The sequence below is a fragment of the Caloenas nicobarica genome, chromosome 3 (genome assembly GCF_036013445.1).
Source record: "Caloenas nicobarica isolate bCalNic1 chromosome 3, bCalNic1.hap1, whole genome shotgun sequence".
In the NCBI taxonomy this organism is placed as follows: domain Eukaryota; kingdom Metazoa; phylum Chordata; class Aves; order Columbiformes; family Columbidae; genus Caloenas; species Caloenas nicobarica.
In genome coordinates, this window is record NC_088247.1 from 63245714 (window position 1) to 63389892 (window position 144179).

At 38.1% G+C, this 144179-nt stretch overlaps 3 protein-coding genes across 5 annotated transcripts; 2 read left to right on the forward strand and 1 right to left on the reverse strand.

Annotated features, from left to right (window-relative positions):
• Window positions 1–50750: 50750 nt before the first annotated feature.
• NMBR (neuromedin B receptor) lies at window positions 50751–65021 on the reverse strand. Its single transcript, XM_065632267.1, has 3 exons — window positions 64606–65021; window positions 53492–53840; window positions 50751–51152 (listed from the first exon to the last, which is right to left on the reverse strand). Exons 1-3 carry the CDS (start codon window positions 65019–65021, stop codon window positions 50751–50753), a joined length of 1167 nt encoding a protein of 388 aa, XP_065488339.1.
• A 7772-nt stretch (window positions 65022–72793) lies between these two features.
• On the forward strand, window positions 72794–74408 carry GJE1 (gap junction protein epsilon 1). Its single transcript, XM_065632903.1, has 3 exons — window positions 72794–72832; window positions 73435–73617; window positions 74013–74408. Exons 1-3 carry the CDS (start codon window positions 72794–72796, stop codon window positions 74406–74408), a joined length of 618 nt encoding a protein of 205 aa, XP_065488975.1.
• Window positions 74409–78826: 4418 nt separating this feature from the next.
• VTA1 (vesicle trafficking 1) lies at window positions 78827–115614 on the forward strand. Of its 3 annotated transcripts, none has more exons than XM_065631605.1 (8): window positions 78827–79012; window positions 91505–91599; window positions 95224–95351; window positions 96015–96090; window positions 98843–98954; window positions 105164–105340; window positions 107208–107288; window positions 114471–115614. In XM_065631605.1, exons 1-8 carry the CDS (start codon window positions 78904–78906, stop codon window positions 114614–114616), a joined length of 924 nt encoding a protein of 307 aa, XP_065487677.1. In that variant the 5' UTR covers window positions 78827–78903; the 3' UTR covers window positions 114617–115614. The 3 variants fall into 3 exon arrangements, with proteins under 3 accessions (XP_065487677.1, XP_065487678.1, XP_065487679.1); XM_065631606.1 differs by having other exon boundaries at window positions 105167–105340; XM_065631607.1 differs by lacking the exon at window positions 78827–79012 and adding an exon at window positions 84825–84841.
• Window positions 115615–144179: the final 28565 nt, after the last annotated feature.

Consider the following 144179-nt stretch of genomic DNA (forward strand, 5'->3'; position numbering starts at 1 on the left):
TGTTAAGTTCCTTTTCCCATTTTTTCTTCTTTACACTCAATCATTGCATTTTATTTCAGATTAGATTTTAATGTTTTTGGCAATGTAGCTTACAAAGCCCAGGAAAGGGAAAGTGCTAGAAATAAAGGAGCTACAGCTGTGGAACAAGTTTCCTGAAGGGAGTAGAACACAGAGGGATGTGCTGGAAGATCCTGTTTTCTATGGAAAAGCCTCACTGTTTCATTACTTTGAAAACTTTTGGTCATCTTCTCCAACAGTAATACATCTAAAATGAAGAAATAAAATGTAACATCCTTCTGGAGTACTGGTAGCCTCAGTGCTGCAAAAACTATCGATATTAAATCCTCTGTGGTCAAACTCTTTTGATCCAACTGACCCAACCTCAGAAGTGCTCAGCTCCATGCTCTCCTACCTGTCAAAGACACCCTCCTCATTTGTTAAGGACATTTGTATGCAAAAGAATGCAAAAAGAGATAAAATCATGTCCTTTACTCTGAGTGAAGATAAACACATAGAGCAGAAAAGGCATCTTTCTAGCTACTGAGATACAGCTGCACAAATAAACACTGTTCTCACACAGTGTGCTCTGGGTCCATTCTGGATCCAACAGCAGACATGGGATGACACGCCAGAGTACTTGCCATGAGAAGATTTGCACGAAAGAGACATCGGTCTGGCACTGGTCTCTATGCATGTTTTCAGATTCAGCTTGTTAATAAGATCCAAAAAGTATCCATGAATGCATCTTTTACCCTCCCACCTGAAAGAGGAAGGTGTAAAACTTCTGGGGAATGCAGTATACCATGTCAGGATATTTGCTGTGAAGGAAAGATATAGAGCAGGCATAACATACGTAATTCTTCTTTTTCTTGCAATGCAAGCCAAATGTTGTGTTTTGAGAAAGGAACGCTAAAAATTAATATTCCTAATGTTTCAGGATGAAAGTGAAGAATTGAAATGAAGAAATCCAGGAAGAATTAAAATGATAGTTATTATCAGTTATATTTTATTGCAGATTTGGAAAATCAAGTAGCAATTAAAATGAGGCAAATATAACAGACAAATCCTTCAAAGTAGAAGATTCCTTTAGTGTAAAGCACAGAAGATAGAAGAAAAAAAAAAAGATAACCTGTTTCATACTAATACCATGAATACACAGTCAAGCACTTAATTTTTAAACATCCTCACAGCACTGCAGAATTATTGCTTGAAAGGAGAAAAAAAGCCAGAGTACTTGAAGAGGGAAAGAATAGCCAACCATCATTATATGTAAAGGTGTGAAGTGTTTAATAAATATTTCTGAATTTTACTTGGAAAGAAACAAGGAGAGATTTTATTGCATATGAATGTTAAAGTACTTTTCACTATAGTAACAATTAAGGTTTTAATCACCTATGTGGATGGTGGAGAAATAATGTAAGCTAAGCAAGACCAGATAATTTACCCACAGTAGCAAAAGCATTGGCTGAGGAGACAGCTAGTTTGCTGCTGCTTAATTTTAGTAAAGTCTGGAATATCGGGCAAGCTCCCAGCCAGAACTAGCAGCCTACATAGCAGTTCTGATCCAGCCTGACCTGTGAGTTTCTTCCACTTGGGCCAGCGTTTTTTTCTCAGGAAAGGAAAGAGATCACAGGCTCCCAAAAGAGATCCATCAGGATGCCAAGCACCTGTCAGGCTCCTGTGCATCCAAACTGACTCCCAAGCAACCAGTGCTCCCCAAGCAGCTACATGACAAACTATGACAGTGCCATGATATGCTGCTGCCGTCCAAAGGTGGCTTGGTCTGGACGGTGACAACTGCTATTGTGGGACTCTCTACTGAGAAAAGCCAGATCCAGCTCTTGCACCAGCTGAAGCTGGAACAGTCATTATTTGTCAGGCAGTCAGTCTGAAGGCCTGTTGGTCTGGCCATTAAGTCTGTAAAAGTATAAAGAATTAAAATTATCTCCTAAAGAATTAGTGGGAAAACATATAGGGAATATCAGACAGCATAGTCTTATGGAAACAAGATCTTGCCAAACAAATGTGATATCTTTGGAGGATATTACACTTACAGTAGATAAAGACATAGTAGAGGCACACTAGAGGCTGAAACAAGACATTCTTCTGCATGCTGCACAACAGTCTGATTAAAAAATGAGTAGACACAGCAACTCTGAAGCATAAATTTAGTGGATTAAAATGTATACAATTAACTGATGAAAAATGCCATTCTTGAGGGAGAATCCTCACAAAACAGATGCATTTCTAGCATTCACAGAGCTTGATAATAGACTGAAAGCCCTCAGTACCTCAGTGATGAGAAGCAAATAAAGGCAATCCAATAATATTTGCAGACGACACAGAGCTGACAAAGTGGTAAATACTGATGAGAGAGCAATCAGAGAGACTGCTCTGAATTGCTTGGCAATTGAAACCTGCTTAAGCACGTTTCAGTATAGCAAATGCAAAGTAATAGATCTATGACAGTAACAGTATTCTGCGTCCTAGCAAGCAGCATACTGATAGCATGTAGCATTATTTCTGCAAAAATCAGAACTTTAATAAGATGACGGTAGAGTAACACATCTTCTTCCGGCTTCCAACATTTTAGAAAGGTGGTAGAAAATAGACAATGCCGAGAACAGCACAGAAAAATTAATGAAGGATTGGAGAAAGTGCTTACATCTTTAAAATTAAAAAGGATGATGATCGTTTTTACAAGGTATATGTTTCTTTACAGGAAGAACATACCAATCACTAAACAGCTCTTTAATTCAGTGAAGAAAAGCATAATAAAACCAATGACTGAAAAAACAAATTCAAACTAAAAAATTAAGCATAATTTCCTGTGACAGTGATTAAAACATGGAAATCAATTACCAAGGGTAATGCTGCCAATTCTGCCTCTTGTTATCCGTAGATGAGACTGCCTGTCCTTTTGAGAAGAAAAGTTCTAGCTAAATATAGTGTCATGAACTCAGCATGGGCACAACATTTCGAATTATCAGCCTCATTCAGAAAAAAACAGCAATTGAGATGGTCTGTTGTCCCTTCTGCAGTAAATTATGAGCAACTTAAGATCTTAATTAAGGTCATTCTGCACAACATTGTTTCTTTCTGCCTATCAGAGTGGAATTTTTCTGTTTCTTTGTGGTAGATCTTGTCTTAGCTCCTGTTCAGTGTACAAGGCATATAGTGCAGCCTTTCTTTCAATATTGTTTAGTTTAGTTTTTAATGCCTGGTCTGGTGCTGAAGCCTCCACCCACTATTACTATTACGACTGAAAGGAGAACTGGTCTTTGAAAATGCCTGCACTGAAACACTTGTCCCTCCTAGGAAAATCTGGTTATGTTTTGTTACTGTATATTAAAAACTGATGAGCATCTTGATACAACCTACAAATGCTTTTTTCATTTTCTTACCAGTTGTCTTCTTTAGCCTAACCATTATTATGTTAGCAACCCACAGTTATGAGCTCCAGCACTGGCTGCTCATTTTAATCAGCTCTAGTGTTTTTAATACTACCCATTATCCTGCCACTGTTTATTCTGCATGCTGCTTGTGGGTCTGGGAGAGCTCTCCTTCAAAAGTGTGCAAGCAGGTCATGGTATGGAACTGCTTCCTCCTAAAGTCAGAACGTGATGGAGGTGCTAGGGACCATTCACATACTAAATTTTGCCACCACCCTGCAGTGTTGGTTTTTTACCTTAAAGAGGCTTCTTGCCATCTTACACATAGGTACAGTGAAATAATTTCTCATGATCACCAAAAGATCTGCAAAGAGCAAACAGCCTTTCAGGTCTTTCAGATAGCACCCAAAATATGGAGTTTATTTTACCTTATCTTTCTAAATGTTCCCAGATGAGATGTCTGGGGATACAGACTTCCCTCCATTCCGTTTTAAAGCATTTCCACCTGGTTGTAGCAGCTGTGAAACATCCACTCCACAATGATGGAAATGTTGTGCACGCTGCCAGTGTGCTGACATGACACAGCTGACCCAGTACAGTTAGGAGAGGAGCACAGGAGACATGAAGGAATAAGCATCAGTCTAGAAAACGAAAGAGCTGTGTCACTGTCGTATTGTGCCTTACAAACTTGCAGTGCTGAGGATGAGGAATTCCCTAGTTTCAGGACAGTGTCATGGCTGAATGACTTAAAGTTTTGGGGTTGATGGGGTGGTGAAGCTGGTGTCCGGGGATTTCTGCATCTCACTGTATTGAGCAGTAGAGTAATATTGCATTCAACAATCCTGGCAATTCATCGATAAGTGTGCACTATTAATATTTCAATGTACCCATTTTCTAAAACTGCATGTGTAGATTGCATATTTCTACTGGAATTTTGTGAACCATATTTGTTTTCACCACCACAATGCAGAACTGCCATTAAGTGGTTATAGTATAAAAATACATCAGAGAATTCTAGTTGTTTTATTGTATGTGTATTGAAAAAGGCATAATTTTTTCCTAATTGCTGAGTATCTTCATTTATGTTTACGTTTCTTGCCTATCTTGCAAATCAAGATGAAGGGGAGAATGTGAAACAGAAAATATGGTGATACAGGGGAGCTTTTTGGACACTCAAACGACAGAAAATTAGTATAGCACAAAATGGCCTTTTTAAATTTTAATAACCTGCTTAAATGCAATGGATATTTATTTACATCATACAAATCCTCATTTTTTTCTTTCTAAAATGATATACCTAAATGCCTTTATCTCAGAGGTTTTTTGCCCTTCATATATATAAGAACCGTTCAATTTGAATTCGTCTGATTCTTTTATGAAGCTGTAATAGGTATTTTTATTTCAGTATGTTTTCAATTTCTTCTTTTCAGTATTGAAATAATTTCATTGAATTACATTTAAAATGAGCAAAGATAGGCACAAAGAATGTACTAGCTGATCCAATTTGGAAACTGAATTTACAGCTGAATTTACATTTTGGCATTCTGATGTGTCAGAGCTACTATGGAAATCTGGACAATGTCGGTATCCTTTCCATGAATTTCCATATGGAAAGTTACACAGCTTGTGGTTCTTTTTTCAAGGGTATAAAATTACATCTTTATCATCTTTCTGCTTTTTAAAACAATAATGAGAGATGTTTACATTTGATTTTTATTGTTACCTTTCTCCTTTTATTCAGCTCATTTAGATTTAACTGTAGTTCAAACAGGAAACTCTAGTAGAGCAGTGACTGTTTCTGTGTCTCCACTTCTGTCTTTCTTAGGAAAAACAGGACCTTGGTGCACTGCAAAAGTGCACCAATACACCATAAGACCTGAATTGTTTGGCTACGGCAATACATACAATGAGGATATACTGGCTCCCTGGAATGTTTAATTATATACTTTGGTTGAGTTCAGTAGCTTAACGACTAAAAGATATCTGGCACTGATCCATACTGGTATTGTTTTCTGCAAATGGCTTTATTACTTTATGACTCTCAGATTATTACGATATATGTAGTTAAACTGATGGAGTAAGAAATATAATGTTATCATTACTTTTTAAAATTAACAACCTGTAAAGTTGAATTAGTGTAAAATAAGGATAAAGCATAAGCAAATTTAGATCTATTATAGCCAGATAATTAATTAGTTCTTCAATACATCAGCAATGATTTATGCAAGAAAAAAATAAGGAAATCATTAGAAACTGTACATAGAAATAAAGAGTCAGCTGAAAGCTAACAGGAAGTGTCCTTACCAATGCCTAGTGGCATATTCTTTATAATAACAAGCTGTCTCCTAGGTTTATCAGAGCAATACTTTATGCAACGGTTGCAATCTGCAAAAACTTCTTTGAAGAATGACTTAGTGCAACGAGAGGTCATCTTCACTTCTATTTTCTGCCCATGGTCTAGATAAAAGTGCATAGATCACTATGAAGCTCAGAGAATTGGAAGCTAAAGGAAAACTGCTGCAAGATTGGCATTGCTGTGCCTTGTAAAGCTTTAAAGTCCCCTCCTTGACGTTAACAAATATTCTGACTGTGCCTGTGTTAGCCAAAATCTAAGCAGATGTTACTTTCTGTACAAGGGCCAAGGATTATACTCCCAGCATATGAGGCAGACACTCGTCAGAGGTAGTTAACAATTTTGAAGCAGAACTGGAACTTCTTAATCAGACGTTGGCCAAACAGAAAATCTGTTGGGAATGAAATGTTGGACCATGTATTTATTTGAAGTTGCTATTTGAAGTAAATTGCTATACGAAAGTAAAATTTTATTAAAAACTATTTAAAAAAAACACAACCAGATAGCTGCAGAACAACCCCATTAGTTTAAAACTACAAAAGTTAGTTGTTTGATTAAATTGTCTGGTCACTCACGAAATCATGTGCATCACTTGCAATACGATGAAAATAAATGCACTATCAGTAATTGTATCTATGTTAATTAAAAGATTGGAGAAAGATTGTGTAATCATGATGATGTATGTGCAATGAAATCATTCTAACTGCCCAAAATTTAGCCAAGTCTGTTTTGTAGAAGACAATCAAAATGAAAATGAATAGGTCTGTAGCATTCATGGATTATTAAATACAGTGTTTCTTTCAGAAATTTAAATAACTAATTAAGAAAAGTGGCAAAAAGCTTGGCTCTGCTTAGAAGCACACAGACATAGACAAATGATTTGACTCTTTCTGTACACCAAATAAATCAGGATGCTGGTGTGCAGATATCCATTTTGGTAACACCTAAACTATCTGTGGTCTGGATACAATATAAATAACATTTGTGTAGCACCTGCTATCCTGTTATCGTATATCTGCAAGTACATAGCCTCTAGTCTGAAACATATAAGCCCCTGTAGTGCTATACTACACTACACGAGAAGGGAAGAGCGACAAATTTGTAATACTACCTTAGATGATTTCTACCCAGTACATCTTCAACATGATGCATTTCATGCCACAAGCATGTTTGTAATTACTGTTCTTCTCTCTTCCAGAAAGACCTCTGTGCTTTTCCAGACACTTGAGGTGGTCTGTGTAGCCCTGCGCATTATGCACGTCATTGCTTGATCCGTCATGAGGTGTGGGACTGCTTTATGACCTAGGGGTGTACCATGTACTTCTGTCCTAAAAATACACTGTGCAGGAAGCAAGAGAGAGGCAGGAGATACACAGGTACTCAAACTGAAGCTAGTCTCTACAGTGAACTGGGAACCAAGAGTCCTGATTCTTAGACAGATGCATGGGTCCGTATTTTCTAATCAAATCATATGTATTTAGAGATTGAATGGCTGGATTTCTAGAGATGTTGAACAACTTTAGCACTCTCTGAAGTCACATTCAAAGGACAGTTTTCAAATTATCTTTTACTAGAATTAGCACAAAAATTTAATCTTACCTAACAACATCTTACAAAACTTTAAGACGATCTATGTAATCTTAATTTATCCCTCACGTGTATTAGGGCACAGTAATTATATCACCTCACTTCATTTTTTCTCCTCGAGACTCTTGCTTCACTCAATACTCCAACTAAAGACTTTTGTAACATTATAACATCAGAAAATACATTGGGTATGATCTTTGTCACCTACAATAATTATTCTGAAAATTGTATTCATTCAGTCAGAACAGAGACCTGTATTATACAGTACATTACTGTCATTCGTGATTAGGAATGACAACACACAATTTAGCTTATTTCCAGAGGCAGGGCCAGACAAATCATAAATGTCTCACTAAGCTCACACACAAGTAATGTGGATCTTAGCAAAGTTGGCATCAGATCTGCTCTTCATTGTACAAGAATTCATTTTTTCTAAAAAGTAGTTCTACCTGTAAAGTCACATTGTATATTGTTGCAACTTATGGAACTAGCTCAGGCACACTGAATTGCCAAAAAAACCTTTAAATGATGATCAGAAAAGTGATACTTCCTGTTACTAGAAAAGTGACAGGATACGAATAGTTTTCCTTCCGTAACTAGTCATCTTCTAAAAGAGATCTCCTCAGTTGATTTGATTATGGAAAAAGGTACAGTGATAATTTAATCTATATACTGAAAGGCAGAGAATAACAAGTTTTGCAGTGATCTCTCATCAGCTTTTAAGAGAAGGAGGAGTGGTATATTCCTGTATCTGGGCAGCAGGTACAGCATGTGCTATAAGAGGCCTCTGGAACTTAAAAGCTTCACTCAGGGAAAGAACTCAGAAGGAGGATTCAGCAATGTAATGCTAAATAAACGGGGCGGGGGGGGGGGGGAAGAAACACAGAAGCCTTTCTTTACTGTTTCATAAAACCAGATTGTCTCTCCTGTCTTTCTCTCTCACTAACAGTGCAAGTGTGCCTTTAACTCTGGAAAGGTGTAAGGAGAAGTCTGCCTCACCTTGGCACAGCACTGGGATGTTCTGGCGCTACCCCAGGCTCTTCTCTAAGAGTGGTACAGTGTTGCCTTTCACCCAGAGAATAACTTGGTTTTGCTATGAAACAACTGTGTGTTACAACAGTGTGATTCAGAAACAGTGGAAATGTGTCATGTCATTGATGTTTTAAAACCAGTTTGGCACAGTTAGAAAAAACACACTGAAAACAGGAGCCCTTTAATCCTGAAAAAGAGTGCAGAAACAATTGATTTTAATTCTCATGCTTCAGAATACTGCTGCATACTTCTTACGCAACATAGCATTACAACGAAGGGCAGACTCGAAGGGATCTCAGGACTCATCGCCAAGCTAGAAAGCACTGCTGAGAAGTGAATTAATGTCAAGGGAGAGATCACATAAGCCTTGCAAACCCACCACACTAAGTGCATAGGCAGTAAATGGCACACTTTTTTACAGATGAGGGAAGTATGTAGCAGCCACCTTACTGTGCTGGTCTGAATCTGTGTGGCAAGAGAAAGACAGAGTAGTGCTTCTGCAGTCTCAGTGTGGCTTTCCCACTGGTAGATCTCTGCAATGACTGGGTCAAATCCCATTTCTGTGCCATTTATAACTGAACTGCAGGTCAGTCCCTCCACTCTCTCCATTGCCTCTATCTATTTCACATCCAGTATCAAAACAGACCTGTTTAATGGCATCCACATCCTACTGACAAAACACCTCCCCTTTAGTTACTTTTACTGGTTAGTAGTCCTTTCACGAAAAATGGACATGGTTGTTTTGGTAGAGGATAAAACCTGTTTATTATAGAGAGAAATTGCCACTCAGATTAAATATCTATTTTTTGACAAAGCAGTTCTGCTAAAAAGTTTTGCAACTGTAGCCCAGAAGAAGCAATTCAGTCTTTACAGTTTGTCATAACAGTTATGGGACAATTAAAAACAAGTTAGTGGGAGTGGTCAGGTAGAAGTTCCATGTGGCCATGTGTGCCAGGAAAGCCAGGAGGCTTGGAATAGCTCAAATTTTCTCTAGGAGCTATTTGAACTAACATGTGTTCTTTAAATCCATTTTGCTAATCTGAGTAGGTTTACAAATTAAGTAACTATGGTTGTTTAAACTGTTTTCAGAGGGGTTTGTTTTGATTTTTTTTTTAAATAAATCCTAACTAGCTGGCTTCTTGGATAAAAAGTGGGCTAAAGGAAACTTTTCTACAAATACCACTATACTGAAAGCTGCTAATGACTGGAATCCAAGAATTGCTTGGATCTATGAGGATTAGAGACTTAATGAACACATCAGGATTGTGCTTTTGGCTCAGGAGATGGAGCAGTTAGGGCTCCTTAAAACAGTAAGCCCAATGAATGGGAAAATTATTGTAGTAATCTGCATGGTATGTCAGAGATAAGCCATGTGGGTTTCTGGATTTTCCAAGCTGGAAAGACAGATAGAGTGCACAGAGGTGCAAGTGTATGAGATGGAGACAGAGAGTCTGGAACAACAGCTGAATGTCAGAAATAACTCTAGATGGAAAGAGGCCAACTAGAGATGTCAGGTCAGAGGCAGACATTTTTCCTAAAGTGTCCTGTGTTTCATGCTGATGACATGTATGTAGGTCAGGATTAAAATGTTCACACTGTGCTTATGAAGAGGCGAGTGCCAAATAGCTGGTTTGTGACAAGCCAAGATCACTTATATCCACAGAAAAAAATCTCTTCTGAAGTTTGTGCCAGACCATTGCTTATGTGTAAACGTGTGAGTGACTGGAGAATCTAGACTTGAGACCAAGATCAAATATGTGCTAAGTGTGGATTTTCCTGGGCACATAACTGAAAAGTCTGGTGCAAGCAACTATGGCAATAACCTTTTTGTTGTATGGACCAACTTCCATCTTAAAACATTTGAAGATTTTGCTCCTCTGTACCAAAATTAAGGTGAACTTCTTTGGCAATTAGAAACCTGATGTTTTACAACATAAACTCATTGGCTAACATATACAAATCATCTGTTGTTTTCAGTGACATCTAGATTGGTGGTTTTGCAAGTCTCAAAGTATCCGGTTGCAGTATTTTGCAGCAATATTTCCAGTTACTCTTATTTAGGGTCTTGTTGATAAAATAAGTTTAGAAGCATTGCAGATGTATTTTATTGATCATTATACCTTTTTATTCCCCATGAAAAGAGTCATGTAAATAACTCTATTATCCAGTTTTCTATTACTTTCATAAAGATTTGCACTTTTCCTGCCTTGTTTTCCTGCTGTTTCTTACTCTTTCATGCATTACTGTCTCTTCTACACTTGATTTCCCTCTTCTCAAGAATCAACATAAATTCCCAACTTCTTGCTTTAGTAGAACTCCCCTATAATCATGTCAGATCTAAATGGCTTTTGTTCCAGCATTCACAATGTTCATCTGCCTAGGATAGTTTCTATTGTTGTGAACACACTCCATTTATAAACACCAAAACCCCCTTCATATTCCTGATACCTAATCATTCTTCAGCACTTACTTTGTCTTTAGGAACAAGAGAATACGACTGAAGCTCACCTCAGTCTCTGTCTGGGAATAGCCAACATGCATCTGATTAAATAGGAACCTTGAAACAACATTTCTCATAAGAATGACAGGAAAAAAAATGTGGTAATAAGGTAAAAAAGAAAACGCTAGTTAGCCTCCTGACATCTTCCCCGCTGCCCCCGCAAAAGTCAGTGAAGCAGGCAGAGACCAGAATCCAAGGATACCATATGGAAAGCATGAAATAAAAATTAAAATAAAAAATTAAAAACGCGTACAGGAGGAAAAACAGAAAGTGCAGGACTAAAGGTTAATACAAATGTCAGGAACAGGAAGATTTATGTGAAGAACTATAGGTCTCTTACCAGAGGAAGTCCAGGAAGGAAGTATTTCAGACAAGGGCAAGAACACCTGTTTCAAAAAAGGAATTAAAAATTCACTCTTTGTAATAAATTTCAAGACAAATGCTCTTCCAAGGCTCCTATTTAATTTGAACAAGGCTGACAATTCCCAGACAGAGATTCAGATGATCTTCAGTGATACTCTTTAATTAACCTTAAAGGAAGTCCTGAGAGAAATTAGAATCAGGATTTTCATGCCTGACTAACAACACTAACTGGAAGCCACTTCCCATTGCCAAAGTACTTTATGCAGTTGACATCCATACCATCATTCCCTATGCGAGTGATAAGAGACTATGAGAGATTATAGCTACAGAAATCCAAATCATAGATTTTTCATGCTCTCTTGATATACCTTCTGTATTATCTTTACACTTAATAATGCTGATGAAAATGAATCAGGTTTCTACCGGTTTTGAATTTTCACTGTGAAGAATAAAAGCTCATTTTGTCCCCTATGCATCACTCTCTCAAACATAATGTAACATCCCCTTCTTCTGCAGATAGCAATCTCTCCAGAAATCAAATTACATGTACTTTTTACTAATTATATTTTTAAGCTTGGCACCCTAATATGACCATTACGCATGCTATTCTATTAGCTCTTAGCTCTGCCAAACGCAACAAGTATCAGTTCCCATAATGTGCGACATGAACTGCTAATTAGGCTCAGATGTTCAGTGTTAGTTTTCCATTTTGAAGCTATTAGGAACATGTTAATTGTAACACAGCAGGTAAATAATAATCCGAAACTCTATTTCATAGCGATTACAAGGAAGCCAAGATAAATGTGTGAGTTACCAATGGATTTAGAAAGCATAGTGGGTTTAATGACTGGTTATACATATTACAAATCTTGACTGTAGTCAAACACTTATGAATCTTACTACAAGTTGTACAATGAAAGAGTGCATTTTGATGAGAAGACAGGAAGATCTGTAATGTTCCTGCATCTTCCAGCTCCACCTATACAGGTCAGGGTAAGAAGTTCTCATCCTTGATACAAGGAGATAGAAGTATCTCACTCCTCATACTCTGAGGAGTTCTCTGAGTTCTCTGGTGCCATGCAAGCACAGGTGTGACAAGAACTGACGGGGACCCACTGGAAGAAAATAGGCATATGCAAAGGTTTGTCCAGTCTGATGACAGTTCTGGAAATGTGTTAGGAAACATCAAGATGACTCAATATTTGAACCTGTTGCAAATACTGACTGCTGTCACAGCAAAGTGCTGCAGTAAGAGTGTGACATTGATGTGCGATACCACTGCTTGCTACTGGCTCTGGCAAACACAGTAAACAGCACATTCAGAAATAGTTCTATACTCTTTAAGAATGAGCATTAAAGTTGCTTTAATTAATTGTAAACTGAAATTTTCTGTTTGTTTTTTTTTTCCACTTTGCCATCTAACTTCTGCCCAAGCCTCCAGTTTTCTCGCAAGAGATTGTTTTAAGAGAAAGAGATACAGCTGTAATGGTTCGAGTAACTGCAGTAATTTAAACTATCTTTTATTACAAACCAACCTTGACCCTGAACCTATATCCTTATAATATAAGCTGTTATCACTACAGATGAGGACATTTGTATCTCACTATACCTGAAAAATGTGTCCTGCCCAAAAAAAAAAAAAAAAAGGCAAATCTGTAGCATGCAGACATTCCCTCGGGTCCATTACAGAGAATGGCAAAGGAAATATTAAAAACAAACAGACAAGCAAACATACCCACACCCAAACTAATAAATGTTTCATAAGATGCATACATGAAGTAAATACCAGATTTTCCTGAAAGATTAATTTTTGGCTATCTTGGACCCTTTGTGCTATATTCTGATAGCGTATGATACATTACTGACTATTTCCTGTAGCCACCAATTTTTCATCATTCCCACTGAATTTTATTATGTTTTTGGTGAATATAAATGTCTTTGGCCAGACAGGCCAGGCATGGTAAGAAACAATCTCAGTACTGGACCATCTTTAAATATATAGTGAGTTGACTGAGGGCTGGCAGGGCCAGGGGGGAAATATTCAGAAAGATGTGACCAAGGAGTATAGAGCTCTTTGTAGGGGTGGACCTCAATATACCCAGATTAAGAGCCACACCTCTGACGTTACCCATCTCCCAGAGTGAAATATCACTCACCATGTTAAGAAAACTTACAGGAATTATTTTTCACTTGTGATTTCTGACATTTGAAAATAGAGTTGGAACAGGCTTTGAGGGGTTTTTTATTTCCTGAAAATTTTAAAGTGCAAAATTTGCAAATGTTATTTATTCCTTGTTTGCTCCTCTATATGAGGTCAGTGTTAACTTTCTTTAATTATCTATATTTAAATGTCTTTTTGAATTTCTCTGAAACTACAACAGATTCTCAGTTTTCCTTATGATGTGGATCTTTCAGAGATGGCTCCTTTGAGTCAGTATCCCTAACATGTCTCTTGTGTTGTGATACCCAGCAAAGCAAAACTTGCTGTTTGTACTCAGCATACTTTTTCTGCTAACAGATACAAAGTGAAACATTTGCATTATCAGCCAAATTCGGTAAAGGTAATTTCATTCTGCTTCTTGAAAAAGTTTCTTGATAAATAAATACTTTTAGTTCACACAATTGCATTATAGAGCAATACACAAATTACTAACAGTTACGTAGGATTGTCAGCATTATCAAACACTGTTAACATGGTTGAACTGAAAACAGATGCTTTGATCTCATCCTTGATGGCTTGACACATTTGCCCATGTGTAGGTATTTGAAATGCAACTGGAGGTCTGTTACAAGACCTTCCATGACCACTTGGTGTCACCAAGCCCTGCACACTGATAGCTTCAGTCATGATTCATGACTTAATTTATCCCCTATTTCCATCACTTTTCTGTAGTGGGCACCTTTATGGCAGTAACTGGGAATGGGTAAGTGGAAATATGTTAAACTATCCCTCCTCTTCTCATTCTTTTACAATAACATTGGTAGCGAGATGCAAGTACAGGTCAAAGTTATGGCTTTCCCCAGAGAATGTTGCCCTCAGTCTAATCCTTAAATTAGAAAATATGTCTGAAGATTAGATCCTGTTTGTTAAATTTGTTACTTCACTAGTAAAATTATTACAATGCAATAAATCTGTTTTAAGAAAAAAATAGTGAAAGACTCTCTTAAAATTCTGAGAGAATATAGCATGAAACTGATGAGACAGGAGTTGCACAAATGTAACAAGGCAGAGATAGTGGAAGAGAAGTATATAATAAAATGAGACAGCCTTTTTCCTCTCTCCCCTGCAAATCATACAGTAACTAAAAGGAAGCAACAGAGCCTGAAAATCACAGACCAAGCATATAAAAAATGGAAACAGACAGAGAGGAAATTATTAATTTCCTGTATAACAAGAACAATGTTTTCAAGATACACAACAGGTTTACAAATGAAAACAACAAAGTGAGAAAAAGTTTCTAGAGACCATTCTTCCTGAACTACCAAAAAGCACAAACCTCTGTATGTTCTGAAAAAGAAAAAAAATAAAATCAAGAAAAAGCTGTGTGATTGGGCTAAATTTAGCAAATAAATTTCCTGGTTCATTTTTTATACAATTAAGTGGATCTGAAATGTATAACATCTAGCCCAGAAGATATATCATACTACCAGCTTTTCATGTGGTTACTAAGAATAGACAGCTACAATGCTCTTTGCATAAAATTATGTATGCTTCCTTATGATTGTTATGTTATTTGCATTAAATAGCAAGTTAAGGGTACATTATATTAAATTATCTAGGACATTATTAACACATGAATAAAACATGCTTTTTGTAATGTAGAGTATTACAACAATTTTGGTGAGTTAGAGCCCCTAAAATTTAATGTAGAGAAAAATACATTCTGAGGAGCAGAACACAGCATGGAGCAGCATACAGTGCTACAGCCCTACTCACACCAGTGACATTGATTTACATCAAGTGAGGGCTTGGAATGAAACCCTGCCTTTTCTCATTAGCAGTTACCAAGTAAAGCAGATTTAGATGTGATTTAGAGCAACTGGGTGATATGGTACAAGACAGCTGACCTACGGCCCTTTTATCTCCTGCAATTTACCAGCAGCTTCAAAGCAGCTCTCACTCCAGGACAAAGTCACACAATTAGGAATGAGACTTTGTTGTCTAAAGATTGCCAAGCAGCACAAATCCTTAGCTTTGGGAGCAGCTGAGCCAAGCACAGGCTAATGAGTCTGGTATCAGTGACCGCCTTAATGCCCAAAGGGACCTCCAGGCAGGCTCTGCAGAACCCATGAAGAACACATGTTCTACAGTTCTTTGCTTTGATTTTAGGGTCACAGTAAATAGCCAGCACAGCATAATGGACAGAGACTCAGGTCAGTGGGACAGAGACTCAAGGCAGACAATTTGTTCAGGTTTCAGAATTTTATTCTCTCACACCACTGGAAAATTGTCAAAACGTACTACAAGCTTGATATTAAAGAACTGAGCCCTCAGTATCAGCTGAAATCAGCATTTCTTCCTCTTGCTAGGACTGTATCAAAGATAAGACTGCAACTACTGTATAAGAGGATAGGAAGTGTAGGGTTGCTTTTTCTATTTATTGTACCTCAGTACTTTGGAAAGATAACTTATTTTGATGAACACTAAAAATTTTAAAAGCAGTTGCAAATTAATTTCCTGGCTGAAGCAAAATGACAGATAATTCATATAGAGTATAGAACCTCCTACTAGTCATGCTAGACAAGCAAGACAGGATGAGTTTCTCCTGTTTAATTTCCCCTACTATTTGCTATGAAAATGAGGGAAGGATGTGATGTGATTGCAATATGTATGCAAGAAAAGAAGGGGAAGGGGCTGAAATTCCTCTACTTAATTACAAACCATAGTCTGACATAATACTGAATTTTTGTCTATTGTAGATTTTCTTTTTAAAAAGAAATTGAAAACAATTTCTGTTTAAAAGGAGTTAAGAACATAGAAATAAAGAACATATAGATGACAATTTTCTGATTGCTTAGGATATACTGCTGATTACACTGTAATTACACTGAGCCCTCATCTTCAAAGGATATATTGGCCCTAAACTCACACTGTCTGGAGTACTTCAGTCTTAAGGTGCATGTACTACTACAAGAAGTTCATAATAGGACCAAGCCATCTGTCCCAAAGAATATTGTGGATTTTAAGCTAGATCACCACTCAGTCCCAGTAGCTGCCTGAGTTTACTTCATAAAGATAACAAGATAAGGAGTTCAAGCATTAGTGGTTTTCTGTAGAATACTTTAGCCACTAAAGGTTTTTACTGATGCAACTGAAAAAGTTTCTAGATTTCGTATTATTTATTTAACTACCAACTTTGAGGGTGTGAACATCATCAGTGGTCAAAGCCATTGGAAGTCGAGATGCTTCAGGGGCTCATTAAGCTAATAATTCTATTTAACATAATCATGTAATGGAAAGATGACACAAACAGAACAATGTGTAGGCATTACAATTATTTGGCTTACTAAGCAAACCTTCCATTTGGCCTCTTTGCTACAAGTTCATTTTTATAAACTCATCATGCATGTCATTCCATGAGTCATGGATTAGTTAAACTGGTAGACTATATATAAATTTAATCTCCTAATGGAGAACCTTATTGAGATTTTCCTGTGCATTATGGGGTTTGGTTTTGTTAGCTGAAAATGCTCTGAAACAGTGGTAGCTAATCAAATTCAAACCCAGTAGAACTCCAGGAGTTTGATTCAAAGGTCATTAAAATCAGTAGAAAGTTTTCCTGGGTGTCATGTCTTAAGACCAAGTGACAGCATAAGGTTAAATGGATTTGGATACCAAACCACCAAATATATGTAAGTGTTTGAATTTCTCAACTTCCCTGTTCAGAGGGAGAGTCAGTTCCACCCATGAGGAAAGTCAAAGGGGGAGTTAGTCTACTGGACCCCACCATGCCACGAGGTGCTGAAAGAGACTAGAGGTAGCCTTCGTCCCAAATGCGTTCAGGTTTAGGGACATAAAACATTTCAATAGAAATATGAGTACTATAAATCTTCTGATTTCTCTCGTGGGTTCAATCAAATATTTTCCTAGGATTCAGAACTTGAGTCACAATGTTCAACCCCATTCCTGCCTTTAGTTTTAAATGCCTAACTTTTCAATCTTCCATTCTTAAATTTGAAAAAGCATGTTTTGGAAACAATCAAACTAGTTTTCAGTTCTGTGCAGATATGGTCTCTATTGCACAAATGATTTTTTTTAGAAACCTTCATTTTGTCCCTCTTGCTATGCTAAGTATGTTTGTAAAGACTGCAAAAACCAAAATCTTGATGAGTTGATTAAGGTTCAGGTCTTTTTAAAAGACAGAGGCTCACTAAAGATGAAATGCTACCTACTCGTGGTAGAAAGAAAGAGAATATTCATTGGTCTACATGGTGGTTTAAATCATATCTCCCCCTTTCCTCCAGCATTACAGTCAGAAAATAAAAGTGAGACATATCAGAACAGTATTAAATACAAAAAAAAAGGTTTGATAAATTGATGGAATAATTTTAGTTGGAAAACACAGTTTAATGAAACTGTATTTGCTGTTCTGAATGATAATCCTTAATATTCCTTGAATATGAAAAATCGGAAAACTGCCTTTCTTTTTTCTCTTTACATAACTTTAATGAGATGAAGATTCTTCAAGAAAAAGTGGAGTTCACACTGTTTCTCCTACAGAAAGTAAAAATACACCACTATGGTAGAAACCTGATTATAACACATGATACCACAAGGGAGGCTCATGGTTAAGGTCTATGTTATGCAGTTCCTATTAACAACTGCCAAGGGTGAATGACTCTTTGCACACACCAAATGCAAAATTCTTTTCATTTTGTTTTTATTTTCAGTCACAGTATCTCTATACTTTTTTGGTTAGGCACCACTAGAATGAGTGCTATGAATCCACAAAAAAACCCCACAATTCCCTGGAGTAAGGAAGTTGGAGGACACTTCATCTCACATGAATAAATACATGAGTCATTACAAGGGAACATATAAAAAGAAAATTAGCATAGTGAAAGTTGTCTTTTAATTTACCAAACAAGGTATGAAAGCAGAAATAAGAGAACACTAAGGTAAACAAAACACAAATATTTTTTCCAAGCCAATATTTGCACACCACAATCAACATCTTTTTTGAAAAGCACGAGGACCTGAAGAGGTCATGGTGGCAGTAATGAGAACGGAATAGATTTTCATTAGGTTTCACAGAAAAAGTAGCTTCATAGATAATCCTGAATAAAGTTAGGAAACAACAGAAGTAAGAAGGAAGCAGTCAGTAAACTTAGGAAATCTTAAAAATATTCAGAGCCTAGTGCTTTGTTCATAATATTATATGTGGGTATATTTATATTTGTATATATTATACATATTGTTATACATAAAGTGTGCATGTGTAACATACACAAACGTGCAGATATTTATACACACATACACATATAATTTGATTATATTACATTATATATAACAAACCACAAATAAATAATATGGTATAATATAATATAAGGACATTTGACATCTTGGCCTTCATTTTGGTTTGAGCGCCTATGATAATTTGATCAAAGACTTTTACTTGGAAAAGACTTCCCTCTTTATAGAATCCCTGTTTCTGGGGATTTTATGATATTGGCAGAGACCTTTATATTTCCATAGCATGTATGGACATTTTCTGTGCTAAATGAGGAAAGTTTTTGGCATAGTTTTAAAAAATAATATGAATTAATGTAACTGGTGATAGTCTTTAGCTACTTGGCACACAGCAAGGACTAAACTGGTGTACACTTTGAAACTGCCAAGACCAGGGTGAGACACACCAGGCAGACTACTGGCATCAAAAGGTTCCCAAATTAAGAGCACTTACAGTAATTTTAACTGTTTCTAAGAGGCTAAAATTATAGTAGCTGGATGCAGAATAAAGAACTTCCACTGAGACCTAATGCTTTGGCTTCAGAGGCCTTTGATTTGCTAAAACGCACATAAAGTAATGGGAAAAAAAAATGAACTTTTTAAAATATTGCAGTAATTCAAAAGTTTTCTTTGTGTTCAGATTGATGCATATATGCTTCATTCCCAATTCTCTGTGCCAAATTTCTACCAGTACCAGCTTGTTGTCATAGAGAGAACACAACACATGAGAAGATGAACCAGGTGACAGAGTGAACTATGCATGTCTGTTCATCTCTGGAGACTGGATTGCCGGTATCAACTGGGGACAAATGAAGCTGAATATTGTTATCCAATGTTAGTGTCTGCCAAAACCCAACACAATTTGGCTAATTCTTTCCTCCTGATATAATTATCTGCTTAGCTTAAGAGTTACCATATTCATTATAAATCTGGACATCTCCTCCATCTATATTAATTATATGGATAATATTATTTAAAACACAGAGCTCATGGAGTCACATCATCAGGGAAGCACATTAGCCTCAGGCTAATTGTTCAAGCAAATTGTTGTTCTTCTGTACGTATCATTTAGATCCTAATTCTGTTCACAACATAAATAATCACTAACTTGACCTAAGCTTTCCTTTCAGCAGAAGTTCCTATGCATACTTTAAAGAGGGAGATTTATCCCATATGGATAACCAAAAAGGTTCTATTTATATTCAGGTATCTGTAATTGCAATGGTCATACCCTCAGCAGTGTCTGTGCCCTTTTGCCATGAGATGGGGGCATGATAAGAATGAAAGAAGAAACCAGTATGTACACAGATTTAATGGTCTCTTCCTTCATAAACCATTTGTAAATCTAAGCAGAAAATGCATTCTACTGCATAAAACAGGATAAATGGCAAGTGATAAGGCAGTTGTGATGCAAAAGTGTAAAGCTAATTTTATTAGTCATAATTGATAGCACAGCAAGCACAGAAAAATGTGGATACATTTAGTTGGTTCTGTTGACAATCAACAAAACCACTAAATTCATGAATTTTAGCCTTGCAGGGAGGATTAATCTAGATGTGTTTTGCAGAGCAGACTGATAGAGTGTTTTCCCTTGCACAAGAAAAAAAAAAAAAAACAACAAACAAACAGCTGGTATATCTGGATACTCTAGCAAAACATAAAGCAAATAGACATAAGCAGCCATTAGTCTTGGTACAGTATTCCTTCCATTCCAGATGCAGCAATCAGAACCTCTGCTTAGTAAAAATTTCACATTGTTAAAGATATTATGACTAAGTCAAGTTGGCTTACAAAATGTGTCAGAGGTAAAGAGAAATTTATTATGTCTGCTTTAGAACTCAATCAGTCTGTATGGGGGGAAGTGTGGGACTCTGGAATAGGGAAATTAACACTAGCAGATTTGATGAAAGCAGATCAAATCAGATTTAATTCAGGAAACATTTTCAGTGCAAAGATGTTTTGAGAAGAAGATGTATAGCCATTTCAATCAGCAGATTTTTAATTTTACAATCTGTTCTTGCCTTGTCACCAGTCACAAATGAAAATGGTTTCTGTCTTCTTAGACTGCTCAATACCATCCTAAACACACTGCCCCAAACATGAAAGGTAATGTGCACAAGTTCTGCTTGGAAGAACTGTCCTTTTCTCTGGGGTATGACAGAGCCTGATGCTACCTCTGCCTGCACTTCATATCCCCTTGGTTAAATGATCCTTTAGCATAGGAAAAGGCTCATTCTGAAATGTTCTTAAAAACAGATCCAGGTTCCTTTTAAGTCTGTAGCAGTCTTACTGCTGACTTCAAACAGCTTGAGATTGTCTCTGTCATGGATAAACAGGGAGGAAAAATAAGGCAAGCAAGGAAAATTAGCTTACAAAAATAATTTTGGTACTGATCTAAGAAGAACAAACATATATATATTACACTGCATGTGATAAAGAAAAGGTGTTCTCATATAAAAGCTGCATCATAAACAATCCATTTTATGTGCATGGGCATTTAAGAGGGAAATTTTGGTGTAATTATCAAGGTTGTAGACGGTATATTACTGCAGCTAATGGTTCAATACAGTACATTGCTGAGGTAAAATTTTCCAGAAGACTTTCATGCCAACAGACTGCTCAGGTTATTGCTACCATTACACAACCCACCAAATCTAATCCTGGAAGCAGTGTTCACCTAAGACCGTCTCTAAGCTAACATGTCCTGGCTAGAGACAGCATCTCCTGACCATGCCTGGATCTCACCTGCTATACCTGCAAGCCATTTGGCCACAGGGTGAACTGGTATTCAACATTAAATTAGAGACTCTCTGCCTTGGTCTCCATTTGCACTGTGAGCACGCTCTCAGATATCCTGAGCATTAATATTCCATGGTATCTACTGCTTCTGAAAATGTTAAATTAATCAGGAGGATTCATCACAACCCCACAAACATGCCAGGTATCTCTGGCTACTCCCAGTCTCCTGAGACTTGCCCGTTGCAAAATGACTGCCTTTCTTGTATAAAACCTTCCGTAACTAAAGGAATAAGGTAATCTTTGCATTATGTAATACTTGCTTTACTAAGATTTTCTTCGAATCCTAGGCTGTTGTTTTGAAAATCAGCAGCTTAGGATGCTGCAATTTTACTTAAAAAAAAAACAAAACACACACACACACAAAAAAAAAACCCCACACAAAAAACCCCACCACATACCTCTGCATCATAAATATTTTTATTAACAAGCCACAGTCACAGGATTCCGATGCTATAAGCAAGGTTCTGATGTCAGCTAGGGTGTTGTTCTGACTGTCCATCTGCTCAGGTTTTGGTTCTAAGAATTACATTTTACTGCATTTTGGAGCAGGAATTAGGAACAGAGGGGTTTATTACTGCTCTCCAGATTGTGTTAGCTATGGCAGCTGTTTTTGAATGGATATGTGAAACAGCCTCACCCCATCTCCTCCAATATGCTTTATGCATTTATCAGTTGAACTGGCAAGTGTGATTGGTAGTTCAGACATAAAAGCATTTTGCTATCTCCATAGAGCTTTCTTATCCTTGTAAAATAAATCCTCCTGTATGCAAGCTTACAGTTAGGAAATGACACTGAGAGTTTTGGAGAAAGAGAGGAAAGAAGACAGAAAAGTACTGCAGGAGATGGACAGTAGTTTTCCCATTCCACAACTACTCCTTTCCACATGCACATCCTATATGTCTGTTCCATGCATTGCTACTACATACACAGTATATCTGCTTAAAAGATAGACATGAAAATGCTGATGCAAAAACTGAGGGCTGGGGAGAATTAGCTATTTCTTTGAATTCTAGTGTATCTTGAATTTCTCTCAGTTCCATATTAACTTCAATAATTTGAATTTGACCAACACGTCTTCCCAGAAATTATCGAAACTTTATTTGAAGACTTTAAGCAATAATAACTGTGATAATAAAAATACCATTCTTGTTAGTATTTACTGCTTATCTTGGCAGTTTATTTAATTGAGTAATTATGATTTTTGTAAAAATGTACTGAATTTCTCATCAAAAGTATTCAGCTTTAATTCCAGATCATTGACTTTCATCAAATTTTATTTTTCAGTGAGCTGAAAAACTTTTAATAAACCTAGTCTTTTCTCCTTCTGAAGATACTTTTACAACTGAATCACATCACTTCTCACGCTTCCTTTTGATATATTAAACAAAGCGAACCCTTTTATTCTTTAAAAGAAAGACGTGTTACAGACTGTGGGAATGGCAGGACATGCAGTTCCAGCTAAAGGCCCTTGGACAGGTTATACAGAAGTATGGTTTTTATGAGTGTAAGGAGTGATAGCCCAGGCCAGTGAGAATGATATCTCGGGTCGGAAAACTGCCCCCATATGTATGATGTGTGAATGTTGGGCCTGGGTGTGTGAATGAGTGGGTTGGAACACCGCCCACAAGATATGCATGGGAACGTGACTGAGAACAGTCACAACATGAGTGTGGTGTGTTTGGAATAATATTTTTTGAAAAAACATCCTGTCTAACCTCTTGGTCCAGGCCTTTATCTGTAAACCTATAAATTGAGAACTGTTAATAAAAGTCAGCTCAGCCTGGCTCAGCTCAGCTCAGCTCAGCTCTGCCTAGCTCTGCTCTCGCTGCTAACAAGAACTCTGTGTCTGTGCTTCTCTGTCTGCATCTGTATGCATCGTTCCTCATCACCGCAACAGACCTGTCATCACTTCTAGTCTTTGCACCTCTCTGTGTACAGTTTTTCATCATCCTTCTGAAAATGTGGATAGCCATGGGATTCAGTAAGTTCCTTCAGTACGAAAAAAGATATTTACAGAGCTAAAGCCATGTTTTTCCTTGCTAGTAATAATTCCCTCCCTCTGTAAACAAGGGCAACACTAGACTTTTTGCTACAACGTAACATTGTGATTTTATTCTAAGTTACCTCTTTAGAAAATGCGTTTTGCCATTACAGTTGTGTAGCATCAACTTCTGTATTTGGGTCTCATAATGTTTATACAACTTTTTCTTTGGAAATTATTTAACAAAACTTCAAAGTATGACTGTCTAGCCTTCACTATTTGCAGTCAGTGTCATCTTTGTATGATGTGTACTTTGGTATTAATTTTTTTTTTAGTCTGGTTCTTAATTACTGATTAATATATTGAGTCATGCTACACTGAAAACTGTTCCTTGAAAATCCTGAATGGAAACTCCAGCACTAGAAACTCCATTCACCTGTTATTTCTTATTAATGACAAGGTTTGAAAGCTCCAGATCAGGTCTCATCTAATTATGTTGTGCATAAACACCAGTTTTCAATCTGAAGATCATAAATTACAGATCAAACTGCTTATCAAAGTCCTTGTGTTTTACAGAGCTTTTATCACCCAAAGTCATCTCAATTCAAAATGATGTTATATATTGTAAAACAGATATATTCTGGGGAATTTTTCATCTTCTGGGCTTTTTTTACTGCTGCTGTTTCCACCATGCCCCCTCCTCCCAGGAGCTATAGTGACTGCCATTAAGAATATTTTCTTCCATCACTTCTTCATGGATTGAATCCAGTCTGATTTTTTTCTGTTATTATTCCCAAGTAGACTGCGACTCTCCAAGAAAAACAATGTCTGGTCTGCAGGAGGAGTAAAACAGCATTTGATGCTGGTGTCTTTACAGGCTGTCTACAGAAAAAGATGAAGATTGTCAATCAATTTAATATAAGCAATAATAACCAGCTTGGCAGATTATCTTTCTAAGGCATTGAACCTCCAGGACCTGGGAAAGCTACCATCAAACATCCTGCACACCGCACAAAGCCTCGCATTTCATGAGACACCCTTCTAGTTACCAAAATTTGTTATATCAGTAGAAATGCAACCCAGAGATTTCAAACTTACTTATCTGTGACATTTATCCCTGAATTTGTATGAACTCTGAATCCAAATGCAAAACGCGAAGTATCATTGCATCTTTGCTTGCAAACTTTGAACACTAGTGATTTTTCTCTTCAATTTTGTCTCAGCCCTGTCAGTCAATTACGGCTTTTGAATGTATATGCTTACTTATGTTACAATCATTCCTTTTGTTATGCTGAGCAAAACCCCATGAAAAGAATTTGTATTTTGCTGAGAGAAATCTGTCTTTTGCTTCTTCTCACCAGGAGATTATTCTCTGTGATATTTCAGTCTCTTGCCGAGAGCATTATCTTAAAATCGCAGACAATTATGGCTTTATATGAGGTGATGATAACAAAAAATATGTGAGGCTATTCTTAAAACAAATAAAATTTTTTATCAAAATGCTGTGTTGAAATGTAACAAAGATTATTTCATCAAATTAGCAAAAAAACCAGAAGAATCAAACAGAACTCAGGACACTACTTAACAACAGCTTATTATAAAGGCGCATTATAAAGAACACATCAAACTTAGTTTTCTCCTTTTTTTTTTTTCCTTTACAGATAGAAACAGGAAGAGAACTAAGGTATTGGAATAGGTGCAATGAAATACAGGAACTTTTAAATTGTTCTTATTTTCATATTTCACTATTAAAAAAAAAATCAGTCAGACATCAAAGAAAACCTTCAAATATTTTAGGTTTTCATCCCAAAATTGAGCCAAAAGCAAAAATTGTTTCTATACAAATTTTGGAAGCCAACATTTTGTGTTACTGTATGATGTGCTTAATACTAATATAATCTGATATAAATACAGTGCTTAATTCATGGATTATAGAACAATACTTGGAAAAGGTCTATGCCTCTTGAACTGATCGCATTTATAGGGAAAGAAAAAAAAGATATTGTAATTGCAAAAAGAGGTGGTGCTTTGTGGTGCTATTGAAAATACAGAGAGATAATTTTTCCACAGAGCACTGTGTCAGCCTAGAATGAAAATGCTGCACCCCAGGAGTCTAAATGATGCTCACTGCCAGGATCCAGGTGAGGCTGCAAAGGCATCTGTATGTGTTGAGGATATATCACTTGTTCCTCCTCTCAGCAGGCAGAGTGATGACCAAATTTGGAACTGGAGTCCATAGGACACTCGGTTTCTGCTCATACAGCCACACATGTTGAAGTGCTGTTGCTAGCATAACTTGAGGCAACATACAGACACAAAGCTATAGCAAATGTCATCTTGACATGCTGATAATTCCAGTAGTGGTAGAGACGCAAATGGGATTAAATCTTTGAGCTGGACCAGAGATGAACTTCACGTTGTTATGGCTTCATTCCTATTGATCAATTGATGTACTATTATTTATTTGCAGTAACGATTGTGTGGTACTTTTTACACTTCAAGGCTTTTATTATTCTTTTACAGCATATGGGAACTTAGTCACAAATAAGAAATAACTGTACCTTTGTCTACATGTTGAATAAAAGGACAGATCCTTCTTTTTACACTATCTAAAACAGGATGCAGCTATAGATGTAGAGATATTCAGAAATGGAAGTAAAATAATTGACTGAGACACTCTGAGGAGTTGCATTCACTTTTTGATGTTTCAAGTGTGCGAATTAATATGCCTGCACTCTAGGAAATACTGGGTTAAGGTTGTAGTAAGTTACTTTCAGAGAAGGAATTATACTTGACCAAAAAAAACACTGTAGAGAAGATTTCGTTAGCGTGTTTCATACATATACAGATCCATTCCTGTATTAGCTCAAAATAGTGGTCCCATTAATAAGGCACATTTTCACAACTACAGATTTCAAGCCACGTATGTTTCCATTCACACTTTAAACCCTCAAATACACTAGCACATATTGCAGTTGCACATAAAAGTGGTGGGAGTAAGAGTAGACGAAAGAAAACATGAGATAACCATTTCCTTTTGCTTTTCAAAGTAGAAAGGAAGAGTTTAAATTCCCTGCCTTAGTGAAGCATACACTTTGGAGTGGTAGGGGCCCATTTCCACTGCATGCCCCTACTCTCCTCCTTCCTCCCCAGGAGCAAGTGAAGCAAGGTCCAGGTAGTCACAAAGTAAAATGTTAGCACTGTTCCTGGTGTTAAAAGGTCCTAGTGCTAGCATGTGGAGCTGTAACTTTTGTCAGAAGGCGAGAGAAAACTTATTTCTTACAGGCCATCATGCAGAAGAAAGTAGACAGGATGCCACAGGGATCTCCAGAAAAGGAAGGGCTGTATTACTAAATGATACTTTTTAACAATAGGGAGAAATGAACCAAAGCTAATTTGGGAGATAATAATGCATTCCAAAATGTTAAAAATGTTTAAAATAATTCTTTATAGTATCTGCTGAGTAGCTTGCAAAGCTGCTTATTATTCCGGGCCTAGCCATCAGAAGACAGTGCTATCTTTGGACTCAAAGTGAGAAAAGCTGATAACTAAATCAGCCCTGTGAGGTATTGAAATTAATTTTCAGTACTAGACTTAGACTCATAACACCTGCAAACCGTACAGTATTAGAAAGCATTGCTAGAGTGTTTGTGCCTAAGACTAATTCTCTTCTCAGAAGAGCAAACATCCACTTCATCTTCACATAAAAGGACATTCTTCTTCAAAAGCTCAGTCAGATGCCTGATCACAACCTGCAATTATTCAAGCAGATAAGTCAAGATTTTGTCTTTAGTGGAAACAGTAATAGAACTGCATTGATTAATGTAATTAATTGTATTTCAGCATTCATGCATTCAGCATAATGTAATTCAGCATTCAGGCTTCCAGTCTGAGCTGGCATTAGGTGTTATTCGCAGTTCTGTTTTGTAAGAAACTCCACTTGCTCAGTTCCTCAAACTCCACGTAAACATATTCTGATACAAAATATTAGAGGGTATTTTGCTGCTGGAGGTACTGACTCCTAGTCAGTACCCTAGTAGGAGTCAGACTCCTAGTAAGACAAAAAGCATAGTTGTTTTCATTATAGAGACAAACACAAATGCTGAATCTGTTGGAGTAAGAAAAGTTAAGGGTAATTCTATTTTCTTTGGTGCCCCTGCCATATTCTAACATCAGTGTCTCAGAAAGCCACAGGCTTTAAGATAAGCACAGAAAGAGTACTCAAATGATCTGTTCTGTCTTCATATTTAACATGGTCATATGAGCAAAGCTTACTTTTTAAAAGATAACAAAACTTGAGAACAGGAGAAAACAAGCCATATCCATTAAAAAACATGGCAAATCATTGTCCCTCTTTGCTATAGTAAGCAGGCAGGAATATTTATATTTTGTTTTAATATAATTTAAGTATGAATACAGAGACCTTCATTTCTCATCTCATTTAGGGGGCGTTAGACGTGTGCCGTTATGGAACCAACTGGAAACTGGCTGGCCTGGGTCGTGAACACCATGGGATGTAGTGTTTCCCTGTATAGTTACTGTCTGGACCCTCACAGATGTTGTTTAGGTTAATACGAGATGACAAATGTATGTTAAGTCCATGATGACCTCCCTTTTACTGCCCAAGAGACAGAAAATAATGATTCATTCACATAACTTCCTGTGCCTTAATATTCTTTTCTCCTGAACATGTAGCTCCTTAGAATCCCATTTCATGACCCCATATTCATTGTGCAAATAGCCAGCAGCAGATTTGTACAAGGGGATATAAAGTTTTGCAGGATGTATTTGCAACTACAGTGAAAGAAACCCTGGGGAATGTAAAGACATTTAACAGGACACTCCTCTGTCAGCACAGTAAGGTGTTTCCAGTTTAAAGCTTTTTTCCTTTGCAAAAGTGTATCTCCTGGGAGACCTGCCTGAGGCTGTGGAATGGTGTGACGCTCTCTGCATGGCATGTAGAAATGTTTAATGGCTTAGACTGTGTTCCTAGCAACACTCCAGCTACTCATAAGGGTGACTTCTAGGAAATCAAAATGAAAACCTCTTTGGAACCTTCCAGTATGAAAATCAAAGATCATATTTTTTTATTTCCTCTGGAGTGCCTTCCTTTTTTCAGTTAAATTCAATAAGATAGGAGTCTAAGACAATATTTTAATGAATATAATTTAGAAGGGTAACAATCATTTCCTAAGGATCAGAGGTGTTTTTAGTGACACTTCTCTAACACTTTATTAGAGAAAAAGTGAATGGGAGAAAATTCTGACAAAGGTCATTTAAATTAGCACTTTAGGACACGAAGCAGCTATTCTAGTTACTTCAGAGGAGAAAATAAGTTACTGTCCTCTTAATATACAGAAGAAATAGTCAGGTTAAATGTCAGGAGGAAAGCTCAATAAAGCCATTGTATCAAACAACAGGTCAATGGTATTCATTGGAGAGGCAGATTACGGATTATCCCTTGATTTCAAGATAGACCTCGCATCTTTTATTCAGAGACAAAATATCAGGGCTTAAACTTGCTGTTATAAACAACCAACAGTGCAGGCCTTTAAAGTTCTTTTCAATTCATGTCAGGCTTTTCCTCTACACCTCTCCTTTTACCCTGAGAGATGAACTATTATTTTAGCGTGGGAAAAATCTGCATTTGAGATTCCCTGACAAAACAAATTATTCTGGAAGTTAGCAACGTTCATTGCGTGTATTTAAGTGAATCATTCTTCCTTGTGGTTTAACCTTACCCCTGAATTCCCATAAAATCACACAAGTCCATTACCTATGAAGGAGCTATGACAAGTAGATGAAACGGACTTTTAAAACTGATTTTATTTTCCTTTCAGTATGATGATTCTCTTTTTTATTCTCTATCCTTATCCTGCAACTCTTCTGTTTTCTTTCTTCTTTTTCTGTTCACTCTTGGCTACAATACTTGTAGTAACAGTAACTCACACTTTCGAAAACTACATGGTGTCCATGTGGTGAATAAATTGACTAAGTAATTGCAGCAACCATTTTTGAGCATTTGTAGAATTAAATTACATAACTTTTGGAAGACTATGCTGTGTTAGCAATGCATATAAATGGCTGGACAAGCAGAAATGTTGTTTTGCTAATACATGGGAGATAAAACAGAGAAAGAGATTTGACCAGTATTTACAGTGCCCGTGATTAGGATTGGCTTTCTTCCCAGTAAAAGAAATTAAATGCCTTTAATACTATTAAGAACTAATATTATGCTGAAAAGGCAATACATTTTGTTAACTCATCAAAGCAGATCTCCATATTCAGATCTAAATAAAAGATACTTCATTTATAATCATCCCCTCTTTTCTCTAATTGCATATCCATTAATTTAGAGCTTTCTTACCATATTACTGAAAATGAGTTTGCCCATCTTTCTATCATCATTTGCACGCAATTCGGTGAGGAAAGAATGCCCAAATTCTCTTGTTTGGGTTCCTGGTTGTTTGGGCCTTGAAAAAGGCACTTTCACAGTGTGGCAGGTGAAATACAGTAATTAATCTTACTGAAGGAAAAGTGGTCTTGCAGTTGTCATATGAGTTAGCAGACTGCAGTGAAGAATGGTAAGAAATTAAGTACATACCCTGAGCTGATATCCTGGTAAGAACTACTCAGGTTACACCTATGTAATCCCATGCTTTTCAGTGGCCATCATTAACAACTGGAGGTTTTGTCTTAGGTCACAACTAAGTGTCCATCATGGTAAATAAATAAATAAATACATAAGTATATAAAATAGCTAGAATGAAACAGAGGAAGAAAATGTATTTTCTCTGTTACCAGAAGATGAAGTCCATTTCCCATGAAGACAGAAAGACTTCCTTGCAAAATCTTTAGTACATCTCTGGGATAAGTAAATAAGTGACCTTAGTTCTGTCAACCAGATACCTGTCTTCGAATTGGTTCTCTAAGGTTTGATACCGTGATTTTTTTTTCATTTGAACCTTTGTCTGAAGTGTTAAAATTTCAAAACTGAAATAATGAAGTCTGAGATATCAGCATCAATGCATTGACAATTAAAGTAACTTTTTAGATCATTTTGTACCCACATATTATTTTTTATGAGATCGTCATGGTCACAGATGACACTACCAGCTTTGGAGTGAATGATTTCAATACAGTGGATACATGGAAAATAATCTTCTATAGACACTTAGAAACTCGGTAGCTAGAAAATTTAATTAGCATAGTATTTATGTCATCGTTTGTATAACCTGCTATTTAATTAGTCAACTGAATTTTGCTGACTCTTAAAAATAGTTCTCTGTATCACATTCTTATTTTAAGCAACAGGAAACAACTGTCGCTGGATCGTTGACAGTATATGCTACGTATTTGAATAATAATCTTATGTTTAGCAGAGATTTTTCCTCTTGCACACAAAAATGTTTATTTGTGGAAGGATGACTAGAAACTATAAGATGTCTTTTATGGCTTCCTGCTGCTGAGGGCTGATCTTAGTCAGTCTTAAGGATATACCGAGTAAGAACTGGGAAGACACAAACATACAGCCTGTCTGTGCCAGACCCCTCCCTCACTGCAACTGGCAATGATAGAGGTGTTACCTAGAGCAACTTTAAACTAGCTTTTCATTTGAAGCAGCTTTCTGCTAATTTGTACCGCTTCAAAAAATGATGTGAAATGGAAAAGAGATCCTGCCACACTCTGTCCAAAGATTTTTAGCTAGCAATTAGCTAGCTACCTGGCAGGTGTGTTTCAGGTAGACACATGTACAAGGCAAACCATTTTGTTCTATCTAAATGTTATAACTAGTGATTTTGTAACTTACAGTGATAGCTGGCAGCTGCCAGTGAGCCAGGATCTGGACCTTTCAGGAGAGACACACAAGGCTTCTGTCCATTTCTTTATTTGAACCTGCCTCTCCAAGAGGCATTCTCAGGTGTACTTTCCTCTGCCTGCACCATGGAAGCTGTCACAGAAAATACTTGGATGTTCCATGGAGCATGGATCCTGAAGGATTTGGCCTGGGTAGTATTCATCAGACACGTACTGATAGAAGCCAGTACCCTCCATCCCAGAATCAACATTCTTAATTACCTTAAAGTAATTAAGGTATCATGTAATTTGGGCTCAATCTGTAGGTTCCCTTCCCATTCTTTCCTTATAGGACAAGATCTTTCCTCCAGGAACTTCCATCATTTCCCTCCAGTCCCTTGAATTTCTTTCTCTTTGACACTTACGTGCCTGCTGTCTACCATAAGAGCTCCCCTCACTCTTTCCGGGAGTTACTGTCTAACTGCTAACTGCTTGCCTGACCCATCCAGGTGTGCAGAAGATCTACTTCCTGGTGTTACCCAGTAGCTTTCAGGAGAGTAAGACTCCAGAGAGTGCCACAGGAGCCAGGCAGCATCACCTACAAATAAGCAACCTTCCTCCTTGCTTCCCAGCTAGACCTTTTTCACAGAAAACTACATATAGTAAATTGAAAACAAAACAAGCTGTTACAGCAGCTGCCAGAAGAAGTTCCACAGATGTTGCATAGTTTTATCACTGACCGATAATATCTTGGTGCAGTTGTCTTCCTTGAAGCTATGAGAGCTTCTGCATGGCCAAAAGGCATATGTGACAGCAGCCTAGTGACACACATACTGAGTAGCTTCAGCTTCCCCTAACCCAGCTCCCTGCCACCCAGTTCTCTGCTGCCCATTCCCCCTGCAGTGCCTTATCTCCAAGCTGACTGATCCTAAGTGATTGTTTGGTCTCATCTGGCTTCCCAAACCTTTCCTGTCTGTCCTCTCACATCCCCATTGTATGACAGCCTCTTGGCATCTCCCTACTCTCAACAGCTAGTCTATCTTCTAACACCTATTCCACTCTACGTAATGCTGGCAAGTAAATTAATCACTTTCTCCCTCTCCTTCCCCTCCTATTCACTCTTACCATTTACTTCAAGGCCAAGATGGCCATGAGAAGATTGTCACCTTTGTTCCAGCAGATAAGCCTTGTTTCAGAGTTGGGATCCACAGTTCAGTACAATCCATGGAAACTGCTGGTGGTCTACACTCTGTTAGGACTACAGTCTTCCCTGGCAGCCTTAGTGGAACACATGCCATAGTAGAGGTAAACAGAACAGGACTCGGATAGAAGGTAGGATGGGAGCATATCCCATGCATGTTAATCAGAAATCTAGCTGGAAAATTAGCAGACTTAAATTCATTGTGAATCCCTAGAGAGAGTGGTAGGTTGGTAGGGTATACTAGTGAATAAAATATAGATGTCGAAACTCACCTCATAGATTTCAATTTCTTGTCTACTTACGTCATTAGTACCTGTTCTGATGCTTTTGTGACTTTTAAAACCCCAAATATGGCACTCAGGGAATACTTCCTCTCAAGTAAGACCGTCCTTTTGTGTGTGGCTTGCAGAGTTGCAGCCACTTCACTTCATGACTTGTGGACTGAGCCATCGCTAGTTACAATCAATCACATTGCTGTAGGCACACTAGAAGAGCACCCCTTTGCCCAAGGAAGAGAAATATTCTCTTTTTTCAAGGTTAATTCTTCAGCTCCATTTTTTCCTCTCAAGAAGCCTAAGTCTTCTCTATGTTTATATTGATGAAACATCATCAGCGTAACAAAAAGTTGGATTTAAGCAAACAGCTAGAGGATTAGTTACTTGAGAGACATGTATATATTTGGATACCTATTTGGTCGATTCTGAGTACACTAATCCTTTGGAAATCCTGCATCAAAACACATTATATTTTCTGCAAAGCCAGAATACCTGCCAAGAACTAGTACAAAGTAACAACACTGCTTGAAAGAATATGTTGAAAACTGCTGAAAAAAATGAGGTTTGGTGTTGCATGTTATGAAATAGTGTTCTGGGGGAAGTGAACTGGCAAAAGTTTGAGGGGCCAGTTGTTAGGTGATTAAGTAACCTCAAATTCCATTCAGCTGTGTCAACAAAGAGTCTAATCCATTATGGCATGCTACCAAAATGTGAATTTCATACCCTTGGAGAGAAAAGCCTTAATTAGAAAAGCTACCATAGTTTGTACTAATCAGCTCTCTTCTTGGCAGTCATTACAGATATGCCGACAGCTGAATGAACATGAAGTCTGGGAACCAAGCAGCTGCTGACAGTTTTTGGAAACAGGAGGTCCACCTGAGACAAATTATTTATTATATGTTGTAGGTACTGAATATTGTCATTAGGGGAGAGGCATAGTATTGGACTAAGACTAGTCATTAGGTTTCTGATTTTTCCCTTTCTTTTTCACATAATAACCACCTTTGTGCATATTGTTCTTACATTTTTTAACAGCTGGGTGAAACAGTTTTAGAGAGAGGGACCAAAGAATTAAGCAAATAACTTTTTGTCCATTTTATCAGAAATACTTCAAATAAGAGCTAAGATGCACTGTTCAGACCAGTATTGTTACTTATAAGTGAGATTGTATTTATCCTACCTAGATAGGAAAAAGAAGAAAAAGAAAAATATTTCACACGAGAAAAGTAAATGAATGTCTATATAATTTAATGATACGTCTACTTGTCTGCTTCATGCAGGAAACAGTAAGTCTGGGTTTATAAATGGTCCTTTAGAAATAAACCATAAGACCAATAAAATTCAGGCTCACAGTGTTATTGTCCCAAATGGTAAGCACTGAAGGTCACAGAGTATACAAATATAAAGCACTTTATACATCAGCGTTTACAGAGAAGAATAGCAGTTATTAAGTAGATATTTTGAGTAGGATGTCTTGAAAATATTTATCTAACATTACACCCGGACTTCAGAAATAGATGATGGGACATTATTTTTATTAGCATTGATTTCATTATGCTAATGCTTAAAACAACAATAAAGAGTGAGCATCTTCAAGGGAACTGCATGTACACATATTTACAGAATAAATAGATGAGCCAGTGAAAGAAGAGGAAATTAAATGCAGGACCATTATCTTAAAACACATCATGGCCAGGAAAAGACTGCACCACTGATTGTAATGTCTGTGTTCATCATTCTGGACAAGTGGAATATCTTAGCAGTGACCTGCACTGTAGGGCACCTAAAGCTGCATGAGCCTGGATAAATGACAAGGAAAGTGCAGTTATACAAGCACTTAGAGCCAAAGCATAAATTTTAAAATTAACATCTCATATTAGATTTACTGCTGATCATAATTTTCACTAGGAGAATCTATTTAGTATTAATACTTATCAGTACATGTGTGTGTTAAGGCCATGTTTGGACTCTCGTGATGGACTATGATTCTATTTTCCTGCACTGTACTCAGAGATAAGAAAGGAAGCCTGTGACTGTCAGATGTATGTATATAAGGGAGTTAAGGGAGGCGTAGCATATGCATCAGCCGTTTCCAATCTGTGCACAAGCCAATATACAGGAAATATTTGTAGGGCCCAGAAAACCAGCATGTTGCTGCCTGCAAATGGTGAGTGCCCGAGTGCCCCGAGCATCAGAGCGCTCAGCTGATGGCCATGATGGGTCAGGCTAGCTTGGTCAGCACAAAAGGCACATTTGTGCACCAGGAGCCTGACACTTCTCAGTCTTTTGTAGGGCCTCAGTAACAGGTAGTTTTTGAATGTAAAGACTGGGAAAAAAAAAAAAAAAAGATAGCTTTTGCTCTCCACAATAGTTTGAGAATTATTCTAGATGTGATCTGCCCTTGAAATTTCCTTTATCTGCCTGGGGTGAGGTAGCCATGTCCTATTTCAGTAAGGCTTTTAAAAAAAATATAAGACCTCTCTGCCAATATAGGGTGCTGGTATTTACTTTTAAAAGTAAATAATAGTATTTTATGGTCCTTTTACCTATCTTCTCAGCTACTTTCCTCTCTCTCTGCTATACTTCTAATAAAGTGTTCATTCAAATCACTGCAAGGGTCCTACCACAAAGACCTACCATTTTTTTTTAAGATAATCACAAAAAAGAGAAGTTTCTTGTTTACTAAAACTCTATATACATGGTGTTTGTTTTAGAGACCAGCCTCAATGAAGCTGTATTCTTGCTTCCCGAAAGGCATACCAGTGCTACAAAAATATGTCTGTATCACTAGACACTTTTTCAACTTTCAGATCTGGATGAATGCCCTACCTGTATCCCAGCTTCACATAATCACAAGACTCTGGCACATGCTACATTCCCCAGCACATCACAGACAGTGGTCCATAGACAGCTTAAGTTATTTGCATTCCTAAGCACCTTAAACTTTCTGTAGGTAAAGTTAGCACTGCATAGTCTGTGAAGTCTCATATACTACCTCCTGAGATTTAAAGGCTGGTCTCAGATGTCTCTTTTCCCCACTCCATAAAACTATAAACTTATAAGCACCATTGACCTTCCAAGTTAATGTTCCATCTTCAACTCCCACCATGGAGAAAGTGGTTTTACCTTGTTATTTGCACCATGGAGTTTTTCCAGAAGGAACAACACTAACACTGCCACAGGAATGGAGAAGGAGAAGAAAAGCAAAATATTATTTATCTCCATAGCCTGGGGGTGTAAAAACAGACTGAGCATATCATATTTCTCCTTTTTTCTTTTAAGGCATTTCTATCATGATATTACTATATGAAAGATTAATTTCTAGCTTTGGGGTATTTTCTTTCTCTTGTGGAACTGAAAAACTCACTGAATTTAAATAAGAAGAGAAAAAATATCTCTCTTAACTGCTATAGTAAAAACTGCAGCATATGAAGTTGTCCAGATGGTGTGAGCTATCAGAATACCTGATAGAATGGAAAACTTGTGTGTGCATGACATTGTATAATAATACACAGTTAGAAGTTCCCACTGAAAGGGAGCAAGAGACGATCCATCTCTGTCCCAAATCCCTGGTGATGTATTGCTTGATTCCTCATCTTTGTTCATGCCACACTGTACCCATGCATCTTCCTATAGAAAGGGCTCCCCTACCAGGAAGATGTACAAATACCTACATGGCATTGACCTGTTCTAGTCCTCCATCCTGAGAAATGCAATGAGGTCTTTGAAGTACATGTCCACTTTCCCCTCGCACTGTAAGTCCCAGGACAAAACCAAGTCAGGTTTCCATAGTAATGCCTCCTGTTTGGGGAAACCTTAGGAGCCGCTTCTCTGGTACTTTTCTGTTGTGTTCTTCCCTGTTATTTTCCCATCACATGTCAGAGGAACTCCTCCTTCTGGGTGAACATGCCCCTGTAGTCAGCAGTTAAGAGTGTGTGTAATGCTCAACTGAGTAGCCATTGAACAATGCAGGGGAGTCTGCAGGACTGACCAAGCTGTATTTTCCAGCCAAGAAGGGGGCTATTGTGTAGGGCAGTCAGTGAAGCAGACACTATGGTCGTGTTCTTTGAGATACCCAACCACTTCTGCTTTCAGCACTGTTCTTACACAGGTTATGCCTTTCTCTCCTAGCAGAGCGCCATTATTTGCATATTATGGGGTTCTTCTATTATTGAGTCTTGAAAAGTAGGAAAGACTTGCACCTCTTTTTTTTTTGCAACAGTTTTGATGATTATGATGAGAAAGGAGGACTGTGTACGAAAATCAGACTGTGCTCATCTGTTGCTGCCCAGCAAACACCTTCTTTTCAGTTGCAGGACTGTATAAACATCCAGGCTGTGCATGACTCTGGATGAGGGCATAGACATCTCAAGTGCAACACGCTCTGCAGAAGGTGAGTTACACACTGGTGATAGAAGGACTGGGTTGCAATTAAAATGAGCACTAACTCTGGAATATGTGTCTAGCTTATATTTGGATTAATACTTAAAGTCAGATGAAGTGCACTGTTTATATTTACATTAACTTTATTAACATTGGATTAATATTTAATATCTTCATTGATTTATCTAAAGACTGATACTGGTCTGGTTTTGCAGGGTTTTGTTAACTCCGTTTTCCTGATGAGTCCTCTGCTGTTAGCTGTCTCCACTTCTGAGCAATGCCATAAGGCAACACACTCTCTGAAGGGTACAGAAGGCCTCAGCAGCCCTGTGTGACTGTCTACTCAGCAGTACCAGCTATGTGAATTATTCTGGTTCTCTGCTATGTATTTGTGGCTTGTGAGGTCTTTGTATCTTTCTAAACCTCTTAGCAGAGAAAGCGCAAAACAGATGCACTGCAAAATCAGCATTCTCCCATTGTTTATACCACCCATGATGTTTCACTTGTCACATTTTATTTGTCATATTTTTGAAAACACGGGAGAATTAAAAAGTCACAGACTTGACATTTTCTCTTGTCCTTTATGAGCATTGTGCACAGTTATTGATCCAACAGGATTTCATGAAAGACAATTTACAAAAAAGATTTTAATCTATTTGACACGACTCAGGGGTGTACCTCAGGACTATATCTGCTGTGTACATTTTTGCTTCAGTAAGAAAAGAAACTGCTTTTGCATCAAAACTTTTGCTTGGTTCTGCGGTTGCACAGTCTCTGGGAACACGCCTAAAGGTTCTGGTGTGCCATAGCTTAACTTGTGCAGTGTCTGATATAGCACTTTGTCAGAAAATATCTTTATTTTCACCTGACAGACTGACGGATTAATCATTTTTACTTTCTGCCTTTCAGTCAAATTATCATGTTGTGCTTGTTCATATAAATATCTTTCACATGAAATAAAAGTCACATTAATTTAATTAAATATAAAGGGGATTCTCTAGTAAAAATTTTCCATACACAGGACAGATCCTTTATAACTTGACCTTTCCAGATATCATTGCTGCATGAGTACTGTCAAGCAGTTCCTCGATTTAAAAGTAATGCCAGAGAGTTTGAATTGGGCAGTTCAGGTTCTTCTGCTCTTCAAAACCAGAAAATTTCTGGCATTAAGTATAAAATCTGAGGTTTTTTTCTCTACTTTTTGCTTAGATTCATACAGGACTGTCATTTTTCTTAATAGATTTAGAATTACTTCTTTCACATAAAATGTGATTTTTTAAAAAAATGTTGAGATTTATTGTATAATTTATTTTCTTGGAAAGTATTTCCATTTTTCAGGCAATCCTAGTGAAAACAGTTACTCAGGACACCTGAGTTTTCTTTTCAGTTGTTCTTTGTTGGTTTTGTGCTTCCACGGGAATTATAGAGGCTAAATGAGATGAATAAATGGATTTTTAACAGGCTTATTACAATGAACACTTGCCAACATATTCTCAGCTTGAAAAATAAAGCTCTTAAGATTTAATTTTGAGCAGCCTTTCTCCAAAAGTAAAATTTAATTAGAAACCAATTATACTGAAATTGAAGTAACTGCTGAGGTAGTGCAATGAATACTTGGTCCCATACGGTCTAATTTATAATCTATAAGCACTTTGAAGAATTACATTATTGTCCTCTCTATATTCTCATGCTTTTCCTCTTAATATCAATAAGAATTGTATGGCTGCTTTGCATATAGTTGAGAACATTTTGAAATAAAGTCATATAAGAATCTCTATTTTACAATATATTTGCTATGGGTTTACACTGCCAAGAATAAACGTGTATAAATTCATGTTAAATTTCAGGACCTTAAAGTTTCTGTTGGAAAGGTAAAGAGCAAAGTACGTGAATCCTTTAGAAACATCTGTGTCACCTCAATTCTTCAGTGCAGAAAACCCTTTCTAAAATATACAGCGTAAGTTTTCCTATTTTGTACCCGCTTACAGCAATGTGAGTCCAAAATAATATTTCTGAACTCATTATTTATAGTTATTCCAGACTTAAAATGAGATCTAACAAACATTTCTAAGCTATATGGTGATCCATAACAAAAAAGGTTTAAAAAATAAAATAAAATAAAATAAAATAAAATAAAATAAAATACCACCCAAAGATATTTTGCCTGACTATTTTCTTACAGAATCACAGAATCACAGTATCACAGAATGTTAGGGATTGGAAGGGACCTCGAAAGATCATCTAGTCCAATCCCCCTGCCAGAGCAGGAACACCTAGATGAGGTTACACAGGAAGGCGTCCAGGTGGGTTTTGAATGTCTCCAGAGAAGGAAAATCCACAGCCTCGCTGGGCAGCCTGTTCCAGTGTTCCGTCACCCTCACTGAGAAGAAGTTTCTTCTCAAATTTAAGTGGAACCTCTTGTGTTCCAGCTTGAACCCATTACCCCTTGTCTTACAGTTGGTTGTCACCGAGAAGAGCCTGGCTCCATCCTCGTGACACCCACCCTTTATATATTTATAAACATTGATGAGGTCACCCCTCAGTCTCCTCTTCTCCAAGCTAAAGAGACCCAGCTCCCTCAGCCTTTCCTCATAAGGGAGATGCTCCACTCCCTTCATCATCTTTGTGGCCCTGCACTGGACTCTCTCCAGCAGTTCCCTGTCCTTCTTGAACTGAGGGGCCCAGAACTGGACACAATATTCCAGATGAGGTCTCACCAGGGCAGAGTAGAGGGGGAGGAGAACCTCTCTCGACCTACTAACCACCCCCCTTCTAATACACCCCAGGATGCCATTGGCCTTCTTGGCCACAAGGGCACAGTGCTGGCTCATGGTCATCCTGCTGTCCACCAGGACCCCCACGTCCCTTTCCCCTACGCTGCTCTCTAATAGGTCATTCCCCAACCTATACTGGAACCTGGGGTTGTTCCTGCCCAGATGCAAGACTCTACATTTTCCCTTGTTATATTTCATTAAATTTTTCCCCGTCCAACTCTCCAGCCTGTCCAGATCTCGCTGGATGGCAGCACAGCCCTCTGGCGTGTCAGCCACTCCTCCCAGCTTGGTGTCATCAGCAAACTTGCTGATAGTGCACTCAATTCCCTCATCCAAGTCATTGATGAATATATTGAACAGTATTGGTCCCAGAACTGACCCTTGAGGCACTCCACTAGATACAGACCTCCAACCAGACTCCGCCCCATTGATCATGACTCTCTGGCTTCTCTCCTTCAGCCAGTTTGCGGTCTACCTCACTACCCGATCATCCAGTCCACACTTCCTCAGTTTTGCCGTGAGGATGCTGTGGGAGACGGTGTCAAATGCTTTGCTGAAGTCAAGGTAGACCACATCCACTGCTCTGCCATCGTCAATCCACCTTGTTACGTCTTCATAAAAGGCTATGAGGTTGGTCAAACACGACTTCCCCTTGGTGAAGCCATGTTGACTGTCCCTGATGACCCTCTTATCCTTGATATGTCTTAAGATGGCACCAAGGATAAGGTGTTCCATCACTTTCCCAGGGATGGAGGTGAGGCTGACCGGTCTATAGTTGCCCGGGTCCTCCTTCTTGCCCTTTTTGAAGACCGGAGTGACATTTGCTTTCCTCCAGTCCTCAGGCACCTCTCCCGTTTCCCAAGACTTGGCAAAGATGATGGAAAGTGGTCCAGCAATGACTTCAGCCAGCTCCTTCAGCACCCGCGGGTGCATCCCATCTGGACCCATGGATTTATGGATGTCCAGATTGCTTAACTGGTCCCTAACCCAGTCCTCATCAACTAAGACAAACTCCTCCATTGCCCTGCCTTCCTCTGGGGCCTCAAGGGTACGGGGCTCCTCAGGACAGCCTCCAGCAGAGTAGACAGAGACAAAGAAGGCATTCAGTAATTCTGCCTTCTCTGTATCTTCTGTCACCAGGGCACCCACCCCGTTCATCAGTGGGCCTACATTGCCTCTGGTGTTAGTTTTATCTGCCATGTATTTGAAGAAGCTCTTCCTGTTGTCCTTGACCCCTCTCGCCAGGTTTAACTCTAAGGAGGCCTTAGCTTTCCTAGTTGCCTCCCTACATCCTCTGACAACAGCCTTATATTCTTCCCAAGTGGCCAGCCCCTCCTTCCGTGATTTGTAAACCCTCCTCTTCCACTTGAGTTTGCCCAGCAGTTCCCTGTTTAACCACGCAGGTCTCCTGGCTCCCCTCCTTGACTTCCTGCGCGTCGGGATGCACTGATCTTGAGCTTGGCAGAAGCAGTCCCTGAATGTTAACCAACTATCTTGGGCCCCTTTACCTTCAAGCAGCCTTGCCCACGGGATTTCCTCCAGCAATTGTTTGAAAAGGCCAAAGTCGGCCCTGCTGAAGTCCAGGGTTGTAATTCTGCTCGGTATTCTGCTCCCACCACAGGAGATTCTGAACTCCACCATCTCATGGTCACTGCAACCAAGGCAGCCCCCCACCTTTACTGCTTCGACCAGACCCTCCTTGTTAGCGAGGACGAGATCCAGCAGCGCACCTCTCCTAGTCGGCTCCTCCACCATTTGCATCAGAAAGTTATCGTCAATGCACTGGAGGAACCTCCTGGACTGAGGCTGGCTGGCTGAGTAGTCCTTCCAGCAAACATCAGGGAAGTTAAAAACCCCCATAACAACCAGAGCCTGTGACTGTGAAGCCACGCTCAGCTGCCCATAGAAGGCCTCATCAACTTCCTCACCCTGATCTGGTGGCCTGTAATAGACTCCCACAACAGTGTCACCCCTGCCAGCCTGCCCCTTAATTCTCACCCACAGACTCTCAACTTGCTCCTCAACCGCACCTGGACAGTACTCTATACATTGTAGTTGCTCATTGTAGTTGCTCTCTCACATAAAGAGCAACTCCACCACCCTCCATCATTTTTCTCTCAGAGAATTCCTGACACTTTCAAAGGGCTTGTATTCAAGATTACTAGTTAATTACATGACCAGAACTTATAGCAGAAAACATCTTCATGCTCTCTCTATGTAACCGACAACATAAGGTACAAGGCAATGGAGAATCAACGAGGTAAAAAACAGTGAAGAAACAGTTGGTCTGCAGAAATGACCCTTCTTGACTCATGCTCTAAATAATTTTTTGTCAAATTTCACGTCAGAAGTAGCCGCAATTGCTTATCTTTTAATATCTATGGGGAAATTTTAATGATTAAATGGCAATTAGTTACTTAACATTTCCTACAAGATAATTTTGACATGGACTTAGGCTAGCTTGGTAAGTTCAAGCTATGTTCTCCAGAGATTATTTTGTATTTTTGTATTTTCAAAATTGTTTCTGTAAGATAGCAACCTATATTTTAAAAACAATTTTCTGTATGATCAATATGATGATCAGGTTTTGCAGGCTAGCCAAATGGTAGCAAGATACCAAGTCAGTGTACTAAATAAGTAGTTTTTAAAGTCCTAAAAAACCTTTTCTTTTTTTGCAATAGAAAGTTCCTCTCACTTTCTCTCACTTTCTTACACACAAGAGGCTGAAAAATATTCTTATTATATCTGTTTTCTCCAGTTACACAGTCTGATTGCAGATCCGACAATGCCATGGGAATTGCCAACAGTTCTGCTTGTTGGCAGCTAAATGTCACTGAGTGCTGATATTGAACATCACTATGTAACTTCTCAGATCACACTTGCATCCACAATCCAAGCACTGCCACAGAAAGCGAATGAGTGCTTCTGAAGAGGAGGCAGGACTCTATGATGTTCCACACAAACAATCATTGATCTGCAGCTTTCAGTGCTTGAATACACACTGTTGGAAGTTAGAAAACTCTATACCACTGTGCTCTTTTTTTTAATCCAATTCGGGCTGCTGCTCTCATTCTAAAATCTTCATGAAACATCTTCACGTCTTTGAAAAGGAGCTGAGAAGTTGGTTAACTTCTGAGCACGTACTTGCCCACTTGGGAATCTCACAGGGTGTGATCATCAGCACACTGGCCCTCCTGCACATAACGTGAAAGGAGCATTTCCTCTCCTCTGCACATCCTCTCTGTTCTCTGTTGCACTTGTGGGCAAAAGAGACAAACTGTGAATTTGCATCTGCTCAGGTTTTAATAATATTATTTGGAAATATGTCTTTATTAGTTGCTTTTCTGGTCAGGCGCTACTAAATCATGTCCAGGTATAAGCTGATTTGAAGCTTTGATGCTTAATTGAAACGTGTTCTTGAGCCTGTTGTTAGCATTGGCCAGTATTCTGGAAAATGCAGACTGACTTCTTGTGATACAAGCTGTTAGGGTGACCCAGCCACTTCGTTTCAATAAAAGCTAAACCCACGAAAACAATCTTGCTCTGTAAACATCACAGAGAACATTCAAGAAAATCATAGTAAAAGGTCATTATTTAAGGGGCAAAGCAAAGCTTTCCAACATTAGGAAATGCTGGGTTTACAGTGACTCTTGTTATCTTCAGCTCCTGCCCTGTGCAATGAATACAGAGAAGCCCTGTGGGACTGGAAGTGTTTGTGGTCCTAGAAGTAACAGCAAACTCTATGATGTCTCACTCAAAATCCAAGCGGGAGGCACCAGTGATTTTAGCTTTTCCTTCTTTGTCAAAGCTCAGGTCCAGCAGCTGAGCCAGGCTATTGGAGCAACCACGAATATAATGTTAAACTGAGGCGCCAGAGCCTGTATGGCTTCTGGGGGTGCAAAGGTAGTTTATATAATAGCGGTGTCATTCCTTCACTGAGTGGAGCACTGCTACAGTCCCTAGGTTTTCCTCCCTGAATCTGTAGGAAAGTGATAATGAAGAAACATGGCAAATACCTCTGTCTTTGTCTAGAGAGAAAATGAAAGCAGTGTCTAGACATGGGAGAAGCATTTGACTGAGGCTGTATACAGTAAAAGCTAAATTTGCTGTTGCTGGCATTCTCTCCTGTGTATACTACCACTGCTGCTGACAGCTTCATTCTCCACAGCTGAAGGATCAGATCAGGGAAGGTGCTGCAGACTCGCGAGCCCACCCAAAGATGTGTTGTGCTTTTCCGAAATGGATGTTCTGTTACAGAAATTAAGTAACTCTGCTCTTAGGCCAGCAAATCTGATGGGGGCTTGTCAGCACTTAGTTTCAGACATTGGGATGCTTCAAGATAAGGGTACTTTGTCATTTTAGAACTGGCAGTGCTTTTAGATCATATTGACTTTATTTCATTGTCTGGACATCACCCACCCTTTGCTCTAAGTATAACTCCAGTCTCTCACAACTCTCGAAATATCTTCAGTCCTAGGCTATGCACAACTTAAGGCTGGAATGCACTCCCCGGCTCAACCCAGGCAAAAGGCTGTGCACAGCTCTGCAGAGCGGCACAAAAAACGGTCAAGAGACAGTAAGTGCCACTGGACATAGGGGTGCTCTGACAACAACAGTCATGGCACTCAGGCAGGGGCTAGTTATCCAGGCCAGGTGCTGCAAAGAGTTTTGGCAACAGGAGACGAATCTTGGGATGTGCTTATAGGTTTCATGTAAGTCTCGGGTTTGCAGTGGGAGGACTGACAGTTGCAATGCACTCACCTTTTATGCCTAAAATATATATGGCATTTTTATCAGAAGTTCAGATGGACTGCAGTCAGCTGCATCAAGCACAGATAGCTTTCCAAAGGTGTTCACCTGTGGTGGAGCTGATTTCCCGTTGTGCATATATAGGGAGGAGACAAGCATGTACAGGATACATCTGAAAGACTTCCTTCTCATCCTTTCTGGTCCCCAGCTACTACGAGAAGCTGGCTGATACATGCCTTGGGTGTGAAATCAGAAGATGCTGAAAGAACTGACATGAGAAGGATCTTTTGTGACAGGCAGGTAAGTACTGCATGGTACAAATGGTGGAGGGTCTGTCTGCAATAGAGCAAGATCTTGCAAAATCGCTTATGTCAACAAGAACGTCTTATCTCAGATGCCGTGTAGTTGGGACCCTCCAGCTTTATGGGAGCTAAGGCAGAAAGCTGCAGCCCACACTCACACAGTAGGTGTGCTGGAGGTAGGTTTCTGGACATATGTGGGAAACACAGTCTGTAGGCACTGGGCAGCAGTAATACAGACTGGTTCATGGAGCAGCTCAGAATCAGGAAGGGTTAACAACAGGTATGCTATGGTACCATCACTCTTGGGAGAGAGACAGCGTTAATATCTTCTTGCATTAACTCAGTAGAAGTGTCTTTTCTGAATCAAACGTACACTTCAAGGTGCATCTGTAGTATACTGAGCCAATAATGACACAGAGCTTCTGAGTCACAAATTACTCCCCTTGTTTAAAGAATGAAGTGACAAAATCCCTCTCCTGATAAATATAAAACAGTTCACCAGATTAATTAAGCATGGCCAGGTGTTATACCTTTTCTGTTCAAAATCACTGCTATAGAAATTTACTAGCTGTATCATGTTGCAATACAAAATCCAAACTTCTTTAATTTACCTTATATGCTGACAATCCTAAACTATACCCTCTAAAAGAAAAATGAACATATTAATCTCCAGTATATTGCCATTTTCCGGTTGACTTGTATCAAAAGTCATTAATGGATGTTTGTTGAAAGCAAACACAATTATTTCACATTATTGCTAGTCACAAAGATAGCAGTAGTATTGAGAATCAGAAATAAGTCATAAACGATCAGAAGTCAAGGCAAGTTTTCAAAACCAAGTTAGACAATTGTCTAAATTAAATAGGAAATCAGAAGCAGACGTGGCTAAGCAATATACTTTTGGTGCTGAACTGACAGTTTAGCAGCTGCAAAATGTGTGGTAACATAAAGCATGGAGTCAAGTTCTTCATTCAGCCTTCCCTCTTCTCTCCACTGGACCAGGACCAGTCCCAAAAGTGTCTGAATGTACTTGTGAATTGTACTTTGTTCTGCCTTTGCTGTATATTTCCACAGCTTGAAATAAAAAACTTCTTTGGGAAGCTACAGTGCTTGAGCTACAGCATGTACATTTTCAGATGTCTTTCTCATCCAGATACCAAGGGATTAAAACTGCTATGTTTTAAACTGTTTGCCAAACTGCAGTCACATTGTCAATCTTTGAGCCAGCAAAGACCATTTGAAGACATATCTTTTTGGTCTATCCTTGTTCTCATTCTTCCTCCTCACATACCCCTTTCTGGCATGGTGGATGGGGCCCCACTAGCCTTACACAGGCAGGGGAATGAGAAGACTCATCATGGTACCAGAAAAAAGGAAGAAGCCAACAGTAAGTAACACCGAGCATCTGTGTAAAGTCCTGTGATATTGTTACAAATACTACAAACATGCAGGTGGATTTTCAAAGGCATTCCGTGATTTTGTGAGGTTGAGTTGTGATTTCATTGAAAGGCTGACTACTGTGCAACAGACTTTTATTTTAGAAATAAGTGAAGAAAGAAATGATACTAGAAATCAACACTGTAAATCTTCAACTTAACATCAATCTGTTTAAATTATGATAAAGCATTTTTCTCTTCTACTCCCAAATTGACTCTTCCTGTGCTTATATTTCTTTGAATCTGTTTCGACTGTTAAGAAAAATATCTATGGGGCAGGTGTGTTGTGAAAAGTAAAGACATTGTTCTGTACTGTAACAAAAGTGGCTTTGTTGAAGACAAATATCACCGTGTAACTCTAAATGAGGTACCCCAAGTACATTGAGAATTCAACCATACTGATACTTCAAGATTCAGCTTTGTAATGTTTCTATTACAGGCAGGATATGGTGATAAGATGCTATCAGACATTTTGTGCTAGTTCTAGTCTAGAAAAAAAAAGTTTTACACAGAGGAAGTAATTATCCCTTCTCTCATTTTTAAATACTGTGAGAAGGGATGGTAGTTTTCTCAATTGTTGCAAAAATATTATTGAAAGAAAGGAACTCAAAATTCAGGAGAGGAAGACAGAAAAGAACTGATGTTTCTAAAACAAAAAAGTTTCACAACAACAACAAAAATCAAGTGGCATTTTAACAATCATTTTAGCATAGACTTCAATGTAGTACATGAAAAGTTGTATTGATCTCATTTGCAGATTTCTTTGGTTTCTTTGACTAAAGAGCTAGAAGAATATACTTCATATAATGTGTTCTACAATCATCTTTTTAATTGTTAGCAAGCAGTGTTGTCTGGAAATAGCATCATACATCCAGATGTACTAGTATACAATGTGGATAAAAGCACAGTAACAGACACTTCCAAAATGTGCAGATTGGGTTAGCAATATGCTTAGTAAAGCTCCAGACAGATTAACTAATTCCCCCACACCACACTACAAGAATTTGAGAGAAGGCATATACAATTTAGGCTACTTACTCAAAATAGGCTTTGAACATTAGGCCTGGGAAATAAGTAACCAAAATTGTGCTGATTTCCTGACAAGGAGGAGTTACGGTCTATCTGGGAATACCTTCCCTACACAACAAAAAAATAACAGGCTATAGCTTGCAGTTCTCCAGAAGGCAGATTTAAGCTGTCCATACCACACATAGCAATTTAAGACACTGAGTCAAGAGTATAAATCAAACACAAGCATCAAATCTACTATAATTTAGATTATTATTTTTCTGGTAGGCTACCTGTGTCATCTGGTAATATTCACATCAGACAAATGCCTTCAGGAAGTAAAAAAACCCAATGGATTTAGAAGTTCTATGAAATGTTATGCTGTGTAGAGAGATTGCCAGAACCAGAAAAAAAAATGCAGAAATAAAAGGGAAACTTGATCTCAGTCAATGATCACTATTGAGAATTGAGAAAGGAAGGCTTTAAGCTTTCATGTTTTGTGTGTGTAAAATATCCATGAGTAAAAATTATTCAATGCTGATCAGAGCAGAGGAATCCAAAACTCTGACTGGCATCCTGGAAGAATTAGTGTAATAAAATTAAAGAGGGGTTCTGAGAACATGTGAACTCACGCAGAATTAAGGCATGGAAAGAGAGAAGAGGCAAAATGGAGCAAAAGGAGAATGAGGCAGTGCTAGGCAGTTATAGATGACAATTTCCTAAACTATTACAGGTAGATTTACAAGACCATGTCAATCTGCTCCTTTATATAACGACTTCCAAGGAGCCACTGAAGCCACAGGGCCTCTGAAGTCAGCTAGGGCAGGCAGTATGGAGCTGGTCCATACTGAACTTCATAAATTTTGTCATTTGGACGCTGTACACACCTTTAACTACATTACATACTATTGGTCCCACCCAAAACCAGCTGGTTTGACACGTAGATCTTCAATCTGTTAGTTTCTCTGTTGAGTGCTAAGAGCTGGGGATTTTTTTCAGGTAATTAGCTAAGATAATGTACAGATTACATCAATATATCTTCTTGTTGCTATAAAATTGGAGTAGGAGGATAACTAGCCTTGAAGATATATGAATTGGGGAAGAAATTTTGAACTTCAGCTGGTTCCACAGATTTACAACTAGAACTAAATTAACAGCAAGTGCATTAATAAGGACAAAAGGAACTATAAGCTGCTACACTGTATTAGCACTTGAGCTTTTGAAATTATAAGACTTGCAACCAATTTTGAAATCCAATCTAAATTGCTAGTGTACTTTTTACTGTTTATCTTGGAGAAGTCACTGCAGAAGCACAGGTTACACTGTTGTGATAGAGACAGATCTGTGCCGGAGCAGTTCCACCCAATTTAAAAGAAAAATCTATTTAAAATTACATTTGGCTCAAGAACTGGCCATAAAAAAAACTACTTCCACAAGATGCCATTGTCAGCCAGTACTGCCCTTCCTCCTAAGAAAGATATTATGAGAATCTCCTCTTTGGAGCTCACACCCAGAACAGACCCTGCCTCAACTAACCTCTCACCTGGCTTGGGGAATGGTTATTAGTCTGACAACACACAGCTATATAAGGGGGGAAGTCAGCTCCTACCCCATTAGCTCTTTCAGCAAGAGCTAGTGCAGCCCTGAGACAGATTAGTAATTTTCCTATGGGTAGCCTTACCTGAGTTTTTGCAGCAACAAGCTTGAGTCGTTATGCCTATTTGACTAGCTGTGTTAACATGTGGGCTGATTTTGAAAGAGAAAGAGAGTCAAAAGAAAAAAGGAGTCAAAAAAGAGGTGTTTAAAAGCTGAATTGCTTGCTTTCTTGTGGTCTGAAGGGTGGCTTTGCAAGCTTTGTATAAGGTATCCCCAGGAGAGGAACGTGAACGAAAGAGAGAGCAGCCCTCCTAGCAAATTTATTCTAGATAGGATGGTAATTGGTAACTACAGTTTCACCCACCATTCTCTGCTGTTTTAAGCCTAGATCTGCACTGACCGTGTACCTTGAAAATGTCCTCCGGGGAATACTGACAAAGATCTGTACACTGTCCATGGCGCTGGAATGGCTCACAAAAAATACTTGAAAATCCTTCTTTTAGGCAGCCTAATTAGGATTTTCAGAAGTGCACTGACTATTTATGCACAAAGGCCTCCAGGAAAAAAAAAAAAAGACATCTTTTAAAGCTGAGATTTTTCAACTGTACTTAGGTTTTGTAAACTGTGTATGCAAGAGGAGTAGATCTAGACAGCAAACAGCTGGTACTGAGCAATCAATGCCAGCTCCCCACATTTCATTACCTGGGGATTATTTCAGACTGGAGGTTGTCTGGTCCCATGGGTTGGGTTGGATGATCATTAGTGATCAGGGTATGTTAGATGTGTTCCTGCAGGGCAGCCTTCAGTTTGATTTTGTCTACTAGTCACCTGGGTCCTGCACTCTGAGACTGCTCAGAGCTGTGGGAAGCCTTGCTGCAGACCCACTTTGAAAAAGCCACTCAGAACTTTACCTCTTTTAATGTTCAGCTGTCACATTACTCTTAGTGTCCTTCTTAGCTGTGTAATGATATCAGCAAGTTGTAGCAAATATAAAGCATGTAAACACTCTAAACCAATGATGTTGCAGACTTAACAAATCAGAAATGAGCTTTCAGACACTGAGCTCTAGAAAACGTACACGTTGCACAACAACATTTTTCTTTTGACATGATAATCATGAAAGGAATATCATTTTAGCAGATAAACTTCTAATCTCAACAGCAAACAGAACCCCCAAAAAGTAAAATTCCGAGAATGTCTGTATGTCTGCCAAAGTGAAAAAGCAAGCCAGATTTAAATGAGATGAAGATGTGGCACTGGATACCTGATTTTTTTTTTTTAATCTGAAACTAGAATCTATGCATTGCAATGGCTCCTTAGTTGGTTCAAAATATGCCTACCAGTCTTAACGAGCAATGCTTGTACACACAGCACAGTTAAAAACATGCAAAATCTATTAGAGTAAGACATGAGTCTGGATCAATATTCAGTTAAAAATACATATTTTTCAGATCAGAAAAATCTGTACTTTTCAAAGCAATGTTAGACCAGCTACACTAATATTTACTATTTTCTTTTCTCATATGTTACACATATATTAGCATATCCTTTATAGTACAATATGAAGCCAATCAGTTTCATTTTCTCAATAAACCGTACTCTTCACTTCTATCTAAAAGACTAAGTGTAAAATAACTTCAGATTGGCTAGACTTTAACAGATCTTCTGTGCTGAGGACTCACATGGTCTAAGCATGAGAGAGCCAAAAGTGAGTTACAAACTGCAAAGAAAAGTTCAAATTCATTCCACAGTCAAAAATCACACCTATTAAATTATAATGACATTTCTTGTTTCAAGTTGTGCCCATTCAGTTGTGTCGTGCTAGTCACGGTGTTTCTGATATTGCTTTTCAGGGAAGTCATTTGAATGGCAGAAGAGTTGCGCAAGTAGCTGGCAGATCTCTCTTGCTGAGCTTCCCTCCTGCAACAAAGCTGGTTGTTGAAATATCTTCTAAAACTCTCACTGAGAAAATACAGCGCAAATGGGTTGACACAGGAGTTGCAGAAACTTAGCACTCGGGCCACTAAGGTAGCAACCATATGTCCTGTTGATGGATCAATCTCATTGTAATTAAAAGACCGGTACATGTATAGCACGTGGTTAGGAAACCAGCAGACAGCAAAGAAGGCAACAAAAACTAGAACTATTTTTGCCAGACGTTTCCGAGTTTCCATCTAAAAAGAAAAAGAGAACTCAAATGAACAACAGCAAGTAGAATTATTCCATGTAACAGACTTAATTAAAACATGTAGCATTTTGCTTTATATTCACTTTAACAATTACCATACGTAAGGGCAGTAAAAAGACCTCTTTCGGCAGCTGAATCACTTTTTCTATCTCATTTACTTTCCACTTTCGGTTTACTTTCAGTGACAGACCCTAGCTGTTTGCAGTCACAGAAGGTTGTTCTTTCTATATGCCATACACAGCAAGAGTGATTCATGACCCAAGCAACCATTGGCTTTTAGCCTGAAAGTAGGAACCAAACTATACTATGAAACATAACCTTTTCTGATGAGATCTCAGTGCTTGGCTTGAAGCGTAGCTTCCATTAGAAAGCTATTTAGAAACCATTGGCTTTGAAAGGTAGAGACTCTGTGAGTGAAATGGAGAGATATGCTAGGGTGTTAGCTATACAATGATATTTACATTCCATTGTTTTGCCTGAAAAGCCTCAACTTGCACCTCTGTCCTAGGCAAACCACCAAAACTGCATTGCACAGTCTAAAGCTTCTTAATTCCAGGATAAGGTGAAAGGTTGAGTTAATCTTCAATAATGACATGAAAGTAATGTACCTTAATTGCAGTGCTGAAGTATAATTGGATTACAATGTAGACACTGAGAGCCGTTGAAAGGTTGACAGGAAAGGAGCCTACACAGTGGTTCCAAACTGAGAGAGGGAGGGCAACTGCCCAGGTAGAATGTAACAAAGGGAGGCAGAAACTTCCTACATACTCCTCCCAAAAGATTTATTACACACATCAGGTACGAAAGTTTTGCAGAGGCAGGAAAGTTTTCTGGCTTTACTCAATTTTCTATCAGATTTAACCTGAAAAATTCAAGGGAATTTATTCTAACAGGGTCTCAATATCTGTGAAATAAATCTAAAGTAGTTTTCCTGGCTTCACCTAAACCAAAACCAGTGGGGAATTCACAAAAGATGGGAAAACTCTATCACTCCAATTTGGTAGGATTTGCAGTCAGAGAGATTGCAAAGGCAGACTAAAAGGTACAGAGTTATAGGCTGAATATTACACGTCTGTGCTATGGCCTAAAGAAACATGAGTTGATAACAATAGTCTGAATTTACATTCTCTTGCTGGGACATATGTAAGTACACCGGAATTTTCTATTCTTCTGAGCCTCCTAGATTAACATTCTACTTAGGTAAAATGAAAAAATATGTTCTTACTTTGAAAATAACATGTGGGTTTAGAAATGTGATACAAATTAAATGCTTTTTCCATCCTGAAGGTTCAGCCAAAAGGCTCTCTATATTTCACAGGAAAATAAAATAATACATGAAGGGCTAATATGTATGCATTTTTGACAAGAAACAGGCTAGAATAGAAAGGAAATGCTGATCAAAAGGACATGAGGGAAAGTGGTCTTTCTTTTTAAAAGACTACATACGTGTTATATATACAAAGATACTTCAGTGAGTGTAAAGGTATTTTCTAAAATATTAGCAGAGAAAACCCAAACTGTTTTAATGGGCATCAGTATTTTTCTCTGTCAATAACAACACTTTTGTAAAGTGGCTGAGGCACTTTCACTGCAAAAGCTATTGTTTGTGTATAGAAATGTTCCTGCTAAGGAACAGCCTTTTGCAATCTTATTGCTTCCTGTGCCTTGCTGGGAAGCTGACTTTGTCCAGCCTATACCTAGAGTTTTACAGCATCTATAATAGAAAGGGTATTAGAAAAGTGTGAGTTCAGGATTGTATCCAAGAAAGAACTACTGAGAAAGTCAAAAAATAACCAGTTCATGCTCTGTGTTCATATTTACAGCACTCTGTGGTCTGAGAAGAACGTTAGATCCCCCTAAGAAACATTTTCCCTACCTATGTCAGCTTTTTAATTTCCAAGCACAAATAAAACAAGGAGAGGAAAACAAAAAAAAAAAAAAAAGGTCCACGTAAGATTTCTTCCCAAAATGGCTGCCTATGGAGATAGGTGAAGCCAGCGGCATTAGCTACAAAAACACTGTTCCTCAGTAAGAACACAAGTAATAGTTACACTAACAACTCTTATTCTTATTGGGAGTATGAAGTGATGACATTGAATTTATATTTTTCTTTGTTTATTATCCTTTACCTACTGGGCTTAATACTGAGTAATTGTGAAAACAAGAAGATTTTACAGATAATCCTTGGCTTAGTTCATGCATGTAGAAACTGAAATAATCCTCTGCAAAATCCAACAATTTGGATGTTATAGTTCCTGCACTTTCATTTATGAGTGTATACAGCACACAAATCTTTCATTGGGATGTAAAAAGCAAATTGCTTACCTGCTTTTTGGAATGCTCGCTGTATTCTCCAGGGATGTTGTGAGCACTTTTTATTAAACTCTTTGCAATATGATAGTAGTAGATACTAATAATGGCAAGAGGGATAAGGAAATACACAAGGAAAATCAGCACAGAATGGATCTTCGGGTGCATATCATCTGTCATGGGGTATGGTATGCATGCTGTGAAAGTAGCATTATTCGTGTCATTGATGTGGGCCAGTTCAGAGAACACCACTTCAGGAACTGCTAGGAGCATGGAGACTACCCAGATGGCAATGGCTTTAACGTAGGTCCATAGCACTGCACTGGAGGTCTGGATATCCATGGGATTTACAATTGCTTTGTACCTATAATTGATTAAAAAATCAGATGCAAATTAAAAGGTATCTTTTCAAATTCAACATGTGATTCATGAGGCCACGTCATAGATTTGATTAAAATAATGTCATATTTTGTTCTTATTTGACATGTCAATGGGTTTGTAATCTCTCTTAATTTTGCATTCTCTAAATCTTCAGCTTCACCTGCAGATATATATCCGCCAGAAGTGGCAAAAGGAGTCCTGGATACAACCTGTGGCTGCAGGTGCCCATTATGTGCCATCCTGGTGAAAGCAGCCATGATTCCGCTCTTTCTTTCCCCAAGCCCTCCCAGCAAATCCACAAATGCACATCCTACCTCCATACTTCCACCTCACTTTCACTCCAGCACATGCACACTAGAGTTTGTTTCCTTCCTCAGCTCCCACAGCCCAGGATCCCCTTGTGCCCACCACCATGGCTTTCCCACTCTCGGGCTCCACCAGCCCCTTAGGAGCACATGGCAATAATCAGCATTAACCACCTCTTGCCAGACCAGCAACAACCACTGCAGTGGTGGCTCTTGCCTTTCCAGCCCAGCACCTTTCTGCACACAGATATGCTGTCCCAACTGTAACACCTGGAATACACATATCTTCATAAAGTCAGGCAGGAACAACTCCCAACAGCCTGTGCAGAAGTATTAAACTCTTATTATAAATAAAGTAAACATTTCCACAATAATAGTTGGCAGCTGCCGCCCTATACCGTGTTTTGGGAAACTGTCTCGTAATATATGATTACATATAGACTTTTGTGGAATTGATAATTTCATAACCATTACAATGAAAAGAGGAAGAATTGCAGAGAATGGAAATACCATACTAGAGCAAAGGAAAATAAATGGACAGAAGTAGAGTCTGGTCAGGACTTCTTTCATCAAAAAAAAAAAAAAAAATCGTCGCAGAAAGTGAAATTTTCCACAAGAAAAGGTCAGTTTTGAAAGCCAAACATAATTTGAGAAAAATATTTCAAGGACACTTTAATGTTTTGAGTCAATTTTTAATATATTTTGAAAGCTTTTTTTTTTTCAATATGGAGGTAACTTATGTTTTAATGTTTTTATTAAAAAGTGAAAATTAAACAAAACATTTCCACTTGTCTAAGCTGTGATAATTTGGAAGGTTGCTTTTTCTCATGTTCTTTTTTTTTGCTCAATTTTTTGTTTCTAGTTTCGATTTGATTTGGGACGGGTGGGGTTTTTTCTGAAATTGAAGAAGGTTTGAGAACTGGAAAAATTCTTTTTCTTTAATTTCTAAAGAAAGTTTAACAGGAAGAAGGGAAACAGGAGAGATTCACATTCCATGTGCATAACTTTATTCATCTTAAGTTCTTTCTAGTCAGTGGACATGTACTTTGAAAGAGTGATTCAGATTATAGGTGTGTTAAAGCCCTCTCTGAGGTGCTTATTTTTCTCTGTTAGTGATACAATGAGCTTAGAGTGAGAAGAAATGTCACTTAGGCATCTCTACTTGGTGATAAAACTCTTTATCCATCCATGTAGATACATATACATGCATATAGAAATCGAAATATTTGTGGGTATGAACAGGTGTCTAAATACGTGCCAAGGATTAGGTTATGGCTAATATAATGTAGTTGCTGAAGGGAATGCTGAGAAATGGAGTTGAGATCCCAAATACCCTTTATGGCTGATTTGCAGGTCCTGACAGGTACTTTATAACCCCTCGACACCTTGAGCAGATCTTTGAGGAACTGCAGATTAAAGCTATACTCTCATGCAGCAGCTGTGAGTTTGCTGGCAACCAACAGTGCAGTTGGCTATGCCATGAAAATGTCTGAAGCACATCACTGTCTTTGTACCCTAGCAAATTTTTTCTTCAGAGAATATTTGAGTCAAAACGTGTCTTGGACTCTCTCAGGATGGTGATAAATTGTCTTATCACTAAACAATTAAAAATAATGGCTATTTATGTTCATATCCTCTCTGAATTCAGAGAGATGTTTTTTACTGTGTCTTCACCCATATCACAGAGTAGAAAATAAAACTCAGTAAACCATCTCTGTTAATTTATGTTTACCATTTCTTCTAACACACAATGAGAAAGTCCCTGGACACCAAGGTGTGAAGAAATCCTTCAACTGCCATAGGAAAGACAGAAGCTTCTGCACAAAGCATGAATGCTCCCCAGCACAAACTGTGCCCTTATTATTCTATAATTTGCTTCCTATTGCTATCTGCCTTGATTGCATTACGTAAACACAGACCATCTATTTCATTTCATTTCATTCAACTGAAGTGACGTCAAGTCCTTACGTATGCTCATTTCTTTAAAACTACATTGCTGGGGAAGAGCTGGCTTGGGTACTCTGTGGGGAAAGAGGGAACAACTTTGGATAAAAATCATGTTTTGTACTACAGATATTTTTTCACCCTCTCTTTTCCCATTGCATTGTTTCAAACTGTTTTGACCACAGCCTTACGAACCAAGACAATGACCGTGTCACAATTAATTGTTTTAGCAGCATTTGATCTGGTTAATATCTAAATGAGAGACATTTTCAGAAGCCTTTACATTAGCAGAAGATGTGGCATATATTTGTGCCTTGGCATATATTGCTGTTTCAGCAAACGGCATGCTTTCCCCTGAGCTATGACTGATTCCAAGTTGGAAGGCATTGGAGCAGAGTGCCATTTTTCACAAAAACAGCTGGGTTCAGCCCAAAAAAGTCTTGTTTAATCCTATCAAAATTCTACTTGCTACTTCAGCTGACTACAAGATGGCATTCTTCTTCCTAGGACTCAGCCCTGCACTGTCAATGGGAAGGAAAAGGCACTAAGTGCTTTACAAAATCTGTCATCTTGTTTACATCTTTGAAAAGATATCGAGTAGAAAGAGACAGGTTACAGATAAAACCAAATGTAAGCTGAGTGAAATTAGAAGTGTTCCCAAAATGAACACCCAGCCTCTTCCTTTGTATAAAACCAATGTAAGGCTAAAACGTAGCACCAACCATTCAGATTACAAAGTGCATATTTTCTATCAATAAAACAATACTGGTACATCAGAGTAAGGGTGCAAATTATTTAGTCAAATTAGTAAGCAAAATCCATCTTTTCCTTTACTTCACTGATGAAAAAGAAAAAAAAGAAAATTATAGGTTGCCATGAAGTTCAGGAAGTAATTATAAATATGCATTTGGTTTTAATTAAAAGTCTTCATGCAAATTCTGTCTTCTACATCCTCTATCATTATCACTGCTGACAAAGGCACCCCAGATCAGGAAATACTTTTATAATAAGTTTCCTTTCTTTGGAGGTGTGGTTTCTGCCAACAGACACAATCACAAACTTGCCCATTCTGCAGATATTGGTTTTGTTTGTATAGCATATTTTCATTATAAAGCAGTCTCCTCCTCCTACACAACTCAAAAAAATGACAAAAAAAAGAATATCCTCTTCCTTCAGAGTTATAACATGTTCCTGACTTCTAAACTCCAGTATAGCTTATCTGCTTCTCCACACCTTTGTTTTCAAAGGCCTTCATAAAAGTATTTCTCAGCTCCCCATTAGAATGGAAAGCTCTGTTCCTGTCTCTGCTGCATCCACAAAGCTGCTCCTCTCCCATGCACTTGACTTCAAAAGAAGCTGCCCCATGATCAGTCCTTAGCTGTCCCTCCATTGCAGCACTACCTCTTTTTCTAGAGTACTTTGTTGTGATGACCTTCAAAAACAAATTAAAAAGAAAAAAACGAAACAACTAGATAATACGTAGGCAGCCACTGGACAATTATTACAGCCTACCATTCTAAGCAGAATCACCTCAATATTTCCTTGTCCTTTTGTTTCTGTATCATCTGTTGTCTCAAAAGCCCTTCAGGTCAAAGACTTTCTTCTTGTTCCTGTTCATATAGCACCTACCACAAATAGGACCCTAATTTATCACCTGGTTTATCACAATATAAATAAATAACTACAATAATAAAGAGGTTCCACTTAAATATGAGAGGAAACTTCTTCACAGTGAGAGTGACAGAACACTGGAACAGGCTGCCCAGGGAGGTTGTGGAGTCTCCTTCTCTGGAGACATTCAAACCCGCCTGGACGCCTTCCTGTGTAACCTCATCTGGGTGTTCCTGCTCTGGCAGGGGGATTGGACTAGATGATCTTTCGAAGTTCCTTCCAATCCCTAATATTCTGTGATTCTGTGATTCTGTGTCATGAACCAAGCAGAGACCTAATTCAGGCAGGGTCAATCCGTGCTACTTTAAATTGCATTTTAATCCTGGATCTGGAGGAGTTGGTATCATTTGCTTTACCATAAAGCTTCTGTTTTGAGTGATGTTGCTGTGTCATAGTACTGCGTTTCCTGCAAACTAGAGTCATTTATTAAAATCATTTATATGTTTGCATTTTATTGCATCATTATATGAAGATTTCAAATATAAAAAGATAGAGTTTAGCCTAACAATACAAAATGATATAAATATATCTGAATAGGAAACATGGCTGTATGGTCAATATTTGTTCAAAATACTACTAATGTGTCCAGGTGTTGTCCACTCCACTAAAGTAGAATGAGATTTTGGGTGGGGTCAAATCCCTTTTCCTTGTATGGGCAGATCTTTTGACTCAGCTCCAGTTGCATCATGAAGAGGAGAACAATTTATCTAGCAGAGAACAATGTGGAATCATTCAGTGTCCACTGTTGTGGGAACATCTTTCACAACACACAAGCAGCCTGAGTTTCACATTTATTCTATTTTATTCTTACGAATTCTTGCAATTTAAAGTAGATTTTTTTTGGTAGTTAGTCCTAATGTTTTTGTTCTATGCAAGAATTGCATTTACCAGGAATGAGCATCTCAGAGGTCTGATAGCTGAATGTAATAAACACTATTTGAAATGAAGACTAGCAGACCATATGTAAGCACAACTAAAATGAATGTCAATGGCATGTGGTCTGTTTCTCAAGGGGAAAATGCTAAGATTTTCCTAAATGGAAAAAATGTTCTGCTCCATAGAAATATGCTCTGTTGAGCCAAAAACAATCAATAATGCTTCAACAAAAAAAGTCTGATGATGATTTCTCCACCTGGAAGAGAATTAAAACATAAGTTTTCCAGAATGTTTTTGGTTTGTTTTTTTAGTTTTTTGGTTGTTGTGGTTTGGGGTTTGTTGTTGTTGTTGTTGTTGTTAGTTTTTTGGTTTGGTTTGGTTTTTCTTTTCGGTTGGTTGGGTAGGGTTGTTTGTTTCTTTTTGGTTTTGTTTTTTGTGTATGTGTGTGTTTTGGTTTTGGTTTTAGCATGAAATATATTACCTGTCCTGTCCACCCAGTGCTTCAGAAGAGAAATTTTCTCTTTCCTTTTAATTTTTTTTTCTCTTGCTACTTCTTTCTCTTGCCATTCTCCTCACATGAGCTAACTGTATGTCTTACAAGCCCATACAACCCTTGCAATGCTAGCTTACTGCCTGCACTCTGTCTTTTAGATCTACTTGTCTAAGTCCATATACTTATAACTGCACTAGTTAAAAGTACCATCAGTAATTTCTTCAGTTCTGTTGCCGAGAGGAGTAATAGTAAATGATTTCACTGGCTGTTATTCAGAAAAGTTCATATATGTCAGTATTCCCATTAGATCTATATTTAAGTTTGATAATTCCAAGTCACTGAGGAGCCAAATCTAACAAAAACATCTGCTACATGTATATTAGCAAACTAAACAGCACAAGAGCCTATTCTTCAGCCTGGAGGCCAGACAGCATTGGCTGGACACCTATAACCATTCTATTAAACTCTCTAATCTCTCAATACAAGACTACCACATCCAAATAAACCAGGTAGTTTATACTTCTGTTTGTAATGGCCCCTGTAATAAGAAATTAGGTTTTTAGAGGTCTCCAATCATTATATTTCAGCCTGGATCAGCACTTAACATAACAAAAGAAGAAGCTTTAAATAAATTCTGAAGAGTAAAAAGAACTTTTTATTAAGGGTGATTTTATTAATGCAAAATCCTAAAGTAGTTACTAGGGCATCTTTTCACACTTCTGAATGTCTTCAAACCATTTCCTGAGTCCCTCAAAAAAGTAAGAGATAGTAGACATGCAAACTGAGCCAGAATGGGTTTTCTTGTCAGTTTCAGTCAGAAGTCAGCACATCATAGATTTAAAATTGCACAAAATGTTTCTGAGTCTTTTTACACTTTAAAAAATACAGACTGCAATCTTCCAAACTTAAAGCAAATAAATAAAGAAATAAAACAAACAAACAAGGATCAAATAGTTTAGCTATGCAAATCTATAGAATACATTTTAAGCATCTGAGTCAGGCACTGTATTTAGTTATTTAAGTATGAATTTACATTTTCAAACTCCTTTGTTATTAAGATACAGGAAAGGAGTCACAGCACTAATGAAAAATAACTCAGTTACCTGGTTAATCAAGTACTTGCCTGATCAAAGGTGTCTTTCTGTCATACTTTTTGGGAAGAACACAAAGAAGATTTTATTTCAATTGCAGTAGGGTGAGTTGCTCCACTGTTCAGCTTCACTGTCTTCATTAGAGTGCAGCAGGACTGCATTTGAGCTAACACATTTAAACTCTTCATTAAAAAGAAAATTCAATCTAGAAAAAGTAGTAGAATTAAATTTAATCCTATTTTTACAGATCATATTAAAAATGAGGCATAAATGAGAGTCAAAGAGAAAAGGAAAGCTTATGTCGGACAAATCTAGAGCTGTTTTGAGTGGCTGCTATTTATTCCCTCAAAGTCCGTTCACCCCAGGTCTCTTGGCATTTTGTGGGTACAATTGCTTTTCATCAGCATACACAATAACGCAGTGATGGCCAGAGGTGCACACTGTAGCATTCCTTCTTAATCCACTGGCCCCTGAGCTTTTCCAGCCACCTCTCTGCACCAAGGTTTATGTGTCATCCAGACTCCTAACTCTGAAAAGCACCTTGGAAACACGTTTCCGTTCTTGTACTCCACTTCCTTACCCTAGATTCCTTCTCAGGCACAAAGCAGCGACATCTCTCACCCTGAGAAGAGAGTGAGGAGCCCCATGGGCCTAGTTTGCATTCTGAGTAAAATGCATGGCCCACCATGAATGTAAATTGAAAAAATGCTCCCTGGAGCAGTGAAGAAGTTCATAGATGGTTCAGGTCAGGCATAGTTCAAGTCAGGTTCATCCCTGGTTGCTGTCCTTTCTGCAGTAAGGACACGCTGGCACACATTTTCTTTATGTGTGCCATGCTGTAGTCCCTCTGGCTACACTTCTCAACTCTTTATTTTTACCCTCATTATCCAAGACCACAGCAAGTCCTGGGACTTTCTAATCAACATCCATTAGCCCTGGCCAAAACTGCAGTCCACGGCCTCTGGAGAAGTAAGCTCAACAGGGGACCCATTTTTAATTCCTTGTCCCACTACATCTCTAGGAAGTGCACCACTGGCTGTGATGCGCCAGCCCTGTGGGCACTTTCAGGATGTGCTGAGTGCTACTGGTGGTGTTCTGCTCTGTGGCCTCCTTAGTTCTCTATAATTTTTTTGTACATTTTTGTCCCCCAGCAAGAGGAGTAGTGGCCTTGAGGGACAGGGGTGCTGTCCCTGCATATCTCCCATGCAGCAATGGGAGGAGACATCTGGCTCAGCAGCACTGTTCCAGTGCTGCATTCTGTACTCCAGAAGAGATAGAGATCTCACCCTCCCCTGATGACAACACACTGCACAACCAGTGCCACCACTGCATCATCTCTGCTGACACCATCCCCACCAGTGCCACTGGCCTCCCACCACTATCTGCCCCAAAATGTGTGGGGCTGCAGCAGGGCACCACTGCTCACCCACAGCAGCAAGACTCACAGGAGCTCAAGGGTGTGAAGGGCTGTTTGGTGGGACCAACTGCTGTTCCTAGGATGTTGATGGGCAACCTTGGGCAGATCTGCTGTGTTTTGCCAGTTTCAATCTCCAAGTATTTTCTGGGAAAGTCTGAGAAGCACTGTTACAAGTTACATATCACGTTTGTAAAAAAAAAAAAAAAAACAAACACAAAAAAAACCCCACTTCAGCACTAGATAAGGAAGCTTCTGAAAGAAGGTGCATGTTTGTCACACTGAAAGTACTAGTGATGTTGAATTGAATTTCTGTGACATACATTTTGTCATGCAAAATAAAGAAAATTTAGAAAATAAATATATGCAATGAATACTACTTTTTCTTCCTTATAGCTTCAGTTTGTAAGTGACAATCATTCAGAGTTCATTGCTTCTGTAGCAGTTATTGTTAAATGTACCACATATATGTAATTTGCCATGCGGAATTTCCACATAAAAAATAAGTGCTCATTATACTGCGGAAACCAAGACAACCTCCCTTATCCTAATTCACATAGGCACACTGTAAAGGACTCTAAATATTTATAGATTCATTCCTTAGTGTCATTAGTGTCTGGAGTTCTATACACTCTGTGGTAATAGGGAGTAAAAAGCAAGAAAAGCTTTAATGATCATATACTAAAACATAATATCAGCACCACCTGTGAAAGAAGGAGTCACATTGTATACCAGACCAAATACATACCAGATTATAATGGAGCTTTTTTAGCAATGTCACTGCTTCCAAACTGCTAACATCCTATGTGAGATTTGCCTATCTGGAGCTAACACTGTCCCAAGCCAGGGGTCACCTCCTCAGCACCTCTTAGATGCAGGATGCTGCCACCACTCCTGAGCTTCCGACATAATTACCTATAGCTGATCTAGTCAAGATGACACATGTTAGGATCTGGCTATGAATTAGTGTGACAAAAATGTCTCCACACCAGTGCCTCCCCTTTATTTCAACACAAGTGTCATACAAAAACGTAGACCTGAGTCCAGCCCATACTCCACTGAGAGTCCAGCCAACTTCACTCAGAGATGACTTGGCCACTAGGAGATAAGACACTGGTCTCTGAAGTCAGTGGCTGCTCTTCTGACTGAAAAATAAGTGGGTTTTGTTCTCGGTCACTGAAAATGTAGCTACAGAGGATAAAGAAACAGAGTTGTTAAATCTTGAGTATAACCTTTTCTGATATTCATCTATATTGTGGACTCAAAAATCCTAGAGGAATGTATTTTTTATGAGTTTATATGGTCACAGCACACCATCTGTAGTTAATGCATTCAGTGTAAATGGATTCAGCATTATTACCTCTGTAATCTTTCCTGATGTTAAAAGGACATAAAATTATATAGAAAAAGCAAACAATGGATGGTCCAAAGCTATAGAAAAAGTAAATGAATCCTTAAACATTAAATCACCAGCATTCTCTCACATTATATTTCACTACAGATACTACCTCCTCTGCAAACAACTTCTTCCCTTTTCAAATAAGATACTGTAATTATACTTTTAAACACAGGAAATAGAGCAGAAATAAAACCGGAAGGTTTGCTTGGCCCTCTAAGGACAGTTTTTTACATACTCTTTGACTGAGGTAATCAGGGAGTTAGAGGTGTTCACTCCTAATCAGGGGGTTACAGGAGTTTGCTTTAAAGTATGTTTTTTAAGCTTTTCTTCAAAAATAGAATCCCTTTGCATATGTTACAAAGTGTTTACACACAACTAATTTAGGTCTTGATTCAAACACCACTGAAATTGATGGCCACCGAAGACTACTCTCAGGTGGAATCAAATGATTTACTGAACTGGTTAAAAAGAAAAAAAAAAAAGAAGCAAAAACCTGTTATACTCCATACAAAAAGAGATTTAAAGTTTTAAAGAAACATTATTGTAAGGGTGAAGACACATTACTAAACTCAAGCCTTTACATCATGCACCAGTGTAATGCACTTGTTTGACTTAAAATCCAAACAAAAGAAAATGGGGTATTTCCTATGGAGAAGCAAGTAAACATTTTCATTTCTGGCTGGGAAAAAAAGGGGAAAAGTGTCTAGATAATGGAGGAAAGATAATTTCATTTAATTTAAGGTTGCCAATTACACTGCCAGATTTTGTCTTTCAGAGCCTGGAGCACAGTCCAATAGCCACCCAGTTGCTATAAATCCCTTAAGTATCTATTTATGTTAACCGGAAGGAAAAGCTTGGGGTCCAGCTCTTTGTTTCTTCCTAATTTGACAAGTGCTAGAGATGGCAGTGTTACTTTCTAGTTTGTTTTGAGTAATTTTCTTCTTTTTTTTTCTTTTCTATAAGTTCAGAAGAAGCCGAAATGAATACTTAGAACAAAAAGTTTAAGATTGATAATTACAGCAGAAGAGTATGGCACCTTCAAATTCCCAGAGGCTGAACAAGTTCTGGCAGTCACCTCTAGTAACCTGCTCTTCTACTAGAGCACAAACACACACACACACACAGAGTTTCTCAGCAGAAAGAATCAAATCTATTAAAAATACCTCTGTGCTTGACTTGGTTTAAGTTACTCACTGCCTGTTGACATATCACTGTGTTTTGTCATGGATTGTATTTAGGGTCTAAAATCTTCCTCTAATGAATAGGATTTCAATACATGAGCTGTTACAGAACCATCTCAGAGGTGCAGGAGACAGTCCTTGCATCTGGTATCCTGGAAGTTGGAGGCCCATCTCCAGAAACCTTTTAACTTAAGTTAGTACCAACCAGACTTGCCATCAGTCAGTGAGAGACGGAGAAGCACCTTACAAGTTGGAATGAGGGGATTGCAAACCTGGTATACCTTACCAGAGGGGTGCTTCATCTTTCATGCCAGCTCTGGCTAGCTTTAGCCCAAGCTGCAGAGAGCTGAGATGGGGCAGCCCAGCTTTCCTACCTGTCGGCACTGAGGGCGGTGAGGGTGAAGACAGAGACACCAACAGAAGTGAGCTGGATAGCAGGGATGAGTTTGCAGCCCACCTCCCCAAAGAGCCACTCCTCGGAGAAATACCGTGAGGCATCCACAGGCACACAGGTCACTAGCAACAGCAGATCGCCGGCAGCAAGGCTGGAGATGAAGATGTTTGGCACGCTCCTCATGGCACTGTTGGAGATGAAGATCTTCATGAGGGTGATGTTACCCAGCAAGCCCACAGTGATGATGAGCAGGTAAAGTGAAGGGATCACGCAGCGGATGATGAACATGGCCGTGACCCGTGCTGGGGACAGCAGGGCTGTGTCTGGCACCAGCGGGGCACTCCCATTCTCCCCGAGGGGCACTGCTGTGAGTTCGGGAGCCAGCTCTCCCTCCATCCTCCAGCTTCAGGCAGATCGGGGTTCTCCCGTGCGAAGTGCAACGGGAACCACTGGAAAGCTTCACCTCCCTGCAAGTCAACCAACTTTCTCCCTCCTGCCTTTCTTCCTTCCCCTTTTTCTCTGCCGAGTTTTCTCCCCTCAGAAAAGCAGAGGAAGCGCTGTCCGCCTGTGCAGTGGCGGAGGGTGGGGGAATAAAAAATCCCGCGCCGCTCCCTTTTAGCTCTTCGGACAAGCCCGCTCCCGGGGGGAGGGAGGGCGAGATCCTGCGCCTCGGGGGCAGCAACTGCCATGAGGACCGCAGCCTGCCCTCGCCCCCGGCAGCGTCCTCGGGGCGCCGCCGCCGCCGCGGAGCCGCGGTCCGGCCGTCTCTCCGCGCCCGCGGGGGCCGCAGCGGACTCCCGGCGAGAACCGCGGGCCGGGTCGGCGCTGCCGCGGAGCCGCCGGCGCTGTCCAGCGGCGCCGGTGCTGCTCGCCCCGCGGCCGCGGGCGGAGCCGGACCCGGGGGTGAGGCGCAGACCAAGCCCGCGGCTTGCTCCGCAGCCCCGATTTATACCTGGTGCTGGGAGGAGCCGCCCCGCCTCTCCTCCTGCAAGCGCTTGTGCTCTCGCCCCAACCCCCGAGACGCGAGGAGGATCTTGCGCGGAGGGGAAACGCGGAACGCAGCCCCAGGAGGCGCTGCCCGGCAAACCGGGGAGCTGTCCGCCACGTCGAGCGGAAGGCGGGATCGCCTGCGGAAAGCCCGTCGTCCAGTATCTTAACCGGGTGAAACCACGGCGCTTTGAAATGCAGGGTGACAGGGAGCGAGGCACTTGGAGATCAGGGGATTTTATTTCTGTTATCCAGTTATGGGTTCTGAATAGACCCTGCTTAAAGACATCAGCTGCCTTTAAAGATTTAGGGTGTGATTTGCGAAGTTGCATTTCATGTTCCTCTCGACTATGGAAATGAGGACAGGTGAGATGTTTTATCCATGACTTACTATTCAAATGGTATAACAGAGTGGAGAATAAACGTTGTTCACCCCTTCAAAGTGCAGCATTTGTTCCTAGTGTTTCTTGCTTTTCAGTGAGATAATAAATTTTACTTCCTAGTGTCTGCATGTGTAGCCTTCCAAACAGCTCCAACTGTTTCCAGCAGAAGCCATGAATATAGGTAGCAGAGCAAATATGCTGGAAGAGGGGCAGACCTACTGGACCGAAGTTTTCAAGATAAAGAGCTAAGGTAGATGAATAACAGCATTTGCCAGTGACATACTCTGCAGATGGATTCTTTTCCTTCCTCTTCTCAAAAGGGAGAAGGTATGAGCTTGCAGTGAACTTGCTTGTTCATATTATTAAAATAGTTATTTTGAAGCCCTATGGGTTTATGACAGGTGTATGGAGAAAGCAAACAAATGCATGGAGGACTTGCTGAAGTGAGAGAAAGAGTTTGACCACTGAAATACCAGAAGCAAAGCAGTAATACATAGCCTGTTCACGCCATGCTGTCCAGTGTAGGAATTGAATTTAATAGACATTAGCGATTCATCCTAAATAACCTTTCTCTAAGATTATCAAACAAAAAGTATTATTGCTTCTTAAAAGTTACACCTCTCTGTACCTATTGATTGATCTTTGTGACTCTTCTCACTTCCCTGAATATATGAACATGTTACAGTTGTGTAAAGTATTGTTCCATATAAAGCTGATTAGTTTATTGTAATAGAAAACCCAGCCAGTGCTAGTCCTCAGAAGCGATCAGGCTAGAGACTTCACCTTTACCACTAGTCAGCTGATGGGAATTGTCACAGAGATCGTCTTGAAGTGATTCTTTTTACTGATCAGTTTTCCTTAAAATGGTCTCAAATTCAACTACATTCCCTCCAAGGCAGCCTTACTGTTGTCTTGGATATTTATCACAACTGCTGATACTCTCTACTTTGCTGAGTATATACAAAATTTTCTAAGACTGTCAACATTCAGGTCTCTGCAAGCAGTCTGAATCAGTCTTTTTCATTCCCATTAGTTGGATCCAATATGTGTCTTTAACGCTGTAACCCCAGAGTATGGCCCCTTCACTAATTTATTTGAAAATGGGTTTATATGTGAACAATCAATATGATTCCCATTGGGAGAACAGTTTAAAGTCAACACATATTTAATATTGATTTATCTGGGACAACAGGAAGCTGACTCTTTTTGCATGAGTATCAACAGAAGAACACTTCAAAAACTTCTACTGGCATAAACTTCTTGCAGTTTGCATGGAGAGAGGGAAGACCCCTTGCTTTTTGTTGCACAACACACTACTCTTACTGCTGCCCTCTGGGAGAATTTCTTCAATCCTAGTAAGTTTTACCTGTCCTTTAGTCCATGGGATGGAATTCCTAAGGTTGAGAAATTAGGAACATATTCAGTGGGAATTTATGTTCCTGGTTTTTACCAGTACTTGATTTTCTCTAGTCTATTTTTCCAGAACTCCGAACAGCAAGGAAATAAGCTTTGGAGACTGAGAGTGTCTCCAGCTCAAAGGAAACAGAAAGTTAGATTATGCTTCTAATGTCATTCAACAGATGTCTGTGTAAGGGCAAGGGAATATACTCAAACAGCACGAATATCATTTCCTGCAGAGGCGAAAAGGAGAGGAAAAAGATTCACAGACCCTGACATAAACCAGACGGAATTCGGATCCCCACATACAAACTGTCCATCATTCTGTTTTCAAACAAAAGAATCCACTTGTCTCTTTGGATATTAGTTCAGTTTGTAGTCTAGAGACATTCTCATTGTGCAGCTGTGACACAGTACTTAGCACAAGAGCAAAGGAGAGAGCACCACAGGTAAGTCTCCTTAATGGGAAAGAAACCCAGCACAGGCTGAAATCAGCCAGCACAGATGCAGCGTATCTGGGAGAGCAACATCATAGGGCAGGGACTGCAACAACTTGGAAACATGGGAGGCAAATCCACTTCATCAGTAAATCCCAAATGTAGGGATGCAAAATCAGTCCGTGTAGGGATGAGGAACTACACACATCTCACAAACGCCCTCTACTGAGAACTGCTTCTAACAGGGGAAAATGCTCCTTTCACATGTTTGTGCAGCTCAAGGTGCTTGATAATTCCGTGGCTAATTCCAGATTTGCATATCACAACAAACTGTGTAGTCCCATGAAGAGCCAAGCATATCTGCCACCAAAACTACCTGCAGTAAGTAGCCGTTAATTATGCATGCTTCAAACTAAATAAGACCTGTGTCCAAATGCAACCCTGGAAGTGACCATGTTTGAGGGCCTGATCATCAGTCAGGTGTTAAAAAGAAACAGGGCAACAAACAAGAAACAAATACTATTCATTTTAAACACAGATCATTAAGAACCAAACCTTAGAGAAATTTTTGTCGTATCATGCATCAGATCAGCAGATATAGCTGGAAAAAGTGGACATGTATTGTAGCAGAGTCACTTCTCCCAGACAGTTAGATGTACAATAACCTTCAGTAAGTCATGTCTTCTTCTTACTCGAATACAGGCTTTCTTAATTTGGTTGTGGTTTGTTTTGGCATAGACTTCCATTACTTTTCAACTTATTGGGTCACAGGCTCTATTTAAAGGACAAGAGGATACAGAATTAGATCACTTCCCTTATCCTCAGGTTTCAAAATAGGCAACAGGGTTCGCTACTGCTACTATGAGGGTAGCTGGAAGTGGACCCAAGAAGCAGCCAGCAAGAGTATCCAGAGTTGGAGAAAGGAGGTAATGGAAACAGGGGCTCTCAACCTGGATGTTTAACACTCTGTGCTGCGGAGCCTTGAAGGAGGACAAATGTTTGGCTTCTAAGGCTACATGTCTAAGGCTAGACCTCAAACTTCTGTGACTCCTTTACTAGTAAAATAGCACTGAAAGTTAATACTCTCATATGCAATGCCAGTGCATTCCCTGGGAGAAATCCATATGAGAAGAATTACTTCAAAAATAATTGTTGTGGACTTATGTAGAGAGAATCACAACTGGCATAAGCTAGCAAACTTGATATATTCAAAAGAGGAATGCTGAGTTCAACTACAACTTCAAGACTCCAGATAATAGAAGTAGCTACGCTATGTGGTCAGAGCCCAGCTGTGTCCGTCAGCAGTACTATGTCCTCGGAGCACTGGGCTGCAAGGAGGAATAGTTTGTGCCCTGGCAAAGCTGCAAAAAACACCAATATGAAAATTCCTCTTCATTAAGTCTGCATGACTGGACACAGTGATGGTGGAAAAGAAAGCTAGAGAGTGATTCACCATGCCTATTTCTTAATTTTTCAAAAAATGCTTTTCAAACAGGTTTTGCATTAATTCAATAAAAAAATTAGTGAAGAAGAAGCCTTAGGTACGACACACATCTCCCCAGACTGAGCACCATGGCTGAGCCCATACCCCTGTGCAATTAACTCAAACTCTCCTTAGTCCATCCTCAACTCCCCAACTTTGCATGCTGCCTGCTACTCTTTGTGCTAAACACACAGCAGCAGGCAGTCAGGAGGATCTGAGGAAGCCACCTGCCTCCTAAGACTCCTGTCCTAGCTGAAGGTGAGGCAACCTCTATCTCAGGTCTGAACTGCAGTGGAGACACCAGTCTGCAGCTAGTAGAGGCCTCTACTGGGCCTAAGCTTCAATGTGGGGAACTCTGCAAACCAAAAGGGAAATTCAGGTGCTTCCAGCACTAAGCAAAGCTGAAAAGCTGGTCGAAGGGGTTGTTCTCCAAGATTTAGGCATGCAAGCTCTTTTTTGGTATACAAAAACTTATCTTACTGATGCCAGTTCATTTTTTTGTGCCATATCATTTTGTGTGATTTCTATGGTGCCTTTTTTCACGCCACAAGGATAACAGGTGTCATTACATTTAACCACAATAATAAAGCAATTAACTGGGTACTTAATGTTAAACACACAGTTCATCCCTCTAAGCACAAGTGCAGCTTGATGCACGCATTCAGTTTCCAACTGTTCAACTGTGATTATTCAGTAGGATTTCAACTCATTAAAAGGTTAAAGAGCACATTGCTGACTTGCAACCTTGAGCTGAAAGCCAGGCTTAGGACTCACTTAGAAAAAAGTATGATATCAATACCTTCCATCTCATTTGTGCATGATAGACAAGCAATAGACAGCTGTTCCTGCAGATTCAAAACGAATAACGATTTTCTGTCAAGAAAGTCCCAAGGAACTGCTTGAGTTGCCTTAGCAGACTGCATTGAAAAGGACGGCACAATGCCAGCTTACTTCACTCCCATCTCAAGTCAACCTCTTAATGTGGTGTTACCGAAGCACATTATTGAATACACATGACAAAAGAAAAAACATTGCTATTAGTTCCTCTTAGTGTGAAGATAATGGGCTTCCTGTGCTTCAGCTCATATGACACAGATTAAGTTATTTCAAAGAAAGTGACAGTTTTATTGTGGACCTATTCATCACATTTAGTGGGGTCTGAGTACAGACACCCATGGCATTTGTATCGGGTTTATTTGACAACCTCTCCAGAATTCATTTTTTTGTTTCAATGCAACTGTATTCCTTATGTGTTCCCAGAACTAAAGCAGAGCATCTCCAGCTAACTCTTCTTTTGGCATCTTCTTCACCGGATAGAAACTCAAGTTTCCATAATGTTACTGAGGTCATAAAGAAAATTATTTGATTACTTTAGATGATCCAGTCAGCTAAGTAATTATGTTATCCCCAGCTAACAATAAAAAGATACAAAGTACCATTTGTTTAGTTCAGCTTTTTACCTAAATATTGTTTATATCTATAGCGAAATCAAATGTCTCCTGACCAAACTTAATGATTATTGTGGGTTCGTTTTCATCAATTACTGTGAAAATGATCATTACTATATCAAGCATAAGAAAAAACATTGAAAGATCTACCTCAGGTTAGAAAGTAGGAGCTTTTCAGTTTTCCCATTATTGCTTTTAAAACATTTCTGCTTAAAGAGATTGTAAGAAATACCAATACAAGTATTCTTTGAAGTGTATTCAACAGTAGGTTTTCAATATCAATTCACATTTTTAAAAAATTAAGTGATTAAAATATTACTTATATCGAACATCTGTCCAGCATGCTGAGCTAATGTAGTAATTTTATAATACTGTGGAAACATTAAAAATTGCTTTTCGAGTATAATTAAGCTCCATATGTATTATGAGCAGAAGAAAAACAATTTACTGGAAACCATTATTGCATTTTTGTGAAGGTTAGTCACACATCCTGAGAACCACCATATTTTATTGCAGGTCACATACCACTGGGAGATTATTGCTTTTAGTTCATTCAATATATACAAACCTCAGCATTCTCTCTACACAGTGGAGCAGCAGATTGCACTAAAAAAAGTTTAGAAACTCACTCTCAGTACTACTAACACAGCATCTTTTACAGCCCTCCAGGAGATACACAGACATTTAAATAACTGCCTGAAAAAGGAGCTGTAGTAAATAACACAGTTATTAGTTAATGAAGCACTTTTCACCTTCTTCATCATCTACCTGCTTCAGCAGATGCAGGGCAGGTTCCCCTTACAAAGGGTGTTCTGATGTCTTGAAACAGCTATTCTAATCATTCCATTAATATAGTAATTGTGGTGTCTTTTAGAGTCACAGCAGTTAAACCCACACATAAAATGAGCCGTGATTCCCATCTCTTCCCTCCTCCCTCCGCTTCCATGCCTATGAGCATACATCACAGAGGGAACAACACTTTTTGTTACATCATCCTGACGTCACACTGCAACCAGTTACGAAGGAGGCTTTCTCATGAGTTTAGAGATAAAAGAATAAATGCCCCCTTTTGGATTTGGTGGCTGTATTTCACTTTCCTGTGCATCCTTTTCAGAACACCGAATAAGCTACAACGCACCACCAACTGAACTACGAGCTATCTCTTCCCCTCCTCTGGTTTCCCGCCTCCATCCTTCCTCCCTTCACCTTCTCATAAAACTCTCATAAGGTTCAAACTAATGTGCTGAGGTACATCCCTGCGTTTCACTGGGCAGCTGTTCATGACCAGGAGTGTCTGGCATACACACAGCTCTTCTGGAGTTCTTTCAACTGTGCATATGGAGTAGGCTGTCAAATTATTAAACACAATTCTTGCTATTAAGTCATTTGTAATAATATTGGAGTGGTTAATATTATTTGTTTTAGTTCAGTTGTGATTTCTTTGAATTCAGAATCTTGTACCTACAGCTTCCAAGTTCAGTTGCATCCTTACTTTTTATTTGACTTAGTTAAATATAAGCTATTAAGCTCTAGATGGTGTAAAGTGAACCTGTCAGCAGACTAGGAGGCTGCCTTTGCGCCCCGGTTCGCGGGGTCCCGGCTCGTCCCGCCGGTGGCAGCCCCGAGAGGGCCGCGTCGGAGCTGCCCTATTGCGGAGCCCTCGGGACCGGGACCGCGGCATGCGCGGGAGAGAGGCAGCGCGGGGGAGCCCCGCTGCTGCGGCCGGGCTGGGGCGACGGTCGGAGCTGCGGGTACCCCGAGGCGGGGGTGAAAGGTCGGCGCAAGGCGGCGAGGCAAGAACAGGGGAGCACCCGGCGTGGCGGTGGCGGACGGCGCTGCTGACAGTGCTGGCCGGGGATTACCGTCCCCGCTTTTGCTGCGCCCGCCGCCTCCCCGAGAGCCGGGGCCCGCCCGGGGGCAAAGGGCGGAGCGAGCCGGGGCTGAAGCCGGGGCCGGGGCCGGGGCCGGGGCCGGGGCCGGGGCTGGGGTTGCCTGCGGCCACCCCCGCCCGTGCAGGGCGCTTTCCCCAGCCATGTCCCCCAACTACATGCGGAGCTTCTCGGAGGGATGTGTGAGTAACGCGAAGCCGGAGCCGAGAGCGAGGGGTTCGGCCCCAAAACCGCGCGGCAGCCGCGTCCCCTATCCCCCGAGCACTGAGCAGCAGTGCCGGCTGCCTCCTGCACGGACCGCTCAGCAGCAGGGCTGCCCGGGCGAGAAACGGTTCTGCCTGGGCGCTACAAATGACCCCTTGGGGAAGCTGGAATTTAATTTGCAAGAACAAGTACCTTTATGTCTGATGATGGCACAGGCGGTCCTTCTTTTGCCATCACCTGACATCATGTAAAATCGATACAATAGCAAAACGAATGGACTTTTGGTCGAAGCGTCCAGCTCTGCCTGGCGCATTCTGCAACAGCAGAATACAGATAGAGGCAGTGAAACAAATTAACCAATAACTGGGAGAAAACGGAATTTTTATATAAAATTAGTAGCAACGATGAAGGGTTCTAATCCATTATTTTGTTAGAAAGCTACTGCAGCCTTCACAGGCAAACTCCTTTTAAAACACGTAGAATAAAATAAATACTTCGGATAATGAAAATTCGTGAGTAGGCCCTCAAAAATAATGCTGTTCATTTTTGTTTTCATGTTGAATAACCCTGTGATCTCCAGCTCAGGCCACCAACGGTAATCGGCCAATTCCACACCCTTTTCTTTGGCTCTGTTCGTATGTTTTTCCTTGGTGTTCTGGGCTTTGCTGTTTATGGAAATGAGGCCTTGCATTTCAGCTGTGACCCAGACAAGAGAGAGGTTAATCTTTTCTGTTACAACCAGTTCAGGCCTATAACCCCTCAGGTAATTATCTTCTTTTTTTTTTTAATTGTAGAAATCCAATGTTAAGAAAATAAACTGCAAAAAAATAAACATAATTGTTCCACATGGGAAGTAATAACTGATTGAGATAGTTATCACCTTTTTCATGAGTATTTTCCTTTTAATAGCCTTTAATCTGTGACTAAATATGGTGTTGTGCTTTCTATCCTTCATAACAATGATACTCACATTTCAGAAACCAACTGAAATTTTAAAATTAAAACATAACTGTGACTTTTACCTTTATCATCATTTAAGTGTTTATACATCTTAGATATATCAAAAACAGACTGGCAAAATGTTCCAATATGTGCATGGTTTAGCTGTCCCGATACAGTTGTAAATGATCTGACAACTACATTTCTGCTACATTTTAGGTATTCTGGGCATTACAGCTGGCGATTGTACTGATACCTGGAGCGTTTTTTCACCTTTGTGCTGCATGTAAGAACATCGCACAGGAAGAAATCCTCCAAAAGTCATTCTACACTGGTTTTTATATCTTCACTGTTTTCTTAAGGATTATCCTTGAAGTTGCGGCTTTTTGGCTTCAGATTCAGCTCTTTGGTTTCAAAGTGAACGCAATCTACATGTGTGATGTGGGAGCACTTGAAAAGAAGTTTAATGTTACCCGGTGCATGGTGCCAGAGCACTTTGAAAAGACAATTTTTCTTATTGCAATGTACACATTTACTGTGATTACAGTGGTCTTGTGCGTTGCCGAAATTTTTGAGATCTCATGTAGAAGGCTAGGTTTCTTAAAAACTCAGTGAGGTCAATCAGTCCTAGTCATTTACCGCCCTGTCCACCTGCAGTTTTATAGCAATGATTTCAAGCTATAACAAAAAAATTCTCCTGTCCTCTATGCAGTGTTGCAGAAGAGATGATGACTGCTGCAGAGTAGTCACCTGACACTCACTTCTTCCCTGAAAAACACCGTATTACCTGAATAATCTTTGTTTCCGTGTCAAGACCAAAAGCAATAAGATTTATAAAAGTAGCATGTTTTCATGACCTGCCACATACAATAGTTTTGCCTCCAGAGGAGTGCCTGTGTGTGAGAAGGAGGTTATTTATAATCATATTTTTATTCACATCTTTTCTGAATACAGGTACTTGGAGCTAATAAGGTTATTGACCTTCTAGGAAAAACTATTCCAAATTTCTTACATGTTCTTATGGCTTTAGAATGAAGCACTAATGGTAGATAAGCTCTGGGCACCAGAAAGTATTCAAACTTTTTCCCAGGCAGTGTCCCTGTTGCAACCCACATCTCACACCCCAGGGGCAGAGATTCCGGGTGAAGCTGCAGTGACAAAAGATCCACTGGTATCAGCTGACTCTGCAGCAGCCCAGCTGGTGTCACCTGCCAGCTGTGAATCTCCTTTTAAATGTGAGAGAATAGCATGATATTCTTCACACTGACTGGAATGCCTTACCCTCATTATGTTTCAGCTTACGATGTTGAAGATTTTTACCAATTTTTTATGATCACATTTTGAAGGAGTAAAGGGGCTTTATGACTTAGTTTTGCATAAGAATCTTAAAAGTGTCAAAAGAAAATCATGGAGAAAAGCCCTTTCTGGGTCCAGTTATGCCTTGATTTCAGTGAGAGTTGCTTGTGCATAACTGCAGAATTGGGCCCCCAGAATTTTTTGCTGTGTGTGTCACATCTCATTACTCTGGCTAAAGTCGCTAGAATAACAGTTAAGAAGTCTGCATACTAAAAGTATTCTATGCAAGAAGTGTATTTGGATAGGTTAGGTCTTGAACTTTATATAAGTATCAGATGTTTTTGCGTTCGACAGTCTCTTCTTAAGGACTAATAGATATCTTGAACTTAGAAGTTATTTCATTCTTTGTGCTTAAGTGAGGTAATGGAAAAAACCAACCAACCAAACCAACCAACAACAACCAACAAATTTCAGAACTGGAGAGAAAGGAGGAAGTAGTTTCCTGTATAAAATATGTACAAATAGAAATCATAATAATTAGTTATTTATTTTCCTTTTGCTTTTAAAATACTTTCAATTTCTAGGAAAAAAAAAAGAACGTTTTTTCCTCTTTCATAATTTTCTATGGCTACTAAATTGAACAATTTCTGTTCTGAATCATAGTGAAACAAGAGACTCGGACTCATCACTACTTAGCAATGATCCAGGAACCAGAAAGTTAAAAGGAGTCCACCAGCATCTGTGGCCACATTTTGAGGCCTGTAACACTGAAGAGAAGAATATCTTTGCTTCTTGAATTGAAAAAACATCAAGCATAAAAGCATAAAAAGTTGAGATCCTAGTGACAGCATTTGGGTCCTTTCAGAAATATTTGGAAAAATCTTGAAAAATTATTACAAAATCTTTTAGCATCAACTGTTGCTTAAGCAGTCCAAAGCGAGGTTGGGTTATAAGAGCCTTGTAAATCTCAACTACAAACTTAGTCCTCATTACGTAAATAGAATTCCATGATTTAGGCGTCTTGGATTTGATTGCTTCTGGCCATTTAAATCAAAGTGGGTCACAACTAGATGTGTGGTTTTTTGATGAGCTGATGAAGAACAATATGATAAATTTCAATACATTCACTGTACTAAAATATTAATGTTGTGTTATTTTTTCCCCTGTAGAAGTTATATATTAACTTGAATATATGTCTAGTCAACGCTATCAGATTTGTGCAATATAAAACTAGGTATTTGATATTTGCAAGCATTAAAATAGAATAAGAATCGCTGTGCTAATTTCTTGTTTGCATAACATGCCACGTGCTTGGGTCAACACGTTAAATTTTTTGTTACATACATTGGTATCCATCTGGAATTATTCTCTGCAAGTTAAAGTTGTAATCTCAGGCAAAAAATATTTTTATTTATAAGTAAAATACAATATCTATTGCTACCAAAAAGAATTTACTTCCATGTGCCAAGTACAGTGGTGACCAACCATACTCAAATCACATTTAGTCAGATGTTTGTATCATAATAAAATAACCTCATCACAACCTTGTCAGTATTTTCCCTGGTGCTTCATATTTCCATTGCTTGTTGTTCTTCTTCTGTAGATTTCAAAACACTTCAGAAAGGTCAGAGGAGTGCCAAAACCCGCAGCCCCTCAGGAGACTTCCCCATTACTGTCAAGAAAGAGCCCTGCAAAACTGGGACTGCCTGAGGACCCCCGGGCAGCTCTGAGAGCTGGATTACCCACTAACATGCCCTTTCCCTTGGTGGTCAAAGTCTGGAACATATCAAAATGTGTTCTTCCAAAGCATTGACAACACAGATTTTTTTTTCTGCATTTCCTGTGAAATTAAAATTGTCAGATTCCTCAGTTTGTTTTTCGTTTAAAAACAAAATGTGCGTTGTTGTCTTAACACAAAAGTTTTTCTGTGACTGATTCCATCATTAGTTTCCTGAACACGTTGATGGAGATATTACATCCACATAAAGAAACCATTTCCCCATGGTCGTCAACACTTCTCTTTCCTATATTTGCTATTTGTTTTCCTAGCATTCATTATATCCTTAAGTGTCTTTAAACTTTTCTTTTTCCTAGTCTTCCAAACTCCCAACACTTTTATCCTCATTTACATTGCTCTCTATCAACTTCCTTCCACCCTTACTCCCTCTGAGAAATATAATATGCCTGTGTGCGTTTCTCAGTGTTTCACTGATTTTAGCTTGAATGCTTAGCAAATATTTGATCCTGAAGGCCTTCTTTTGTCATTATGAAAGGAATTATGTAATAGACTGGGGGATTCTTTGATCCAATTGTATTTCTGTACACAACGAACATGAAGTTCTGTCTTCCAGAACACAGAAGTAAGTATTTTCTTTGCTTACATCAGGGTCACATTATAAGCACTGCTTTGACTTCTTCACTGTTTTCCACCATACTCTAGCTGCCTCATTTTCCACAGACAGCACTCAAAGCAATCCCCAGCTTGTGCGTTACAGTCAGGTTTGTCTCTAGCCAGACATCATGCCCATTTAAGTTCTCACTTAACAAAGAGACATAATTGCTCCCTCCATCATCTTGAAGGAAACAAGCTAAATACACTCAGCAAGTGATGTGATTGCCTTTACATCAAAGGTATAGCTGCTCTGGGCCAGCCAGCCTCTAGTACACCACCACAACATCCCAGTCCTATAACCACTCTCTGTTCTGCTCCTTTCTTGACTTCCTTTCTGCTGTTCAGCCGTCATTTTCTTTCTGTTCTCTTTTCAGCACTCTCCCATGATAGCAATGAGACAGCACAACTACCTCTCCTACCTCATGCCTCCCTTCAACACGCATCTGCCTCTATGCCCTGGAGCACTGACCATTCTCTTCCCTTGCAGATGGCTATTTTTAGACCATGAGGATGTCTGGCAGTGGGGCCATTTAAAACAAATTTTAAAATCATTTAACTATGCTGTCAGAATGAGAAGATGACAAACACTAAAATAATTAATATTGCAATTTGTGAGATCCGTTCGAAACCATTTCGCTGCAACGGTTCCCATTTCTTTTGCCGTTCTTCTCCCCTCTCAGCAAAAAGAGAAATCCCCGGAGCTTCCTCAGAGAAGAAGTCATCTGAGAACCGGCGATCCTGTGAGATGCACTTTCCAAGGCTGACAGCTGCGGGGAAGCAGCCCAGCCCAGCGAAGCACCACTAACCAGGGCACTGGTCGCACAAGGCTTCCGCAGTGAGCAGCAGCGGGACGCAGGGCACAGGCCCAGCCATACAGGTGCACTTGAGTGGCCAAGGGCCTCCCAGACCCCTGGTGGCCTCAGGGCAGCCCAAGGGGAAGTTTCTCAACCTTTAAAGGGACTTTACTTGCGGCTCTACCTCCACGGGGAAAGTGTGCCAGCCCTTTGGGCGGACAGGCAGAACACGGGGACAGGGACGGGCTGGGGAGGGCATTGCTGCTCAGCCCCAGAGAGCCGGGCCGGGCCGCTGTTCCCCCAGCTGCGCCAGCTGAGGTCTCCAGGCCCACGGTGGCTGTGGGACACGTTTCAAACACTAATAAGCCACTTAGGAGACGCGTGAGGCTGCGCGGCCCGGCGGACATGCCCCACCGCCCGCCTGCGGCAGCCAAGGCTCGGGGAAGCCCCCGCGACGCCCGCTCAGCAGGGGGCGCTCTTCCCGGGCGCACGGCCACCGGCGGCAGCCCGCCCAGCACGTAAGCGCTCCGACGGCCCACGCCGGAAGCGGAAGCGGCCGGCGCCAGGGTCGGGAGCGAGAGCTGTTGTGGGCCGCCCGTCGTTGCCGCTGCGCGTCGCCGTTTGCGCGATGGCGGCTGCGGCTCTTCCCCCGCTGCCGCCGCAGTTCAAGAGCATCCAGCACCATCTGCGAACCGCGCAGGAGCTGGACAAGCGCGAGCCGGTGGTGGCGTACTACTGTGAGTGAGGCGGCCGCAGCGCCGGCCCCCGGGGCCGGGCCCGCCCCGGCCTGTCGCGTCCCGCCCCGCCCGCTGCTCCCCGCGGCTGGGGCCGCAACCGCCCCCCGGCCACCAGTCGCTGCATCGGACGGAGCGCGCCCCTCCCTCTTTCCGCCTGGCTGGTTGGGTTGTGTGGAGTGCCTGGGGGATGTACGGAAAGCGGGGTAGGGGAGAGGCCCCACCTCTTGGGGCGGTGCGGGGTGATCTTGGTCTTTCTTGGCCGCCGCTTCAGCTGCAAGCCCCGACCCGTCTTTCGTGTCCTCTATTTTTGCAGAGTTAAGCCTCTTTGCAGTCGTAGTGGATATACCAGCAGCTTAAATACATGATTGTACGCACGTGTATTAAGTCAAGTTTTCTGTGTTGGCATAGTCCTAATAAGTATTGCAAAAAACTAATATTCGAGAGTCTTTTCTTTTTTCTGCTGCTGAAAAGACCACTTGTATCTGAGCAAGCAGTTTGGTTTTGAGAGTTTTTAATTCTTTATAGTAATGTTCATTTTATTTTTTGTGAGGCTTTGTCACTTATTCAGGCTTCTTTAGTGGAGAGAGTGGGTGGCTTTGTTGTATTGTTGTTAGCTTCATTGAAATGAACACAGCAAAATCTTGCTCTAAGTTTTTCAAATTAATATGTATATTTTCCAAGCTAACTAATGGCGTCTAAGCTAATGGTCGTCGGGGTAGTCTGTGATCCTTTCTAAAGGCTTTCCACAGTTAATTAAGGAGTGCAAGCCTGTTGTTAGTAGTCTCAAATTCCTGTCACAGTTAATCACCACACTTAGAAAATTTCTGAGACTAGCAGATCACCAGAAATGTTATGTTTATGTTTGGGTTTTTTTGTGAGATGTGAGGAGGTCATTTGTGGGTTTACTTGGCAATAGCTTGTCTTCAAAAAGAATTAAATAAAAATAGAGGCAGAACTGTTAGTCTAATTTCTAAGGCAATCTTAAGTTTAGAAGGATGGACTCATGAAATTCAGGCTTCAGAAATCTCTGAAAAAACTGTCAGCTCAGTGTCAGAAAAATAATTTTAATTTTTATGTGTTACGCAGGAATATTGTGATGATGTGGAAAAATGCCACCAAAGAAATGAGATAGTTGCATAGTAGAACACTGGGTGTTCTCAATAGTACCCACTCTTTTTTAATAGAAAAACACAGGACAAATCATACTTCGTGTGGCAGGAAGCACCAGCTAGGTCAGATTTCACTGTTTGGTTTTTTTGTTGTTGTTTTCTTTATTTCTTTGGCATTTTGTATCAGGTGTAAGACCCTGTTTGGCTATACAATAAAAATACTAGCGTTAAGTGTAGGTAACAAAATACAAGTCTAGTTGTATTTTAAAACAGAAGTGTTTTGGTGGCTGATGTCTGTGTTCCGTAATGTCTTTTCCATTCTGAAAATTAATGTAAGTCTCAGTGTACAGAAAAAAAACCCCTGTGTTGAATAATTAGCATTGTCTGTAAAGTCCCTTGTACTGTCTGTCCTAAGTAGCCTGAAAATTTGCACATCTTATTTTTTCATTTGAGTACTTCAGCACATCTGATTTATTACTGACTATAGTAAAGGCTGTATTCCAGAGATATCTTTCTCGTTACATTATTACACAAAGTAAAAATCGGTGACTCTGCTCTTTTAAGACAGGTCTTGCTTGGATCCTTTGTTCTTTTAAATACACAAAGGAGAAGCATTAACCTTCACCAGTGTTCCACTGATGACACTTCTTCCCATGGTGGATGAGTTTGAATTAAAATGCAGAATTTCTGTTTTGTAGTGTTTTGGTGGTTTGTGTTTTTTTGTTTTGTTGCTGGGTTTTTTTGTGGTTTTGTTGTTATTTCTGTCTTTGAAGCAAAAATAAGGTATATGAACCATTAATTTTGAACATTGTGGGTTTGGAACAATTATGTGGAATCCCAAAGTATTAATTATTAATATTGCTACTGTCAAAAAATGTACTGTGTATACTCCTAGTAAACTATGAATAATAAAAGCTTTCCTAAAAAGGTAGCTTTTTTAAAGTGTAAGTCTAAGTATAAAAACAATTTTCAGGATACTTTTCAGATAACACTTTGAAAGCAATACAGATTTTATGTGGAGTTAAAGCAACATTTCTCATTAGATGCTTCACTGAAAAAAGCTGAACATCTCTTTGTTGAGCCTTTGAAACGCGTTTCAGAGGAGCTCTGTCCATTGCTATAAGGTATTGTGTAGAAGGAATAGTGTGAGGAAAGCTTGGTGTGTGCTGGAACATGTGATGTTCTCTGTGCTGGTGCTTCTCTGCCAGGCTTATCTACAGGTGTGGGCCTGGCACTGTGCATGTTGTGGGACCAGGAGCCCAGGGGACCCTGCAGTGAAAGATCATGTGAGGGAACAGTGCTGCTTGTTCCCTCACATGGCTGCTTGCACAGCCACCACGTGAGGGGAAACATCTGAATTTTGGTCATATGACAGATGTGACTGTCAGTCTGAAGAAAAGAGTAAGGTGTTTATAGTTTTGGAATGTTGCCTGAAGTGGTTCATCCCTAGAAAAAAGCTTTGGTCCTAGTATTTATGTTTCTACGGCACAGTAGTTTTCAGTATGGACATATGTTTGCCAGGTTTTGATTTATGTGCATTTTAGTTCAATTCCACTTGTATATTTCTGATAATAAGAGCTGCCACACAAACTAATTTGAATATCAGAAGCAAGTGAACGCTCGTAAGATGTGTTTGCAACCTAAAATATTATTTTCTATGGCTTAGCAATAAAATTGTCAGGAGGAACTACTTACTGGTCATGTTAATATTTTTGTCTCTCATCAGCATCCACTGGGCTAGAGGTGTGCTCTCAAACAGGGGGATTTGAATGGCAGTTACACATTTTATTAACATACACCATTTTAATTTTTTTTCTCTTACGTTTTTTAAGTATAGTTCATTTGAAGCATTAAACTGGCATAAACCAGCGCTGCCACCCAAAGAAGATCCTGTAGTCCTCTGCGCTCTCATTCCCAACCCTAATGTGCTTCAGGAGCAAACATTGATGTAATTGTATGATGAAAAACAACAATAAGGTGGTTTTCAGCCAGACCAATTCACTACCACTTAAACAGCTGTGCTCCCACAGAGACAAAGACAAGGAACAAGACACTGTGGCTTGGGGCAATGACAAGACTCCTTTTTTGATATTGCTGGCATGTGTTGATTTAAATAAATTGTAATTTGATGAACATTAATCTCTGTTTTACACAATATGGATAGCTGCAGCAGGGATAATTTGTATTTTTCAACTGCCACATAATTTTCCACATGAAAAATAAGACATTAAAGAACAACATTGATGCTGTTGTGCACTGTAACACATCACAGATGCTTTTTTTGTGGTACTTGCTAGAAGCACGGCAAAAATTAAAGAATTATTTTATTTCTGGTAGCCCCGCGTATTCCTTACAAAGCTTTCATGCTTAACTCCAATTTTAGGTATTCAGATTCAAAGCAGTATATGATCAGTTGCTTTATACGTTGTTTGTAAACAGTTAAATTTTTTAGCTGTAGCCACTTTTAGTAGATGAACATAGTTGATTAAAGCAAAAGCATATATTTGCCTCCTGACAGTATGCACTGTAAATTTACATGCTTGTAAAATTTGTTCTACTTAGAACATAGACTATAGAGAAATAAAGAAACCAAGCTTATTTTTTTAAGTTATGCACGACATGATCTCACAAAATAATTCTGCTTTTAAAGAGATTAGACGCTTTTATGCAAGTGTTCAGCACTGCAGTAACCTACCATCTTTTAGAATGCTTGCCACCCCATATGATACTGTTTTTCAGGTTTCATATTATTTTGTTAATTTTTTTCCTCAAGTATGTACCTATTTCAGGTTCAGTAAAGGTGAGCTGATTGGATAGGTTGAAGGGAATGCCAGTAAAGGATCCTTCATTGTTTGCCTAGCAAAAGGAAAATGATCGGTGGTCAAGAAGATAACTGTCTTATCTTGAAAACTTACATGAGTCTGACTGCCTACTTTGAGATGTTATTCTGCAAACACAAGGAGGCAGGCTTTGATTAAAAAATAATCTCTAGCCTGTGTAATAACTAAAGAAATTAGATCTCTAACTGTGCCATAGGCAGCTTGACTCAGAAGTTACTTTTTGAAAAATTGGAAGGTTTGAGAGGTAGTTTTGTCTTCTATAAACTTACATTTCAGTGTTTAAAGCAAGATTTTCCTTAATAGCAGTTGTTTCAGCATTTCAGTAGCGTTGTTAAGCTCTTTTCAAAGATGATTGGTAGTTTATTTCATGTTTCTGTACTTACTGGCTATTGATATTCTAATTCGAAAGTGTTGAGAGAATGCCAGTGAGTTGCCAGAAAAGCACTGATGTTCCGTGATAAATAACATCCTGACACACAGCAGTGTTTGGATATCCAGTGAATGCAACATGAAAAAATGTTCTAGTAACTTCAGAAAAGTGGGGCTGTGATAGTTTTTACTTTACAGTCTGCTGAACATCAGAAACTATTCATGTGAGATCAGGAGACTTGATCTGTTTAAAAAAGATGTGAAGAAAATCTCCTGCAATTCTCAAATTCTTGAGATAGAAAAGTAGCAGAGAAATCCTTCCTAAAGATCTTACTGTTGTGTTGACATTTCTTGTTTTGTGGGATTAAGCAGGAGAGAAAAGCAAAAGAGACATTTTTTTCTTCCACGACTAGTTGACAACTTCTTTAATCAAGTCATTCAGCTTTTAAAGGAAATACCCATCTGTTAAATGTGACTGGCTTTTTACTTATAAGTTTAGTCAGACTTCCATGAAACAAGCTTCTCACTGCCTGACTCAGAATTTGGAAATACAGTTACTGCGTAATTTTATAACAGAAATATTGTTAATTTTTTACTGATCCTTCCTCAAAACAGAGGACTAATAACAGACATTTTAATTAAGCTTTTAATTTATTTAGCTAGATGCATTTTGAATGACTAATTTAGAAGATGCATGTAATTCAGAAGTACTAATGGAAATGAAAGTAACTGGTATTTGCTATATTTCACTGCAGTGATTTTGCACATGACTTAAGTGGGATATTCTAGAATTGAAATGCATGAAATAATGTTCTTTTAACATTCCTTATCTAATAAGATCAAATTCCTGAGCTTTCCTGTTGAAATATCATTTTTTTTTGTACTAGTTTTATATCATCCATTCATAAAAGTAAATTTTCCATATTCTTACATTGTTAGTGGCAGAAAACAGTTTTGTGTGCTACTAATACTGCAAATTATTTAAAGCCTATTATTAGAGATTACATACTGAAGAATAGATTTAATCTGTTCTTTAGTCAAGATGAGTTAATTGAAATGGTCAAATATTTAAGTAGTAGATATCCATTTCATAGTGTACTTTGAGACTTGTTTTGATTGTGCTAAGAGTGTAAACTAAAAATATTTCTCAGTTTCTTTTTTTCCCTGTGCTTTCTATTTTTTTCTGTCTTCAACCTTAGCTTGTTTGCTCTGATTTGTTTCAAAGATCTGTAAGTGGGAAAACTGTGACCCTAAAACTTGGGTTTGTCTGTGCAGACAAAAACATTGAGAAGTGATGGAAATAACAAAGAGAAATAAATAAACCCCATAGTACTCAAAGCAAACCGTGGGCAGAAACAAAAGTTGAAGATGATGTTAATTACTGTGTCTTATTTTTGGCACTTGCTTTGATTACATATGTAATATTTTTAAATAATCTACTCTGACAGAGATACAAATGAGAACATAAAAAAGAACAAGTGTACTTCAGAGATTCAAACTGTATTTCTGAGGTATGTATATTTGTACAGAATTCCTAAAGTTCAGCTCTATGGTGTAAATATACTAACATGCATTTTTCCACTATATAATTCACAGTATTCTGGTAGATCTTTATTCAACTTGAACCTCTGGAATTAGAATTAAGAACTGGCTTTTCCTGTCTGAGGTTTGCTGTTGCTTCTGCAGGGATACATCAATATCAGCATTCTAATTTGCAGAATCACAGAATCATTGAGGTTGAAAGGACTTTGTACATCACCTATTCCAATCCCCTTCTCAAAGCATCACTAGTGAAGATTGGTCAGGACCATGTCCAGGCAGGTTTTGAATATCCCCAAGGATGGAGACTCCACAGCTGCTGGGACCAACCTGTTCCAGTGGGTGATTGTCCTCACAGTTGAAGATTTTTCTTATGTTTAAACTGGATTTCCTGTATTTGATTTTGTGCCCATTGCCTCTTGTCCTGTCACTGGGCACCACTGAGAAGTGTCTGGCTTTGTCCCCACTGCTCTCTTCCTCACATCAGGTATTTATGCACGTTGGTAAGACCCTCTGAGCCTTCTCTCTTTGAGACTAAACAGTCCCAGCTCTCTGCCTCTCCTGGTATGACAGGTGTTCCTAGCCCTTCATCATCTTTGTAGCCTTTCCCATGTGTCTTGTACTGGGAGCCCAGAACTAGACCCAGCACTCATAGTGTGTCACACCAGTGCTGAGCAGAAGGGATAAGATCACCTTCCTCAACCTGCTGGCAGTGCTTCTCCTAATGCAGCCCTGGATGCTGTTAGCAATTAAGGTTGGGTTTGGAAACTTATCTCATGGTCATGCCCATCTAGGGTGCTTTGTTTCACCTCATAGAGTAGTTTGAGAGTATGAAATAGGTTTCTTCCAGTTTAAAATAAACTGGAGGGTGTTCCACAGGAGTGCATCAGGTTTGTGCTCTAATAACTACAAGCTTTTTTATCTGCACGATTTGATCATAACTAATCCAGAGTAGCTGCCTTCTCCTTTTGTCTTCTTGACATCTCAATTACTGTAAATCCTACAGTTAAGGTAGTTTACCTGTTTTAATTAAAAATATTTCATTTTCTTTATTAGACTATAGAGACAAATCACAGAATGTCAGGGATTGGAAGGGACCTCAAAAGATCATCTAGTCCAATCCCTCTGCCAGAGCAGCAACACCTCGATGAGGTTACACAGGAAGGCGTCCAGGCGGGTTTTGAATATCTCCAGAGAAGGAGACTCCACAACCTCCCTGGGCAGCCAGTTCCAGTGTTCTGTCACCCTCACTGAGAAGAAGTTTCTTCTCAAACTTAAGTGGAACCTCTTGTGTTCCAGCGTGAACCCATTACCCTTTGTCTGACTGTTGGTTGTCACCGAGAAGAGCCTGGCTCCATCCTCGTGACACCCAGCCTTTATATATTTATAAACATTAATGAGGTCACCCCTCAGTCTCCTCTTCTCCAAACTAAAGAGACCCAGCTCCCTCAGCCTTTCCTCATAAGGGAGATGCTCCACTCCCTTCATCATCTTTGTGGCCCTGCGCTGGACTCTCTCCAGCAGTTCCCTGTCCTTCTTGAACTGAGGGGCCCAGAACTGGACACAATATTCCAGATGCGGTCTCACCAGGGCAGAGTAGAGGGGAAGGAGAACCTCTCTCGACCTACTAACCACTCTCCTTCTAATACAGCCCAGGATGCCATTGGCCTTCTTGGCCACAAGGGCACAGTGCTGGCTCATGGTCATCCTGCTGTCCACCAGGACCCCCAGGTCCTTTTCCCCTACCCTGCTCTCTAATAGGTCATTCCCCAACCTATACTGGAACCTGGGGTTGTTCCTGCCCAGATGTAAGACTCTACATTTTCCCTTGTTATATTTCATTAACTTTTTCCCTGCCCAAAATACTGGTAATTTAAATATTGTGTAAAAGCTTAGAAGCCTATGAATTCCACATGCAGACCTCTTATTCAAGAGACCAAAATTGGGCTTTAAACCACACTGAAGAATGGCAATGTAGAACACAGAGTGATTTCATAGGAGTCATAATTGATATTATTAGATTACTTGTTTTGTGATCTGACCTTAATAATTGCCACTCTTGTTTGTAATTGCAAGTTTTGTTTCACCTAGTTTGTTTACAAGTTGCTATTCTTCAAATAACAGTGAATTCTAATGTAATTTACAATCACTTTGAGTAATTTTAAGAGCCATTTTACTTGATATGGTTTTGACTTGACAAAGTTTGTCTAGCATGTAACAACCTTGGAATATATTGTTATTAATCCATTTTTTCCTCTGTAGGATTTAGAATACTATGAAAGAGTCTGGGGGGAAGAGAGGGTCATGATACTATCCTTTTTGGTTTGAATTTCTTAATTAAATTTATATGTATTCTTCCTTCCTCCATCCCACCTTTGTCTTGGATTTTTTTTCTTACATTTCTTCTTAAACTAATTTTACTTGAAAATAAACGTGTAAAAGTAATTTGTTTTCACTGGAATGTTTCACATTTTGAACTGATGCTGTCAGCCTAATACCTTTTGCCAGTTTCGTTCAGCATCATATAATGAAAAGGAGGTATCAGACTCTTCGAAGTTTGTTTGTCAGTGCTGTTAAACTTATTTTTAAAAGTCTTTTAATTCAGACAACTTTGACTTAGCCATGTAGAAATAGCATATATTTATGATCTACATGCAGAAGTATGATACATTCATGTTCATGGAAGCAGGAAAAAATATTTATTAGTTACGTATTAATTATGAGTTATTTTTCTTTGCAGATGTATTTTTAGTGAAAATGCAGTTGCAGTAATTTGAGTACGTCCAGTTTAATGTTTTTTGCGTCCCTTGCTTCCCAACTGTTGTCTTCCTCTACCAAGCAGTTAACAAGTATTTTTCTGTTAGCAGTTTGACAAAGGCAAAAGGGAAGTGTAGAATATGAATGAGTAATAATTTATAGCTTGAAAAAGCTTTCATCTCTTAATCAGAATCAAAATATGTCTAAAGTTTATGGCAATGTTTTTTCTTACTGTTTAATGACAATTTGTTACTGTTAAATGTCAAAAATATTCCAGTTCCTAGTAAATTTTTTCTATACTTGAGAATTAAATACATATGAGTAAAAACAACTGTAATCTTTTGATCCTATTAGACCAGGAAAAAGAAAAATGGATATTAGGACAGAATTTAGAAGATAGAATCAACCTATTGTGCATGCTTGCTGGCTGGAACTTTTGTTCTCCAGTATTTTTACTTGGCACAGAGTTAGTTTAAAACGGGAGTGAGGGGAGTTTCAGTTGTTATCCAAACATAAATCTGGAATAACTTACTGTGTATTAGGAATGAATGCCTGGCACATACTGGAGACAAAATACTCTCTCTGAAATTGTGCTGTGTATTAGCAAAGGAAAAATAACGTGGTATTACGTGACATAAATAAAAGCAGAGAAGTTTCTGTAAAGCTCACTGTATAATTCCTTCCAGCACACCCACACTTAGTATTTGCTGAACAAAGATTAAGGGCAACAACTCAAGACATAAATTTTGTTGTTGTCTTGGCTAAACATTTTTCTGAGAATGATTACTTGCCAAGTCTTTATGAATTTGAAGATAAATGTCCTAGAGCAAACCCTGTTTTAGTTAATAATTGGCAAAACAGTTCTGTCTTCATGCGTAAAAGATTACAAATTACTTTAGCTCTACTTATAATATTAATTAATATTTAGACATTAGCTCTATGTAGCCTCCGTTACCTCCTTAGTGCTTTATTTCATGCAGATACTACTGTTGTTGGCCACGCAAAAATATTTTTTGTGATTTGATTGGGATAAAGGAGACAAAAAATGTAGATTGTGTCTATTATAAAGCCAAGTGCATTAAGGCATAAAGCACAAGCTTAAAAAGGACCAATAATTGGATTAATTTATTTGTTTCCAGGTACTCTAGATCTTCATCACAAATTATGAACAGACATGAGTATTACAGGTCACTTATTTCCAAGATTATCTGTGTTCTTCAAATACTTCATTTGGGCTTTAAAAACTTGAAAACTTTTGCAGCTACAATGTATGGTTTTAGTTGTCTTTTTATATCAGGATTTTCAGCAGCTTGGCTTTTCACAGAGGAATTTTTTATCAAAAGTTAACAAGCAAGTGGCTCTTGTAAGTCTAGTTGTTTAGTTTTACAGTATATTACTGTGGTCATTAGGCACATGCACTTTAAATATTTGTCACTGTATAGAGAAATTCTGAAAAGAATAACTCTGAAATAATTTTGATGTAAAATGGCATCTCAAGTGTGGTATTTCTAAAAGGTGAAATAATGCAACTGTAACACAGAACACTAAGAGGATTTATCCCTGTGGTGTCCATGCCATTCAGGAGATTAACTTCCAGTTATAAGGAATGGAACCACTTGCACTAAAGCAAAATTTTTGTGACTTAGCAAGCACAGCAATAATACATTCCACTGCTTTTGCAGTATTATAAAAACCAGAACAGCAGTATTTAAAGGAATGTAAATAATTACTCTGTTTTCTTTCGGGGTGGGGGAGAAACTGAACTATGTTCCATTTGGTTTTCTCAGCAGAGATGTTGGAGGCGGTAGACTTTTGGCCTCTTGCTTATGAATTCTTTGCTACTGAGATTACCTGTCAACATAAACATGGAGGACAGTTCTTTGACCATTAATTGCCAGTTTAAAATGTCACTGATGATATTAATGCAGGAAAATTATGTTTTGCTCATTGCTGCTGAAAATTGAGTAATGAAGTAAGTTTGCCCATTTGCTGCAAGTTAAACAGGAAAAAGACATAATAATTTCCTTCACTAGATCAAAGCATATCTTTCAGTTACTGTCATGTATCCTTACCATAAGTAATATTCATATGATAAACTACACACAAAACTAAAAGATATGTAAGAGACTTCTGACACCTTAATTGGCAAAAGTAGTAGTGTCAAAACCAACACGGTCTTACACATAGCCTTCATATAGAATACTTGGGACATTTCAAAATTATCAGGAGCAGAGAGGAGGATTACAAAACATGCAGACATGGAAAAACTCTTGACTAGAGCAACACTGAGTAAAGCAGTAAGTGTCCAAATGTACTTAACATTTTATTACTGGTGAGGTTCAAACGCTGGAGAGTATACTTCCCTTTGGATTTTCAGTTCATCAGCTGAAACTGATTTTCCAGGAGATTTTGAGTGGTAGAGTATGGTTGGCATTTTCTGACCTGCAGATTGCCTAGTTCTTCATTACAATCAGGTTGTTTAATCAGAGTCAAGGCTCCCTTTCAGTACTGAATGCTACTAGGTAGTGATGCTCTGTCAACAGTAGTTTTCAAAAGCATCATACTCTTTCTTGATCACCACTTAGTTGAGAAAGAAGGAATAGTTTTTGCCTTTACCTCAATGATTGCCTCATCAGAGGCCTGTCCCTGGGCAGGTTTTGTTATGCAGTTACTCCTTTTCAACATTACTGTAAGTACTCTTTTTGAATATTACTGTATGTGGAGATGTGAGTGCACAAATTCTGAACTTCGAAAGTTCTTAAAGATTGCAATAGACTCTCTTGTTAGGGTAACTTAAATGTGCTTTGACCTTTTACCAGTTAGTATGATCATGCAGGAAATCTCCTTTCCAGTTCATATAGATGTTGATACAAGTTGAGGTTTGGTGGCTGGTTGTTTTAAATGGTATGGTCAGTTGTGTGGTACAGAGGTGTAATTGCTTGGACAGGTGCAACACATTTAATCTTAGTTCAGGTGACATTAATAGTCTGTCTGTAGGACGTCTCTGTTCTTAATATCTGTCGAGCTGCTGCTAGAGCACCTTCATGTTTTCTTGACAGTCTGTGTACACTTTGGATAATGGTCCTTCAATCTTGAATGACCTGAGGACTCTTAGGCACCTTAGTCCCAGAGTCTTTTGTTAGCAGGAAAGTGGTGTTGGTATGGAACATTGCTTGATGTCACCCACAGTGTAAATTTATATATAGACAAGAAAAACGTGTTTCTTATCTGTAACTCTTGTTCTTTGACCTGTGTTCTCTGTGTGTTCAAGACTCACTCTTCTGCGTTTGTTCATTGGAATGCCTGAAGGAGTCTTCGAGTTTTTGTCAGTCTCTGAAATCCTAAGAGGGGAGAGGGCTGGATTTTTGGGGCTGCCTACAAAATATACAGATGTCACAGCCCTGTAAATATACCCCTTTTGCTTATTAGTGAGGAAAAAAATATCTTGCTTTCAGTATTTAAATGGATGTATTTGCAATGAATGTGAAAAAATGCCACATATAGGTAACAGAAGAGTAACAGTTGAGCAAATAACAAATAAGCAGATCTTTTAATGATTAAACTGATCCTCAAGACTACAGATATTTGCAAGATTTCAGTTTATATGGAAACAGAGTTCTTTGTATGCAAAAGAATTTTGGAAGAGATATGAAGGGGCATACTTCAGCAAGTAAGATAATTCTATATCCAGTAATGACCAAGGGTATTCTGAATTTTTGTCACCCTAACTAATATCACTAGTGCTGTGGTGATACATTGCTAAACCACAAGCTGAGTTTTTCTTTCAGTTGTGTTACGGGGGTTTTGCTTTGTTTGCTTATGGGCTTTGCCTTAGGTAATCTATCACAATTTTTTGGTGTGTTTTGTCTCCTTTAAAGGTCGTTTGTATGCAATGCAAACAGGGATGAAGATTGATAGTAAAACCCCAGAATGCCGTAAATTTTTATCCAAGCTTATGGATCAGTTGGAAGCTGTAAGTAGAATTTATTGCTTTTCTCTAAAATGATTCATTGTTACTTTAATTGTTATTTAAGCTTCTGCAAATATTATCTTTCCTCTGTCGTCAGTCATTGATGCAATGATTCTGTATGCAGTCATACTGTATGAATTTAAATTGTATGTAATAAATTGGCAGAAGGATTGAAAGAACATAAAGCTATATGTGTATGTATATTTATGTATGCATACACAAACATAATTGGAATTTCATACAACAGACATTTGCCATAGTGTTTTGTCTAGACAACACGAATTACAATACTTTATTTTTACATATTCTCATGAGAAATTATAATTCATTGCAAAATAAATGCAGTTCTAGAAGACTTTTAAAATTGATTTATCTTTGATTCCTTGAAGTCCGTGAGAGTTATTTTCACTGCTATAAGACTGACTAGCCTAGTCCTTGGTGCTTTTGAAAATTTTTACCTAACCCGTTGTACCCAGGGAGTTTTTTAAAACATTCTCTGAAAGATAAAGATACTTTCGATCATATCGTCCATTAGAGATTGGGGATCTTATACCATGAATTCTTGTAAGCATGGTCTTATCTGTGTGGGTAAGAGATAGCTATGCCACGCTCTTTTGAGTAGACCTGGTAGTATTAAAGAGCAAACAACCACGAAAGGTAAAGTCATTGTACAGATGGTCAGATTAAATTCCAGGAGCTCTTTGTGTTCATATAGTGTAGTTTTTAATAGTCTCAAAGGAAGCAGTGTGTGAATTTTAAGGTTTAAGTGCTTATTTAGAGCAGAAAAGGAGCATTCAAGAATGAAGCAGCGGTTCTTTTTGTGTTCAGCATTAATGATTATATCTAAAATCAAGCCATAGCAATGCCTGAAGAGTTTGTGTGAAACTCGTGCCACAGCCTTTAGTTCTTCAGAAAAAAAATGAAACATGAACCACTTCTCTTGCTCATACCTTGTGCTTCTTGCTATGTCTTATCTCTGATTTTTTTTTAGCTTCTATGAAGAAAATTAACTCTATCTCAGCCAAAACCAGCACACAATGGAAAATCCAGTGTACAGTGACTTCTTGGTGTATTATTTCATTGAATTTAAATATCTAGAATGGGTCCGATTTTCACACTCAAAAGCAAGGTGGCAGAAGAGGTGATTAAAAGTCCGAAAGATTTTTCTCTTTATTCCCTAAGAATTGTTAAAATTTATTTGATCCATTGTGGTACTGCAGCAATTAATCTGTCTGCAGTGTTCAGTTACCCCTTTAATTTCAAATTTGGAAAGACTAGAAAAATGGCAAAAATCCATGGTTTCATCTTTCAGTTACTCATAAGATTGTCTGTGTGACAACTGATGCTCAGGTATTGGAGTTCCTTCTACGTAGCTGAGTGGTGGAAGGATGGAGAGAGCACTTTTAAGCAGATCTTATACAGCAGGGGTATCAAACTCATTTTCACCGGGGGCCACGTCAGCCTCACGGTTGCCTTCAAAGGGCCGAATGTAATTTTAGGACTGTACAAATGTAGGCATTACCTTTGAAGGCAACCGTGAGGCTGACGTGGCCCCCAGTGAAAATGAGTTTGACACTCCTGTTACACAGCATTTTTGGGTCTAGAAGCTGGTTTATGTGGAGAAGTTGGACCTCCGCAGTAATTCAATAGCAGCCATTTTCAGCCTGCCATTAACCAGGAGAGGGCACAAAGAGGTGTTGCAGGTCTGGGCTAAGTGTTTCTCACAGCTTTCTGTGTGTTGCCACAACTGATTACTTCAGAGATTAAGACAGAAGCTTACAAACAATCCTGAAATGTATAGTAGCAAAGAATAAAATGTGTAGATATATCTGGAAATTGCCAGATGTGTTCTTTGCAGGAAACTTCATAATATTCCAAATATGTGAATTAATTAAACACAGTGATTTTTTTTTGTATCCAAAATGCATGTTTCTGTCAAATATTTTTATGTATGATTGTGTTGTTTTGGTTTTCCAATAGGTGACTGTTTATTTAGAAGTTTTTAGTAAAATTAAACCAAATTTGCAAGATTTTAGGTTCAGATCATGAATCATCATTTAAAACTTCAGTAGGGCTGCACTGAATCATAGATTGTGTGAAGGGTAGTTTCAAAAGTAAACAACTTGGTTAACTTTAATATTTTTAGAAGCGTATATGACTGAGTGTCATTTGTGTTTGAAATCATGTCCATTGCACATCAGATCAAGTATAGTAATAAGTTATTTTCTGAGTGTAAGGTGTATGCATAGGCTGATGAAATACATATACAGGGTGTTTCAAGAAGATGGACCCAATTTGAAATAACTATGTCTCTGGAACCACCAACCGCCCATGAATGAAACTTTTACCACTGGAAAGGGTTGGGTATAGAGTTTCAAATGATTGCTGCTTGATAACTCATTAAACTTTTTGTAAAATTGTGTAATTGTAACATGTTGCCATCGTGAAATACGCTGCTTTGAAATTGGGTCTATTTGAAACACCCTGTGTAAACAAATAGTTTTCTTCCTCAGCTTCAGTGTTTCATTTCAGTTATATAACTTATAAATTGTGGTACACTCACAAGAAAAACGATTACACTTTCTAAAACAGAAATACTTTTTGAAAACTTTGGGGAGTATGAGTTTGACAAAAGTCTTCAAATTTAAAATTCTATTTGGAAGGTTTATATTTCACTACTGAAATCAAGTAACTTTTCTGGCAACATTCTATGTATTAAAAAGTTGGCAGCGATCTAAAAAATATGGAAATGCAGCCTGCATGGTTAAGTTTTCTTCACACACACAATGAAAAATAACTGCTATTCAGAGATTGTTTTTAATTTTTTTGGCAAAATAAAACCTGCAGGTTAGTATCATGCAGTATTTCTGGTTTTGTACTCTAAGGATAACCTGAGATTTCCTTATGTGTGAACAGTAAGCCTATTCAGAAGCTGTAAATCCACCTGTTGTAACAGTTAGAGGGTTGTTTGCTTTACTGATTTTTATTAGGAAACCTGAGGATTCTTGTACTCTGTCTTTGAAAAGAGGTCATTGAATTAGTGTACACTGCTTACACTGAAAATTCCAATAAATCTGTAGGTCCCTAAACCTGTCAAGGTAGGGCTCAGACACTTTGAAAGATGTAATGAACTGCAGTGAAATAACCTTACAAAAGAGAAGATACATCATCAGTCTGACCTACAGTATCTTTATGAAGTGTGTATTACTTTATCAATTGAACTGGATAGAATCCTGACACAGGCTGCAGACTGCTTGGTCTTTTGGGTAGTAAGGTGAAAAATATCTGTAACTATTCCTTCACAATATTGTAGTTGTGTTCATTTTTAACAGGTTGGTTGTTTTGGTTTGGGGGTTTTTTTAAGTGTTTTGTGATTGAAGATGACATTCGGGGTTACTTGTTCATAATATTTCTCCCTCCAAAAAGAATACACTGTCTCTTTAGCATGCTACTTTTAGTGTTTGTTACGTTAGAAGCTGGAGATTTGTGAAATAAAGTGTATGTTGTTTCTTTTTAAAATTGTGCTTAGCTTTGTCTAAAACAGCAGCTTCTCCTTGCGTTTGAATTAGATTGAAGAATTGCTAGGGTCTAATAGGTAATTAATGTATTTTTTTCAACTTTTTTCAGATGAAAAAGCAATTTGGTGATAATGAAGCAATTACTCAGGAAATTGTTGGTTCTGCTCATGTGGAGAATTATGCTTTGAAAATGTTTTTGTATGCAGACAATGAAGACAGAGCTGGGCAATTTCATAAGTAGGTGAAAATCTTTGGGTTTGTTATCTGAATTAAGGTATTGGTCAGGAAATTTGAATATCCAAACTCTCTTTAATTTGACTGGAAAGAAGAATTGGGCTTTAATGCATTCATTTCTCTTTCAGAAAACTTGAGTTGTTACTACTTGTCTCTAGCTTCACACATTAACTGGTATCCTCCTCCTTGTGTTCTCTAAGAGGTTGCTCACCCACTGGCAAGCCTTGTAAAACCCCAGGCTAATATTGAGCTTGACATCAAGCATTTTATAGTTTCTACTGCCCAGTGATATTGAAATAGTTGTTTTGATACATTTTGTAGTTGGATGTAAAGCAATTACTACAGCATGTTGGTGGCTTTGCTAGGCTTTTTCTAGGATAATATAGGATGTCCTATGTCCTATATTGAACATTCCAAACTAGAAACTAAGTGCAGAACATGTGACCAGTTTTAAAAAATACTGAGAACTTTCTGCATAGTTGTCAGGAGACTAGCCAATATATTGCTAAATTTAAACATTGTGAAGTAAGGTCTGTAACACCAGATTGAAAGAAAAAAAATTAGCGATGACTGGCTTGAAATAATCCAGTATGTTCTAAAACACCAACTTCTCAAATCCTGAGAGACTGACATTACTAAGTTAGTGAAATGTTTTCTTTTTTACAGAAACATGATCAAGTCCTTTTATACTGCAAGTCTCCTGATAGATGTTCTAACAGTATTTGGGGAGCTTTCTGAAGAGGTAGGTGTTAGGGATATCAGTGTATTATCTGATTGCTTTTCCTAGCACAGGTGGAGGTTGCTGTTCAAGTTCTGTAACGTTTTTATAATTTGTGAACATGAACTCCAAAGAACATAGGTTCTAATTGTGTAGCCAAATACACGTTAATAAGTCAAAATGAATTGTGCTAAGTATTTCAAATCAATTACATGTGAAATGTTAGATGACTCTTTTTGTTAGAAGGTGCTTCATGACTTTATTATCAGAAATTCAAAGTCTGATTATTACTGTGGGACACATAACGTTACATTGAGCAAGTAGGAATGATTATAGGGAAAAACGATGGAAGGTTCCTGGCTTATTCCACCTTCACTTTTTTCACCCTGCAAGCAAGAACTTTGGTGCTAGTAATCGACGTGGACTTGTGTACAGTTTTAGTTAGAATAAATATTTTTGGGTTTGCAACAAACCCTACTTTTAAAAGACAATATGCTAAGTTGGAAGGTTATGAATTTACCTCATAAAAATGGCTTACTATCTGGCCATTAGGACATGAATGTTTTAATTAAAAAAAAATCTACTAAAGTAACTAACAAAGTGCTATTCTTGGCAGGTAATTTTTTAATCAAATAAGTATTCTAGAATTGGCTGAACAAGATCATGATTACTTTTATTAAGGCACACCAGAATAATCTCTTGGTCTGTTTTAAAACAAACTTTTCTGTTAGGTGAGTAATGAACTGCTGTCTCTTATTCATGCCCCACAGAAGAATTAATCTCAGATATAGAGGAGCAAGTACTCTTAATCTAAATATTCTTTGTTCTGAAAATTAAAAGTGAGGATTCCTTGCTAAATTAACTGAAGAGCTCATTCTGAAAATGTAATGGTGTAGTTGATAACCTCTGGCAATTAGAGAAAGAAATTAGAGAAAGCTACTACTGACTCATGAAGATAAGTTTCAAAGATTGTTAAAGGAAGATTGAAATACCTGGAAAAATAAATATGATGCAGCAATGACGCTAAACAGTCTGAGACAAAAATCAGGAAGTGCTGATAAAGTGAGCGCTGAATATGTCTCAGGACACCTAAATCCACACAGATAATCTACAAAGATTTTTTTTTTTTTTTTCCTCACATGCTTGAGTGTTACAGGCTTCTATGCTTACACTACTAAGCTGGCGGTACCCGTTATGCTGTTGCTCTCTGCCATATTCTAGATGCAGTGCAACAGGCTTTGTGAAGTATAATTTGGAATTTCAGTTTATTAATTCTCAGAAATATTTGATGTCATTTCAGTCAGGACTTTTAAAGAGAGATCATTCCAAGCCACATTACCTGTTACTATTACAGTGGAAACTGGAGTTCGTCAATACCTTACAGCTGATGATGTGAAACACGCTGTCAACCTGCATTGTTCACTTAGCCAAATTATTCCACTCATCCTTCCACATTTCTCATCTCTGTTTATATTCAGCCTTGTTCCTTGAAATATATTATCTCATAACTGTCAGATCTGGTTATTTCTCTTATAACTTTTGATAAAGTAGTTGAGTTTAAGATTTCTCTTAAGAACTGAGAGCTCATCTTGGATTAAAAAACCACTGATGTAACAGTCTTAGGAGATATAAAGTGGCCAATCTTCATTTCATGTTTTGACATATTAAAGTTGTACCTAAGAACAGTAAAGTATATTTTAAAAAATTAAATGGAAAATCTCAACTGAGATTGACATTTATTTCAATCACTCATGTTTTGTGAAAACAAGAATCTGTGAAAACACAAGTAAAATAATTTTCCTTAATTCCTTTTTCCCTGAAACTGAAAATAATGAAAAATCATGGGGGGTGGGTTGATTGGTTGGTTGTGGGTCTTTTTTAGTAATACTGAAGTTACTGCCACAGTTTTTCAATTTCAAACTGTTACCATGGAAATTGAACAAGAAAGGCAAGCAGCAGAGTCACTTCTCACTGCTGTTGCTTGATATTGACACAATTTCAGAAGATGAGAGTTGGCAAAATTATATTGACTGTCAATATACTAATTAATTTTTTGAGAAGTATTAATTTTTTTTCTAATACATGAGCTATTTAACTTGTCATTAAGTTTATTTAAAGTAGTTATTATCATAACCTTTCGCTCTGTGGGTAGTTTATGTATTGCTAAAGTCCTTCATCTGATTTTTAGCTACGTTTTGCAGACATTAAATCAAAATATTGTATGTCCTAGAATATCAGACACATACCACATTAATCTGCAACTACAGCAGCATTTCTGTATTCATGCTCTTAAGTACACTTTTAAAATTTAAAATAATGTAATTCAAAAAGCTTTTGTATTATTGATCAGCAGGAGTAGCATTTTAGGTTTCAGGTATTTATAGCTAAAGTAAATAATCATCTAAGTTTGTGGAGATAGGAAGTTTTCTTTATTATTTCACATTAGTAATTAATACGTAGAGTACTCTGTTTTCATACTAGATGGTCCTGGTATAATTTTTTTCCTTTTCTTGGCATGCTGCACTAATTGCAGATCTCTAACTTTTCCTTTCATGCTGAGATCCTGCTAGAGCTGTTCTTTCTGTATTTTGTTTTTAATTCGCTGATTAATTTAACATGTGTTGGTTATCTTTAAAAGGATATCAAATGATAGCAGAGAAAGCAGTTTAGTTTTATAATCTCTTCTCAGGCAGTAAAACCTGCTTATATTTCTGTTTTGAATGCATTAATTCACAGAAGCGAGTGGTTAAAATGTCTGGCCTTTTCCTTTCCTCAGAACATCCAACACAGGAAGTACGCCAGGTGGAAGGCAGCGTATATTCACAACTGCTTGAAGAACGGAGAGACTCCTCAGCCCGGGCCTATTGGAATGGAAGGGGAGACCTTCGGTACGTGTTTCCGTTTTCTTTTTAAAAGACCAAAATGGTGGTAGGCACAGTTCTCCAGGGAGCACCCCACAGGAAGCATTGCTTCCCTGTTTAATGTTCCATACATGATGAGCCCCCTTCTGCTTTTGCTTTTCTGCTTCTCCTACTGTTACTTTTATTGCACCTTACTTTTTGATTGACTTATTAAATATTTTTTTTCTTCCTTCAATACAACTACTATCTGAGAAGACGTTGTCACCTTTGGGCCAGAACCATGCATTTCTTAAACGCTACCCACAGTCCTTTTAAATCTGTTCTGTAAAGTTATGAGTTTAGAGAATCTCCGTCCTTGGAAATGTTCAAAACCTGATAGAACACAGTCCTGGGCAACTGATGCTAGCTAACCTTGCTTGAATGGGGAGTTGGACTAGATAATCTCAAGAGGTCACTTCCAACCTCAGCCATTCTGTGCCTAGAGCAGCATGATCTGTGTTAGTGCTGCTATGAGTGAGGAATTGAACCAGGTAACCTGCAAGGAATCATTCAGCCTTTTTACAGTTCTTAAAAAAATCATTCCATTGTATACGGCAAAGAGAATCAATGGGTGGAAAGAGGAGAGGGCCAGATAAGAGTGTTTCTGAGGTTCAAATTTAGCCAAAAAAGTGTGAAAAGTGGCTCTCTACAGTGTAAGCTGCTATCATTTATATCTGCTGGGCACAATTACAGATAAAAAATAGAATACAACATCACCATTTATTTAATAAGAATGTGTACCAGACATTTATCCCTGTTTATTGTTAGCCTTTATTTGTGTCTATAAGTGTCTAAAAGCCTGGTTGCCAATTGTAATTTCTTTGCGGTTCCCTGATAAAATACTGTTTGGCTATTAATGCTCTAGAAACACCACAACATAAGTAAATTCAGGTATTTGTGAACAAACCATGAGTATGATACAATTTGATTTCCAAGCTACCGGTTTATTCTTGTTACTATGCTGTCCTTACCTAAAGGTGCCCTACAGGCTTGAACACCGGAATTACTGGAACGTGCTCCAATCTAGGCACAGCTGTATCTGAAGTAAAGCATTAGCAAACTAATCTCTTTTTCAACATATGATCTTTTTCAAGGCAGTTTTCTTAACTGCTGGTGCAGCTGTAGTGAGAGACTTGGGATGCTATTCCAGCTGCAAACATTACCACATCTTTGTAAGTCAAATTATACGAGTTTGATAATTTAGTGGAGAAGACAATATGTGGGAAAAATCTTTTGTTACAGTGAATGAAATGAATAACCCAATTAAATATTTTTAGCTTTAAATGAGTGTTCTTTAGTGGTCTGGCTCATAGTGTGGTAATGTTCAAAAAGCTCACCTGATTATGTGAAATTAATTATGAATTCTAAACAATTACAAAAATAGAGTTTCTAAGCAAAGACTACGGAGCTTTTGCTAAAAATCTCTGCAGCTTGTGTAGAAACAATAATTGTTCCTCAGCAGCAACAAATAGGGTCTTCCTTCATTTTATTAATGTGGAGGCAAAAGTAACTGATTTGCTCAAGGCTGCAGAAGAAACCATTGCAGTACGGAAAGTAGAATTCAAACTTTACTCAAATCCTTACTATTCATTGCAGGTCATTACAAGTGGTAGTGTGAGTAGGTGAAGACTGTTGCTTTCATTAACAAGTTATGTCTATCTACATGCAACTTAAAAGGGACACGAGTGCTGAGTGAGCCAAAATTTTGACATCCTTATTCATAGTGAGGCTGCAATATCTATAATTTGTTAATATCTTTTTATATGTTGAATTGTGTTTCATTTAATAAGAGAATTTCTCACACCCTTTTTTTTTTCCGAGCAATGAAATGAAAAATACTTCTTGACATTTATTTTTGGAAATTAACTTGGTAGTATAGGTGTCCATAATGCTTTACACAACTAAGGCAACAATTTTATGCAAATCAATTTTTATTAGAAGAATCAGTAAAAAAGTGTCAATTCTTGCTTTGTGCATCAAGAGAAGAAAAGTAGCATTGTTTGAATGGACGACTGGACTTTCCCCATTCCTTTCTGTTTGCTCATTTTCTTCCTCCCCTTACAAGTGGAAAAAGTCTGTTTAAACAGAGTGAAACTAGGTCTCTGTAGCTTGACAAATTACCCTTTTTTTCGAAAGTGTTATTTCCTTTGTGATTCTTGAAAACCATACTGTAACTCTTGGAGATGTTTTTATAGTAACATAGGCATGCTTTATGCAGTTCTTCTGTTGGATTTATGGATAGTTTTGCCAGGATGCACCATTGAAACCTTAAAATAACATCCTTGATTTATTGATACAGTTGGAATATGAGTCTTAGAGTACACATAAAGGTCACTTAGCAGTAGCCCTAGGTCATCCAAGAAGATTTTATACTAATGGAAAAAAATGAAAAATGTAATTTCAAATATGGAAAAGTTCCTAAAAGGTCACAGTATAGCCATAGTAAAATACATTAAATGTCACAACTTTCACTGCAATACATAATATGTATTCTACATTTATATTGTAGAATTCCAGGAAACCTGTATAGTCCCAACTAGTCGAAAGAACAGTGTGTGAAGAGTTGATGGATTTTTTGAGTCCATTTCTCAATCTTGGTAGGTGGGAGGAGAACACGAAAGCAGTGTTTCAATAGAACCTTCTGTTGTGCATCTTTTAGCAACAACTCCAGCTTGAGAAAATCAGTGCAGCGGAATGAGGAAAATGTTTTTAAATTCAAATTAAGAGATGATGTCAAAAGTATTACCTTTTTCATTCTGTGGACACCTAAAAATAGGGATCCAGAGAACTGGAGGAGTCTGAACTCCTTAAGAAGAAAAAAAATCGCTAGTTTTAAATTTAGTGCTCTGGGCTGCTGAAGTTAAGTCATAATCAGTGCTTCCTTGTACTAGACAAGGGAATGAAAGTATCTTTGGACTGTTGGTTATGGGGCCAGGGGCATCAATCATATTCCACAAAGTCTTGCCTTCAATAAATAAATAAGAATTAAAAAAAAACCCTGAAACAAACAGGTAGTCTGGGTATACTGTAGCTCTGAGGAAAATCCAAAAAGCATACGGATTCATTATGCTGGGATCCAAGCACAAAGGCTGATGAGGTTCCAAGACGAGAAACGCAGCTGGAGCTGAAACTGAATGTGAGAGCGCCTCATAGCCTCATTTCAGCATCCTTAAGCGAATTGCGAGGAACTTTAAATTCCAGGTTATTACTGCTTTATGATAAATTAATTCTCTAATTTTCCTGGTGTTCATTCCTGTTCCCTGGAAAAGATTTGGTTTTCAATGATGTTATTGATGTTCTAACCACGGAACTTAAAAAACAGTTTGTTCTTTTCCAGCAGCCTGAAATCCTTCTGTTCAGCACTACTGTTAAAACTCTGCACAAATACTGCAAGCGTGTATCTCAAAATGGTTCTAATACTTATCTTTGATAAAGAATATTTTAAATATTTACTTTGTGGAAATAATAGTTACAGTGCTTTGATGACATTTGAGCACTTTAAACACCTAAGAAGAATTAATTTAAACAAAGCTACTTTTATGTTTAATACAGTTTAACTTTACCAGTTGCATAATGAGCAAATCAAACAGTTCAGCTTGATCTCTTGATACATAATGCCTGATTAAAAAGTGTATTGCCCTTTTGTGATTTTTGCCTGTTACTGACACTGTTACTAAGGGTGGTCAGTACTTCTAACACGTTTTTTTTCCGTTGCTTTTTTTGTTTATAATATTGCCAGACTTTAACTATTTGAGTTCGTATCTTCCATGGCCAGTGTTGCGTAGAGCACTGCGCTTTTACTGAAGTGACTAGAGACCATGAACTACCCAGCTGGGAAACTTGAAGCTGAAACTGGGAATGTCTTGGAGAGAAGATTGGGAGGTAGTACAAGACAGATACAAGTATGGGGCAAAGGGTTGCAGATATGGGATGTGAAGTCCTGGTGCAGGGAAACATAAATCAGAATGGGACTGAAGAGACAGATAAGGGCAACAGGATGCCACAGAGGGGCAAAATAATGGAATAAATGCATTAACAGTTTAAGTCTGGGCAAGAACTTATAGGTAATTTATCTTAATTGACATACTAAGTACAATGAAAGCATGCTTTCTCCCATTGCCTTGTTTTCAAAAGTGGCTTAGTAATTTTTACAACAGCTTTTCCAAAATACTGGTTTCAAGCAGGCACCCAACATGGAAAATCCAACTTTATGGCTACAATTTGATCAAGCTATAAATAATTGGTAACAGTGTTACAAATAAACTTGGGCAGCCTCACCTTCAGACAGCATGGTTAGTGTTGTGTGTGAACTGTTTCATTAATCTTATGTACAGTATTCAATTTTATTTTCTGAAATAGTCTTCAAATTTTTTTTTTTTACTTAACACCAAAACCGCTGAAAACTACAGCATTCAACCAATGACTTGTTCCTATCATTATGTTATTATTTAAAAGGTAGCACATCCAGTGTTTACTTTCAAATCTCACATTTTGTTTTGATAGTTTTACACATTTAATTTTACTTCCAAGCATGTTAGCCACATGATATTGCAGTATGAGGAGTTACTAGCAAAAAATACAGCAGAGGAAAAATCTGGCACCTTAAAATATACTTTGTCTTCCAGAAGTCTGCCATGTATTTGTTTGCGTATTTCAGAAATAGCTTCCTAAAACCACAGGCTGAATTACTGGTTGCAGCAAGTGAAAGTAATTTTCACAAGAGTGACATACAAAAATTTTAGCATGTTCTGTGTTTTTATATTAAATTTTGTTAGCAGTGCTTGACACTCCTAACAGAACTCTGCTTCTAGGTTTCTTTGCTTTTTGATACTTTTAGATAAAGATTCTTGGTATTAAGACTGTGGATTTGAAGGATTTGTGAATTTGTTTATTAGTACTCAGATGTTATGAATGAAAGTAAACTACTACCACTTTTCAATATAAACTAAAATATATTCTTTACCTGTATATTCATTAATGTCCAGTAAAAATGTCCTAACAACAACAATGTTGATTTTGTTCTGCATTATAGCCTTATATTGTATTAAATAGTATTGTGATTTAGAAGGTGTTTAGTAATTTTTAGTAAAGGTAATAACTTGAACTTTTTCTGGGAGGAAAAGGACCTTACATGGGAAAAAATTCTGATATTCGTAATAGTAGACTGTTTAATTACTAAGCAGGAGAGGTATTTGCATAACACATAATCTTGTGTAGTTGAAGATGAATGTGGATTTCATAAAGAAAAAAACATCTCTTTTGCCAGCTTCAGACACGTAAAAGTTTTGTGGTCCCATATTTGTTTTTCTCCCATTCAAGAACTGACTGTTAACAAAGCCATTCCCAAAACTATGCTCATTCCATGTGACATTGTTGATACAGATCAACACATACACAGTAAAAGAAAATTGAACTGAATTCAAATTAAGGAGCGGAAATCAACCATGTTCTAAATTAACTGGGTCTTTAGCATAATAAAATTGGACCGTTACTTTTGCAGCCTTCAAAGCAACGTTGAATAAACCAGACCAGAACCTTAAGAACATGACTAGATTGAAAAATAGTATCTATGCTCTTTTGTACATGCTATGGAATATATTGAACCTCATTCTTATAGCACATTACATACTCTATATTGTTCTAGATACAGTTATGACTCTGCTAAGTGGCATTTCATTTTCTTGTTAGGTATTACTTTCCCAAAGTTCCCCTTTTTTGTTATTTATTTGTGGTTAGTTTAACTGATACAGGATAGAAGGATTGGCACTGTCTTTATTTTTATGAAGAGTTTGTAAGGCAAATACAATTTCCCGTATTCTGGTTTGTGGATATATTAAAATACAGATTACTTCATATTTGTAGTATCTTTTTCAACTACTGTGGATGCAGTACATGGAAGTATGAGGGATTGTAGTAATGAGACACATTGCTTATATTCACACCAGTAATGAGATGATCTTTCAATTTAAACAGAAGAGATCTTTGAAAGTGAGTTTCTAGATCTCCATCCTATTGTATGTTGCTTTTTACTTTGTCAAATCAACTCTAGGCAGTTTTGGGTGGATGTTTTATGTCATGCTGTGGTGGCAATTCGAGTTTGAAAAGAGGTTTTATGAAAGGAGGTTTTAAAAGAAAGATTAATTTTTAAAGTGTTTGTACAGAAGAGTTACAGTAATTCCTATTTTGTGTTATCTTAGCAGATGTTGAAAGGGAAGAAGCAGGGTCGTCATCTGTCCCTAGTGGAACAACTCAACCAGCATCATCATCTACGTATGAAGCTAACAACATACCAACTAGTAATTACACTGGCATACATATACCACCAGGTGCCCATGCACCAGCCAACACTCCAGCTGAAGTACCTCATAACACAGGTATGGCCCAATCACACCCAAAAAATTCATGTCCTTATTGAGAGGTGAATTCTAGCCCTCTTTCTACTACATATAAACTAAATAATATAGGTATTCTATGGCAGAAGCAACTTCATAAATTAACGTCGTAAAAATGCCATCAGAAATATTTTTTATGTTTTTATGTTTCTTTAAATACATAATTCATATTTTGGAGCACTTTGCCAGAGAGATATATACGGATGGAAAGAGTGAATGTTCCTGCGGACAGAATGTTTTTCTTCTTCTCTGGATTCATGCATCGCAACACCTATACTGTAAAGCGCCATTTATTTGAATCTTTCCCTTGATAGATGAAATTATATGACTTCATTTCATATTTAGCTTTCCCTGTGCAGATAGACTGCTGTTCTTTATCTGGGAACATATCCAACATAGTGTTGAAACTGTTAACCAGAACACTATAACAGTCATGCCTGATGTGCCATTCATACCCTTCTTCCATGTGGTTTATGCTCCTTTACCCACGCAAGTACTTTAGTGTGATTGACCTCAAACAATATTGTTAATGGAAATTTTGTCCCTACTGCTAAACATATTAGCTCCTATATCCTTTTTATTCTGTGTCATGTTTGGACTAAAACCCAGTTCTTAAAAAGTCAATGTTCTTCCCAGTTGCCTTAAAAAAAAAAAAAAAAAAAAAAAAAAAGCTGTATTAAGTGATTTGTGAACACAACTTTTTCACCTTGTTACCTTTTTATTAATTATGTTTAATAAGACTGAAAAATTAAAGCTTTTGATTTAAATCCTGACAATCCTTTGATTGTTCAGATACATTTTAATATCATAGAACATATGAGATGTTTTTGTCACACAGCCGCTCCTTTTACTTTCTCGTTTTAAAAATGCTTCACCCCATGAAAAGTTCAGGATGCTCTTTTTTTCAGCTTTATCAAAGGGAAATGCTTCAGATAGGTGGGGTTTTTTGGGTCTGGGAGGGGGACACTGTTGTTTTTTTACATTCAGCCTAGAGAAACACTTAGCTCTTTGTTTTTACCGGATCTGAAAATTATGGAATGTGTACCTTGTTAGAATACATTTTTTTCTTTGCATTACATAGTTTTAACCACATCAGTCATTCCATGAAATAACAGATAATTTAGAAAAGTGATTATACCATCTTCCTACTTAGAAGATGTTATACAAATAACTTTGTAAGTCTGGTATGTTCTGGACATACTGCAAAAAATGTAGTTTTGGAATAATGCAAATGAGTGTCTAAAATGTGAACACATTGAAGAATGCTTCACAGTGTAAAGTGCTGTTTCTTCTTCTAGCATCACCATTTCCCTTTTAAATCCAATTAGTTTTTTTTGTTCTCGCCAATTGCTTTCAAAGGAATTAGGAAGGAGATAGTTTGCAAGTTTGAGATGGCAGGCATAGGGTTTTAAAAATACAGTATAATGGAGACTCCCTCTGATATTAAAAGGTATAATTTAAACTTCAGATATAAAAGTTTACTCCTAGTCTTCTTTAGCAGGTTTTCCTCAATGTCTAGGGTAATCAGTGTCTTTTAGACTAGGTGTTTGCTTTGTTGTTTTTTTGGGGGTTTTTTTGATGCTTGAAATTAAATTTCTGTGAAATACTGTACTGTTAAAATGAATGACAGCCTGTGTATTCTTCTGTATTATTTTATAAAACATTCATAGTCTGAAGTGAGGGGTTTAAAATTATTTGTTACAAACTTTCAGAATTGGAAAGCTATCAGCTGCTTAATTTAAAAATCATTTAGTTATTTGGTTTACCTATTCTGGTTTCTAGTTTTGTCTGCTTTTAAAGTCTATAAATAAAAATAACCCAAGTCCAATTTTTTTGCATTGTTTTGCAGGAGTGACGAGTAACACCATTCAGCCTGCTGCTCAGAATGTTCCTCTTGTCGATCCTTCCCTTTACAGTGCTCAGTCTGCAGGTAAGGTGGTGGCATTTGTGTTGTCTGTACATGGGCGTGCTGTGTCCTGTGTGTCTCTCCTGCACTGAAGGAGGAAGTTTGAGAAACAACGTCATCGTTATCTGAATGCTGCTAATTCAGAAACTTTGAAAAAAATGGACATGGCCTAAACGTTGTGTTGCTAAGTGTTTAATAGTTTCTGAGAGCTTTGCTATAGTGTATGATTCATGTTGTTGATCTGACTTTTTCAAACCAATGACCTAGCACTGTGTTAGCCTTTTTGTTATTTATATTGCTTCTCAGGTGAGGTTCTGATATAGTTAGCAAAGCCTATATTCCTGATGGCCTTGCCAAATTATATTTTGGTAATTAATACACATTCCCTTTACTTAAAATTTCTTCTACAGAGTCATTATGTAAGCTATTTATTCGCTTCATTAAATAATCATAATATTCCAGTGGTGTTTTTTGTTGCAGCATAATTGTTATGTGTGCTTGTTAATTATAAGCAGTACCTGTATTAAATGAAATAATTTATAAGGTACTTCTAATGATTGCATTTTGATGTACCATTTAATCAAGGCTTTTGTCTATTAAAATGCCATCTGTCTTTCATGTTAAAATCACTGATAACTTATATTACATGTATTTCATATCTGCTTGCACATATCATACTTTGAAGTGCACACATAAATGCTAACCTTAGGGAAACCATGGCCTGTGAAATAGTAGTGACTGTCAATAAAGCTGGAATCATCCTATATTCAAATTTGAACAGGGATATGCAATTGGACAAATTATTAACTTTTCTAGGAATTCTTCTCTCTGTGAAATAGAGATAATAAAAAGATAAGTTACATCTGGTTGTAATAATCAGATTTTTGTTGGTGATATAACATGGATGTTGAGTGAGAAGGAGGTCTAGAAGTCCTGGTATGAAATCTGTTCACATTCTACCCTACAGTTTATCCTCACCAGGGAAAGCTGGTAGTGTATATAGTTGATGTTTTAAGTCCCAGATACAGTCCTAGATACAGTCAAATGTTGCCTGTTATGACTACTGAGTTTAGATATGTATATTCTTGTATATTGTAACTTAAAAATAATTGTGTTAGATATTTTAGCTTATTATGTTGTTGAAGAGGGTGTCTATGTTAAAATACCAGCTTTGCTGAAAAAGCTTTTTTTTATTCAGTTGCAGTAATAGGAGTTCAGTGTTTAGCTTGATTTTAGTCTGCTGTCATAAGAATGCTTAAGCATGTGTCTATCGTAGTAGATAAGAAAGCCATTTTTGTAGAAGATGTCTTAAAAAGATAAAAATAACAATTTACCTTTGATAGAGACACATTAACCTTTGGTGTTCTCTTGAAGAATGAAAGACACGTCCTTTTATTTGTCTGGTGTATTACTGTAATATCTCATGATAGTTAACTCATTTTATTGAAGACAATACCTCAGACCCACAGCGGAATCATTTAAATTTGGTGATAGTTTTTAAGTTTTGGGGGCTGTTGGGAGAGGTTTCAGTAGGTCCTTAACCTAAACAGCTGAAGGCTTTACTTAAGCTTTTCCGTAGTAACTGCTAGTTGGAAAGCAAATTTTGTGTTTGGCAGGAAGGCTTTGATATTTAATCAGCTTATCGTGATACTCTAGACAGTCATTTCGATAGGTTTTTGAATAATCACTCTGAAAATTTTAGTCATCATTGTTTCTTGTTTCTTGTTTAATTCTAGTTGTAAAAAATGTCATAATTTTTATTTAAACTTTAATTCTTCATTATGTATTACAAGTTCAATTCAATGTCTGGATGGTATCAGTGCATTGATCCCTCTAGCCACTTACTTGGGATAACCTGATTTTAAAAGTACACAAAGAAAAAGGAATTGAGTTAATTAAGATACCCTGTGTTTATGAGAATTCATAGCAACTACTGTCCTGTAATTAAGAGATTAAGACCCTTGCTAAGCAAAGTGATGAACTTCTAACTTGATCTAACCTGAGTATTTGCATGCCTGCATTCCTCCTCTGCACATCTGTTGTGTCACTACAAGTTTGGGTCTTGAAACAACTTAAATGGTTCCATCTTTATGAGGGAGTTTTGCAAAAGTGCACCCTGAGACGTGATACAGCTTATACAGAGTGTCAGTTCTCAAAGTTTAGAAAATATGGTGTCAGTTATGCAGGAGTTTGGGAGGGCATAAGAGATGTGTAAGTCAGCAAAGATACAATAATATTTTTGTTTGCATGCATAGAATTGAGAAGCTTGAGAGCAATGGTAGGTGTTTGTTCTTGCCTGTCACCATCCTGTCATGCATGCTTGGTCATTACCCGAAGCATTCTCCCTTCAGCTGTACATGTAACAGCAGATGTCATTCTTCTCTTCATGCTGCTCCGAAGTTCTTTTTGTGCCAACAGTACTTTGTTCCACAGTAGCCTTGTTCCCTGACCTGCAAGTAGATTTATGAATTCTGGATCTCACAACGGACGTATTAAACTGTGCGACCCAGGAGTCCTCCGCAATATATATCTAATATAGATATATTCAGGCTAGATCCTGGCTGCATATTGAGGTTAGACTTTGGTATGCACCATTCCTATGGAACTGAAGTTTCCTTTGGACAGGAAGGAGGAATCAGTGTTGCCCTCCAGTAGATCCACAGAGCTGGCACAGTTCAAAGTACACTTGCTCCATGATTTAGACACGATGCCTGTGTCTATACTACTAAATTAAACATGCTTGTAAATATTTGACACTGAGAACAGCTGGCACAGAACCACTCACATCCATACTATTAAACTTTTAAACCTTCTGAACAAGGTAGTTTGTGAAGGCTGCCAATAGTGACTGGTCTCTACCCTGCTCTAACCACAAGTCGTGGTTCCCAATTGTTTGGGAAAGTGCGAGGTTGCGTGGGCCAAAACCATACTGGATTCTGTTCCAGCAGTTTGACAGTGTAGGCAGTCAAGTTTGAGTGCTGAGATGCATTCCCTGGCACTGTTGAATGTACTAGTATAGTCATAACCAAACAGGATATTCCACATATTCCTACAAGACTCTTTCTGGTAGTAAGATCAAGTGTATATTTTTAAAATAAATTTTATATTTTATTTCTTTCCTATAGCACAGGAGAAGCAATTTGCTTAATGCTATGATGACAGAGAAACTTTTGGTGGAGAAGAGTGGAATATTTTATCAAAAGAAAATTAAGTTAAAGTAACAGTATTCCTTTGATTTTAGTCAGCGTGAATCCTTCAATAATTGTTGTGTCCTATAGGAATAGATTTCAGAGTTTAACAGTGACTTTTTAAAGTGTCAAAGCTTATGCAATTAAGCATTGGTTAATGTCTCTGACAACAGAATGCAGAGCTGCACAGCAGCTTTTTATAACGTATGTGTGCACTTCTCTGGTGTAGTTTGCTTAAAAGATTTATTACACCTAGATTTTGCGAACACTAAATGCATTCATGGTTGTGCTACACAGAGTTTTTATAAGTCTTCTTATATTACCATACGCTCCCTTCCACAGGTGGCATAGTATAGAGAAAACATTTGTCCATTCTAGTTGTGTGTATAATCATGTTTGATTTTCTACACACACAGTGGAAATAATAATTTGACATTATATGTGTTTTCATGATCCTAAGAAGAAATCTTTGAGGATTTGTATTTCAAACATCTTAAGTGCTTTAATGGGAAAAAAGAGCATCTTGTTTCAAAAATCATTTCAGTTATCTTTGCCATCACTGGTTTTATACATCAAGTTACATTATTAAAATATTCTTAAATCAGCTGCATCGTATTTGGGCAACTTCATAAAAGGGAAAAACATCTGATGGATAGAAAAGGATTGCAGAGATAAGCAGATACATCATGTAAAATACACGTTGTTTTCATTTCAAAACTGCTTTTTTTCCCAACATGATTTTCAGCATCTCTAGTCAAATTGCCTTTAGGTTTTCACTTTGTGTTCCTTTTAAACTAAAAGGATCATACTTGATGACATTAGTTCTGGCTTCCATATGTCTCTAATGTTTCGGTAGTAAATATAACTACTGTGCTAGTAATTTCAGATTAACACAGAAGCAGGTTTATTTCAGGATAAATACAGTATGCTTTTCCCATCTTGATGTTGTTTGGCGTTTTTAGAGCTCAGGATCACAGGATGGTTGAGATTGGAATGGACCTCTGGAGGTCATCTAGTCCAAACGCTCTGTTCAAGGAAGAGTCCTTTAAAATGAGTTTCTGAGGACCATGTTCTTTGTGTCTTCCTCTGCCCCTGCACTCTCCCCGTGGCTTCACTTGCAGCACCAAAGGAAGAATTTTGAGAAAAATGTCACCATTAATTCAAAAGACAGGTTTTGAATCTCTTCAGGGATAGAGACTCTGCAGCCTCTCTGGGCGACCTGCGCCAGTGCTCAGTCACCCTCACAGTAAAAAGTGGTTCCTGATGCTCAGACAGGAACCTCCTGTGTTTCAGTTTGTGCCCATTTCTTCCGGTCCTGTCATGGGCACCACTGACAGGAGCCTGGCTCTGTCCTATGTGCACCCGCCCTTCATGTATTTATGTACATTGACAAGATTGCCCTGAGCGTTCTTTTCTCCAGGCTGAACAGTCCGGGCTCTCTCAGCCTCTCCTTTTATGAGAGGTGCTTCAGTCCTTTTGTCATCTTAGTGGCTCTTCACTGAACCCCGCCCCAGAATGTCAGTCTCTCTCTTGTACTGAGGAGCCCCAGACTGGCCACAGCACTCCAGGTGTGGCCTCACCATCTCTGAGTAAAGAGGAAGGATCACATCCCTCCACTCGCTGGCAACACTCCTCCTAGTACAGCCCAGGATGCCATTCGCCCTCTTTGCCGCAAGGGCAGGTTGTTGGCTCATGGACAATTTGGTGTCCACCAGGACCCCCTGGTCCTTTTCTCCAAAGCTGCTCAACTGTTAGAATATGTAAATTGAAGTCAGTTGCTTTTGTGGTTATTCCTTTGATGTAACTTCAGATGTTATAGTTAAGTTTCACATTATTTTGAAAACTTAAGAACACAGAGCTGTTTTATTTCTATTCTATTTGTCCATTGTGAGGTGTTGACTTCAATAGGAGCTGAGGCCACTGAACACATCAAAAGATCAACACCCTTACTGTGTAAACTTTGGTTTATAAATTTTAAATTGTTAACTTTTTTTCCTCAAGTTATGTCATAATAGCATCTGAAGTGGATTTCATAATAAATAAGGCTCTATGCCAGCAAAACATTAATAGAGCTCATACTGTAAAAATAAGATTAGACTGGTGAATTTAGGCTTCTTTCCAATAAATTAGTTGAATACTGGACTGATGCCTTGGCCAGTTTTTAAAGAATGATTTTGTAGTTTCTTTTGGCATCATAGCATAAAGCCACTTTGAGGGGAACTTGGTCTTTTTAATTTCTTAAAGATGTTCAGTAAAGTGGTCACAGATTGACCCCAGCTGCTTTTAGTCTGTGACTTTATTTAGGTCGCAAAATAACCTAAATGTGTGTTCCTGTGTTTATGCACTCCCTCTCACGTATTTACCCGCATGTATATGCATTTTAAGAGATTTAATGTGGCTTCACTTATTCAGCAGTAAACTAATATACATTGCAGTGATAGTGAGCCCACCAAGTTGTCATGCGCCTCAATATTCAACAGTTATTTTGTGGTTATATTTATTTATTGGAGGGAAAATAAATAGACTCTAGAGTATATATATCTAAAGTTGATAAAATTAATCTTAAGAGCACTTACCTTTCTTCTTTTTATTGGGGTAGGGTTGTTCTGAAAACCAGGAGACCAGTCTAGTTTTTAATATTCCCAGGTTTTCCATTTTGTTTGTTCAAAAGCTGTTCTTAAATAATAAGACTGGGGAAAGGAGAAGCAAATACAATCAATATTTTCTGATAAGAACTGAGATTCTTTAGCAAGTGTTCTCACAGTATTGCTAACAGCAACTTTATTTTGAAAGAAAGAGGTCCATCTAACTGAAATTATACCATAAAAATGCATTTAAGTATATTCATTTCCTTGCTTAAAATTAGAAAGCTGTACTTAGAGAGCTAAGTCTTTAAGTGATTTCTATATAAAATCTATGGTGCATTTTTAAAAGCATTTTTTTCTTAATTTGGGAAATATGTTCATTGCTTATAAGATGCTGTGTGGGAAGCCTATTAAATAAATACATAATTATTCAGTATTGCGTATAATTATTTGTGTCCAGAAATATCAGTCTCTTACAAGTTACATTGCTCCGAAAGAGCATGAGTGAAGGTTTTACAATTTATCCATGAAGTGACATGGAATTAGTTTTAAAACTCCTAGTGAACTTGTGGCTAGTGGAAGGCACGGTAACATAACTGTGCTTTATTATATGCACACATCAGTGATGCTGTTCACATATTAAATCTTCTGCCAGTTAGGGCATAAGTCCCTACTATACTTGTAGAACACCAAATATTTGAGCATTGCAGAATTTCCAATGTTTTATCTTATGTCAAGAAAATATTCTGATTAATAAATAATGATTAATTGGTTTATACTATATTATGAGAGTATTTTTTGCTAGTGTTCACCAGTATTACAAAAATGGGCACATTTAATGGGATCGATCTTTTTTTCAGTCACCTTACAAAAAACTGGAAATGTAAACATTACTTGGATAAGCCAGAAATATAAAATGTGTAAAAACATGCTAGTGAGAAATGCTTCTACATTTTGAAAAGTAATTCCAGTTGAGAAGGAACAGTTTTTAACTGTGTATTATTCCTGTGGAAGAGAGCAAAGTAATTCTACTGTAAACACAAAACCCACTGTCCTTGTTTGTTGCAGGTTGTAATATGATTTCAGCTAACTTATGGTGGTTAAAAAGCTCTTCTTTGCTGCATTAGATGAAGAGATCTTTCTAAAAGGTATTGACTTACTTTTGGAAGGCACTGGGTCGTACAAATTACCAGTGTTTAGGAAGGTCCTCTTAGAGTTTTCAAATGCCAGCAGCAAAGAAGTTGAGCATTATATGAATGGAAAGAAAAGTGAACAGAAGAACCATGCTAGCTTGGTCTTTGTAATATTACCACAAGTATTAGCCTGGTTTTCATAATATTACCACAAATATAAATAAAACACAGAAATCATGTGAAAGGAAGCCTCAGTCAGATTTCTTTTATAGTAACTTTGTAATACTTATGTTTTTGCAGGGGAAGTCCGTTTGACTCCAGAGGACTTTGCCAGAGCTCAAAAATATTGCAAATATGCTGGCAGTGCTTTGCAATACGAAGATGTGAGCACTGCTGTGCAGAATCTGCAGAAGGCCCTCAAGTTACTGATGACGGGCAGAGAATGAAGCCTTTATCCAACACATTCTTGTCTTTTGCCTAAAGAATTAACACCTTATTACTGTACCTGTTAGGGGACTGGAGTTACACAAAGGGTCTCAATCCTGTCACCCATGACAAGGAAATCACTGTTTCAGTGTCAGGTTAGCAATTAATGGTACAGTAGGAATCTCTCTTCATTTTACAAACAGTGGAGCTAGAAACATAAGAATGCAGTGGCTTGATGTAAGCAAAACACTGAAGAAAGGACTCTGAACACTGCTGAAAAGTTAGAATTCATCTTGGAATATTTAGATTATCGGAACGGGAAAATGCGGGATCTGCAAAAAACTCGAGCATAAAAATGTTCCGTTAAAATTCTTACTCTGATTTTATTATTTCAAACAATTATTTAATAAGTATAATAGCTTTAAAACGGTGACTAAGATTAGCGCTTTCCTCCTGAAATGAAAACATGTGAGAAGGCTGACAGACCCACAGTGCGAAGGATGTTTTTCTATACATAAGTTATTTGGGTATTATCTGAGACATAAGTCAAAGTTGAGGGACACCTGAGGACATTTCTATTTCATTTTAAAACATGCTGGAAAAAGCATCTCTTGATCCTTCAGAGAGAGCCAATGTTGTTCCAGCCCAATCCCCCCCAACTGTACGGACTGCTACATGTATTCTTGATTATTGGTTCTTGCTCCTTTGGTGTGAACACTTACAATTTTGTATATGTATGGGTAATTAAGAGAAAGTACTAATATTTATCAGAGATGATCCTGAAACTGGAATCAGAGATTCTAAACAATATGAACTTTTACAGAGATTCACTTCATAGCTGTTCTGTATTTTTAAGAGGCTGAAAAAAAGTCCTCTTCTTCAGCCATTAAAGCAGTATGGGTTCATCTCTGGTATTAGTGTCATCGAGCTTTGTATTTCCAGCTAATATTCTTCCTGTCTGCTTTGTTGTGGAGACTTTTTGGTCTTGGGATTTAATTAAAATATCTTGGAAACTAAATTTTGGGTCTTTTATGAGGTCTGTCCTTCCAATTACAGAGCTCTTGATTGTTAAAAATCCATCCATGCTGTTTGAAAGAAAGAACAAGTAGTCTTTTAACTGACATGACATAATAACTAAGTACACCATAAAGCATGTCTGATTTATGTAATAATTTTAATGACATATTATGTGATCTGTGTTTCCTTTCAAGCTGCCAGATCAAATCCATGTATTCTTTATAGCTGCACTGTTTTGCAGTGCCTAAAATAAGTCTGATACTCGAAGCAAAAATATGAGGAAAAGAAAATCAAATATAAGCATGCATTGAAGTTTAGCTGGTTGTATCCCTTTAAAAGTATAGTCTCTTTGACAACAGGTTTGAAAAGGGCAGATTAAACTTGTGAATGTATGCTTAAGCGTTTTAGTTGACTGAGATTTAATAGATAAAATGTCTGGTATTGTATTGCTTTCCGATATGGGATAGCATTCTAATCTCGACAGTGATTTGGATTACATTTTAATTGTTTTGAGATATTCAGAATAAATCGGTCTGAAAATTTTTGACAGTAATGCAGTACAGAACTGGTCAATAAGCCTGTGTTTTGTACAGTGCTTCATGCGAGATAGATCCCTCACTTCAGTATCAAACTGAATTACTGTAAATTATTCCATGTATATTATTGTGGTGTTACACTTGATTGGAGAAGCTGCTTTTTAGTTGAAAGAAGGACACAGAACATTGATCTATGTAGAAATATATATATATTGCATTACTATAAAAAAATCAGAAGTTGCTTTCATTTGGAGATCATACCATTATTTACTATTATCAGCTTCAGTCCCCAGCACTTGAAGGAGGAAAGTCAGTTTTCCTGTTTCTGTTTACAAAATGTTTAAAAGAACTTTGGGGTTTTTGTATTACATGGAAAATAAGCAAGTTATTATATAATACTGTATTAATTTGAGGCTTTTCAATTAAAAATGGTATTATGTTATTGGTGATTGAATTATATGAAAATGAGGTACATGACTAGGAAGTCGCAAATGAAAATTTAAGTATTTCTTAAAGTGTATAAAGATTGTTGGCCTTGATTACGTTGAACCTCTGGGAAAAAGTGATACTCAATGAAAAAGCCATAAGCAATTTTTTTGAGTGATCAATTACAAATGTGTAACCTTCTGCCTAGAAAGAAATTAAAAATACATGTCCCTGAGGGGAGTGGAGATCAAAATGCTAATACAAAAGTTTAAGAATTTCTTAGAGAAGCTATCAGGACATTCTTTCAGAATATATATCAGTGTTTAGAAGATTTATCATTAAAAAGTCTCATCAATTCTGTAAAATTAAAGATGTCTTAATACTGACCTTCAGACCACAGTACCTGAATTAGCATATTGAATTTTATTTTGCATAAAATTATTTTGCTCTGATCATTTATTAATCAAGAACTTTTGTTACAGCCACATCTTTAAGCTTCTAACATTTGATGCAGCAGACTCTGAGTATCATCCAAACTGATGCCTAAAGTAAATTGTAGTGAAACATTTCCATTCCATTTAATATTGCCTCTGGGACAGTTTTAAATGTGGCAGATAGCCCAAAAGTACAAACGAATATTGCAGAACAGTTCAAGAAGTGTACATATTTGAAAATGGCAGGAGAATGTAGGTAGATAGCCTGTAATTACTCCAAATTGGAATTTGTGGTAGGCACTGGAATTTATGGCCCCATTGTTAAATATTTTGTGAGCTTTAAGTGTTGACTGATTCATTTTACAGCCGCTCTGAATGATAAAGTATCAAGCCATAGGTCCTCTTAAACCAATTCCCAGCATGCACAAGTACAGTATTAAATACAGGAGAATGCTGGTTTTGTTGAGTGCTACAGCTGACAACTCTCTCTCTTCTTCAGTATGGTTGCCACCTACATGCTTATTGGCCTTTCTCCTTTGGATTGAGAGTTCTCAACCTTCTCAGTCTTGCTTAACAAAGGAGAAAGAAACATTTTCTGTCAGGTATTCCATGTTCAGTTTTGCAACTTATGTAAGCTAGAATTTTAGTAAATCTCTTCAATGTTTGTTACTTAAAAGGCTTTTGGTATTACCTAATGTTTTTGCAGTTCTTTATGCTTTCACCTCTCTGCAGGGAAAGTTCTGTATTATACCTCAGGATTCCTACAAAAAGTCTTTGAAAAGTGTCTTGCCAAGCAGGTTTACGAAATGGTGGAGATTTTTTCAAATGTGCGCTAATTGGATTTATTAATACTGGAGGTGTTCATTTCAAGTTATCGCAGTAATTTCAGGTGAAATTTTTAATGATCTGTGTAAGTGAAGTTTCAGAAACACAGACTTAAGTATGATCATATTCCAGAATGTGATTGTAATTGTAGTGTTTCATGCTATGTAATATGAGAAATTAGCAACAGAGAAACTTACTGTTTGAAGTAGGATTGGGAGGGATGAGAGGTGGTGGTGTGTGTGCAGACATGTGTCTGTGCATTTATAATATAATGCATGTAAATTCAATAGTGGGCTGTAAGAATGCCTTCCAAAAAAAAAACCACCATAATTACTACCTTGTTTACAAGTATTGGGAAAATGTCAAATACAAATATATAGATACTGCTGACAAATGTGGTTCTTAACGCTAAACTTTAAATCTACTAATGTGGTGCGAAAAGTTAGCATTTAATTGTGCAATATTCCAAATGTGAATGATCTTGGATTTTCTCCTTTTTCATGCCAACAGTAAAATAGAAGCTTGATACAAAAAGAAAGAGAACACAAATGTAGAGGAAGTTAGATTTACAAAAGATCAAAGATAGTTTCTTTTATTGTGAAGTCTTTGTGGTAATGTTCTGATTGAGATTAGAAGTGCCCTTGCTTATAATTCTTGCATTCTTTTAAAATGTCTTTTATTGTGCAGTTTATGGATTAGAGCTTGGATGTCTAGAAAAATGTTTTGGGGAAAACCCGAAGTTTGATGCTAAGTTTCTAAACATCCTGATACTGACTGCAACTATTCTTCACAATCACCTCAAGAGTACCCATTTTTAAATGTTGGAATCTTAATCAAGTTTGTTGGAAAAAGGAGCAATGCTTTTTTCTTATTGCATCGCCACCTTTCAGTGCACAGCCGTAGTAACAAGAGAACTGGAGAAAACATGAATTTGCGTTAGATATTTCACTGTCAGCAACACAAGAATTTTATGTTGCCAGCAGAGCTCTCTGGCTCACAAGAGTATTGGAACAGTCTGATCATAGAGGTTGTTCTGAATGTAAGGCCCTAAATGATCTCAGAATAAGAACTTTGTAGGTAAGAGCATTGAAAACAAACTGGAAGAGAGAGTGGAGACATATGCCAGAGAAGAAAAATAAATCACACTCTCCACAGAATGGGAGGGGGCACAGAAATTATTGCAGAAGAAAGTGGAAGAAATACTTACAATCCCACATGGAATGGGAGCAGAGCAGTGACTGGAATGAAGTTAGAGTTGTTGGCTGATTTCTTTAGAACCTTGAAAGAAATCAGAAGGAAACTTGAGCCTAAGGCAAAAGATTACAGGAAGATAGGAGGGTTGGGGAGGAGCTGTAGAATGACCAAAAAACCTACTTTTTTACCACAAACTGGGAAAAATGTGTGTTATAGCACAGGAGAAAGTTAATCTAGTTGAGGAAATGATAGCAGAGCCTAGGTCTAGCTCCAAAAGGGAGGAAAAAAAAATACAAGTTGACAGCATCCTGAAAATGGAGAGGAGAAGCACTTCTCATCCTTGGAACCTTTGCGCTCACTAAATGTCATATTTATTAAATAATTAAAATTGATTCGATGTGGCTCCTTTGGAAAACTTAGGAGACTACATAAATAACTGCATGGTATCTGCAGTGAACTACAGAGACCAATGTTTGTCCTTAAAATGCTGTCTCCTGATTTTGGGGTTTCCTTCCTATCATGGTTGCCTCTCCTTTTTCACTGCCTGTATTTATTCTGTGGTGTTCCTGTAGCTAGAAGGGAGGTTGAAAACAATGCTAAGTATGAGTGATAGCCCACATGTTTAAACATTCTTGGGTAATTTGGGAAGATTAACAGGTCTGGGTTTTACCCAGTATGGGCTATGGAGAAAAATGTAGCAATTTTATTTCCCTTCTGAGCTTCAGAGGCTTTGGCAGCAGTATGACTGCAATATTTAAAGAAGGATATGTGAAAATTAACTCTACTTGGAGCCATATTTCCAATCAGATGTCTCTGTGTTTGGGGACCTCCAGCTAAGCAGTTGGCAAAATTGTCAACTTTTCTTTGCCTCTATTAACCCATCTGTAAAATGGGCTGCTTTGGATTTAACACTTCTTAATATAGTCAGGATTTTTGTAATCCTGACAAGTAATGACAAGGATTGATTATGGTAACAAGTTCCCAAAATAAGTAGAGTTTTTAAGAGAGGCAGAAAAGGCATTAATATTTAATGAGAAGATGTATAATGAGAACAGAAGGAAAAAACTACTTAGGATAATTTAGGGGACAGTGGACAGGAATGAGGAGATCAGAGATACAATGTATTTGTAAGTCATGGCCAGCAATTTATATGGAGTAGTAATATCTAATGCACATCCTAAAATGTTGGATTTATCAGAGGACCAACATAACCTCCATTCTACAATACTGAAATAAATATAAATCCAGTAATAAGAACTGTTAATGGATCTGTAAGTTCACAGTATTTTACAGTAGCAGAACAGCAAATAAAGCAATTGCATTTAAAAAAGGTTGTGACCTCTTAGTTTAGTGACGAGATTAAGCAAAAGCTTACTTCAGATTGTGAACAAAAGACTCAAAGTTCTAACATGGGTATGATAGTATGTAGTATGTTTTCTGCTAGCCTTTTCGTTCTGCCCCTCGCCCTGGATGATTTGGGACGCTAAGTTTTTAGAAAATGAATGCAATTAAGTTAATTTACTTAAAATGAAGTAATGCATGACATAGGACTCTAAAAATACTTAGGTGGAAATAGATAAACATGAGAATTTAAAGATGTTGGAAGGAGAGATTGCAGTTAATTTTCAGGGTGGAAAACAGAGATCAGCCTAGAGACCCATCCCATTTTGTGTTTCAGTGACTTAGGTTGAGGTCACCGTCTAAGTCGCAAGTAATTTGTGGATGAGATGAAGTTGGAAGGTATTGCAAGTACTGCAGAGAACTGGGAAAAATTCTATGACTTTGACTGAGGGACTAGAATGGAGTGAAACTGAAAGCACAAAATACAAAGTCACTTGGGTTCTAACGAGATAATATTTTTTAATAAAAGTTAGGATACTGGAAGCTGAAGGAATTCTGATGGGCCTTACCTAGTTGAGCAGGCTAATGCTAATTTAGGATGCATTGGATGAGATTGTTTCAGTACAGGGAGCAAGTACCCTGTCACTTACAATGCTGGGTTTGATTCTGATTATTGTTGATGAAAGTTATTTACTAGCAAGAGATGCAAAGAAGGGCTACTGAGATGCTGAAAGTCTTTATCGAAGAAAGATTAAGTCTAGTTATGGAATGGCTTTTTTAAGGCATTAGGGCCAAAGCATTAATGTATTTTAAGGCATCTTGATAAATGTATGGATTGGATTGCAAGATTGAAGTGGTTCTAGAGTTAAAATTTCAGTTTGTGAGTCAGTGAGCTTTTGGAAAGTTTTTTCTGGCCTCTGCTCAACCTTGATTAATGGTCCATCTCCCAAAATACCTGGAACCGTTACTGTAAAAAAAAAAAAGATATTGCAGGACGTGAGACATTGTGATAACCTGATTCCTCCTAATGTCTTTCAGTGATACATCATTTTGTCTTTATTAGGTCTAATGTTTGTTATGATGCATTGTAAGCATTTTGGGAATAACAGTGAGTGTGGGGCAGAATTAAGATATTTTTATGCATTTTATTAATTCAATATCTAGTGTATGTTTGCTTGGGACTATGGAAGAATATCCACAGTCTGCAATAAACTTGAAATATGGTAAGTTTATCAAAGATTTAGATGTATAGGATATCGTCAAGGTACAGCACTGCTCAAAATAGCGGCCATCTCTTGGTGTGAATACAGCTTTGCAGGAACTAGCCCATACTGAAATCCCTGTAAGCAGTTGTAGAAAACAGCAAGTATTTTGTTTTGTGCTGGAGGTAATCAAGTGTATCAGCAAAATCTTGGGAAAAATACTTTATTCAGTATAGATATTAAGTCTGTATTTGTAAAACAGGCATGGACGTGGTCACGACTGCTGCATTTCAGCTCAGCAACCCTTTGATAATAGCTTTACACATACGTGGCCTTTATTCTACACTTACTTGCCTGATTAACTTCACCCGTGTGAATGGTCCTATTGAGGCAATAAGAATTCTCATGTACACAAGCGTTTGCTGTGTTCGGGTAGAAAGCTTTGCTGCTTGTTCAGTAAAATACAGCTAGAACAATGGCAGTGGCTTTAATGGATCCAAGTGTGGTATGCTGTTAGTTCTCCTGTGTGGGGCTTCTCATCTTTGTACTGACAGATTTTGAGACAGAAGTTTTGGGTGTTTTTCATGTTTTCTGTTTCCAGTGTTCCATTATGAATTTTGTTTTTCGTGCTTTCTGTTGGTAAATGCTGAGGTTTTATTTCTACTTTATATAAAAAAATAATGATAATTCTTCCTGAACCTAATTGCACTTGCAGAAAAGGACAGTACTTCTTTGAAGGCTCTATCACTGTATTTTTTGGTACAGACATATCTAAACATAGCTCCTATTAGCTACGGATTTTTTATTATCAGCAACTCCTGCATGAACGTGCACAGACCCCGCAGTACAGGCCCTGCTATGTATACTGCAGGTGGTCTGAAAAAGGGCGACTTCTATTCGTGTTCACTCTCAACCACCTATGTAAATCAGAACATTCAGCTCTCTTTCAAAGAGAGCATTGTGAACACGGTTGAAGCTTTCTTCCCCTTACCACAGGGGATGATGTATTTCTCCCACAGACTCTTTGGAGTACTTAGCAGTTGTCCCTGCTGAAGCTCAAGTGAGATACAAACCGTAAAATGTGAAAATTTCTTTCTACAGCCACTTTTCATAGTAACTGTGTAATATTTGTTGGTACTGTTCAGTCAGCTTTCTGTGAAGTGATCTGTAAATGTTTCTGCCTGTAAATGTCAGGTTTACAGATCCATGTGTATTTGGTCAAATCACTAAGCTCTTTGAACCTAAGCACATTGGAGTACGCTAAACACCTTGCTACTGCATTTCTAGTGCCTGCAATTTCTTCAGTTTCTGGCAATGGAAATACCTATCAAGATTACTGTCTACTGAAATTCCACTTCTTCCTCTGTCAGAGTTCATCTTTGCAGTGATCATCTTGCCTCTTTTGACTGCTTTGATCAGTCTTTCCAGTCACTGTAGACACAGATGCTGCCACAAACATCTGTGCACTGTGCAAATTTTCAGGACAAGCCTCAGAAGAACCCACTTTCTTTTCCACTTGTTTCTCACAGCTCCAGTCTTAGATTAAAAATGAGATCACTTTCTGCAAGCATTGGCTCTCAATGGCTAGTGTTCTGTTAGTTTGTCTAGAAATTTCCTGATCTTCAGTCAACTGCCTTGTGTTTTTTAGTCCTCAGCTATGCAAAATATAAGGACTTGAGAGCTCCCAAGAGAAAACATCTGGTTATGCCTCCCAACTTCAAAGCTCTTTCACATTCTTTAGAAAAGGGAAATGTAAAACACAGGGTGGGGACCCTGAGTTTTCCAGACAGAATGTTTTTAGATACTGAACAGGCTTTCCCTTTGTAGGGCACTCTAGAGAAGACCTGAGAGTATCAGCAATTTTTCTGAAATTCGTTGTCTATTAAGACTTTGATTTAAAGTAGTTTCTTGAGATATTAGCAAGCAACTGGCAGAAGTACTATAAAAGGATATGTTGAGTTTGTCTAAATATTTGTAGATTCCTCCACCATCACTCTAAAACAAGGGTCTTGCTGACTGGCACTCACTGGGTGACTAAGTTCAAAATACTTAATATTATACTCATATCTAGGAACATTGACAAAAAGTGCAAAATACTGCAAAAGGGGCTTGTTTTGTTCATGCAGCCAAATGCAGTAGCTGCCATGTCTACTGCAGCCTTTAAAAAGTGAACAAACAAGAACTGAGTGGCTTTGTTTATAGTAGAAGATGGTCAACCACTTGACAATTTGATAACATTTGAAGATTTGCTAAGTAATTTCACCTGGGACTTGGATGTGCTAGTAACACAAAATTATTGTCATACAACTCCCTGGGCCTCCCAAGATGATACCAAAGCACATGCATGAGTGTCTGCTCTGTGTCTCTTGATTCCTGAAGAAAATTTGTCCTGCAATGGGAAATCATCATTTGAAGGAAACTGTGTTTAGCACCTGTACAGTGAGGTTGTCATTTTGATAAGGATATCTACCTGATACTTCTTTTCTCTAGGGGATTTCCCTTCACTAAAAAATAGTAAGTCTGTTGTATATGTTATGCTTTTTCCCTCAGTCTCCAAAATCCCACACAAGCAGCTTCCCACAGACTCCATATAGGAACCTCTGTGTTAGGTACCAATATGAACTCTGATGTTACACATTCTAGCTATAAAGGAATTGTTTGGATATCTTTTTGTGGAATGCAATCCAGGTTGTTCATCCTCTGTGTATTATGAGTGGCCTCTTCGACCTAATGTTATTTTAGATGTCATTTATCTCCAGTGTTTGACAATGGGTAACCTCAGACACGCTCAATTATGAAAGAGCTTTTCTTCACAACATTTGAACTCTTGTTCTTTTGTTTCATTTCTCGAACTCCTCCCATGTGACTCCCATTACCTCATTAGACTTGCTAATAGAATCAGGCTCAGAATATGCCCAGGAGAAAGGAAATTTACAATTATTTCTTGTCATCATAAATGAATGTATCATAGGCCAGTCTTAAACCTCAAAAACATTCATATAGTTCTAAGTGAAGAATATAACAGATGTCATCTGCAGTGGTTCATATTTCTCAATTAAATTGGACATGATGAGGACAATTCCAGATTAGAGTCCTCTTCGTAGTCCCAGAGGATGGTCCTCTTCACTTTCCTGGGGTTCAGTCAATGGATCAAGTGCCTCCATGTTGAATACAGAAGCCAAGGTGCAGCTGGTGATCGTAGCTGCAGGTTTCTGAGTGTTCTCTCCTACTATGTTTGAAGCATTCAGTGATGGCTTTTCCTTTTATTGAAAGCCAAGATCCTTACTGTGATTTATCAGCCTTTTGACCAAGAGCTCTTCTGTCTCCTGCAAAAAAATGCTTTTTCTACTAGCTATCTGTCAGGTCGGGAGAGTAGGAAAGAGTCAGTTTCTAGAGTACAAACCTGATGTTCTACATCCTTTGAGGAGAAGGCTACTTTGAGGATTCACTGTAAGTTTTTTCTGAAAACAGGTATCAAAGTTTCACTTGAAACCATTTTCTGTCTTAATCTGTAAGCCTATTCACAGAACTGAGCCTAGGTGAACGCTGTCTTGGCTTCATCTTTTTCTATTTGTAGGAAAGGTTATTCAGGTTGTCCTCACATCTGTGTCTACAAGCAGTTGGCAATTGGCATGGAGGTTGTCTCAGTAGACTGTGACAAGGTGACGTGGAAAGATACAGAAGGATGACAATGGGGTGGATGCTGCTGGAAATGCGCCATTGTAAAGGAGTGGATAGAGATGGTTGAAAACAGAAATGCGTTACCTAATGCTGCTGTATCTGTAGGTAATACATCTTAAAAGGAATTAGTTATAGGTAACTAATCTCTTTCATACAAGTTTTTAAGACACCTTTCATCACTAAAATGACCATAGAAGATACTGTTGATGAAGATGCAATATAAATTGTAAAGTTAATGTACAGTTAAGTGTAAAGTTAATGTATGTGCTTAACTCTTGTAAGTGTGAATGAAATTATAGTTTTTAATGTAATTAATTTTGTCTCTGGCAAGATATAATTTAAACCAGAGGGTTTATGTATGTGAAGTCTCAAACCAGCAAAATGTAAGAGAGGCAAGAAGTGGAGAGGAAACTTCACTAGCAAAATTCACTCATCCTTCAAGTATTTTTCTCAGTGGATTACACCATAGATTCATTTGATTGTCCAGAATGAAAGAGATTTGCACGGACATTTTGTATCCAGAGTTTTTACTAAGTTAAAATGCTCAACTAGCTACTATTGAATTTAAAATTGTATTTTAGACCAGATAGAGGCAAAGTAAAAAGTTTGGGAAATTATGCAAATTTATATTTTGCCTCGTAGACATTTAAATATGTACCACACTTGGGGAGGATGGCTTTAAAAGTTAGTGTGGCACATCCATTTTTATCTGGTATTTCTTTAAATGCTACACTTGCCACCAAATGGAGTTTTATAACTTGCGTTGTGGCATTTGCAAACAAACCACCACACTTCGTGATCACACTGAATCCTGGAAGCTGTTGCAGGCATTCAGCTGTTGAATGCAAATAAAGGTTTCTTCAGTGGTTCCTTTCTCCAACACCACACGTTTTGATTATTGTCCTCAACATAGGCAGGGAAAGAAGAAAATGACCTGGTCAGATTGCACCTGAAAAGAAAACTGATAAAATTCAGCATATGAACACTGGTCTTCAGCTTAGTAATATCTGTCATACCTAATTCAGTGTCTAGATGTCAAGTTTTCTGCTCATGGGAGGAGGAATCTAGAGTCATTTTCACTAAAATGATTAAATTAGCACTTCCCTGGGGATAAAATTAGAACTTTCAATAAGTATATGCAATTCTGTGCAGATTATGCAATATTCATATTTCTGTGCAAGAAAACTTTTCTGTTTACGTATGTGTCTCTGACTGCTTCCAATTACTGTTTCATGCATGCAGCCAGCTGTTGGTCCCTGGAGTTGCCATGAGTCAAAAGCAAATCTCATAAACAGTTTAAAAGAAACCAAATCCCACCCCGGCAGTGTGGCACAGTAATGGCAGGTACTTCAGACTTGTCAGTAGCTTTTTTTTTTAAGTAACATTATGTTGTAAAAATTACACGAGTTGCTGGTGGATTGCTTGCTTTGTTCTCCTGAGATGGAGCATGTATATATGTGTATGCTATTTTGTATTGCTGCAAACTCGATTTCCATGAATCTGTATAATTGCTGCAGGAAAGGTAGGTTCTTGGAGAAGGGACTGATATCCTTGGGTGATGTGATTGCAGAGCCTGTAAAGGAAAAGTGGGGAAAACTTCCAGGAATGGGGAGGGAATAATTTGAGTATGCTGGAAAAGTTACATCCAGATTGCCCTAAGAGGAAGCAAAGATTATGAAAACAGAAAAACTCTTAAGAATCAGTTTAGAGGTTTAGGGCTTAATTTTTTCTGAGGATTTTAGCTGCTGAACTGTGCTTGTAAGTTTTTTAACGCAGACTATTTATACTATTTTCTGCTATTTATACAGACTAAATTTCATTGATGGCTATCGTGATTTTGTCCACTTGCTTTGTTACACTGGGTCTGGTATTTGGAGAGCACAGACTACAAAAAGAGTTATCTATATATTATGAAGGCTTTTGTGTGTCACGTTTGTTCAGCTATTTTGCTTCCTACCTTTATAGTATTTGCCTCTTCCAAGATTTGCTCAGGAATTGAAGTCGTAATTATCAGCTGGCATAGCCCTGTCTGGGCACTCCTGGAGAGTGCAGTTTTCTGCCTGTGCCATGGCATTGTTGGCATGCTATAGGATTTCCCTACGTTTTCTTCTGGGAGACAGGTTTCCACAAATTCTCACTTTGGTTTTTTTCTAGATCCACATTCTTGTTCAAAGCAGCCAAGCTCTGGATGAAAGGATTCACTTATTTCTGTATCTTGCCAACTCTCCTAGAAGTCAACAGACTAACCAAGATGACTTTTTTTCTCCTTACAGATAATATTGAATGTATTTTTCTTGAGCATCTTATACAAGACAAACAACTTGTAAAGTAGAAGGAGAAAATCACATCACTTCATATGATTCTTTTGTATATAGCCTTATTCTACATTGGCAAATACTGTTTTTTCAGTTGTTCTTTCCATTATAATTTTGAACGTACTATTTCTTAACAGGATACACCTCTGTTTATTTCCTCTAATTACGGGTTTGGATGTGAAACTTGAGTAGATTTGCCAAAATAACAATCCAGTGAACCAAGACTAGCTTAAGGGGAAAAAAGGTGTGAGTCAATATTTTGCAGTGCAGACTCCATTTTGATCAAGTTTTGCTTTGTCTTTTGGAAGATTCTTTGATAACAAAACTTTGGGGTACAAACCCAGATGGACCTCAGGCAGGAGAGTGGGAACCAGACGGCCGTGTCAAACAGCATCCCTCAGCTTGGCATCACTGACTGTCATCACCCTGCATAACAGCTGCCAGTTTTCTATATGAGGGATTTATATGCTCAACAGGTGTGCTGTTTTAATTTCCTTTAGTTCTGACTAATTTCTTTCAGATAGGAGTGCTGTTCTGAAAACAAAATAAGATTTAAGTATGTATGTATTTTGTCTGAGAAGCTGCTATGATGGGTATCCAAGAGCAGTACTTCTGACCACACTGTGATGCATTAGGAAAGAAATGGGATGTAAGCATGCCAGAGTTTTACAAAGCACCCTTCTTCTTTTAAAAATGGGAGTGCATTAAGTTGTTGAAGTATATCCAGTGTCAATTAGACTACAAAGGAATAACCATCTCTTTGCAGACTAATTAGACTTCCTATTCTTGCCAGTTGGAATCAACAGATATTGTGTACTGCTTCCTTGGCAAAACTAGGAGCCATGCAGAGAAAAGAGGATCAGATGGGCCTTTGGCTTTCCCACCTTCCTAATGGATCTGAACTTCTAAAGGGAGAGCTGTATATTTTTATATTTAACTTTGATTACGTTACGAATCATCCCTAACGTGGGACTGTCAGCAAATTGAAACCAAAACCAAACCAAAACAAAAAAACACGTAACCAACCAAACAAAAAAAATCTAGTTTTTACTTTGATTCAGTGGTGGATTTCTATTATAATGTTTAAAGTTACAATTTTTATGTTACTAGTAAATTCTTATGAGTCTCATTCAACTAGTGGCCCTTCTTCTATTAAGCATGCTTTCTATTTTCTATAGCACAAGCTCAATAAAACCAATAAATTTTAAGAAAAGTTGCTATTGAGGGGTCAGAACCAGAACCATAGAAGATTCAACAATCAAGGGTTTCTTACTTCACTTGATACAATTTATTAATCATGAAATGTGTTAATGATAAAGTTCTAATATATTTTACTGTCTTCCCAAAGGAACTTGCTTTTGGTGTACAAAAGATTAAATTAATCCGTCTCCAGAAAAGAGGGTTCACCAGTGTTGGTATTCCTTGATCATCCATAAGGAATATACGTGTTGGAGGGGTTCTGACTTCCCCAACCAATCTCTCTGCTTTTCTGCAAAGATACCTGGCAGTAAAAGTAAAAGCTACTCATAATTTTTTTTTAAACAACAATCCTGAAATGCATAATGAGAATGTTCTATTGCAAACAGTATTTTCAGCACAAGTTCTGTTCTTCAGAGCTATGTTTCCTTGGGATCCCCCCATCACGCTTGCTGCAGGGCGCTGGTGCAGGCATGAGAGAGGCGGTGGCTGGGGCAGGGCAGGAATATTTATGTTCTAATATGTATTTTGTATAAATACAGGACCTTTGATCCTGAAGTGTGCTAATGCAATAATTTATATATAAATGGCTGCAGTGGTGAAAAAAGGAAACAAACTGGGAAACAATGTAAACTGTCCAAGTAATTTGAGGGGAGGATATCTGGGTAATTTCTACTTTCCGTAACAGGTTCTAAATCTTACAGAAGAAGATCTAAGCACTCAGCATCATTAAGGGACTACACAGGAGACCCACAGTTGGTTCCACGTGGCACAAAACTTACCCAAATACTAGAATGAGAAAATACATCATACCTGGAATGCAACAACTGTAGTGATTCTAGAAATTCTAAACCAACCCTTTATTTTCAGTAGTGCTCATACTTCCAATTTCATACTCCAGTTTCTGCTGGTGTTTGAGTTTCAGGTGTGGTTTTGGCCTGGCCATCACAGCTCCTAGACTGAGAACAACTGAACAAGGTGTTACAAATTAAGGCTTTATACTACCATTCACTGTGGAAATTATCACAATGAAAACCAGACAAATGGTATGTAAACAAGTAAATGAGTATAATAGGAACAATCGTATTGTCCAAGTGAGATAAAGAATATCTGAATGTATCTTTTTAACACTCTAGAATGTCAGTATTAAAATTGCATCTTTTTAACACACCAATTCTGGACAGAAACATAATCTGAGAAGACCACAGATAGTGTAACAGTTACTTTCAAACATACCAAATAAGTGGGAGCTCTAACTGCCCTTCAGTTTCTCTCTTTCATGACTAGAGACTTCACTGGGGAGAAGTAACTATAGTGAAATACCTACTGACATTTCATGAGGTCGGACCATATTAAACTTACTGCATGTACAGGAAAAGGATAAACCATAAGGACATAGTGTGAATTCTTCCGCTGAAGGAGCAGAGTATGCGGCTGCATGGAATTTAAAGCATGTTTTCACTGATCAAGAATTAAAGTTTCATTTTTGTCACTGTTTCTGTTTCCACCTCTTCTTATATCCAAGTGGCCAGTGTTAATAATTCCATGTATGACCATGTGGTACTGTATAGAATAAAACTGTGGAATCTTCACATCCCATTCTAAAATGCTCATAGTGATGCAAAACCTTTGCATTTCATTGATATGTACTATTTTAAAATCCTGTGTTTTCAAAAAAACAGACAGATGCCAGTTCTGTTTAAATGACCTGTCTGCCTGGGTGGAAAGCTGTTCCAGGCAGCAGCTTCCATATACCCCTATGATCTGGAACGAGATGAGGAAGCTTCAGGTATGTGTGGTCTATGAGAACTATAGTTTTAAGTGTATGAAATTTGGGAAAGTGATATATTTATGAACTCTGGTGTCTTTATAGTTACTAATCCAACACTGTCCATTCCAAAGGCAGCCTCTTGATTTGATATTAATGTTCATCTCAGTGATAGTTTTGATGACACTGACAGCTTTCTGCAGAGAAGTTATTTGCATAGTTGAAAGCTAAGTGGTATCCTGTGACATCTTTCTTAAGTTGTTATTTCACCAGAACTGTTGATGTTGTTGTCTTACATCATAATCTTGCGTAAGTGTTTGTGGAGAAAAAAATCAATTAAGTAAATGAGAACCTGATCCTTAAAGTATTTCTCTGTAGATGACTTGAAGTAGATGAATGGCTCTGTACACACGAACACATTTTCCCTGTTTAATATCTAATATAATAGCCCTATCATTTATGAAAAATGATAAGCTGAGTACCTGTCATGTGAATTTAAATCCTGTTTCCTTGCTGCTTATCAGAAAGCTAGAAGCAATATGCCATTTCTGGTGGTTTGTTCCCAGAGGAGACAGAAGTGCTATAGCTGTGGCAAATGTAAACCTGGCAGACACTGGAGACCAGAAGGGGAGGGGGAAGGAAGTATGTTAAGTGCTTAAAGTTGGGCAGTGTAAATATCCTTTTCCCTCTCCCCATGCTGTTGAAATCCTGAATATTTAGACCAACTGATAAAGCCAAAAGGGAGCTCTTTGTTTCCATCCACAAAAGCAAGGACCTATTTTTGAAGGCTGTTCAAGTGAGGATCATTACTGCAGCAAAAGTAGCCCTATCAACGTTCTCTTAAATACTGCTAACAGCAAAATTGTGACAGCTTAGATTCCAGTGTTGCCGGTTTTCCCCACTGGCCTGAGGTCAGGAGTGCCAGTGCAGCAGGTGAGACCTGTGTGCGGGTGCTTTACTGCCATCGGTACTGTGGATGGTTAAAACAAGTGGATTATTAAAATACTGGTCTCTGTATGTTACTATTTAAGTAGTCTGATTATGCTTAAATCGTTAAATTAATACTGTTAAACAGGTCCCTCTGAATGGTGATGGAACAATGTTCTCAGTTACTCCCTTGTCTGTCAAATTAAGCATTTTGGTGGTGCCCTGTACTGGGGAAGAGCTTACTCTAGGAATATTATTTCTGATGCATTAAATCTGCATTTTCTACTAGTGCAGAAACTATGGTCTACGGTTTCCCTCAGATCAAAATGCCTTTGAAGAACTTTTTTATTTTTATACAATATTTGGTCAATTTTGAAACTGACGTGCACTGAAATACCTTCAGAGCTGTACCAAATCCAATTTAATTTGCACAAATGGTTTCTGTTTTTCAAAGGTTACATGCAAAAACCCTGCTAACAAATCAGATGTAGAGAAGCATTTGGCATCAGGTATACTTCAGTAATATAGCCCTTGAAGAGGAGAGGACTATTTCAGTTGGAAGAGACCTATAACAGTCATCCAGTCCAACTGCTAATTTTCCAAATGGAAAAAGTTTTTCCTTATTAAATTTAGATACTTTAAAAGTAGTTTTCATGTGAATCGTCTGCATTTCTGATAACATACTATTAAAAGAACTGTGTCTTAGGAGAAGAAGAGTCTTTATGACCTTTCATACTTTGGTATCAATGCAGAACTTGTGATAAAGAAGAAATTACAATAAAATGTAATTTCTTTATTGTATTGATACACTACAGCTAAATGCAATTTTCAAACACAATGCAGTGGAAATTTCACCCAAATTCACTGAAGCCAAGTGAGCTGTTGTAGCAAAATTCATGCAATATATTCCCATGAAAAGCTGCACCGTGTGTTCCTCACTGACTTCTAGTTTGCATGTTTATATACAGGTAGAAAAGTTTATCCATCAAGGCTAACTTTATCCTAAGGAGGTGAACTTTCCAAAACTACACTTCTAATCTTTAGTTCCAGGTAATATGTTCCGCATCAGCAGTTAAGCTTCATTCTGGAAACTGCTAAAGCTGTATCCAGCCTGCAGGCAGTACCTGAATACATGTTAGATACAGAAAGTAGTTGATTCTAGTGCAAAAGATATTTTTTTAGAGCAGGAAAAGATGAATTGTAATTATAATGTGAGTGTTAGCTGAAGAAGTGAGGAAGACAGGATTTGCCACAAAAAAAGTGAAGGAACTGCCTGCACCTCTGCTAGGCATTATGGTTCTCAGCTGTACTTAGTTCACCTCCTGTTAAGGCTCTGTAAACATGTGCTTTACTTTCCAGTGGAGCCCGACTTTCCCAGTTGCACAGCATTGCCCTGTTAGCCTTTATTTGCTGACCTTTGAACTAACGTTGAGTTTAACTGGCTTTGTCTGGCCTGCAGCCTGCTAGTACTTTGTAACTAGTAAATTAATATTGTAATTATTAATTCTAGAGAAGCTAAATAACGTGTCAGTTTTTGAGGGAACTGTAAAAAGCAGTAAACAGAAATGTTTTCATTAAGGGCAGTGCTCTGACATGAAAAAGTTGTAAACAATAACTGGAAATAGTAGATTAGGCATGAAAAATAAGTCCTTCCTTAAAATCGGCTGCTGTTCCTTAAGTCTCTTCCTATTGTGGGACTGCCTGTTTGTATCTGTTTAATTAAATCTTAGTGCTGAGGGCTACAATAATTATAGCCTTGTTAATGATAGACAATAGCAAAGTTTTCTCTTTCAGTATCCTCATTTAATGTATGGTTTCCCAGACTTTATTATTGGGAGGAACGGTGTATCTCTGTTGTCCTGGCTCTGTTTTTTATTGAACAGTTGCTACATCAAACCCGGTAATTCCGTAGCTGATTTGGGTAATTTAGATAGTATTCAGTAACAGCTTTCAGTGACACCTTAGGGATGGATCTGTATGATTTCTGTTTTGGTAGAACTATGTAGGGAGTTACATCAATATAATGCCTTTTGGGAGCATCAATATACTTTTTTACTGTCATAGTTTCCCTCCAGATGGATGTAAATTATTTCAGTATTAGCAGGTCAGTGTTAGGGTATGATTGCACCAGTTGTTTCAGCTGATGAAGTGCAACAATCCTCTGTGCAAAGAAGGCATATATGTATGTTTTTATATATATACATATATACATTTAGGGAGTGTTCTTTGCCTCTGGAATTATCCTCATATCCTATCTGTCCAGTGGAGTGCAATGAAATCAACAAAATAATTAAAGCATTGTGCTGGCCTCTATAAAATATTTTTCTAAGGGAAGCCAGGCAGTACATGCCCATAAGAAACAGACTGCACCAGGCATTCTCAATAGTGGAAAAAACTGCAAATCATTTGCAAATTGGCAAGCAGTTTCAGTAAACAAAAAAGGTCTAAAATAATATACTCTGCTAGTGTGTATAACAGCCACCTGCGAGCTCTTCCAAAGGAAATGCCAATTCTTAAAAAGAGCTCCAGCAAAAGGAGGGACAGCATGAGTAAAGAAGAATTAATGAAAAGGAGTGCTGTATGTGCTCTCCCTGCCCCTTTCCACCTACTGTCAAAAACATGGTTATTTCTACACATGCTAATCATTAAATTCCTTTCCCATATCTTAAAATGTGCTGCACAACCTAGTAAACCATGTGTAAAAATATTTTGGATTGGAAAGCCTCAGTTTTGAAATCCTCTTGTGCAACAGGGAAAGGAAGAGAGATGTGAAAAGTGTTGACCTGGAGCAATTGGGAGCAAAAAAGACAAGGGGAATGATAGCTACTTACAGGACAGAAGTTAGATTTGGCATAGCATCTATTGAAAAGTAAATTACTGTCACCTTTAAGAACTTGTTATTTGAGTGTTGAAATGCACTTTAAAAATTGTTTTGTATGGCTCTGTAATGTCATAAATGAAAAACAGCCTATCACCTAGGGCCATTTTAGGGGAGAATTAAAAACTTAAATTCTGACTCTGAACACTGATGTGTTAGCAAAGAATTATTTTTTCATTTAATGAAGAGAGGGGTAAATAGACTTTTAGAAAGGTGGCCCTTTTTAGCTGTGGACTGTAATGCAGCCAGACAAGGGTTTGCTACCCCATTCACATACTGAAATCTTAACCTAATTGATGAGTGTTCTATGTCAGCTATAAATGCCAAGTGTCGCTATCGGTGATTCACCCTGACTTGCTCTGACAAGGTCAGAGTTTAGTACCTATCAAGAAAAAAATCACATTTATTCTGCCATATTCTCCCAGCATCTTTCAGCTTCAGTGGGAGTTACATTTCCTGCAGAGAGAACTATTTGTTTTACGAGGTCATAGTCTTCAGAAAGGCCACAAAGACAAGCCTCCATATCCCGTCCTTGCAGTATTCCACTCATTTCGTTAGATGTGTGTCTGCTCAGTAGATACATGTGCTCTCTAAAGAGTTTGCATGTTGGTCCCACCATCCTTTAGCTGGAACCCTGACTATTCATAGGCTTCTGCTTTGCATAATGGAAAACAGAGATATTTCTCAGCTATATCATTAGTGTATTTCCATTTAAAGGTGGAGGGAGGTTTCTTGCTGATGTGGCTGGTAAAAGACAAGATAGAAATGTTCGTCCATTGAGCATTCGGATGTGTTCTGTAGTTCATACTAAGGTGAGGGTTCTGCTGTAAACTTTGGGTCCTGCTGACAAATACATTCAAAGAGCATCCAGATCGAAGGCATAGTCTTATCTTGCAACAGAGAAAATTGACAGGAGGAAGCCACCTAACCTCTCCTGATACTGAACCTGAGTTCCTCCTTCAGTTGGAATACATATCACTTAATCTTTCTCCCTACCAAGCCTGATGGCATTGCAGCAGCAGATGTCAGCCAGGGAGGCGAATAAAATCGCATGGAGGATGGGATGGGATGGGATGATCTCACTTGGCATCTAGTGAGGTGGTGCTGTGCTAAGGCTAGAACAAGTGGGTTTAGAGGTGGACTTGGCAGTGTCAGGTTAATGGTTGGACTTGATTATCTTTTCCAAGCGAAATTATTCTGTGATTTTATGATCACGACAGGACAAGTCATGAAATCATTCAAATTCCTGGGAGCAGTGTGGGGAAAGGAGTCAGAATGTCCCAGTTTGGACTACACATTACTTCTTTTAGTGAATAACCTTCCTGAAGGCTGAGACTTCATTCACCATAAGCAATAAGCTTTGGGAGGGCAGAGGGGAAGGAAGATTGGACCAGGTGGAGGGAGTATTTGTACCTTGAGTTCTGTCACTGTGTAATGGGAAACTGAGACCAAAGGAAGACTGCCGAAGCCATTGTGGAGATGGATATGTTATTGACTGTCTCCATAAACATATCGTTGGCTTATTGTTATACTTTCCAAAAATGAAAGCCAGCTTCCCTCTCTTCAAATTTTCTTTGTTTAGATGCCAGTATCATTCTTAAGAGAGAAAGGAAATTGTATGGGGTCTGTTTCCATCCTTTGCTTGCTGCGATTGGATTAAGTCATGGTCTATTCTCTTTTTTAGTAATTCTGTAAAGGAAAGAGCAGAAGTGGATGGCAAACTAACAAATATTATAAATGGTCATGGCAACCGTTAGAAAAAGGTTTTCCTTCACTCATTTGGTGGTGATTTAAGGAAAGTCTAGTCATTTTATTTCGGTGCACACAGCATAAACTGCCCCCAGCTACTGAAAGGATCTTCTGAAAAATTACTGGCAATCTTTTGGCTATCAACTAAGCTGACACGTAAAACAGAAAATGATTTTAGAATAGTTTCTTCTGGAGTACAAGGAACTATGTGAATCTAAGAACAAACAGTTGGAGTTTACTTCAGACTCCTCTTGTAGAAGTGTAACATTGTACTCTAAGTTTTTCTTAAGTATGGTTGTGTGTATGTCATAATAAGGGTATATACATAAAACTTGTGAACCATTGTTTTACAGTCATTCTGATTAGATTGAGCCTAAAATAACTGTTTGCACTGGGAAATTGCAGGTTCCTATCTTAAAGCTTATAACAGGGTATGTCAAGAGTTATAAATGAAGTTCTTTGGTACTGAATTTAATTATTCAGTTGTCATCTCACTATCTTATATTTAAAGTACCATACCAGTTAAAAATGCTTCTCACTATTTTGTGAAACAGCCAATAAACACGATATTGCCCCTTGCATAATAGGAATTTGGGGTTCTTTTACATATATATGTATATATATGTGTATATATATACATTTCTATGGGGTTTTTACATACATATATTATTTTAATGAAAATAAGCCTCAGTTAACAGGGAGGAAGATTTTGCCTGTGTTGTCTCAGTATGTGAAACTCAACATGTTTATCAATGACATTCACACTGTTAACAAGATCAGCAGCGAGTTAGCTCCTCCTGGAATTTTTATTTAATGGTGTTAGTTAAGGTCACAACTGTACCTGAAACTTTTTGAAAAACACTGTTGAAAAACATTCTTGTATGTGAAAAGTAGCCGCAGCCTGTCACGACACAGTGTTGATAAACGCAGAGCCAGTCTAAAAGGAAAAAAAATATTTGCAATGGCGTATAAGTACCAGAAGGGGTCTCCAAAACTGTTGCAGGCAAAACAGTGTGAAATTTTTTTTATTTATTGCTAGTTAACATAAACTTCTAATTACTAATTCAGAAAAAGAAAACATACACAATTAAACAAACACCAAGGGAAACAACTTTCCTCCCCCTCTCCTAGGCACAACATCAGGCAATATCTCTCCTTTGCTCTCCCTGGTCTCAATTACTCCCATTTTTATCACCATATTACCATACCTCCTCTATAGAGAAACAGTATGAAATATCATAATTAATAGGTCTGTAAGGTACAGGAGAACATATGACAGTTGACTGAGTGGTTCTAAAGAGTTGAAGAGAGAAAAGGGAAAGGAGAGCATGAAGAATTTGCAGAGTAAGTATAGGATTCATCTCATTGGTCAAGTGCGTTAGGCATCTACAGTAAGCTGATTGTCTTCACTCCTGCGGTCATTGCATCCTTCAGCAAGTAATTTGTCCCATCTGATTATAGGTGTCCAAAAGACGTGGAATGGCTCTTCTACACCTCTCTCCCCTAATGAATGAGGTAGCACAGATACCTATATAAGACTACACGCCTGTCTTCTAGGTAGTTTCATTTTTACCTGCTCAATGAGTGTCACTCTATGTTTTCAGCTATCGGTTATGAAACGACTTATAAAATCCACACTGCTTCCACAGACCAAATGTCCATTAGCATGGTGAGAAAACTTATAATTTAATGGCACAAAACTTTTCTCTTGGTGTTAGCTTATTGGTTTTTCTTCTGCGTTTCTGTTGAGAAGAGCCACAAAGCTCTTCTCAAAGTTTTACATACACGGATGTTTTCTTAATGGGTCAGACAGCTTTCCCACTTCCACAGAGGTTCAGTCTTCTCTAAGAACAGCCCACAGATCAGTTAAGTTCTGCCGGTTACCTCCTTTCGTCTGGCTCGTGCCAGCTTGCCTCTCTCATCCAGCGGGTCTGCTTCCAGAGTCTGAGCTTGCCATGAGTCAGGCTGGGGTGGAGGGGCTGTGAAAGGAAAGGGATGTAGGTAAAAGGCTGTGGTTTGAAAAAAAGACTGTATATGAAGTTATTTGCTTTATGGACACAAGAGGGAGGAAAGTAGACTGGGGAAAAGGTTCAAAATTGCTATCCTTTTGCATTGTCCTAAGCACCACAGGGAACGGTGCTGAGGTTAGTTGGGATGTGATGGAGGCTGCAGGGCAGGGGTCTCCACAGCACAGTGAGGGTCAGAAGAGGAAGGGGCTTTTGTGAAGAGGTGGGCAGTATGTGGTTTGGAGGGAAGACCATACGGTAAGTACCGAAATTTTCCCAGGTAGGTGCTTTCTATTGTCGGGATATCAACACCATGGGGAGTCAGTTCAGCACTTATGAAGCAGAAGGCAATTTGGAAATTTTAGTGCACCATGACTGTGAGCAGAATGACTAAAAGGCTGCATTTGCCATGGCTTAAGCAGCTTGAAATAGAAATATATGGGTAAAACATTAGATGAGGGAACATTGATTTTTTTTGTTAGATAGTGTTACCCTCATTTGGATTCAGGATCTTAACTGTTGTCTTGGTGATTTCACTCACTGAGCTGTGCAAGACTTGTTTTTATTACATCAGTAATTTAAATGAGTAATTCTAGCATAAGCTAGAGCTAAAATAATAAACTAGAATATATTTACATCTATATAGACACAAGTGGGTTCTTAGCTCCTTTATTAAGGTAATATTTTACTTGAGCAATACACATATTAGCAAGCTGATTGTTTTTTCTGAATACAGCACTTATTTTTCAGCGTGCAACTACTAAGTTTTAGTTTCTTTAAGTCCCTGTGCAGACAACACATGAGTATCTATTAGTTAACACATATATGTGTGTGTGTGTATAGGACATATATGAATATATCTTGATCATGACGCATGACATTTTCTCTGAAGAGGAAGTTTGTGCTAACTACTCACACTGTCCTGCTGTTTCTTATGCAAAGCAAGTAGAAAAGGTATGCTTAGTTGCCAAGGAACTCTTACCTTGAGGAAAAATAAAACAAAAACCTCAGGCATTTGGATTTGCTGTGCGTTTAAAGTAAAAAAACTATTCCATGCTGAAAAAAACAAAACAAAAAACCAAAAAACCCAAACAAACAAACAGAGGACCTACAATCTCATGAAGCCTCATTCACATACCTGTTTCATCAGCTGAAAAAAGGAGAATATAAAATATTGCATCCAACCTGCCTGCAACATCTTTTGCATCATTAACTAAAATGGCACTGAATTGGGCCCCATGCTTTAACAACCTAATTGTCAAGATGACTATTTTTTAGGCATGTCATGGTAAGGGAACCTACTGTATCAGTATTATTTTCCTACTAAGTTTGGACTTAGGGGTGTGGTGAATGGGTTACGGTCAAGGGATTTTTTAGTTGTACTTCCCAACTGCTTTTACGTGATTCCCAGCAAAAAAAAACATTAGTGGGAAGCTTAACTTCATATTTTCTAAAGAAGAAGGCCTCAAGGGCGACATTTTTTCAGAAGGTTGGACAATCTTGTGTAATTTGCATGTATTTGCACTGCTGACACTGGGAAAGATGAATGTGCTTTCTGGCTCAGAAAAGGACAAATTCTTTCCTCTGTCCTGGAAGCTCATAGTCTTTACAAAATTGGTTCCCTACACCAGTCATTGTTCAAACATGGTTTTCTGATAAAAATTATCTGTTTGTTATATCTTAAAAATGCCAGTTTGCCACAATAAATTGCTCACATTTGCTGCTTTTGTCCATATGTCTGCTTGAGCAGAAAGTACTTTAAAACAAAAATAGTGATTAATCCATTGATGGTCTAAAGAATACAATGTTTAACCATGTGCAGTGTCTAATATGACAATTTTAATACCTCTGCAGCCTATGCCATGAAAATAAATCAATGTATTTAATTCTGGTTTAGTATATAAATCATTTATTTTCAAGCCCCTCCTCTTCATAATAATTTTTAAATCTAATGTAATTCAGAAGGCATTAATACTTAACTAATTTACAAACATGAAAACCAATGGAAAATCAAGAGAAATGTAACTAAATAAAGTTTAGAATTTTTGCTGTGTCTGCACAAAGTACATGTGTATATCCACATAAAATCAACTTTTAGAGGGCTATTTTGCTATAATCTCAATAAAAGGGATATTTCTTGACTCTTAATATTGGCAAATTCAATAAAAAGGGAAGTACTGTTATATATTATATCAAAAAGGAAATCCCAATGTTAATCCTCAGGCTGTTTCCAAACAACCATGAAATGGACACTGACAGGACACGGAACTCTCCATTGTGCATTCTGACATTTAACCTGCAACCTTTTTTAGAAGAATTGTCTGTGGGTTCTTGTACCATTGACTGTTTTCCTAGACCATACCTTCCCACATTTTGTTTTTTGCCACTGTTAGTAAAGACTATGCAAAACAGACTGGTTTCTCATGAATGTACTCATATTCTGTTAAAGATTTGAGAGCAAAAGAAAAATTCAGTCTTTTCTCCTGTTTCTTTCCCCCTGACCTTTTTTGGATGGGGAATAATTAGAGCTAAAAAACAAAGGATAGAAAGTCTCATCTCTTCCAGGAATTAAGCATTCTGAAATTCCCCATTTCTTTTTCTGTGTTTATCTGGCAGACCCCCAGATTCTGTCACCAGTATTTACCCTGTGCAGCTCCTTACTCACAACTTAATCCAAAGCCTGTTGAAGTTGGTGGGAACCTTTCCCTTGACCTCAGGGGGAATCAGCTCTGTTTGTGTAGGCAGAGCGGTTTCAAATTATTTCCACTGCTGATTACAGTATAAGAACCAGTTGAAATCAGTAACCTGTCCTGAAATCCAACACTACAGTTAAGTTGATGACATCTGAAGTTACTATTATACTTTTTCAGTTGCGCTTTAAGAAGCCTAAGTAGTATCAGCTGCCAGAAGAACAGCAGATAAATGACTTTTTTCTTCTCTACTGAGAGCAAAGAAATTAAGAACAACTGTACCGCTTCTGAAGACCATGTCATTAATAACCATCACTGGAGACATCATAATGATTCTTTTTGTCTTTTGAAATGTTTGTCAATAATACAAGGTAATTTAGTAATCATAACTCAGGAAAAAAAGCTTGGGTTTTGTCTGGAGATTGTTTTTAATGGTAGAGGAATTTCTGGTGCAAGACAAAAGGACAAAACTTGGAGACCAGCTTAACAGACATTGTTCTTACTGACTTCAGTAGGAATTTGGGGTGTTTGAACATTTCTGAATCTGAATTGGCTATTTATGGAAACTCTACAAAAAGTCAGATTTAAATCCTACTGACTATTGAACCAAGCAGCATTGGAAGCCATTCCAGGAAGACTAGAGCAAATTCAGCTCCATTTTCCTCATTAGTTTAATGGATGTCTGCATTCAAGTTCATAAAAAAAAGAAAAAGGAGAGGATGGGAAACGGAGGAAGAATGTAATGATTGTAAATTAATGTTTTTTAATGATTTATATTTTTCATCCTTGTAATATTTAGTATAGTGAGCATTATCTCTACACACACATTCTCACATCATGTGTGATGCCTTAAAACAGTGCTCTGAAAAGTGCAAATTGTTAAAATGTTTACAAAAATGTTTGTTTGCAGTGTATGAACTCCAAGTTTCCACATCATCTTTTCCACATCCATTTCCTTTTGATCTAATAATTTTATTTTTTGTAAACTTAATGCTCATTTAATATTTTTTCAAGTTTTCCAATTTAATATGTTGTTTTCTTTCTGTACCTCCTTCTACCTTCTTTCATTCTTTCCTCTTCTCGCTACCATGACTTCTCTTGCCATTTTTCCACTCTGTAGCAGTATTTCCATTTCTCATCTCTCCGTTATGTGGTCCTGTCTCCACCTCTTCAGCACCTCTTTGACTTATCCATCCAGCCTTCTTCAACCAATCCATCTTCAACACTTCTACCCTTTTCCCAGCATCTTCCTTCTGAACTTTCCACCTGCTGAGATTTCCTGTATCTTCTTAATCACCCCACAGATGCCTGTCTTCTGCCACCTCACACATTAACTTCTCTTCCTTGGTAGTTCTTAGGGATTTGCACTCCTTTGTTTACATGGCCTTATTTGCTAAGATGATGTGCGAAATTCCAGGGCAGGGTGGATCCAGTTGCCTATTACTGAGCAAGGAGAAGGTGCAGGGGGAGTGCTGTCTGCCTGGCGGTGCAGGAAGATGACTAGGGAGCCATTGTTGTGGTCTGTGGACACAGCGCTGTTTCCTCTTTCATCATCCTCCAAAACGCATGAGGCAATAAGGGCAGAGAGGAGATGGGGAGGAAGCATGTTGCACAAGGAGAGAGAAAGGGCAGTACCCACAGGAACACTCACTCTGAATGTGTAAATGCAGTCTTTTATAGTAGGATCATTTAATGATACACTAAAAAACCTTTACAAACACGTTAATATTTCCAGCAGGCTACTTTAAATGCCCTAAGACGGTTATTTGAAAGTGGGACTCTAGTGCTGCAGCCTACCTTTTCATAGGAGGAGTTTGGGGTAAGACATTGCTGCCTCCCCAGGTCATCAGCAACACATCTTGCCCATAAGCTGAATGGTATATAGCTACCGTTAAGAGAGGTCGGCTCTCACTGTGGTTCCTTTCACTTCTCCGCTGAGAATTTACATAAAGATCCCAAGGCAGATGTTTAAAGTTATGACGTGATGATGGTAAAACCGAGTCATTGAGAACTGGACTCCAGTGACTGAAGACATAAAAGAACCTGTACATGAGATCATTGCTTTAGGGACATTTTATGCTGCTGAGTCATTAACTCTAACTGGTCTACCAAATGCCTCTAGTTTGATAAATTACTGACAATATTAATGTTGTGAAATTTATAAGCAGCACTAACATTCAACTATCTGAATTTCCTTTTTTATTTGAAAAAATAAATAAGTATGTTCAGGATAGATTAGACAAACATTAGCTGCAGGAAGACATTTCAACATCATAATGAAAATGGTGAACTTCAAAAGCATTACTGTATTTTTTAAATTAATCTTTGTGGATTATCAAAAACGATCATTAAACTAAGTTCAGATCTTTTCTTACAAGGGATTTATGTGGAATTTGTTCTTTAACCCCCTGCATTCTTTTGATTGCCTTTTCTAATGAAAATAGCAAAATAAGAACATTAAATGGGAATGATAGTCAAACATCTTTAAGTTTCAGGAATCTTGAATATTTAAGCTTGTATCTGTATTTACATTATTTCCAATGGTTTCCCTCTGTCACTATTTTTTGCAATAGACTCTAGAGATTAAGAGTGTATCTAAGTAGTAATTAGTATTAATAATGATAAGAGCAGATTTTGCTTATTTCTTTTGCCTTAGAAGCACAATAATCCTAGTATAAGATATAACACTTAGAGCATGTAAGTAGTAGCAGCTCTCCTGATTAGCTAGACCTTAAGGCTGAGATACGAAACGAGCCACGAAAACACAAGAACAGCCACAATTCTTGTGCACTGTGGGGTCTGTGTCCTCTCCTCCTGTGTCCTGATCCATGGGCAAAGCTTGCTCCTCACTTCAGTAAGTAATGAGTGATTTCTTCTCACCGGCTGGAATTTGCTGTGGATGAGCTATGGGCTCTTGGCTGTGGTATGGGGGGATTATGCTGCCAGCTATATCTGCACTTAAATTCCTCCTGGCACTCAGAGTCCTGGCAGGCGGGGGTACAGTCTGAAGGATTATTTTGCATATCTGCATATAATGTAATGTTTAGGGAAATAAAATAAACAGTCTTCAGGTCCTAGAAAAAGAGTACAGGAGACACCTCTACTGAGGGTAGGACTGGTCCATATTTCTAAGACAAAAAATGGAAAATAGTGCTTTAAAAGTATGAAAAAGTCAGAGGTGGTTTTTTCCTTACCTTTTTTTTTTTTTTTTAAGGAAGAGGTTTTGACTGACTTTGTTCTGTAATACAGTTTGTTCTTTTTGTGATGTTTTGAAAATTTTAATACAATGCAGGGAAGTGACTGAATATATCTAGGTAATAAAAGCTTGGAAATCATGGTTTGGGGTTTTTTTCCACAAACGTATATTAATCTCACTATTTTTCAAAATACATGCAAA

Coding starts and splice junctions, on each gene's coding strand:
- NMBR (XM_065632267.1), bottom strand. CDS start 65,021: ATGGAGGGAGAGCTGGCTCCCGAACTCACAGCAGTGCCCCTCGGGGAG. Junction 53,841..64,605: donor ACCGCCCTCAGTGCCGACAG/GTAGGAAAGCTG, acceptor AATCAATTATAG/GTACAAAGCAATTGTAAATC. Junction 51,153..53,491: donor GCGAGCATTCCAAAAAGCAG/GTAAGCAATTTG, acceptor TTTTCTTTTTAG/ATGGAAACTCGGAAACGTCT.
- GJE1 (XM_065632903.1), top strand. CDS start 72,794: ATGTCCCCCAACTACATGCGGAGCTTCTCGGAGGGATGT. Junction 72,833..73,434: donor GGAGCTTCTCGGAGGGATGT/GTGAGTAACGCG, acceptor TGTGATCTCCAG/CTCAGGCCACCAACGGTAAT. Junction 73,618..74,012: donor TCAGGCCTATAACCCCTCAG/GTAATTATCTTC, acceptor GCTACATTTTAG/GTATTCTGGGCATTACAGCT.
- VTA1 (XM_065631605.1), top strand. CDS start 78,904: ATGGCGGCTGCGGCTCTTCCCCCGCTGCCGCCGCAGTTCAAGAGCATC. Junction 96,091..98,842: donor TTGGGGAGCTTTCTGAAGAG/GTAGGTGTTAGG, acceptor TCCTTTCCTCAG/AACATCCAACACAGGAAGTA. Junction 107,289..114,470: donor TTACAGTGCTCAGTCTGCAG/GTAAGGTGGTGG, acceptor ATGTTTTTGCAG/GGGAAGTCCGTTTGACTCCA.